Source organism: Harpia harpyja, chromosome 12 (genome assembly GCF_026419915.1).
Source record: "Harpia harpyja isolate bHarHar1 chromosome 12, bHarHar1 primary haplotype, whole genome shotgun sequence".
Lineage (NCBI taxonomy): Eukaryota > Metazoa > Chordata > Aves > Accipitriformes > Accipitridae > Harpia > Harpia harpyja.
The window spans coordinates 1,465,470-1,609,648 of record NC_068951.1 but is presented as its reverse complement, the minus strand read 5'-3'; the positions used below and the strand labels follow the sequence as shown (position 1 = coordinate 1,609,648).

General features: G+C 42.4%; 2 protein-coding genes and 1 long non-coding RNA gene across 4 annotated transcripts; 2 read left to right on the top strand and 1 right to left on the bottom strand.

Moving 5' to 3' along the window:
• The first annotated feature begins 22,657 nt into the window (after positions 1 to 22,657).
• On the top strand, positions 22,658 to 32,302 carry WSB1 (WD repeat and SOCS box containing 1). The gene is made up of 9 exons (XM_052803428.1): positions 22,658 to 22,831; positions 24,130 to 24,298; positions 25,109 to 25,377; positions 26,214 to 26,345; positions 26,759 to 26,859; positions 29,036 to 29,208; positions 29,600 to 29,713; positions 30,524 to 30,631; positions 31,173 to 32,302. Exons 1-9 carry the CDS (start codon positions 22,792 to 22,794, stop codon positions 31,330 to 31,332), a joined length of 1,266 nt encoding a protein of 421 aa, XP_052659388.1. The 5' UTR covers positions 22,658 to 22,791; the 3' UTR covers positions 31,333 to 32,302.
• A 12,195-nt stretch (positions 32,303 to 44,497) lies between these two features.
• LOC128148954 (uncharacterized) lies at positions 44,498 to 71,102 on the bottom strand. Of its 2 annotated transcripts, XR_008237483.1 has the most exons (5): positions 70,978 to 71,102; positions 66,550 to 66,642; positions 45,488 to 45,569; positions 45,257 to 45,365; positions 44,498 to 44,619 (listed from the first exon to the last, which is right to left on the bottom strand). It is a non-coding gene; the product is annotated as an uncharacterized LOC128148954 (long non-coding RNA). The 2 variants fall into 2 exon arrangements; XR_008237482.1 differs by having other exon boundaries at positions 44,498 to 45,365.
• A 711-nt stretch (positions 71,103 to 71,813) lies between these two features.
• On the top strand, positions 71,814 to 143,882 carry KSR1 (kinase suppressor of ras 1). Its single transcript, XM_052803310.1, has 20 exons — positions 71,814 to 72,166; positions 110,400 to 110,540; positions 121,872 to 122,019; positions 124,189 to 124,660; positions 126,088 to 126,092; positions 128,019 to 128,079; positions 129,172 to 129,255; positions 129,841 to 129,902; positions 130,010 to 130,116; positions 130,434 to 130,602; positions 131,881 to 131,922; positions 132,881 to 132,935; positions 133,666 to 133,711; positions 134,751 to 135,130; positions 136,073 to 136,169; positions 136,968 to 137,101; positions 137,547 to 137,678; positions 137,970 to 138,105; positions 138,463 to 138,596; positions 143,520 to 143,882. Exons 1-20 carry the CDS (start codon positions 71,903 to 71,905, stop codon positions 143,596 to 143,598), a joined length of 2,748 nt encoding a protein of 915 aa, XP_052659270.1. The 5' UTR covers positions 71,814 to 71,902; the 3' UTR covers positions 143,599 to 143,882.
• The last annotated feature ends 297 nt before the right edge of the window (positions 143,883 to 144,179 follow it).

The window sequence follows — 144,179 nt, the reverse complement described above, 5'->3', positions numbered from 1 at the left end:
CTCCGGATTCCACAATCGGGGGGTTGGCAGAAGGAGCTGCCTGACCCGCCGGCGCTCCCGTGGGTACAGGCAGAAGGGGCCTGACGAGGTGGTTCGTCTCCTCTTGCCAAGAGAAGAAAGGCGTTTGTGCGTGAGGCTACACGCAGGAAAACTGGCGAGGGGCTGTTTCCCCCTGGCCCTACCGTGTGTGAATATTTTCTGTCACCTACCCTGCAGAGCCAGGGAAAGAGGGAGAGGCAAAAAACACTCCCAAGTTAAAAAGTACCGAAATCGTGCACACTACTCTGCAAAACAGAAGGTTGTTTTTAAAAGTTTCCCTAGAAATTATTTATTCAATACATCCCTGTAAACCAGATTTCTATCCTTTGACCACAGATCATAAGGGAATGTTTTGCCTCTCCGAACTTGAGGCGTGCATTGGCCTAAAGTTAGAAGGATTTTACGTGATGATTTACGCCTTCTCTTGGCAGGACAGGACAGTTGGCAGATGCTTACTTTATTGAAATTGCAGTGGCCGTTTCAAAGCCACTGTGCCTGCCAAAGATTATCTACAATTTTGATACCATACACAGACTGGAATGTATAGCGGTATTTTACCTTTTAAATTTAAAAAAAATAGTTATTCTTTCCACAGATTAGTTTATTTCAGTTTAAGGCTTCTGTTACATCTCCAGGCTTCACTTGCAGAGCTCTAGCAGTAACTAAAAATATGTAATGTAGCACACGAAAAGCCTTCCCCAGCCTAGTTACACAGTACCCAGCCAACTGTTTATTCTTCGTGACTCAGAAAAGTAGGATACACAGATAACAAGACAAACAAACATCCACTTCCAGTTTCCTTCTTGGGAATGTTAATTTGTTTTCCTTCTGGGTAGACAGAAGCACAAAATAATGTCCTTTCATGCTGGAGTCAAGTTAAAATTCTGACAATATAAATAAAGATGCAACTTGAGGTAAGACCTCTTGAACATAGGATTTAAAATTGTCAAATGCATAGTGAAGAACTGGAGAATAAAATGGACTTACTTTCTGTTACTCTACTCAGCAGGGGCCTTGTTTTGACTTGGAGACTCTTGCTATTATCATAGCACATATTAATTATTACCAGCAATAGGAATATGAAATACTTTCTGAGGTAACTTGCCCTGTAAATAATGAACAATGAAATTCCTGTAATTCAGATTTACAGTATGAACAATTCCATTGCATTCTAGCAACAAATTCAGGAACTTTGTTCATAGCAAATATTTGAAGAGGCAGGTGTTTTATAAAAAGATGAAAATCGATTGCAAATATTTTATTTAAGAAAAAAACAATTAATTGGTTGAAGAATAAATAGTAGGTTTCTGTCTGTACAACTTGTGGTACTATCTTTCAGGAAATGCAAAAAGCATTCTGATTTATACAAATTGTGAAGTCTAATATTGGGCTGTTAAGTGCACTGAATTTTGTATTATTCATTTGCTGGGTACAATAAACTAGCTGTGGTGTAAAGGCTATTGATTCCTTTGCATTAGAGTGCATTATAATGGTCAGCATTAATATGTTTCAAAAAGATTTTTAAAACTAAATGTTGTCTTATGTTCTAGAAAAGGCTTCTAATGTATTGGTTATATATACTCATATCCAAATCAAACCTACATGATACGTGTATATATTTGCTTAATTATCAAAATCTTAACTGAGTTGGATGGCGAATGAAGCTGGTCCCTGGAACCTTTTCTCATCGTATTTGTATGTCTCAGCACAAAGAAAGGCTCCACCAATAACCACATCAGCAAAAGAGCAATTTGCATCACAACACCATTTTATAAGCATTTGTTATTCTCCCCAATATTGCCCGTGAATAGGTAAATGGTTACTTCGAGCTCTGGAAAATAGGATGAGGCTAGGGGTCTGTCCTCCAAGACTTCCAGCTGCTGCGGGTTTTCTTCCCCGTACAGGTGCACAGGGTATCTGGGAGATGACAGAGCCGCAGGTTCCCTGAGATCACAGAGTCTGGTTGGCTCCGCTACACACCCAGAAACTGTTTGGACCGACAGAAAAGGCTTTGTCACAGAGAGTATAAAAGCAGAAACGAACGCAAAACACCCGATGGATTCAGTGGAGCAAAGATCTTACCTAGAACTGTTTATTAACTTATGATTAAAAAAACCCTGAGGGCTAGGTCTCATCCCTTCTCATATTCAGTAACTCCTCCAACGGTCCCTCGGGCTGGCAGAGAAGTAGGAGGGGTAGCATTTGGCAGAGGGGCAGTGACAACCAGCTGGGAATTACGGCACCTGCAGCCAGCTCAGGTCTCCCTGTTTGAAACATCAGCCTTAAAACCAGTCTAAATCCGTATGGAGGGAGGCCTTACTCAGGCCACAGACGTACGCTCTCTGCCAACACCGTCGTGGCCGGAGATGGGATCGCTGCTGGTCCTTGACCAGCACCTGCCACTGGGAGGGTTAGCACGAACGCTCCCTCCTCCACCGGGCACCAGGCAAAGTCAACCAGCTTTATCTCACCCTCACCTTCCTCACTGGCTTGAACTAAGTAGGCTCATTTTGCTGATGGTAGATAAGAGGGCATGCCTCAGAACAATTATCCATTTTTCCCGGCAAGTCTATTGCTGTGCTTACAGACAGTGCCGATACAGCACAGCACTGCAAGCAGAGCACTCCCTCCGCTGACATACCTTTCACATTCCCAGCAGTCAGCCGTTCTGGGATTGCTGGAGGCAGAACCGCTCCTGCTGGGCCCTTCCTCCACGAAGCTGTCAAATCTCCTTTTTCAACTGTTTATATATTTGACCTCTAAGTATCCCATAGCAATCAGGCAGGAATAATACCCACTTAAGGCAATACAGCCACAATCTTCATAGGGATCTCTACGTTCTGCCAAAATCTAAACAATAATAATTCATGTAGGGGGCAGGAAAGGGCTTCAGCTTACTGATACGCTTATGAAAAACATGTCTCAAAAAGCCAGAAAGAAATCAGGGGTGATAAGATTAGCTAAGGGAGAAGCATCTCGGGAACACTTCACTTAGGTAGAAAAAGACAGGCTATTTCTTCCCTTCAAAATTTACTAAACAAAACAAACAGTGCTTCTTCCTGTTTCTCTTAGTGTTTTTCCCAAAGCAAATCTGTTCCCTAAACCAAACATGACTTGCTGCAGTATTCCCAGATTTTAGATGGGGGGGAAACTTTCAGAGGTTGAATGGCAATGTTGGAAATTCTCACAGTGTTTCCCCAAAACTCTTTGGAAAATTCCAGCCAGTATTTGGTCCAGATCATTCTTTCCCAATGCTCTCTACTTTCTTTTAATTGCTCCTTCTTCTTCCGAGGTTCAATTCAAAGTGCCCTGAGACCCACTACCCTGGAAGTGATCTGCTGTCCTAGAAAAAAACCACAGCGTCTCTACTATTAATTTTTGTGCTAGACCCTGTCTGTTGGATATATGAAAACCCACATGATTTTGTCCTCCAACAGGCAGACACATGACAGTTTATAACTGCTAGTTAGATGTTATTTGAACATAAATCATTCCAAGTTCCGTAGCTCCAGATAACTTCTGAGTTGTGGTACCATTTCTTTAGCAGCTCTTGACAATCTCATGCTTCTTGGTTATTTTGGTGGATTTTTCTTAAGACATTTTAGCAAGAGCTTCCTAATGCAATTCCTTAAGCTTATATGTAAACTAAAATAAGAAACTACAGCCTAAGGCATCCACGAAGTCTTGTCAGGCTTTAGTGTGAATGCCAATGGTTTTTCCTCACTAAAAATTTCCCATTGTGGCTGTCAAAGTGGCACTAGCGGTAGGAGTCACATGTAAGAGAAAAGTCCCTGCTATGTCCTCTGCTATGTCCTCTATTCCCTCTCAGCGTAGGTTTAGACCTACTAAAACCTGAAGAGCCAAGCCACTAGAAGTACGAGTTGGAAATTTATCTGTGTGGGAACAGTCGCCCTCATTAAATTTCCAGACACCAATGTTTCTAGTCAAGCCAAAAAATGCCACTTGAGTCACTTCCTTGGAGGTATTCTGGCACTTCTGCTTTTTGCCTGACTAAGAGGATGGGGAACCAGATGAGAAAGTCAAGGCACACAGAGAAAATGACCTGGCCAGATCTGTAGTAAGATCCACACTAATTCTCAACACACTCACTTTGTCCTTTGCTCCAGAGTAAAGGTGTTGATCCTATGTCATTAGATAGCATCATTTAACACACAACTTCCAATAAAATTCCCTTTAAAATTAGAAGCCCTTAAGTATTTCCTTTCTTTCTGATGTGTTTTGCCCTTTAAGATTCAGTTAATTTCTAGATATCAACTACAATTTACTCAGGTCTGGGCCTCTTTTTTATTACGCCTGAACTGGCTCTTGGAGGTGATACTTTTCTCTTGGCTTCTTGCCAGAGAATATGGATTTTCCCCTCCCACATCTTTGTCTTTTGCTTTTCTCTACTTCGTATTTTCAACTCAAATTATTTATTTATTAACCTATCTTTTTTTTTCCTCCTACTCACTGAAGTCTCTGTTTCATACTTCAACTTCCTCTCTTCATTCCTCCCATCCCACTTTCTCATTTGCACCAGCATTTGTCAAACACCCCAGCAGTGGCTCAAATATGCTAAGTGATACTTTCTAATTTCTATTTATGAACTTTGGTCCAGAAACCTACCATCACTTACAGAGGCATTCCTCTGTAAGGCACGTGTTTGGTTTCAGTTCCTGATGGATAGGGTATCATTCTGGAGGAAATGTGCCAAATCAGGGATCAGCATCAAAAATATTTTCCTACTCTTCTTAAGTGAAGCTAAACAAACAAACTTAAGTAAACGAGGAAGGAAGGGAGGAAGGAAAGGATCTGCCAAGTTTTTGGTAAGAGGTGACTTAATATTTCTAAGCTACAAACCCCTTAAACGTGGGTTTTAATCTAAGAGCTGGCAGGCTCCCAAGGAAAGCTGTGCAGCCTCACTGGCAGCGCTACAGCTCTTTCTCCATTGAGATACTTGATTGTTTCACCCCCTTTTGCAGGGTCTCGGAGAGGATATTGCTCCAACAGATTTGTCCATTAGAGGGCATTAGAGGCCACTAAAATCCCTGGAGTTTCAAGTAACTAGAGGAGAGGAAAATAGTCCGTATTTCTTTTTGTTTGATAAATGAGCGGTGGATTTGTATACTTTCCACGACATGTATCTTATTGACTTATCTGACATGTGCTGGATAGATTTCAAAATGTGAAGAAACTTTTTCTGAAAGATTTAGCCATGGATTTTCTTTTGTATTCTCTGCTTCCCAGTTCCTCCCTGACTGCAACAGGATATGTTAAATATGAGCAGAATAAGCAAATGATCTGACTAGATTAATAGTAATCACAGAATGATGGATTATACATTAGAGAAATTAGAGATTCTATACAAAATATTCACACTGGAACTTTTAGCCCGGAAAGTCTCATCAGCGAAGAATAATTAAAATTGTAGCACATTGTTTCACACAATTTCTGAATGCAAATATTTCTGTTCCAGTAGAAATCTCATTTGGATGCAAGACACCAGGAGTTTAATCCCTGATACTCGATCTGATACAAAGAAATAGTCAATTATCAAGATGTCATAAGAGCTAAGACAGTCTAAAGGAACTTAATGGAATGGAATATTTTCTGAAACTGAGGCTTATGCCATGCACTGGAAATGGATAAAGACATGTTAAGTTAGTGTCTGCTATTTTGCCTTAGAGGTATAAACAAGCTCTTTGACAAATCCTAGTTGAAGTTTGTTTGATCACAATCACTCCCAGTGTATGTGTTTATGTTCTAAAAACTTCAGAGGAATGAGATCATTTTGTGTATCTACTTTTTTCTTCCCCTAGCAAGCAATGCCTTTCCCAGATATTGCAGTCATTTGCAGAGGTTAAGTTACTTAAATATTATAAAGCAATATTTTAATTGTTCTGGATGACTAATCAGCTCAGCCTAGATTATCACATTGCCCCAAAGGATAATTCAAGGTTATATCACTTCCTCTCCCTGAAATTCTGTTTCCTTACTCATTTATCATACAACAGGGGTCAAAAAGAGGAGAGATTTCACAGGAGAGATTTCACAGGACAGGAAGACCAGGTAGACTGATATTTTCTGGCTTCTTTTCTGGTGATCTCATAGGAAGGGCAGGAGTTCTAGTCACAGAAAGCAAGCTGGAGGTCTGGAGTGATGCTGCAACGAGACCAGGAGAGAAAAAAATGCAGTAAGAGCTGCAAGCCAGTCATGAACCTCCTGGGCTCTTTCACTGTAAGGTATTTTCATTAGATTCAGTCTTCGAGGTGAAGTGATTGTACTGTATTTCCTAATGGCACTGAAATATGTCAGTATTGTTTTTCTCCTTCATAACAAATCAAGAATATTGCAGATATCACAGCTCTGTTACCGGGAAGGTGCAGATTAACTCCCCATCAACTCCCCTATAGTGGATGCTACTATAAATAACACAAACCTTCACCTCCTTCTCTTGGTTGTGCTGTGATTAATTTTTTTTTATGTTTTTAATCTTTATCTGTACCTCATATTGCTGTGTGCTACTGCAATGTGGGACGGCTGCCTCTAGCCAAAGCTTTGGGTGGCTATAGAATATGGTCATCTGTGTGTAATGACCAACAATACTCATTATCTTTGTTGTTACTGTGTCTGTGGCTTGGGACCTTTTAACTGCTTACACAAACTGCTCCCCAGGGAAAGCAATCTTGGTTTTCCAGTCTGTGAATTTCTGTTTGGGGCCCTGACTCTGATTCATTAGGAAAGACTAAATGGTACGTGTTCCTTCTTACCTGTTGTTTTTTTTTCCAGCAGCCTTTTGCCTTTGCTGTTCACTGCTCTCCTGTTTTTTGTAAGTATCCCTAAGGACACCTTATGCTCCATTCCCATTTAGAGCCAAATTCTCTGAATTCTGCAGCAATGCACTAGGTCTTATTACCTGAATGCAGATTTTAAGATATGGTAGACCTCACATACAGAATTTTTCTGACCATTACTCTTGCCAGAGCATCCAGCATCTTTCCAGCTCTTCCCAGAAACCGGATATTCCTACATGTTCAGTAAATTCACCCACTGACTCATGCAAGGCATGTTCCTATTCTCAAGCATTATGTGTGTATCCATCTAAGAACACCCCTCTTAAATCTGTCAGTGTTATTGTCTGATGCCTTTTAAGCAAAATCTGCACACCTCTCACTTGGTAGCAAAGCCAGCTAACCTGCTAAGGGTACATCCTCCTGCAGCATGGCCCACCTGGGAACATGTAAGCTCTTCCTGTCTGTTTTTTGCTGGACGATATACATTCACTCTCCTTTCAGCTTGCTTACTGTCTCCATCTACTCTGCATTCTGTAGGGTGTAACCTGCACAGTGTTTCCACTGTAAGCAATGCTCCTTCTGGGTTATGCCTTATCCTTATTTCACCAGGCAGGATTCTTCATAAAATCACATGACATTTGCTTGAGTGCTTGTCTTCATAAAACTTTCTGGTGCCTCGTGATCAGCTGTGTCAAAGGCTACTCACACCCAAACCAACCTACCCAACAAGTCACAGATGAATGCCCATCACTCAGATGAACTGTGAAATTAAAACCGGTCTCAACTTGCACAATAAAAGACGGGGCCTGATGCTTTTTTTCCCCTGACACTATATAAAACCCCATGTAATTTCCATTAAGTTCAGCGGAATTATTTCTCAGTTAGATCAGCTGATTTTAGATTATAATCACATAGTGTCAGAGCCAGGATTTGGATTCAGTAACATCAGCACATCGATAAAGTATGTCTTTTGTTGCGGCATCCGAAGTCTAAGCTCTGCTGACACAACAGCATTTGTACCACACTCCTGCTCAATCCCATAATGACAAAATGGCTGGTATCAGAAACATATGATTTACTTCTACAGGTATGAGTCAATGGTTTAGCAAAGATCGGCATAAATTCACAGTTGGTTTATCCATACTGTTATTTTAACTTACTTTACACACAGATACTTGTGCAGCATGCAGAAACGCCACTGAACCGGTCCGTTCACCAAAGATTGCCTTTTTTTTCCTCCTCTCTCTTCTTAAGTAACCAGGTGTACAAGAGGGACTGAAGAGGGAAGGAAAAGTGTCTGATGGAAGGATAAGTCTTTAAGAACTGGGAGAATCTCAAGACTGGAATTTAGTTTTGTGCTTCTTAAACAACCATTTTGTAAGCCTCATGTTAGCCTGTATGAATTTATGAATATAAAGACTCTTTGTTACTGAACAGTTTTTACCAACTGCTGCTCTATTTCCTTCCCATGAGTCACACTATTAGCTTATGCTGCCCTATTTAATTTCAACTGCTGCTTAAGCCCACTCAAGCTTTTCTAAAATCAAATTTTAAAAAAGCTTATTTGAAATAGACATCAAGTTGTTTGAATGGATGGTACACGGCACTGCCCTGTGGATACAATACATGCTGGTTTGCTGGGCTTCCAAATAAGGCTGAACAGCATGGAGTCCTCAGTTGCAGTGTCTTAGAGCTGCTGTTAAATGAAGCTGAAAATTGAGAATGAAGCTTACCTAGGACAGAAAAGTAACAGTACTACTATTTGAAAATCCGTAAGGAGAAACATAGGAAGGTAAATTTTAACCCCATTGAAATTAATTAGACTTGAGGGTTATCCGTTACCTGGGTTATAGATAGATAGATAGATAGATAGATAAATGGGTATTTGCTAAATGTACAAATACTTGCTAAGCAACCAGGGGTTCTATTTTTGTGACTGTCTTTGAAGCATTGCTATACTTGGCACTGCACAATGCTTTTATCAATGGCAAATCATGACCTGACTGGCACTAATGTCAAGACCTTAGTCTAAAGTAATAATTAACTGCCTGCCTGCTACCTCATAGTAAAGTTTTACATAAACTCTAGGAAGCAACGCAGAGGCCTATGGTATCACCTTCTACCATCTTTTCTTTTGTATACATAAAGCCACAAAGAAAAAGGATAGGAGGAAGGATCTGTTGGACATGTTCAGGGGTGTTTCTTGTTTCTGCAAACAGTGGGTATCTAATTATTTTTAATCCTTAAAGCAACAGCATACCTGCCACCGTGAAGGACCCCAGAGCCATGTCCCTCTTGTAAACACCATGTTTACATTTGCACTTCCCTCGTGAACTCTCAGCTGGTATCCAAACATAGGTCCAGTCTTGCTTTTTTTATTATCTTTTTTAATTATCTGGCCACAAGGGCAATGAAAATGTTGGTGAATCAGACTGCTGGCCACTAGTAGCTATTGTTGCCCTAAACTTGAACCTGACCCTTTAAGGATCTGGGGACTCATTAACCCATTTTGCAGGGCACTTATTAACCCATTTTGCACTTTTGTAACCTTTTTTTCATTATGGGTGTGATCCTGCAGTACTGCAGGTCCACAGATTTCCTAAATATCATCATGTGACTTAAAAGCAGCAGTGAAACAAAGACACCACCTCTGCCTTAATTGCAGTCGTAACAGGGATTGAGAAACAGGACGAAAGCATTCCAAAGCTGCAAAGGGCAGGGAAAAATGCCAAGCTCTTTTGAGAGTATGTAGTACGACAGGAAAAGCCAGCTCCAAAAGAAAGGAGAGAGAAGGCACGAGAGAAAAATACTTCCTAGCTCAGTAACAAAGGAAAGGAAAAGACAAGGTTACACCTGTGAAGCACACGAACTTGCCCCAGCTTAATCCTGTAATGGAATTGCACTTAAAATATTTTGCTGTGTTAGACTGGTAGAATTGAAGTGGTCAGTTCATCTTTTCTTTCTGTATACATAATTAGTTACACTGCTATAAAAGTCTATTTCTATCCCGAAAAGCAAAAATATTATGCAGTCCTGTGCACTTTCACAGCTGTGTAGCTATATCTTCATCAGAACTTTCACTGGCACATTGATCTAAGTTAAAAAAAAAAAAAAATTACATCCTTTCTTGACACAGTCATGGTAGTACAACCTTCAGATATAGACCAAAAGGGCATTGATTGAGCTGTCTTGTGAGATAGAAGGCTTTATCACACTAGGATGGAGAAGATTCTAATTGCAGTTTAAAGATTAGAAGCTGCACAGACATAAATTGAGCATGAGTAAGTCTCCCCAGCCTCCACGTGGCGGCTTTATCACCCTTACACTGAAGTTGTGTAACACAACTCTTTACTATACAATGTGCTGTTTGCATTGCAGTACCTTGTAAGGACTCCCACTGAAACCTAGATCCCTTTATATTAGGTGCTGTACAAGTACAGATTAAAAAGAAACCCCTTCCTTGCAACCTCAAAAGATGAAACAGGCAAAAGTCAAGAGAGCAAACAGAAGCACAGAAAGCTGGTATGACTGACTCAGTGGTCACACAGCAAGTCAGTAACACAGCCAAGAGTAGTACATCAGTCTCCTAGCTCCCAGATCAGTGCCTTCCTTTCCTGCTGGAAAACTGTCTCTTCACCAGACCCTCGGAGAGCAGCTGAATTGTCTCTAGAAGAATGTAGGCTTGGAGCTTAGCAGCATAAGTGAGGATAAACACTAAGTAGTAGCTTATAATTTGGACATTACAGCAACAAAAAGTGAGTTTAGCCATTTTTTATTTACTACTATAGCAATGGAAGATATTCTATCATTAAGATCTACCCTCATATAGCCATATGGCTTGACAACACTGCCTCGTGTATTCCTACAAACACTGCTATCAGCCTTCTAATTGCACTGTAAACCGTGTTTGGTGGCACAGGATGTTTACACCGCATGACGTTGCATCGGTGCCTGACAAGGCACTATCACATGATGCCATGGCATTACATCCTGCGTCGATTCTACCACACCAGCTGTGGGACAAACTGCTCATCCGAAGCCCTGGTTTCTGTTTCCAGTGAAGCAGCAGCATATGACGGAGTCCTCTCCTCTTGCAGGGGCTGGCTGATCTTCTGCACATCTGCAAGGGTGGTGAACGGGTTTGGTTTTCTTTAAAATCCCCACATGATATTTACATTAGGGGAGAGGCAGGATAGCCTCGTGATCAAAACACTAGTTCTTAGCAGGATTGAGCTGATGCTTTGCCACTTCTGGAGCGACACTGGGCGTGTCACATAGCACAGGTTTTGCCTGACTCATCAGGTGCCCATGCAGTACACAGAAAGGTCTCACCTGAGAAGGGAAGACCTGGGGAGATGACGGCGGCTGCCCAGACAGGCCACCTCCCAGAACAGCTGCTGCCACATCCCCCCTGTCCCCACCCAGCAGGAGGGCCAGGAGACAACCTGGCTTTCAGAAACTTGGGCATTAGCAAAGACGACAAAGGAAACACAGTCCTTTTCCATCTGCATTAGCCTGGTCAACAATATGCAGCACTGATGCTTACAGCTGCTGCCATGCAGGGCTTCTTTGCAGGAACCTTACTGGTGTTTGCTGCCTTCATGGGAGAGTTACTGTTTGACAAGTGCTTTTTGCTACAGCAGCATGCCCTACACATGGGTTCCGGCCTGAAGTGAAGCACCAGCTAAAGAGATCTACTGAGAGTATCCAGAACCCACATAATCCAGCACCCTGTGTGTAAAGCTTCTGCCGTCAGCCTCAGTAGGGATAAAAGGACAGTCTCTAGGTTGAAGTACTGGACTCTGGCTCTGGGGGAGTTTTAGTTCTTCTACAGACTATTCCATACAAACTTTGGTAAATACTTGATCTTCAGTCTGAATTTGTGTATTCATCTATAAAACAAAGCTAATAACAACCAGTAGTCAAAGCCACTGTGAGCCTTAAATCTTTAATGTAATAATTTTCTGTTTGCGGGAGTACCAAGTGTTATCACCGTCACAGCACAGGATGTCTGACTGAAAAGCAGAATTTATAGCCCAAATTCCACAATGTATCTTTTTAATGTACAGTGTGTTACTGAATTTGGATATGTACTTCCTGTGCATGGCTGGATATAGGCTTAAATTTCAGGTCTTGCAAGAATACTCTCTCTTTCCTGTGTCTTTATTTAACAGCAGCCTTTTCCTGTTCAAAACTCCAGTGAGCAGACCATTCACAGAGCCGAAGAGACAGCATGCAGCTGCTGTGAGACAAAATGTTCAGCCGCAATTACATTTGTTCTGCAGCTGATCAATTTGTCTGTAGGTCTGAGCACGTACATGTCATTCCCCCTGTTTATGGTCATCAAAATGACATCTGGCAAAAAGGTAAATTATGCTTCCCCAAAATCCTGCTTTACTTTGGTGGGAAACCTATTGCTATTGTCAAGGCTTATTTATTACACCTTTTCTGTGTAATCTGTGACTTCAAGAGAGATATAATGAGTGTATAAGTAGAAATCTCGTCAGTGTCTTTCGGGAAACATTAATAAACGGTACAAAATAGACCCTAGTTAAACTTGAAGTCATACCTGTGTACACACTGCCCACTACACTGCTTGCGCAAGATAGTTATTATGTACCAACTTGTGTATTTTCAGTACTAATGGCAACACTGAGCTTTTACTTTTAGTGCTACAGAGGCTGCTGGAATAAGGGAGCAGCACATAATTACATCCAGCAACTCTTCAGTACTCAAATTACAAAACCAGATTTCTGTGCCAGGCCTTCAGGAAGTAAGACATGGAAGGAATCTCACAAATAACCTGCAATTACATTAATGCAGAGGGCAGGTCCTTCCCTTAAAAGCTACCAGATTCACTGGAGTGACCCCATCTGGCTGATTACAGAGCCAGACGTGACACTTCAGTGGAGAAAAAAAGTAATGCAGGAGGTAAATTACAACAGTCACAGTTCTGGTGCCTCTGTATCCAGGTCTATTTAGAAATAATGAAACAAAGCCTGCAGTGTGGAGGCAGTTAAACAGGATAGTTGTGTCTGTATTGCTATAGCTTATTCCTTTAATTTACAGGAATGGGCTGTGCTCACATAAGGTACTTTTTACATGATTACAGCTCTGCTTGCAGTATGAGTCTGCAGTGTTTTAACTATGTCTACTTCCCAGATTGTTTTAGTTACAGTCATAGAAAGCTGTCTGCAGACTAGCACTCAGATTTCCACAGATCTAGCTAAGCTGTCAAATGACACTGCTCAACTGCCACATTACAGAAATTTGGATAAAGTGAACAGAGATGTGGTGGGGAAGCCAGAACTGAAGATACCATTACTGAAAGGCACAACATGGCTAGCTTTTCTTAAAACTACATTACTATGTGTCTGTAGAAGTGGTATTACCACATACTGACTTTTTCTAGGCCAGGAGCTCCCTAGGTAGTCTGCAGAATGCAATGTTTGCAAGAAAGGATAAAATGTACAGTGCGAAGGAAGCTCTGTTAACCCATTCTTATGAAAGGAACTAGATAAACCTTTTCTAAACACTTTCTAAACACTGTTTCTACCTCTGGTTATTAATGGACCTTTACTCATTTGCTTGAAATCTTTGCTGCTTATATGTCCTTCCTTCCTTTTTCTTCAGCTTTTAAACGTTACCCCAGTTCTTCAATATACCTTTCCTTATGGATTTCTCTTCTGACTGCAAAGACCCTGAGAGATTGCACTGCTGGACTGTGCTGTTCCTGCTACTGTGAAAAAGAGTAACAATCTCTTGCAAAAAAGCTACGATAAAATACCAGGGTCATGTTTGGTAATAAACTCTCCCAAATCATTGACAGATTTTATACAAAATCTCATTTTCATAATTTTACCCAATTTCTGTTCCCCTAACCTGTTTTTCCTTCTTCTCCTGCCATGCTTTGATTCGAGATTATACATGTCTATCAGAAATGTGAGTTCTGAGTCAGTGATATAACTGAGAATACTCTCATTTACTCAAATGTCACTAGTTACCTTTACTAACTCCACCTGTATTGTATTCTGAATATGCCTGCCTGGATAAATTCTACCCTCTGAGCTTCAGATGTGTTTGCGGGAATTTTCCTAAAAGCAATGAGAGGTATACACGTTTCCTAATAAAGAAATTTGGTCTTAGGGCATTACTTTTGTTTGCCTTAATATCTGTCTTTACACTACTATTTATTCAAGTTCATACTCTAATATTTACTTTAAGACTCCTTTATACCAGTCTTACTCCACATAGAGCAGGCAAACACAGGCACACATTCTCAGTGTAACGTAAAAGGCTGCATTGCAAATAAGCGAGTTCCCATTTATCTCCCCTCCCTCTCACACCTATTTCCAACATTTTTACAACCCATCAAAAATGGGGGCTGGAAGAGATCTTAAGAAATTATCTTGTCCAACCTCCAGCTTCAAGGAACCTCCATTTCTCTCAAATTCTTCATCTTTTCCGTAGCTCTGCATATGGTCCCTGTAGCAACAGGCCTGGATAAAAGCCACCCAAATATTTGCAAGCTCAGTTCCACATCAGCTCAGGCCCATCTCTGATCTGTAAGCAAACACTCTTTATCTACAAGCAGCCTACTCTTTCCCAACTCAGCTGCAGCAGGAATGCAGCCTCAACTGTTTCCAGGCAGAAGCTGTCAGACACAATCCTGTAATTCCCCAACATGCTGACTTTTTCTGTTATTATTTTATTGATCTGCTTCACAGAATGTAGGTAGTCTATCCCTTTCATTTTTCCTATTAAATTCAACTTGCTTTTCTATAAATTGGCTTTATAGACAATTTATTGGAAATTTACAATGACACCCTTCATGCAATTGATTTTCCTTCTCTTTTCATAATCCTGCTAGTCCAATGCCAAAACACGGATTTCATAAGAAGCGAAAAATATTCTTCCTGCTGTAAACACATTCAGCAGTTCATTACTGACTACATGCTAGGTTAGCATAAATCACTGGACGTTTCTGCCTTGGGTCAGATATTTAAAAAAAAAAAAAAGAAGGCTATTTCATATTTACACAAAAGTGTATGGGTCTGGAACGATTCAGAATATTCTCTGCTATCTTGTTATCTGTTACACTCAGAGTCTGCCAGGACATAGCCCTTATTCTGACTTGTTATGTGACTGTTCCGACATTCCTCTGGTCTCACATCAGCTTCCCAATCCCAGCCCTTTTCAGCTAATGCGTGATTGCACCAGGCAGAAGAGAGTACACATCCCCTTAGCACTTGCAGAAGCAGCACTTTTGCTTTGAAAGGTGCAGCTTGTTACCCACTGGGACATTCGGCTCTTCTAGCTTGTATGTACCAAATGCTCCTGGGCGCTTCCCCTTCAGGACAGTGCATGCTGCTGAGGAGCCAGGACGAGAACTGTCTCTGCCTCAGAGTCGACCCCAAGCGCAAGCAAGCGCTGAAGCCAGGGCTGCAGAGACATGCGCTGCTTCCTCATCGCCTCGCCTTGCCTGCCCAGCCAGGACCTCTGCCCCAGCTGCTTCTCTCCAGCAGTCTCTGGCTGGAATATTTAACTGTGCTGTACTTATCAGGAGCAGGCAACAAAAAGCAGGACGGAACAATAAGCAGTCCAAGAAAGGTTATTTTAAATCTGTCAGACAGGGCTTGTTGCAGACCAGAACATCAGCTGGATAGATCCTCCTCCTCCATATCAAAGTGAAATGAATGTTCTCACAAGGTGGGTCTGTCTCATCTGACAGCAATGCTGTGCTGAGAGCTTTTTGATCAGCCCTGCCAGCCAGACCTTGGTGCCCTGAAGATGAAAGTCAAGTTAGGAGTCTGGCATCTTGGGGAAGGAAGGGGAGCAAGTTTGCAAAACGAACAAGAAACGGAGGGAACTGAAGTATAGCTCTCAACAGCCAAACTAGAGTTAAGCCACGTCTGCCTGGAGTCTGCAGCTGTGCTGGCAAAGGCAAGGGGGCCAAGAGGCATCATCCCTTAAACAGCTTCTGGGCTGCCTGCCTATGCTGCTTTGTGGCGGGAGGAGATGGCAGGAGAGAAGAGGCCTGTGCTGAAGCTTTGCATTTCTTTTACGTGCTTTCAACAGGAAGCAGGCCAGGACTGGACCTTTGCTCAAACCCTACCAAGCATTGGCAGGAATTTGTGTCAAGGAGCGTCTCTGCATTCAGTCAAATGGCACATAGTGATTGCTGAAGGACACTGTTCCTGTCCTCACCCTGCATGAATACCAGTATGTCACCAGGCCTGATTTTCTATTGTTTAACACCTTTGCCATAATTTATATTATTCCCTCATGGTACATTTTGCTTGGATGTAGGAGGCTTCTAAATCTACAGGGTAGAAAAGAAACTGATCCACAAAATAATTCCGTATTCAATTGTAATATTTTGCAGTTCTCGTAAGACTTAGTGTCTCTGTCTCAAACCACTATGTTACCATTCCTGTACTGAGTTAGTTGTATTTAAGTTTGGTTTAAGTCTGGGCTTAATCACTTATCCAAATTCACCTAGGAAGCAGGTAGCAAAGTTAGGAAGAGCAGCTAGTGCTTCTAACTCTACACGCCCTGCTTTGGCCACAGGCCTTGTATCCTCTCTGATTTTAATGAACCAATTAGAACATTTTTAACCCTGGTTATAATGAGAGATTTGGTGGTTTGCACCATTGTAAATAATCAGATATAATTACAGAGCAGAGTGAGACAACTGAAGCCAAAGGAATACAAAACAGCTCAGTAACATTTTTCACTGCACAGTGGAAAAGAACGTCCTTTCAAATCACATGGAAACACTGCAGACTGAGTGCCTGCGCCTGTCAGGCATCATGCACCTCCTGCAAGGAGCCTGAACGCCTTCAAACAAATTGAAGTTATTGGCAGCTGCGTTCAGAGGAAACACAGGCTGAAGACGAACACCTAAAACTAGTATGTTTTAGAAAGGATTTTTTAAAGAAGTAGTGAAACAGCTGTGTGGTAGAGGTCAGTGACATTTGATATTATACTGACATATATTAGGGTGTGGGTACAGTGAACTCAAGTGAGGCTGACTTGCTTTCTCTGTAACACAGGGACCATTTTCTACTATCCTTGTTTAGGACAGTTCAAGTTCAAAACTCTCAGCATGACCTTCAGCCATCCAAGATAACAGCTCTTGTAACTTCAATGGGTAAATTTAGCACAGATGTTTCTGAAAACAGCTCCCTTACAAGGTACCCATGGCTAGCTTACAAAGAAGGAATGGTTTTGAACCTAAAAGGAATAAACCCAAACCTCTGTATCCCTTATTCCCGTGCAGCTACTCATCACAAAAGAGCTGAATTCACCACACACACTAAGCTATCTATCTGCTCTATTTATTATACCCAAAGATGCGGTCCAAAAATTATAAAACCCCAAAGAGACCAAAAGAATGCAAAGAAAAAATTACTGTAGTCTATCTCTGATATTCCATCTGTGCAACTTTTCCACAGCATACTCTTTTCGCAGACCTTTAAAGATTAACTCCTTAGGTACCAGATGTGCATCAATTTATGACCATCTACAGAAAACTGATTCTAATTTTCATGATAAGCAATGGTGAATAAGCTACAGAGCAATGGGGGAGAAGGGGACAGAGAAATGACAGCTCAGAATTTCAATAAGGGAGGCAGTCTGGTGTAGTGTGTGAGGTAGATCAGAAGATCAGAAGATTATGCTCCTGGCTGCTCCATGATGACCCTGAGAAAGTGGCCTCATCTCCGTTTCCCCTCCCAACCACTGTTTATCTTGTCTATTTAGACTGCAAACTCTTCAGGGCCAGAATTCCCACACCAAGCAGCTTGAACTGTGCCAATATTACTTGTAGTCACAAGGCAAATAACAACACATACATGAAATGAAGTAACAGCTGAAACTGTGCCAGTCACAGCAGCATTTCATGGCCAGGAATACGCTATAGCAAGGGTGGCAAGGAGACACTGAGAGGGGCAAAGACCACTTAGAGTTTTAAAAAAATATTTACAGTATATGAAATTGCAAAGCCTAGTACACAAGTTTTCATACACTCTTAACATTTCCTTGCAGAGCTGGGGTGTTTCTTTATTTGTATGTCAAGTTTTTTTAACCCTTCAACTTGTGTTGCTGTCACTTGGACCACCTTCACCTTCTGCTGAACTTTAGTGCTATTTGATCACTGCTTGGAAAGTCCATTAACCCGATATTTTGGCCTAAAGCTTTTCAAAGAGAAAAAGGATTTTTTTCACTCACTTCCCATAATAATTCAGTAAGCACTGAGCACACAACTCTCGGTGCTTTTGAAAATAGCTTTTTGTTAGAGTCGGACCTTTGTTACATTCTCTCACAAGTCCATAATCCATCCTTCTTTACATTTTTCCTCCTAAGGAAGATGACCACTAAGGCCTGCACAAGCAGAGCACAAGGCACCTTCCTCTCACAGCCACATAAGAGCTCCCTAGAGTCCTAGCTCCTGTACCCTGCTGAGGACAGAGATGGGACCTGGCAGTGACAATTGCTGTAAGAAAGGCCAAATGGAAAGTCATATAGGGTAGACTGCAATTCTCTCAGCGTAGGTCTGTACCTACAGGGTAACCCTTCCATCAAGACTGCAGTTGGCAGATGCAGTTCCCAGTGATATCTGTAAGGGCTATACCCACCCAGTCTCTCAAAGGAAAGTTTCAAGCTTTTGCTGCTTCCCCAGGCCCCTGGAATCATTAGTCAGTCAATGCTAAGTTTTCCAGTGTGCACTGTGGCAATAACGGCAGCTAATCTATTTTGGGACTCTGACAGCACTTTCTTCTCTAACTTCTGTGCTGCTCAACATTCTCTCCACTGCAATCCCTTTTTCTCTTCAACTTTCTTTGCCCTTTCTTTCTTTCTTCCATTCTGCTTTTTCCCTTCACCTTCTCTTTTGCCTCCACAAACTCATGCTGAACTTTCTCCGTCCCAAGGAGGCTACTCAAAACAAACAGGAGCTTGTGAATTATTAACAGTGTAATAGTGTAATTTTTAATGATAGCCAGACCACCAAGATACAGGCACTATTGCACAGATCAGCTACCTTGGTCTTAGTGTGACTGGCCTTAATTGGTCCCTCACCTATCATTTGTCAGCAATGCTTTATAGAATGACAACTATGAAGAGGAGGGGACATAACTTGTGGGCCTGAAAAAGCACCATGGGCTTTTCTAGTACTTTGCTATGTATTTTACTGTGCTGATCTAACTTCCAGAGGTCTGTCTGTGCAATCCAAACAACAACTAACAGAAACCGATAGCCTCGGTGGTCCCTGAACAGAACAACCTTCTTGGGGTGTGTTGTGCAAGCTGAATGGGGAACAGCACAACAAGCAGAACTTGGACAGAAACTGTGATCTAAATTCACTGTTGATCTGTACTAGGATTCATAAAGCAGAACTAACAGCCTTTTGGTGGTGGAAGCCTTCCAGCAGGAAGCCATAGCAATGGAAATGAAGCACAGCAAGCACACTGCTGAGAGTCTTGCAAGTAGCTAGAAGACAGGAAATGCATGAGGCAAACACCTAGGCTCATTTTACAAACCCCACATAATATTACAAAGGGATACAAAGAGAAAACGGCACCCAAACCTATTTCTATAAAAGCAGCACACTCCCTTATTTGGGATACGCGCTAATTTCAGATGACTTTCCTAGTCCAGTCTAACGACTGACTGAGTCAAAAAGACTTCAGCAAAGCTGACTAAGAAACATACAATCACAAATCAGTTTAAAAAAACAGAGAAGAAAAAACAAACGAAATGGGTATAATTAGATTCACCATGTCAGAATACAAGAATGTGAAATAAGCAGATCTTGGTGCTTCAGCAGCCTGGGGAAAAGCTCCGTAACTGGATCTTGGAAAGCATCTCCAAGCCAGGCAGACAACGAAAGTCCTTTCATTTGTGAAAGCTTATTGCAGTAACTAAAGTCTTGATGGAGAAAGATGGCACTGAGTTTATTAGCTTCCCAGCTGAGCAGCACTGTGCAGACTTGGCAGCTGCATCCATAAAGGAAGATAATGGAAAACACATAAATCAGCCTTGAGTCATTCGTGCAGCCTTGCAGGCCCTTGCAGCATGTGACTGTGTGGGGTATGCAGCCTGGTGCCACCCTTGATTCCACAGCTATGCCTCACCAGTGAAGAACAGTAAAAATCATCCGAGAAATCATCCAGTGTGGTTCACTTACAAGGAAAATAAACATGCCAAGGGTGCCGCAAAAGGGAAGTGTGAGTTCTTTATCTCCTCAAGTTTTGACTGAATTTTAGAAAGATATGTTTTACCGAACAGAATGGATGAGTTGGTAGCTTGCAGGCAGAACCCAGCTTTCCACCTCTCCTACTCTGGCTTCAGACACAAGACAACAGCCCTTCCAGCCAGGCATGAAAAGAGAAGGTGCTAACAATGTCTCCAGAACAGCCTGTGACACCAAACAATTTCTAATAAGTTTGCAAAAAACTGGGAATTTACATATCACAATTTGCCTTTGTGTCCATAACACAAAAAACGTGGACTGGGAAGTTCAAAGATTGGCATTTGGACTCCAGTGTTGTAAAGGCTGAACAACAGTGTAACTGCTGGAAATCCTCACTGTTTGAAGGTGCGTTAAATTAGATTAAATTATATTCCTCTGTTATACAAAGACCAGACTAAATGACCTAATCACCTCTTCTGGCCCTCAAATCTATTACATTAATGAGCAGAAAGCACACTGAAGAAGAAACACCAACTATTGGAGCAGTACTTACAGAAATACAGAGACTTAAAGAAATAATAAATTGCCAAATACTTTGCTGCTTTAAAAAAAAACTAGCAAGAAAGCCAGCAATGTGGTAACACCCCTACCAAGCTGTGTAAGTCGACTGCTATCTTTCCCTGGCTATAACAGCCCCCCAAGGTAAGCAAACAGAACCCAACCTTATTCTGGCTGTATGTGAGGCTCAGACCCTCAGGAGAAATCTTACGAAGTGAGTCATCTCAACTATGAGATGGCCTGATTCAAACATTCACAACTTATGAGTAACTCCAAAGCAGTATTTCACAATATTCACTGGCTACAAATCTGCCTTGTTATAAGAAGTTGTTGAGGGATTAAGTGAAGATAGCTGCTTAGGGCTTTTCCATCGGCAGGCAGCAGAGGATTGATAGAACAGGAACAGGATTATGCTGCTAAGTAGTACGGTGTCAAATTAGTGCTACCATGTGCTAAAAGTGTTTGTACAAACCAGTGTTAATCCATGCTAGTGTCCAGACCACCAAAAATACTCAAAACTTCTTCCTGCTCCTTTCTTCGACATTGTCTCACTACATGATTTAAAAAATGCTTTGCTGGCCTTGCTTACATAAGGGTAATTTCTGGGTGTTGCTACAGCTGAATAGCTAATCCATACAACACTTTCAGTGTATCTACCAGCTAGGCCACTACTTTGGAATGAAATCATAATTATCTGCAGTTAATTATCCTGCTATGTGCTTTTCTGAAGTCCAAAGAGAGAACAAGGAAGAGTCACCTAGTCCAGAAGAGGGGCAGAAATTAGATATGCAAAAGGAGAAGGAAAGAGGAAGAGGGAGGGAAGGAGACAGGGGAATACACAGGCATTAATACAAACTCGCACAGAGAATGAGGTGGCCTCAGGGTCTCTTTCTTCAAGTTGTTTATGGACAACTCCATTAACTTTAACAGTAAATTCAAAACTTTATCATAAACCAGGTCTTGCTGGATTTAGATGCTGAACTATACACATTTAGAAAGAAATATCAAACGGTAGGAAAATCCCAAGAGTTTTCAAGCCCCTGGTTAGGGAAGATGAAATCAACTGCACACGTCACTGTCCTACACGCATTCTGCAACAGAGTCATATAAGCTTTCACATATTTTTTGGTTTACGTGTTGCCTTGTAGTCCCATGGTCAAACAGACATCAAGGATGTCACAACCTGGCTTAAAAGATAATCTAACTCACTGCGACAGGAATGTTAACTGCTGCTGGTTGGGCATTTAAGCAACATAAGAACATTTCTTATCCCGTTTGAGGACTCTCCAGTTTATCAACACAACTTCATCAGTACATCCACACAACAGCAGCTATAAAAAGCCTTTTGACTGCAATATTGGGGGAGTCACCATGGTTCTTCTCTGTACTCTGAACCCCCATGTTTTGAGGGAGCCCGGTCACTACAGATTTAGTCCCTTAGTAGAGTTAAAATGTGACACATCTTTTGGCATAGATGGGATTGGAAGACATTGGTAAAATGGCCTGTGACTGTAGACCCTGCCAGGATGGCGCCACAGCCCAGGTCTTGCTACCGCGTTGCCGTGTCCCGTTTTCCCCCAGACACAAAAGGAATGGGGTGTATTTTAAGCATGTCCCGGAGACTATTCTACAGCAACGGCTGGGTTCCTATCAGACCACGTGTTTTGACCGTTCCTAGGACTGCAATGCTGGACTTTGCAGGACGGACGGAGCCAAGCTCCGTAGGGCAGGGAGAGAGAGCCAAAGCGATGCGGGAAGCCGGGAGGTGGCCGGCCAGCACGGGTGGAAAGGACGAAGCACCGGGGCCATGCTGCCGGCCGTCGGTAACCAGAGGGCTGCCAGGGCCGTGAGGAGGCGTCGGGCTGCCAAACGGGATCCCGAGACCAAGGAACAGAAATCGAATTAGGGGTGAAAGCGCGGAAGGGCAGGCTAGGAGGAAGGGCAGGGTGAGAAGACCGGCTCCCTTCGCCAGCGGCCCCCGCCTCGCCCGGAGGCCCCGTCAGCCCGCGGGAGGAGCGCGGGAGGGCGGCGTCCCCCGGCCGCCCACCCCCGGGCAGCGGGGCGAGGCCAGGCGGCCGCCTCCCCGCCCCGCGCTACACCCCGCGCCGCCGCCGCCATTTTGTCCCAGTCCCTGCGTCTCCGGCGAGCGGCGGTCGTTCTCGCTCCGTTGCAGGTCCCGAGCCGGTGCGAAGGGCGGCCCCGTAGATGGCCAGCTTTCCCCTGAGTGTTAACGAGAAGCTCATCGGTGAGGGGCGGCCGCTGCGGGGCGCGGGTGGGGTTAACGCCGTCCGTGACCGGGGCTGGTTCCGCGCTCGGCCTTTCGGGGTGGCGGAGGTGGCTGCGGGAGACACTGGCTGTGCGGGCGGGGGGCGGCTGGGGCCGGGGCCGGGCGCACGGCCGAGCAGGAGGCGAGTGCCTTCCCCTCGGCCGCTCTCTTTCCGATTTCGTTATACGCAGCAGCAGCAGCTTTCACCGGGGGGGAGCAAACCGCCTCGGTCCCGCTGGGGTTTTTATAGATCGGGATGGCTGTCGGTTACACACCCGTTTTAAAGTAACCGAAATGCATTATTCAAAGAGGCGTCCTTCGGCTGAAGCTGCTTGCTTCCATTAATGGGCAAAGTCTTGTTAAATAGCATCTAGGTGACATTGTTCCTTTCACAGCCCTTTCTTCCCAGATGGAAAAAAAGTAAGCGGGTGCTGCCCGGCTGAGAGCGCAGGGCCGGCGGCAGGGCCCGCCTGCGGGGGTCCCCGGGGCCGTTCCGCTCCGCCCCGGCCCGGCCCGGCCCGGCGGGCCGCGGCGGTAGCGGCAGGGCCCGGTCACCACCCTCGCCTGACACCGGGGCCGCTGCCCCGGACAGAATTAGTCCTGTCACATCCGCGTTCCAACAGTCGGGGCGGTGGACGGCGTCGGGAAGGTCTCCCTGCAGCTCTGGACCTGCACCGCAGCCTGGGCTGCAGAAAGGAAGCGGGGTACACGCAGTTACATTGTAAAGCGGGGGAAAAGTCAACTAATCTGGTGGCACAGTGCTAACTTGGTTCCTACGGTTGTTGCCTAACTTATTTTTTCTGAAGGAAGGGAAGATATTACAGTGTGCAAGTGTACTCACATTTTTTTCTTTAAAGGTAGAACAAACAAAATCATTACTGGGGATCTGATTTGCTAAACAGTGAAGTATTAGGTCAAGTTGGAGCATAGTTCTACTGCTGTCTCTAAAGCTATAGTTACAATAACTGAAGTAATAGCTGGTTTCAGTAAATTTTTCATTTGAATTCCGATTCTGATATCAAGATGTTATGTTACTTACATGACGACCAGGGCATTTTAACACTAAGCTGTTTCTCTTTAGTGACTCAAATCTCTTTCGCAGCTGAGGCTTAGTCTTTTCACTGGTTAAAAAGTGACAATAAGACCCCTTCCCCAATTACTTTAAATGTCATGAAATGAAACCAAAACAATTAACGTATTGCCTGGTTCCCTTCTAACCTTTTAAAATATGCTGGCTTTTTTTAAAAAATGGAATTTCCTCTTTGTTTTCTTTTTAGCACGATCACGCACTGTAGGAGAACTCTTAGCCCCAACTTCTCCTTTTGACAAGAAGTGTGGACGTGAAAACTGGACTGTTGCATTTGCTCCCGATGGATCATACTTTGCTTGGTCACAAGGGCATCGCATAGTGAAGCTCGTCCCCTGGTCTCAGTGCCTTAATAACTTGTAAGACAAACCATATGGCTTTTAATTCATCCGAAAAACTTAAGAATTTCAAAATAGGAGATAGCTTTTAATAGATTAAAACACATCTATTGGGCTTTTTAGGCTTTGACATCTTTGGGAAAAACTGATTCTTTAAAGTAACGGCTGCTGTTTTATCTCTTCCTCTGTGGTCAGCAAGAGAAACAACTGTATTGCAACCTCACAAAGGCTATGGAGGAGTGATTTATTAGTTGATTCAGATGCTCTAAAATAAGAGGAAGTTAGAATGAAAAGGAAATTTAAAGACTCGGGCAGATCTGGACTTTTAAATTTCCTATCAGAAAGCTATTTCGTTTTACCTTTTAGGAATTTACTCATTCTTATTAGAGTGCAAGTTAAGTTCCAAAAGACACATTTTATTTTCACTTGCAGGTTGCATTTTAATGAAGTTAGTAACCAGCAGTTGCATTTTTGTAGCTGGTTACATTTCCTCTCCTAGCAAATCCCGCCTCCCTTTTTTTTTTTTTCTCTCTCTTTCTGGTGGTGGGTTAATTTGTTCTCAGTATCTCTTCCCAGTATTTAACACATGTAAGTGAATTACAGGGAACTTCTTGCTCATTTAGCAGAAAGCCTTAGAAATTTTTGTAACTAATTTTTCTGTAAGTGCTTTAAAAATGTTGGTTTTCACAGTGGGCTAAGTTAATATGTTGCTCTCCACAGAGGTCAAAATGTGTACAAAAGTATTATATTGTGTTCTATACAATATAGTAGTTCTATTTATTTTTCAAGACACTTTATGCTATTTTTTTGTCTTTTTTGTTTGTTTTGCAGCTTGTTGCATGGCACAAAGAATGTTGCAAATTCTATCAGTACAAGACTTCCAAGGCAGAATAGTGACAGTGGTCAGAAAAATAAGCCTTGTGAACATATAATAGACTGTGGTGATATCGTCTGGAGTCTTGCTTTTGGGTCTTCAGTGCCTGAGAAGCAAAGCCGCTGTGTCAATATAGAATGGCACCGTTTCAAATTTGGGCAAGACCAGCTTCTACTTGCAACAGGCTTGAACAATGGGCGCATCAAGATATGGGATGTATATACAGGTAGAGTATGTGAGAGGAAGTTGGCACTTCATTGTCACTTTATGCAGTAGTAACATCATTAATACGCAGATTGAATTGCTTACAGAATTTTAATTGGGAACTGAACCTTGAATACAAATTAAGTAATCTAAAACAAGCATGAACTCCTGCAGCCAGAAATATTCAAATACTGCTAGATGAAGGAGCAGGCTCGGGTCATGCTTGAGATGTAAGTGATGGAAGATGAAGCCTTGTTGCTGCGAAATGGTTAAGCATGTGATTGACTTCGTGTATATTGGTTGTTTACTCTAAAATCTGCTGGATTGTAGTTTTAATATACTTTCAAACAAAGGAAACTTTCAAAACATGAAGTTGCTCTCTGTTCTTGAGTATGGGGAAGGATTATGTTGATGAGGACCTCTTATTTTTTTTTTAGAAGTAAGTAATTGTTCAAATGATAAGAGACAATCTGAAATTAGGTAATCTCAGTTTAGCTGATAGCACAGCTGCTAGGTTGGGAGACAACTTCTCAGCTTTAAAAAAATGAAACTAATGACTTGAGTAATTGTTATCTTGTAAATTTAAGCTTAGAACAGATGCCTATCAAAAGACAAGTCTTGCCTTATTTCTGAGGCATATGGTTTTAGTGTATGGATTTACTAGCTTTTCAGGAAATTGCCTCTCGATACAGAAGAGTCTAAAAGGATACACATGCTTCTTACTGTAGGGAGCGTTTCTACAAAGAAAATCTGGCTTTACATGCTGTAATTTTGTATTCTGTATTTGTATCTATAAAGCATTTGATCTGAATAAAAGTACAGTCCTTCATTTTAAATTGTGGTGTTTTCATGTAACAGGAAAACTCCTCCTTAACCTGATGGACCATACAGAAGTTGTTAGAGATTTAACCTTTGCCCCAGATGGCAGCCTGATTTTAGTGTCTGCGTCCAGAGACAAAACACTGAGAGTGTGGGACCTGAAAGATGATGGTATGCATTTTAAGTTCATCTGCTGTAATACATAGGAGAAGTATCCACATACTCTCCTCTTGTATTGCTATAAAATCAGTGAGGTCAGGATTTCTTAAAAAAATAATTTTGTTCTATTAGTCATTCACTCTGTATGCTCTCTTGAAGTTCTTTATCTATACATACTCTAAAGGTATAAGCTGGTATTGGGTTAAGTTAAACGAGTGCGTGAAGTGACCTTTTTGAATAGGCACATAGGATTTAGAGGCTGTGTGCCAGAATTTTTATTTCTGTGTAGAATGACTCTGCAAGATGTTTGGAAAAAATAGTATAAAACTTTGTAAAGGAAGAACTAATTTGGAAAAGCTTTTCAATTTGAATTTTTAACATTTAATCAATTCTTACAGGAATGTTTCTTTGTTTGTTTTTTTTAGGAAATATGATGAAAGTGTTGAGAGGACATCAGAACTGGGTATACGGTTGTGCATTCTCTCCAGACTCTTCTATTCTCTGTTCTGTTGGAGCTAGTAAAGCAGTATGTGTCAGAGTTTCTTGTTCATTCAATCTACTGAATTGTGTGCATAATCATTTTAAATCTAAGTAACATTAAGCTTGTGCTCGGTGTCATGAACTTCTAATGTTTTATGATGATGTAAAAGTGCATGAAATTAAACTAGCAAATGGTGCATTGAGACACTGATTTATGAATTGAACTTGCACTGCTTTTAGTTGAAGAAACTGTAAGCATTCTTTGAGAAATAGTTCTACACATCTGCACGTGTTCATAGTACAAAACCAAAGAAGACTAAAGCTTCCAGTCTTAAAAGATACTTAGATTAATGCATAAAACTATTTTGTTATTGATTTTATCCTTTCTATTTCCTGCTCAATGAAAAGGACTTTTCAAAGTCTGAGCCAGTCATGGTATCTCCCGCTGAACAAAAATGTTTCTACATGTTTTCCAATAGAAATGGCACTCGTGTCTAAAAGATCTAGAACGAAGAACAGCATACTGGTTTTGTTTTCATCCGTGTTCTAATGCCCTGCTAGAGAACTGAAAGCAGTGCAGGTAAAGCACGTATGCCATAAGCTGCTTTTCTTGGCACTGAAGAATTAGGATAAAACAGAAAGGGGAATTCAGTCTAGTTACAGGGGCTTTGTAGGTAGTTTAATGAAGCCTAGTGATGCTGAGTAAAAAGCACAATTCAATCATTGGATACCACTTTATATGGATGACTGTTCAAATGCATTTTATACTTTAAATTACCAGTGCAGATTTGATAGAGAATAGTTGAGGTCTGGGTTTTGTTTTTTCTTTAAATAGAGCAGATGAGGATGTATACATTGATATCTTTAGGCTGTGTGTTTTCCATAAGCTTCTTGCTTTCCCTGTCACAGGTGGTGGCAGCAATATTGGTGTGATTGAGGTTAAGCTGGCACCACTCACAGGAGCACAATGGTGTTAGCTGGGCAGAAAGAGTGGCATCTCTGGCTACCAGGCTGGGGGCGAACTTTACCGTAGGACGAAGTAACCTTGCATTCGACTGCAAGGTGTACTGTACGTACGCAGGTGCTGGTTGATGTCCACTTTCTGCTTTCTTTCTTTCTTTTTTTTTTTTTTTTTTTTTAATAATTTTCACAGCAGTGAAACACACTGACTCCTAAAACTTAGTTTCCAGTTTTATGGAATGTTGGGGTCGCCTTGGAGAAATTGGTCAACACATTTATAACTGATTGTAAACTGGTTCAGTTTTAGGAAGTATGTGAGGTGCTAAGGCTATGTTTGCTTTCGTCAAACAAATTTATCCAAGATGCCAGTATTTAATCTGTGCAGTAAAACTGAGTCGGGAAAAATCAAGGACCCTAATGAGCTTTTTTAGGGACATAACATCTTATGCTAAAGACTTACATTTTCTATAAAATTATGCTTCAGTACATAGATTGTTCCTATTAAATAATTCTGCACAGTCTTTATTTTGATTATATATAATGTACAACTGCACGTAAAATCCCAGAATACTATCATCTCTTATCAATTTTTATAATACAATATGCAATTAGCCGGGTAAATTGTAATATTAATGTTGTTTTTTACTGTTGACTTGATTTAAAATGCATAAATTTCTAATAATGTGGTTAGACTTCCCTATTGTTTTGCCAAAGACTTAACTTTTGGCTGTGAAAATTCTTTTTGCTTGCAGTATCTGTTTCTCTTCCTAGGCTGACGTTGGTGATCCAAGCCAATTGTAAACAAGTGATCTTAAACTCAAAGGGATGCCACTGGAGTAACAATATGTTAACCTTACATTTTCTGTCTGTATATTTCTTAAAATTTTGGTAGTTACTGAAAAGAGGGGACTGTAGAGTTTAACCCTATTTATTTCTGCATATTTTAATAAAATAGTTTTGTAATACATGAATTTCAGTAAGCTACATGGTTAAATTGTATTGCCTTTATCTTATATTTTGGCTTATTTTGTTAATAACATTTAACAAACTTGAGTTAGAACTTGCATGTCTGCTTTAATTATTTTTAAAAAACTTGATTTTAATCTGAGTATGACACTGAGCATATTTCTTAATTGTAGTAATTCATAATGCCTGATTTTAATATAATCCTAAATAAGACTAGCAGCTATACTTAAAAAAAAAAAGTAAATGCTTCATTGCCTCTCTGAGCAGAGCTATAACATTAGCTTATTTAATTGCAGGTTTTTCTCTGGGATATGGATAAATACTCCATGATACGGAAACTTGAAGGACATCACAATGATGTTGTAGCTTGTGAGTTTTCTCCTGATGGAGCTTTACTGGCTACTGCATCTTATGATACTCGAGTCTATGTCTGGGATCCACATATTGGAGTTATTCTTATGGAATTTGGGTGAGTAAAGTAGTCAAATCTGGAAACTTTCTCCTAGAGTGAAGATGACTACTGAAATTAATGGGTTTGTGTATTTAACTCCTAATTAGACTTGGGAAAAATCTTAGCAGTGGCTGATGGAAATCCTGAAGTGGCAGAGCAGTGGAGATTATTCTTCTATCTGACAGAGAATTAAAGCACTGATATTGTAATGTGCACTAATTTAAGCATCTTCAGCAAAGCTGAAGTGTTCACTACTACAAAAGATACAGTAATTCAATCTCCACTCCTGATTTCATAGTTAAATATTCAATCCATTTTTAATTCCTCAGCTTTGCTAGTCATAGCTGAAGGAAACACTTCCATAGTTCTTAAACATTATGCCTTCAGCTATGTGTCTTTCTATCTCCAGGCATCTGTTTCCCCCTCCTACTCCAATATTTGCTGGAGGTGCAAATGACCGATGGGTCAGATCAGTATCTTTTAGTCACGATGGACTACATATTGCAAGCCTTGCTGATGATAAGTAAGTATGAGGAAAGGTTTGTTAGCCTCCTCTAATTCTTCCCATATGACATGAACTTTTAAATATTAAGTCAGCTTTTTTTTTTTTTTTTTTTAACTGAGAAATGACTTCTAATGGTCTTGGTAAAAGTAGATGAGTTGTCTGGTATATGTTAATGTTCATTCTGAATGTAGAAATAATTAGTTGTGTACAGAGTAAATGATCTGAAGAACTTAAGTGTGTAACAGCTGAAAACAGAAGAGGGGTTGTAAACAGTGTAAAATGTAAATGGAGTTAATAATGCAGGTAAGTCTTCTGTATAGTAGTAGATTCCACAGTAAAAAGAAAGTATTCTGTGATCTCGTATTCAACTTCTGCTAACACTGCAAATAATATTTTGAAGAACTGTATTTTAAGAATATGAAGAATGCTTTCTCAAGATGACAGCAAGGGTATTAAACTATCTACGGGAGGGTTTTTGTTTTTTAATTAAGACAAACATTGTTGGGATTTCCTAGCACATATGACACTTAAGAGAGAGATTGTCTAAATCTATAGTTCAGGTTACTGCTTTCTGCATTTGAAGGCAATCTTTTATTTTAATTGGCAGAGTTAAAATGGTTGAAGAAGTACAGATCAAGGTATATATCAGGATTGAAGAAATCATAGCATTTCAGGCTAAATCTGCAACACCTTGTATGCATATTAAAATCTTTATAAAAATTCCCTGAGCTCTGCTTCAGACTAGTTTCTTGTGCAGCATCAGAGAAAATATCAGTCAGAATTAAATGTCTACGCTGATAACTTACTACTTTGTTCTTCCCTTTTCAGAATGGTAAGATTCTGGAGAATTGATGAAGAATACCCTGTACAAGTTGCACCTCTGAACAATGGGCTCTGCTGTACTTTTTCTACTGATGGCAGTGTTCTAGCTGCAGGGCAAGTATATACTTTTTTTTTTTCTTCCTAAAATATTAAGGTAACACAAAAGGTTGAAAACAGTGGCTAAGTGTTCTAAAAATCTTCAGTCATGACTTGCAACTTGATGCTTCTGACTTGGTTTTACTTCTGGTACTATTTGTTTAAACATGCCTGGAATAGCAGTAAAATCAAGAAGCTGATAAACTCCTTTCTTATCTTTGAGAATAAATAAAAGACAGACCCACAAACATGCAGATTGGAAAAAGACCATTAGATAATCAAGGGCAGTTATTCTGTTTCAGGTGGTACCCTCAATAGCTGTTGGAAGATCTGCTCAGGCCTGTCACATAGATAATCAGCAAGTTGCTTATTGTGCTGCTATAGCTTAAAAGAATAACCGGCATCTAGTGTAAAAGAGTCTGGAACAGCTAGAACTAAGCAACAGAAAGTCCAGAGCACGTTCCCCCTAACTAGCAATGTATGTGAGAATTTGTACTAAGTCGAAATAATTCAGGTGGGATAATTCTGGTGGGGTTTTTTGTTCTCTTTTTTTGTGCAGGACACAGGATGGCAGTGTGTACTTCTGGGCAACGCCAAGACAAGTTTCTAGTCTCCAACATCTGTGTCGCATGGCAATTCGAAGAGTGATGCCCACCAGCCAAGTCAAGAACTTGCCTATCCCATCAAAAGTGGTGGAGTTCCTTTGTTACCAGATTTGAATTTAAAAAAAAAAAAAAAAAAGCAGGTGGCCCAGCTGCTGAAACTGGCTAAACACTTTAAAGAATCCTCAAACTTTACAGCCTTTAAGCTTAAAACTCTACAGGTTTTCAAGAGCTATTTAAAGTGATAACCTAAATACTATTTTGTCAAAATGCCTGACAGTAAATTTTTAATATTTATGGAAAACACAGTAGAAGTATTCCTCGTGTTCTCAATTTTCTAAAATATAACTGTGAAAACATGTACATATATAGACATAAGCTGCTACATGTTATCAATGTACCTTTAAAAATTGCTTTTATGATTTTTAATGTGTATCATGTATATATTGCTTTGGTAGAGCCATCAGATGCATCTGTGCTGTAAAGTGGAAGGATAGCTATTATTCTGGGACACTGAGTTAGAAAAAATATTGACTTAAGGAAGCTTAACTGCTCTGTATGTATGTATGTTGGTTGGCGTTCAGGAAACTGATCCACAGATAAGAATTCATGCTAGTTTATTTCATGAAGAGGTACAGCTTGGCTTTTTAGAGCAATGTGTGGTGAAGGGAAGTAGGTTAAGGTAAGGGTTGGAATATATCTAATGTAAACCCAGGAATGTTGCCTGTGCATCAGCTAAAGAAGGCCTTAAGTTCCATAGCAGCAAACCAGGTTAAATTCCAGTATTGGGCAGTGTTAAAGAAATATTTCCTTACATTACTAAAAATCTAACTACTGTATTATTGCCTGATACTTTGTCTGTAATGAGAGACGTTTACAGACTCGGTTTATTATTCTTTAACCCTATAATATCTCTTCGGGGGTGATTATTGGTTAATGGCCAAAGATAAGCAAAATACTTGGTTTTGCCTTCTGTTATTTATCTGTACCTGCAGATACAAAGAATGTATGCATTGCATAAAATGCCTGATTATATATATATTTTTGTTGAATTTTTTTATTAAAAACTTGTATAAAAGTTTCCTGATATCACATCTGGTGACTGATTTATCCACACTACCTGCATGCAACAGTTCTGGTGAGAATCCAGTACTGCAGGACTGTAGTTTTACTTTTCAGGACCACAGTATGCTAATCTTGGTGAAACTTACTGTGGGGAACTACAGCAAGAATCTTCAAACCTTTTATATGGTGAAGGTCAAAGGCGTGTTATGTAAGTGTTCCCCTGCTCTTGCATGGTACAGAGTGTAGGAAATGGAGTTTTCACTGCAACATATCCATGGTGGCCACAGGCTGTAAAACTGCATGCACTGAACATGGCTCTTTACTCCCTTACTCTTCGAGTGTACTGTTTTGGTAAGCCCCTTCTTTATCATACCAAGTATTACGTAATTCACGTGACGTAACAGAAATTTTGCAACTCGCTATCAGGAGACCCAAATTCTTTTCCTCACAGGGCCAGTGGCTTGTTACAAATTAACTGTGCTATAGAATTGCCAACTACCCCAGTTCCTGGGTGGGTGACAGGTATGAGAGGGGCTGCAGATCCCCTCAGAGCACAGAAGCTTTTGCTTAGGGATGAGAAGTAACTCCTGTAACTGGGGACCAATGCCCAGGGAAGCAGCCCACACCTCCTGAGGGGCTGACTTCATCCTCATGATGATGGGTGGGAGCCAGAGCAACAGGAAGCCTCACATCTGGGCAGAAGCACAGTTCTCCCCTCCCTCACTCTGACAAATGGCAGAACAGCTTCTGTGCTCCTCCCATCCCAGTAGCGCCTGCCTAGAAAGAGCAGACCCTTGCAGCAGCTCCAGCACTAGCGGAGTGGTGAAGAACTCTGAGGAAGAGAGGTGAAACTGGGAAAGAGAGGACTCACGAGAACTGTTATTAATGAATTTACCGCCTATGGGCTACTGGCAAAAGCTCTCCAGAACTAGCAGACTCATGTCATCCCATCAAACAAGCTGGCAAGGGTGCTATGCAGAGTAGGCATCCTTTTGATGATGCCCTGTTTGCACAAATCTGTTAAAGCAAATATGTTTGGTTTTTCTCTATTATATTGTTTATTTGGACAAGAGGACAAGGTCAATCTGGACGAGGCCAGATGCTGAATCATCACAGCCCAATCAAGTCCAGTACAGTTAAAATTGTCTAGTGACCATGACATATGGCTTTGCAACCTTTGGTAATTCACTTCCTTTGTATTTGCATGAACTTCCCACATGGCAAATCACAGACTGAAGTTGGTAGGGAAGGAAGATGTGCAACTCCCACTTATCTGTCAAAAACGGAAAGGAGCTTCCACCCAACCCTATTTGAAATAGTAACACATCTTTTTACTTTCTGTGTGGATGATACTAAATGCCTTCCTGACCTCCTCTAGCTTAGCTACTATATAAAATAAGTAAGTATAATGAAATAAATTCTTTCATTCTCAGGCACGCTATTAGCATTTTAAGAGCCTAGAATGCCTTGGAATTGTAAAGGCACTTTTCTACTTCAACAATCTGGTCTCACTGGCAGATGTATTTTCTGATTGTGGCCTTGTTTTCTTGGGTGAAGTACAAGGAGTCTATGACAAGGCACAAAGAACTCTTACTCAGCACAGCCCAGCAGGCTTTAGCCTCAGAAGAGTATAAATATCCCTGCTGCTCTGTGTCTATATTGCTACACCACTGTCCAGTGGCAACACTTGCATGTCAGATTCAGTGGAAGAGAAGTAATGTGGTATTTCAGTCTATTTTCAATGTAACTAACTTACTTATTTTATTTGCACATATACAAAAGAAGAGAGAACCACCACCAACAAGCAAGCAACCTTGTCTTCTAGAAAGCTCAGCCCAGACACTCAGGCCTACTTTCCAGGAAGATTTCCCTGAACACTGTTTCCAAACACCATAAATCAACTTTCCACTTTCCAAGGAGTACTACAGAACAAAGCCAATGGGACAGAACCTCTTCAAGAATTAAAACCCAGCTTGCAAGGAAATAGAAAGTATATGTGTTACCATGCTACTTCATGACTCGCTCATTTGGCACAATATTTTTCATAAAAATACTGCACCTAATTGAAGCAAGTATTTCCCTCTTCTTGTTTGTTCTAAATATATGTATGATTAAGACAAGCCTTCTCATACATTCCCCAGTTGAAGGAAGAACTGGCAAGTTCTGTGCCCCCAGAACATCTCATCTCAACTTGAATGCAGATATGAGTGAAGAATAGCGACCAGGCATGAAGTTTTCTGCAAGGAAGCTTCCTAATTTATAAACATGTGCTCCCTCTAAATGCAGTCACTCAGATCACCTCGAGCACTGTGTGCTCCATTCTGCACTCTTGGCTCGGAAGTTCGTCCCAAGGCAGCAGAAGCCCTTCCCATCAGAGACTCCAAAGCAAAAAGCAAGCTGTGACCAATATCGCTGTATCAGCAAAGATTGGGCAGACGGATACAGACAACTCTGATTTTAAAGTATGTACTTAACAGCTGTGCCTGATGAAGGAAATAAATAATTATTCTACAACCTTGGAACAACAAGCAGAAAATCTGCTGGGGCCATTACCATTGAGTGTACAGTCAGGAGTAAAGGGAATAAACTGCACCTACAGAACATTGTTAAGATGGGTGGAAGTGGTTTGTAGACTTAAAAGTATGCTTTGCTGTTCTTTACCATGCTGTAAACAGTCTGGCCTAGTTAAAAACAGTTCATAAAGAGAAAAACTGAACTAAGCAAAGCAGCACCTTTGTGTTGTCGGTGTGCTGCTTAGCTGGGGCTGAGCAGAACTTTTTTTAGATCTGTTCACAGCCATCTAGAAACACATTCTGCATGGCAAGTCTTTCTGTGGTGAGTGTAATTAATGTCTATAAATCCTTTTGCAATCCTCTACCGAAGCATGGTCTGGGTATTAAAGTCAACAAAGTTGACAGGAACCGAGTCGAGGGAGGCGGAAGCAAAGCTAGTCCTGCAATACGCTGACGCGCTGCTTGCATTACCCAGCTATTGCAAGCACAGCCTCACCAGGGTAGGCAGCAAAGACAATTAACGGGAAAAAGGGATGATGCAACAGCTTGCAAAATTTCCTGACAGGAGCAGAAATATAAAGCAAGGGAAGACAGAAAGACACAAATAAAAAATTGAGAATCACTGGGTCAGAAGCTCTTTTTAAAAGGAAAGCATGTTAACAACACAAAAGCAACAGAGGTAGTCAAAATAGGCAACAGGAAAGTGGAAATTTCTAATTCGCTGAGGAGGAATTTGGTCATTTACTCTGTGGCTGGGCACTGGTATAAGAAATGTTGAGTGGGGTTTTGATTTTTATTGTTATTGTTTATTAATCCCATGCAGCAGTATAGAACAGATGTTTCTACTGGGGGCAGGACATTGTACTACATGGAGTATTTACTGATCTGCTCCATTCCTCTGTGTCTGAGCACAGTAAAGCCTCAGTATCACCATGATACTTGACTCTCTTTTCTAGGACACCTACGCCTCAAGCCCTGAGTTGGCAGACTCAAGTGTCCCTGAGCTGAAGGAAAGACCCAGATTTCTTTCCAAGTACAAATTTGGCTCATATGTGCTTGCTTATACTGCAGAAGCACCTCCAAAGCACAGGTAAGAATGATGGCTCTGTTGCACTAGGCACTACACAGAGTTGTAGGAAAATTAAGAAAAGGTGATCAGGAGTCCAAGACAATCCAGAATAAATTTCCTTTCATTAATGTTCCCAACTTTGAGAGGTTTTGTTTTTTTTTTTCATTTTAGAACACTTTGCTTCTCAAGCAGTATGGTCACTGGATTTCGTCCCCGCCCCATGTTCATATCACACCTAGCACACTTGAGTCTTGGTCTATAACCAGGACTTCTTGTGGCTGCCACAGTACAAACAAGAAAATAACTGAAATATTGTAAGCCTGTTTGTTTTCTCTATAAACAAAGTGTCCCACTGGTAGAGGTTGGCCTGCTACTAACTATATTTATCTGTCCCTCTTTGTCTACAGCATAGAGGTAATGCTTTTCATTTTGCCATGCTTGTTAGCACAGCATTCAAGGCTGAGCTTTTAAGACATGTTTTGTGCTACCACACAGATGCTTACAGAACTTTCTCAAAAGGCATTAAAGTATTATAAGCATGTGTGAGCTGGAAACATGCTTGCTTAAGCACCTCCATGAACTGAGCTAAAAGCTAGGCCTGCCGAGTGCCTGTTTCTGCAAGATCACAATTCCAGTCCTGAATTAGCAAGAATGACTTAAATGTGGAGTCTTAATAGGAGAGGCTTATTGAAGGGTCCCCTGAGGTTGTGTTCACTAAAAGCTGTGACTTATGGAAATGGAGGAAGAAGACAACATTCCTGCTTCCCCTCCTTCATCAACTCTGAACACTGTGTCCCAGCTATTCCACAAGGAAACCGCCTCCATGAAGTCTCAGCTTGCTTCTCCTAGCTCTGTCTGCATCAGTTATTCTGTTTGTTCTAACCTTCTTCCCAGGACATAAATGATAATTTTAGACTAAGTACACAAGCTTACCTCATTAGTCAGGGTATTTATAATAATTTAAAACATTTACAAGCCTCTGCCTGCTATGGTGGGATACCACAAGGTGAGGCTCACAACTGATTCATCCCCAACGTCATCCAGGAGTTGCCAGTTCTGACCATTGTACAAACCTGAGCCCATCAATAAGGCCAGGCATGCAGCTTCTCCCAGAGATACAGAAATAACTTCTCAAAGCACAGTACCTTCTCTGTAGGGCAACCAGGGAGAGGGACACTGCATCCCAAGAAGCTTAGCTGGGGCTTAACTGTTGATCCAGATATGCCTAAATGTTAGAGATGTTTATGTGTGCACTTTGCAGCTGTAGGAAGGAGGGGTACCCCTAAGGATTTGTCTAGGCTATCACTACATGACTAACTTGAGATATTCCTGAGGGTCATGCTAGTATATCAGGGAAGACACACCTCATTAGCTGAGGCTAACTGAAATAGAAGCTGTGTGGCATTGTGAGTTGAGGACATTAAATTTGGTTGAGAAGTGCCACGAGAGATGAGTTACAAAGCTGCTGGTGTTCCTTGTAGCACCACAAGACTCAGGGACCTTTGGGTGATAACATACTTTGCAGAGAGATGTCTAGTGCTCTTCTGGGAATCTACCAGTAAAAGACTAATTTTTGACCAGTGGGTATTTATCCTCCCTTCCACTTGCTCATAGCAGCACTTTCTGACAGACCTGGATGCCTGAGCACCACAAACTTTGAGGACTAAAGCTGCTGTTATAACTTTGATATTAACATTTCCAGAAGCACAAGAAACCCACAAATGACTTACAGGCAGAGGAACTGTGGCAGGCAGGCAGGCAGCCTGGTCTAGGGAATCACTGGGTACCAGCACGCAGTCAGCAGAGAAGCAGAAGAAGCATCTGAGGAGAAGCAGCACTCATGTAGGACACAAAATGGGGTATTCCCCAGGAAATCCCTTCCCCAAAGAAGACTGGGAGGGACGAACTGAAGGATTAAAGGTATAGAGGAGTTTCCTCAGGAGGACAGAGCTTGGGCTTGACTGCAATTAAACCTATGCCAGGCTGATATCAACTCCCTCCCAGCTGTTCTTAAGTAACAGCTGTCAAGTAGGAGAAGAAGGAAAAAAAGACAAAGGGAAGGAAAAAAAAAAGGAAAAAAAAGGAAAAGGCAATCTGAGCTAACCATAAACCCCCTGTCCCATGTTCCAGGAAGGGACTAGTGCTGAGCTGGGTGCTCTCTGCTTTGGGGGTGAGCCCTGGCCAGAGCAACAAAGGCTGCAGCAGGCTGGGCAAAGAGATGCTGTTACAGCCCAGCCCTTAACAAGCAGCTGTGACCCAGAGTAACTACAGAGAGGAAGCAGGAAGGAGCATTTCAGACAATGTGCTCCTCTTGTTTCCAAAATAAACCCCATATTCTGCTGCCCTGGAAAAGTCTGTGCTTTAACTGCCAAAGTCTCTTCCACACAGTCACTAAAATTATTAGGTTGGATTCTCGTGGTGTAAATACCACGAAGCTAAGGAGATTTTCATCTGAAAACCCAGCTCTGCATAGCTTCCTTCTAGCTCCATCCCCACAAGGCCTTGGTGTTGGCCTTCAGGTGAGGGGCAGGGTGAAGGAATGCCTAAAGATGCAGGGACAGTTTGCAAACTGGTCCCCAGTAACTGCCTGCCTTGGGAGCCCAGGGGACAGGCTAGCTTCTGCCTAAAAAACTGGCCTGCAGTGGCTGTCTGAAACTCTGCATCAGAGAGAAGCAAATCCTAGAGAAAACTAAAGCTTCAGTGAGAAGGAAGTTATTTCTCTGGAAATGCTCTGAAAACAGTATTTATTTTCCACATTCATATACAGCATTTTAGTTGAATCACTTAGGGAGAGACTGAATAATACTGCTAAGTATTTTGTGTGATTTATTTTTTTAATACTGAATGAGGTCTTCCATTGGAACAGTTTAGAAATAGGGTGAATTAATCCCATGACCTCTTTTCCTTATATATTACAATATTCTCATAAAGGACAGAGGTTATGTAAGATCCCATGGGAAATCTGGTAAAGGTGTCAGGCAGAAACTGTTTATCCAAGTAATTACTTCAGATTAGAACCACCTGAGTAAGGTGAATGGGTTTTATGTGTGATGCTGGCTTCTGCACAAGGCTAATTTTGTTTTATAAACACCACTACACACAGCACACAAATTCAGCTGCAATAAGCTATTTCAGAACAGCTTTAATTATTGATGTACTAGAACGAAAAGAAAGCCAGTGTAAACTTCAGATAAGTAATCAGTAACTTTGTTTAAGTCATTATAACAATATTAGTTATCAGCAAGGTTGTGGCTTGTATAACTAGTTGAATTCCAGACAGAAGTTCTGGGGCAGACATTATTTATTTCTAACAGGAGATTAGAAGATCCTGAATCCTCACTTTTATTCCAGATGGCTGAGTTCTTTGTTGCATCAAGGAGAAAAGTATTTATTTATGGGCTTTTATATTAGAGTTGCTAGACTGGGGTTACATGACAGAAATCATAATCCCACCTCCCTCTGACCTCACTTCTTAGTCTACACAAACTACACAAACATTAAAGATAGCTCAGTTTACCCCCTGCACACTAGATGAGGGCCTTTTTTTCATTTAATTGGAGTGTACTTCACACTTCTATGGGTGTCTAAGTGACAACACAAATTTAGCTTATGCCTGTGCAGTTAAGGACAGCTTTTCACTCACATGTAAACCAACTACAGTTCCTGCCTCCATGGTTCTCTGTGTACACGGAAAGAAAATAATAAGTAGAAAAACCTGCAGGTGAAGTCATCACATTGCAGCCCTTTGTAAGCGTATATCTGCTTTCCCTGGTGTTTCTAAACTAAACACAGAATGGCAGCAACTTTCTAATGATAGCAAAGGAAGACAGAAGCACAAGACTCTGTGTAGTTATGAGACTGCTGAGATATTTTTGCTGTCTAATGCACAGAACTGAAGGCAAAAATTAGTCCTAAGCACACTTCCTCTTTCCCCTGCCATCCAGCAACATTGGGTTTCATGAAGTAGTCAAATACACAGCATTTAATTCAATAAAGCTCTCCATTTTCCTGTAAAGCTTGTGAAGTATCCTCAAACTGCTGCTGAGTGTCTTGGTGGGGAAGATGAATTATAACTGAAAGACACTGAGCAGGCAGAGATCTAGAGGATAAAAGTCATTCTGAGTGCAAAACTGCACTAAGCACAAACACAGAATTAGTTTAGAAGTTGGGCTAACATCTACTCCAAGCCGTCCCTGAAATCAGAATTTTCCAGCAAAAGCTAGCACCCTATATAATTTTAAAATCTTATTAAAATCCTACTTGCATTTCCCTCTACAGGCACATGTAAACATCCAAGCAGATAGTTCAGCTATAAAAATAACAGCCTTCCTGTCATTACAGGACTTTATAACTCCTCATTCACTTAGTATTGAAAAATAGTGAACACTTTTATAAAAGTCTTTGCTAACATACAGACATTATTTTAATGCTTTCTGGAGCTCATATAAAGCCATGGAGTATTGTAGGAAAGGAAGGTATTGTGGTGAGACCATGACAGTAGAAGTTAGCAGATACTTCGTTATTAAATCTCCAAGAATCTTCATGTAAGAAGGGGAACCTCAAGAGATCGATGGCCTCAGGGCCAATGTCAGGTTCCATCATTCATGACCATCTGTGAAGACTTAAGTACCAGTGGCTTACTTTATCCTTGCATTTAGAAAGAAAAGCGCCTCTTTGCTGTATTTAAGATTTTTCAAAACAGAGTTTTGGCCTAGGGCAAAAGTTGATGTGGATAATGAGTTGCTCCAACTTGTCACGACTGATTTGAATCCTGGCATGAGGGAGTGCAGTATCTGAACTTCAGTTCCCCATTCCCTTAACACCCCTGCTTGTACCTCAGTCTACATATTCCTGTACCTGCGCTAAATTAGAAGGCACCCGCTGCTAAAATCAGCCCACCGAAGGCACAAGTGAATAGTGAATAACATCCCAAGACATGCTTTGCCTATGCTGTAAATGCAGATACAGAACAGGTCTTGATTGTTGTTACGCTGGGGCACCTGTTCCACATTTGATCTCTAGGACAGAAAAGGAGATCTGCTTTCTGGCTAATGGAGTAACATTCCTATTGTCAAGAAATTATGAAAACTGAACTCAAACAACAACAAAAGATTTGTTGCTGTAACACATTAAGTGAGATTCCTGTGAAGGAATGCATTTTTGTGCATTACAAATTATTTAAAACCTGCAGTAACTAATATTTCAAAGCTGTGGTGGTTTCAAAATCTCAGCTGAATTGGGAAAGAACAGCTCTGTTTACATTCAGGGCTGGGACTACTCAAAATGAACGATTATAGGACTGTTGGGATTCAAACCCACTTTCTAAAGAAGTACCTAAAATAAACGTATTTTTCAGTCTGTCCTCTGAACTGGCAAAGCTATAAGCATAATTTTCAGTCTGGCAAAAATCACAGGGACTTGGTATGGGTAAAATGCATACACAATTATTTTTTTTAAACCCAGAAAGGTCACAAAGGCTTGGATGACATTTAGGCACCAATGCTGTGAGTTTAGTTGCTACATGAGAGCTGTATAATGCTGAAGAAGTTAAGAGTGCAGGAGAGCTGAGGGAAAAAGTAGTGTTGCATTGCTGGTGCTCAGAAATTTCTGAAATTGCAAAGTACAAGGGGGGAGTTATGGAAGAACTGTTACTTTGGAAAGAAACTCTGACTGAAGGCTGCACTGGCAAAGAGCAGACCTGGCCTGAGTCCCACTGAAATGAATAGTATTAATCATGCAAGTGTGCCCTACGGATCCCATTCATCATCATGAACAAATGTGTATTATACTGCTATAAATAATGATAAGCTGTGCAGAAGTATGCCCCCATTGCAAGGTACAAACTAGCGTTTTCAAGGAGGCATGTTAGAAATTATAATCAAAGACAGGAGTTTAGGAGTATTTAAAGCTGGAGAGGAAAGATGTCACTATGTGTTTCTGAAAGACAGACATAGGAAGCTTTTCCTTACTTTCCACCGCTTTAAAATCTGAACTGCCATTTATCTGTGCTTTCTCCCATCTATGATCTTTCCAAATCTTGTACACTCTGCAGAAAAACATGGTGGTTTTGGCATGCCAACTGGTCTCTACCTTGAATTCACCCTTAATCTCTTGAAAGCGTAAGGGCAGAAATAGCTACTCTGATGGATATGATTCAATTTAAAAGCATCACTCACTAAGACTGCATTTTTATTACTCAGATCAGAAGTTCACTACAGATAAGGTTAATTGGAGAAATATCCACGCAAATAAAAGCTTTCAGTTCCTTTTTATTTTGTCAATAAATATCAGAGTTTGAGAGACAGACGGCTGAATACTAATTCAAGAACTAGACTAGAAATGTATCCTTTAGAGGTGAATTATAAATGAAAATTGTATATATATGGTGTCATTTAACATTCTATTAGAATAAGCAATTTTTTCTGCTTCTTTTTATGGCTTTTTTGTTATTATTTCAATTATGTTAGGCCACAGAAATCCCATTGTGCTATGTATACATGGCAAACCAAAAAGCTCATCAGGTCAATGATATGTGGAAACAAGTTTCCTTTTTAATTATACCAGTATAACTAAACCACTAAGATTTTACTGATGTTACCTCCTTTTCTGTTACCTCCTGCTCCAAAAGACAAGCATCTCTTTGGGAAGACTATCTTAATCTGCTTTCAAATTATATAACATCAATTGCAAAAAAGCATCTTGTACCAAAATAAATACCAGGATGGAAAAATTAAATTGAAATTATATGGAAAAAATATATCGCTGTATGCTATTAGCAGTGTAAATGCACATCCTCCTGTGCACCTGCACAGGAGCCATTAGGGTATGTTTTGGTGGTATGATTAATTATTGACTAGCTCCTTGTGGTCACAGCAGAAGAAACACGTCCAGAGGAAAGATTCAAAAGAGAAATATTGCTTCATCTTAATTGCATCGGGGAAAGAAAAAAAAAAAAGAAAAAAAATCCAAGGTCCACTGCAGATAACAGTAGTGAGAAGACTTTAGTTTTGGAAGAACTTTGATCCTGATGTGGCATGTCACAAGACTGAGATATCTGTTTGCTGCTATCCCAATCCAGAGAGCTCTTCTGGTTTTTGTTAGGCCATTGGCATTTCTAAAATAAGGATCCCTCCAGGAACCGGGCAGCTGAGAAACTACCCCATGCCTAGAGACCTCAGCAACATGTCTGCAAAAGAGCAAGACATCCTAGAAGGGCTATAGGCCACCTGGCTTCAAAGGGAGGTTTCTAATGGGCCAAGTGATTTTCTTGACACCGATTCCAAAGGTGCTGTTCATTCAGTTCTATTAATCAAGTGAAGCAGCTACAATTAGCACACTCAGGAGAACAAACAAGAATTAGGTGGGTGGCACATTTTTTCTGTTGTTATATAAATCTGGCCTGCAATTTGCTAATGCCATTTCTCTGATCTCAGTACTATCGTAGGTGAGTTTGATCTACTGCATAGAGAACCATCCCCTGACTATACTCCAACACAACATCATGAATAAAAATTGAGCTAAACAGAGTACATCATGACAGTAATGTGATCAATGAATGACCAGATCCTAATGAGTCATATTCATAGCGAAGAAAGTCTTGCAATAAAGAAAGGGAAGCTTGATATATTGATTGTGCTATAACATGGATTAATGTGGGGATGAGTGCCTCTATCCATGTATATCTGTGTGGAACTCAAACATGGTGGTGCCCACCTGACCACCAAGGTTTATTTCCTGAGCCTAGGAAAAGCTTGGTACTTGTGCTCTAATTGGCACGATAATCTTGTTTCTGAAGAGGCGGCAACTGTGTAGGCGTTTACTGTGGTGTCCCAGGGGAAGGTACAAAGACCGCTTGGCTTCACAAGGTTTATTTACTGTGTCCACTGGCTCATGAGACATTAGAGAAGCTGGAAGTGGACTGACCTGCTTACAGGTTTGTGTTTGGTGAAGAGCTGCCAGGATGGCATGCAGCCAAGACAAGTGTTGCATCTTCTGACGTGATCCTCTTGTGATAAAGGCTTGAGCCACTAAATATCAGAAAACAACCTGCCCTGGCTTAATACTCACCGCTGCAGTGGAATACACATTGCACAGACAGCCTTGTACTTGGCGAGGAAGGGTCTCTTTGCAGCTAATCTGCATAATCAGACCTGGAGGGCTTGATTTAAACAAAACTGCTACTGTCTGCAGAATAGTATGCAGGCCAGATCACGAGCTCTTTTGGCAACAGACTCCAAAAGAAATGAATTCAAGATGTCCATCTGTGTGGATGTAGAACTTCTTAAATTACCCTTTTCCTATGGAGTTCTTTGCCCAAGAAAGCTAAGCCAGCACCAGACCCCAGATTCCCCTCAACAGAGATCCTTATATATCAGCCGGGAAGATGTTTTGTGCAATGTTCTGTGTAGAGAATGATTTCCTCTTTTTAGTATCAGTTCTGTCTAGTAACTCATAAGAAAAGTGGTGTTGAGGGTTTTTTTAGTCTAGTTTTTTTCCTGAATTTATAATAGTTCTTGGCTTCAATAGCAGATGTTATTAACTGCTTATTATTCAGAAAAAAACCCAGTATTTTGAGTAACCAATTATCTCAAATCATACTTTAATCAAAATGTAAGTCAGTAGCATATACGGAGAAATGTAGGGATAATAGCATTCAGAATGTTTGTGGAAATCTGTAAATGTTTTAATTATCTTCATTTGTACAATACAGTAGCATCCAAGCCTTTAATAAACAAGTCTCTCTAGTCCAAAGAAATCCTAAGTCAAAAAGACAAAAGACAAAGCTGTGAACAGAAAACGTAATCCCTCACTTACAGGTAAATAAATGAGGCACAGAAAGGGACTCAAAGGAAAACCGTGGCCAACCTCAGAATTTTATTTTCCTCCCTGATGTGGTAAGAGAGTACCTTTGGCACATGCCTATCTCACATCTCAGAACAAATATCAAATGCAAATACAGTTCTTTAAAGTCAGTCTACAGGGACTGCTCCAGAGATTTTACTTCATTCATCACAGATGTAGTTTTGCTGCTGCCTTGATTTTCTCTGCTCTTTCAAAACTCTAGTCTTGTGATTTCACACCAAGTACCAATGCTCTTAAAAGCTCAATTTCCAGAGCAAAATGATCTGAGCTGAATCTCATCTCAAAGCAAGTGGAGCAAAGTTTTGTTATATTTCTAGAGAAATGTTTGAGAAAATGATCTCTAATTATTTCTGTACCAAAATCAAGAGCTACCGAGGTACCTGGATCCTGTTATTTTTAAGGCCACCTGCTCTTTAAAGATAGGCTCAGCATATTATACTGACCCTCACACTTCAGATGAGTGCAGCTGGGAGCCTTACACCCCGCTCTGACCCTGTGTGTATCCTGATGAGTTTTTACTTTCATGTATGACCTTGGCTGTGATCTGTTCAACTTCTCCTGAAAAGCTGGGATTGGTTTGACTTGTTGCTGTATTCATTTTCCAGCGGAAAAAAAAGCATGGGAAAGGAAGAAGAAACCCCCTTCCGAAAAAAATAAAATAAAAAAAAAAAAAAATCCAGTTAAATTCGACTTCCCCCCCCTAGACCAGAACCCTTTCTGGGTCTGCAGTGCTCTCTGCTGTGTGACACGCGCTATTGCTCACCTGGTGTGAAATAGAAATAGCCTCTTCGGTGGAAACTGAGGGAGCTGCTGCCTTCCAGGTCACGTCCCCTTGGGTCATAGTTCTGAAAAAAACGGTGAACTCTGTGTTGTCAAGCTTCAAGGTGCCACCTGCTCTATAACTGCAGCAATCGCTTGCAAACAAGAGAAATGTGGCCCAAAATACAGCATCCTGCTGTTAGCAAATGTCTGCTATTCTCCATCTGATGTGCTTGGTGTCAGCTGGCATGGGACCAGATCCTGGAGTGTATTCCTGACTCCTACAAGCTTTACTTTCTGGAGTAAAACTTGACTTTTCAGTAATTGCAATGGTTATAATACTGCTTTCTTCAAAAAGTATCGTGAGGCTGTATGACAGCGAAAGTATTCTCATATAGACCAGCTGAAGGGGCAAAAATTCCAGTCTCTCAGGCAGTCTGTGGACATGTGGGGAAAGGAGGCCGATGGGGGAGCTTGAGAAGGTGCAACTGACTCCTATCCCAGTGGCTTTTCAGTAACTCCAGAGCTGTTAACATTAATGCTGTTGCAGGACCCTGTGGTTCCTTTATACTGCAACTGTCTTTAACTATGATTTGAGGCAGTGGAGTTCTGGATGGGGACCGGTAAGTCAGCTGCAGAATTGGTTCCCCAAGCAAGTGTGCTTGCTCAACTCCTCAGGCTCCTGGGAGAGGGTCCTGATATTCACTGGTGACCTCCCCATGTTTATGCACAAAGGTAGAGACTCAGGTCAGAGTGGAGAAAGTAGCTCTTTAGCAGGTAATAAAACCACAAGGGTGTGTTTGCACGGGGATTTGCAGTTTGGCCTGGCTTTGGAGGTAAGACTCCTACAGCACCTCCACTCTGCATCGTAACAGCCATTCGCATCCTGCTGCAGATAGGATTCGTCAGCTTTAGAGAAAGAAAATGAGCTGTGTGGGATTTTCTGTCCCGTTAGTGTCCTGGCTTCTTGTAAGTGGTGAGCTGCTTGTGTACACTGTAGGCAACAGCAAAGAGCATGAAAGAGTTCTGCCAAGGCTGGGAGACAAACTTCTGACTTCTTTTGTTTCCCCTGCTTTAATTTGGAAAGAACCAATGCATGAAACACAAGCAGTCCCAGAAAACCAAATAAACGTAAGACATCAATGCTTTCCGTTCCTGAACACACATCTCTGTCAGCTCTTTAGTCTCTCATCCCTTCAGAGACTAAAGGTCAGTTGGGCCACATGTGAACTGCTGCCCTCAGAGAGGAAGAGGAAGGAAATCACATATTATGCACAGCTTTCTAGGCCTTTCTTGATACACTTTGTGTATGAATCATCAGAGCGTAACGGCAGCCTGATGGTGATTAGACACTGGCATCTATCAAAACTTGGTTTCCTCTTTTAAAGTTGCTCACTTGACATCTGCAAGCAGTGTTTTTATGGGCCTGTGAACAATGATGCTTTTGTTTGGTGGGGCTGTATTGGAAAACTCCTTTTGCTGGAAAGTGTCAGGAGAGTTCCAGCTAAAGCTGCTTATTTTCATCACTTCTGGGAAAGACCAGACTGGCTCCCGGCCTAAGGAAGAGTGGAAAAACTGCTCGTCCAGCAAGTATTGAGGAATTGCTTTCTGAAACTGTCCCAAACACAATGAAGCCATCAGTCACCACTTCATAGGCTTCCAGCTTCACAATGACTTTGTTCCTCTGTCACACATAGATGACATTTTATTAAAGAATTGAGGTTTTGTTGCAACTTTAACATCTTAATGTTCTGTTTTGCTCACCATCCCCAACCCGAGTCTTGCAAATAACATCTTTCACTGCTATAAGGTTAACAGTTCCTTTTCCAGCAAGGCAGCTGTGGGAAAGCTGGATTTAAGATGCTGGTAACTTGATTCCACTTCCATCTCTGCAACCATCTTCCTGTTTCATGTAGCCTTAACATCTTGGTGCCTCAGTTCCTAATACTGTCTCATTACCTTATATATGACCTGTTACATGCATTCAAACATCTGAAAAGTGATAGGAAGCTAACTTTAAAACAATTAAATAAAATTGTGTTCTTTATTGCATTACTCTGGGACCCATGCAGTCATATGTGCAAGCTTCTTTTGTTCTTTTTTCTGAAGTCATGAAGAATTCGCTTATTTTCTGTTATTAAAGTGAAAGCTGAGGTTTACATGAAACCATGTGACTCCAGGAAATGGGGCTTTTAAGTGAAAACACTGTAACACTAACTGTATGATTATGAGACCAGGCAGATGAGTATGAGGGGCTGAGTTACTCAGGTGTCAAAGGCAAGGTCTGTAGATGAGGACTATATCTCATATTCAGACACCATCCTTCTCTGTACCATGAAGGTTAACTTTTCAATAGCTGCTCTAGCAATAATGTTTTTGTTGCTTTTTAAAGGATAGATTTTGGTATCAAACACTTTCCAGGGATGAACAATGGCAATCTGGCCAGTAACAGGGGGCAAGGATGTTTGCTTCTATTAAAAAAAAAAAAAAAAGTCAAGGGATTTTTTTTAAGCAACCAGTAATGTCGCCACTTTTTTTCACATCTTATCTGAAGTAAACTGGGCACTATGGCACAATTCTCACCTGATCTAATGCTGAAATGCCTATACTGAAGATAGATTTGAACAAGATTTGGTAGACACCCCCCCAACAGTACAGTAAGGCAGAAGGTCAAGGAAGGAGCAGAGCACCCTCTTTTTGTTCAGAACTATCATGTCTCCACAGCCCTTGTGCTCCTTAGAGGTACTGCCCTCCAATACAGCCCAAGCAGCCTATCTTTGTTGTTAGCACAAAGTACTTCAGTGGGCTTATAACGCCCAGCGCGTAAAATGGAAGAATTACTCTCATTCAGCACGAGGACTATATTTTCAAATATATTTTTTTCTAATATGGCAGCATGGATGTGAACAGCTGTTTCCCAGACTTACAGACAAGGGGCTACTACGTTACAGCTCTGGTAAGAAAGTAGTAATAGGAAACACTGGCAGGTGAGGAGGCAAATGTAAAATAGGCGTGGTAGGAATGCAGGGTCTCTTGGAATACCTGTATCAATAATGCTGTGTTCTGCTCAATGGTTATCACACTCACACATAGGGACAAAAAGCCTCTTCCTTGTTGACAAAGCAACCTCAGGCTTGCAACATCACACACGTCATTTATCTTTTAGAAGTCACCTTAAGGAAGTGCATTTAGGAGAGGTTATAACTGGGTAGTGCTCATGGTCAGGAAAGAAGTTCCAGGAATAGCAGGTATGAAATCATGTCTCTAGCCCACATGCAATCCAAGGACTATTTTCAGGAAGAAGCCTAAACCGGAAGTTTAACAGCGCGTCTTTTAGGACTTGTTTCTGTTATAAAGATGAAGATAGTTAAGTGAGCACTGCCTGAGTTTACACAGTCACATCAAATAGCTGATGGTGCCAGAGAGACCTTTTCAGTGGAGTATAGAGGCTAAAATTAGCAAGGGCATGGGAGAATGTTTAGGAAAATGCATGAGAATGGTATTTAGAGAGGGAGGGGACCTTGGATGACTTGCATGACATGCACTGCAAGTCAGGGCAAATGGTGCCTGAGCACCTACTGTGCATTTGATATTCCTACCTTTACTTCTGCACGTAGTATGACTATCATAGCCTCATTAATAAGGCATCTAAGCATTACCTACTTCAACATCATGATACCTTTGGAAGGCAGAGAAGTTCTGAAGTACATTTGAAACACAGAGAAGCTGGGGAACTTACCCAAAGACACACATGAAGTCTGTCACATCAGACGTGTAAACATAGGTTTCCTGTGTCTTTCGTTAATACTTGCATTATGGAAGTGTGTATTCTTTCTTTAAAAACAAAAGAAACAGGACTGGCTGCTAGTAATGAGAAGCCAGAATTTTAACGATGCCTTATTTCTTAGCAAATGTGCTGATTATTTGGTAACCCTTAATTTATTAATTGAGAAACAGAATGAATGGAACTTGTTAAACTACTTTATCTACTAATAAAATGTTAAGATCTATGTAAAATAATGCTCTCCTGTTTTCCTTGGCCTTTTAATTGAGGCCCAATATTGCTCACCGGCATTTCTTTTGAGTTAGAAATTTTGTTTCTTTACTTATGCTCAGGACTCGCTTGCTGGGCCAGAGAGACCTGGTGTGGCTGCTGGAGGTCAGTTTCTTTAAATAAAAAAGTAATCCAGATCAATGTGGGATTACAGGACACAAAATCTCCTCATGGCTAAGCAGGGTCAGTGTTCTTGGATGACAAAACTGCCCTGAAGTTTTAGTTCGCAATAAAATACCTGGCTTCTTGCTGGCAGCTGGGTTCCCCTCCCAGCAATGAAATTGCCACAGTGCTATTTTGCTTTTAACTAACTACTGACCTTGGTCCAGCTGAAAGGATGTGCTCCACATACCCCCAGGATTCCAGCAGTCACAGCTCAATGGCTGCTTAGCCACTGAGCTCAAGAGTACAGATACAGCCCCAGGTGCTGAGCCCTACAGAAAATCTGTCTTTTTCTTGGGTGCCAAAAGGTCAGTTGAGCATGCAAGAAAATCCAACCCAATAAAGTTGGCATCATTATTTTCCTCACTGCTGTTTGGATTCACCAGTGTTTCTGGTCACAGCAGCCAACTTTTGATGTTGTGGCAAAAGACTGGATCTTATCTACGTTCAAAGAAATTGTAAGGGAATTCTCAGTGTGTACACAAGGCCAAATCCAGAGTTATGCTGAGCCAGTGACTTCCATGGGGAGCCAAATCTCTTTCTGAAATTGCCTTAACACACATACATAAACACCCCTGATTTTAGGGTCTCTGTGTTAGGACACATTGTCATCATAAAATGCCCTTCCTGTGTCTTGTTTGTTTTTCTCTATTTATTTTTACCTCCTATGAAATCATCGCTAGCAGCAGGAGCTATTTTAATTGCCTCCATGCTTCTGACAGAAGGAATAGGAACATTTTGCTCAGACTGAGGCTCAGCAGAGGCACCAAGTCAAGGAAAGTGTTCAGAGCTCATTTCAGGAAGAATGTTTACATTAGGATTCCCCACCACAGACACAGAGGGTGTTACACTACAGGATGCTATGTGCGTGCCACAGACCCCTTAACCCCCCAAGAAAGGAGGGATGCCAAAAGTGACTGGGGGTTCTGTCCGCAAGACAAGTATCCATTGTGGCTGCTGAAAGACACATCTGCCTGATAGAAATAGACTTCTGATGAACCCAGGGAGTTGCGAGCAAGCTTACAGCTGGCTGCCAGCCTGAAATTACTTCAAAGCTCTGAGCTGGGCCCAAGGGGTCCAACATCCTCTTCCTCTGAGCTCGCACAACACCTGTGCTTAAGCAACAGCCACCACCAGGAGCTCCTTTTCCTGACCAGAGATGCTAAGACCTACACATCAGGGGCTGAAGGCAAAGCTGTGCCAAGAACATCAAAGTCAACTTCTATTGGCAACCGTACCTTTGAGGAAAGTGGGATATTGGACATAAGCAATGATTTTAGAATAGCTGTGTTTAAAAAAAATAGCAGCTTCAACAACAGGAAACAAAGAAGGGAAAGATCTGAAAGCAAAGCTCTCCAACAGAGAATACATTACAGCATGGGACTCCAGTGATAAGACTCAAACCACTAAAACAGCCACCTGAAAAAATATTTCACCAGGACATGAGAGTGAGTAACTCTCAGAGATTGTTAGTGCATAGTGGAGATGGTTTGAGGTCACCCCTCACAGTTACCTCCACATTTCAGCTATCGGTAGTGGAATGGGCAGGTACCATTCCCTTCAGACTGATCCAAATCACCTGAAATGCATCTTATTTCATCATGCCCACAACAAGAGAAACTTTATGCTCTCACAAGCAGTGCTGAGAAGAAAGCAGATTTGACAATGATTTATGCAGTGAGTCCATCAAGACAACTGCTGATTTACTCCATCTTCTCAAGCACCCCAGAGTTTCTCGCTCCTGAGATTTTTATATACAAGTATTCACACCTCTGCTATTTTATAAACACACACACAGACAGATTGTAAATATTTTTGGGCAAGAACCAATTTCTTACTCTAGATCTGTCCCTAACTATATTCCCTAGTGACCGAAGCAGTAGGGAGGCAGTCCCTGACTGAGGGTCCTACGGCAAAAACATGAATAAATGCATGGCACAATGAATAAAAGAATATTTAGGTTCATAAATAATAGGTCCACAGAAGATGCAAGAGGCTTGTGTAAGTAGAGGGACTGGATGTGGGGAGAGCAGCTTGCTCTTGCGTTTGCCCACACTGTAAGTATTCCTTGTGCATGAAACAGCACTTGGACACAAGGGGCAAGAGGACAGGGAGCAGAACAGGTCTGACTCTCAGCTTATTTATGCTGCTGTTATTCCAGAGGTTGCAAGAGGGCTTCTCTTGATTCAGGTACATTTAAAGAAAGCAGGTTCTTTATCTGTCCTGCACGTGGCTCAGTTAAAGCACAGAGGGGGATCTCTAGGTTGTATTTTGCAGAATTCACGGACGGGGGTCGAGAAAACACAGAATATAAGGGATAGAAAGAAGTACATCCACCCTCACCCTCTAGCCCCGTGTGTACACACATGCATGGAAACTCTCCGTGGCTCCCTTTCTCGAAGGCGGCGGCGGCCTCCGACACCCGGAACACCAGCGCGTGAAGTTAATGGAATGAAAATAGCTCTCTCCCGGCAGGATTACATTTTTTCATTTCCTGCGATTGTCTGCAGTTCCCGTCGGGAGCACCGCCGCCCGCCCCGCGCCGCAGCCGCTCCCCGCACACCTGCGGGAGACGCTGGGATGCTGCCGATGCGAAGGCCCGCCGCCCTCGGCAGCCCTCTCCCCGCCCGGCAGCGGCCCGGCCCGGCTGGCTGCAGAGGGCACCAAAGCTTCGGGAAGCAATCCCGCTGCAGCCGAGGCAAACGGCTTGCTTTGCTGGGGGCGGGGGGCGAGGGAGATTGCGAGGGGGGCCGGGGACAAAGCCCAGCCCCTGCTGCAGTTCCCAGTTGTATCTGTGCGGCGTTACCAAGATACCCGGAATCCTGTTACGAAACTCTTCCTCTGCCCCAGGACCATCTGGCATCGCTGCTACCGTGCCGGAGAGCCGGTGGTACCAGAGAGAGACCACGCCACCGTGCCGGGGAGGAGAGAAGGGGATTTACAGCCCTGAGGGACCTGGTTCATCTGGGTAGTGGCTGCACGCCAACAACAGTAGCAACAAACACATGGGCCCAAGCAGCTCAATTTCGTACTTAAGTAATTTCCCGGACTGGGAGAAAACGCAGAATTGCACAATGTTATTGGGTGGCTGTTTTCTCACTGTCGTGTCACCTCAAGGCTCAGGGGATGTCACTAAAAGCTGTGTATGTTGCTTATCTCTGAGAGAGCTGATGAAGCCTCAGCAACCACAGGTGAGCTCTGGCCTTTCTGCCTAGGAAGGTAGAATCCAGGTGTGCAGAGATGAGCTTGCAGTAAGGGCTGTCACCTCCAAAGCAACACTAACACTGATGTATACGTAACCCACCCTAGCTCAGACATGCTTCTGTCCCTGGGTTTGCTATAGCGATGAACAAACGCTCTCATAAAATTTGCAGAGATGTAAAAGGGGGTTAGGGGCTCATACTCACTGCTTTTCAGAATACGTACTACAGTCCCAGTGAAAGTGGGCCATCATCCTGACTACTCTCCTTACCTATGCATCTGAACGCTTTAGGAAGCAAAATAACCCACCCAAGAAGGACTTTGTCAGGACACATCACAGTCACTTTTCTGACAATTAATCACACAGCTAACTTGTTTCTCCCCTGGTTGACAAGTGCTCACTCCACCAGGGAACTAAGTGGTTGGTGTGAGGCAAGCCAGACCTATAAAAAAGCTGAGAGTTCGAGGTGTGACCATATTCTTTACCTTCTGATAAATTCAGTGAGTCTGTGTCTTTCTCTGGCTTACTGGAGGATGCTCTTCATGCAAGACAGGGAAAATGGGTTAAAGAACTATGTCTACTTTTGGCAGAAAGAGCAATAGGTTAAAGACAAGTCAATTGGGAGCCTTTTCAAGACTTCAAGAGACACTGGATCAAGCCCATAGGGAACGGGAAATAAGCACTACTCTTATCTGCAACATCAATGCTTCATGTTTAGCAGCCTCCACAGATAGCTAGCATCTGTTCTGCAACTCTTCTTATGGTACAGAAGTGTTTACACATTTTTATCCCAGCATCCTTAAATAGCCCTATTTTGTGTGAAAATTTTTGAACCTTTTACTGCAAATTCCAAGTGGGAGACAGGTAAGATCTCAGCCCTGAACATCCCACACGTGTCAGTATTTCAAATTTGCATCTGAGTTTAGCAGACAAGATCCTTCACTCGCAGTGACAGAAAAGGGTTGCATTTTCCCTATGACTTCATAATTTAGTCCCTTTGTGACATCACTGCAGAACAGTTATCTAAGTAACTCGATAAGCCCCTCAGGGTTGGGTTTTTTTTCACTTTTAAATCACTAAGGGCTCCATTGTTGCTACAGATAAGCAGCCATTTTGGGTTATTTGAGCGCAAACTGCAGATAAAATGACTGTCTCCTGAAGGCTTTTGTCGTCTCTTTTTGCTAGTGGCTTTTTTTTTTTTTCCTCCCTCTCTTTATAAAAAAGTTCTCTGAGGTTGTGCTGTGCGTATGTGAAAGTACAGTGATCACAGCTGCTTCCAGAAGTGGTTGTGGAATCTGTACTGCCCCGGGACTCCCAGCCTAAATTTGCAAGTCTTACCTCCATATGTGAGCTGGCACACCCCCCTACTGCAATAACTCAGCCTTTCCTCAGCACTCCCGCAGAGAGGGTTGAAGGCTGGGCAGATTCTTAAATGGCTAATGCTTCTCCGTTAAAGATGCCTGTGACAGAATCTGGGAACCAGGATAGTTCCATGATGAAAACAGGTCCAACTCTGTATCAGCCCTGGAAAACACCAATTCTGCGAGCTTACAGCAAGATACATGGGAAGAGAATCCTTCACCTTCTATGTGCTTTAGTAAATTAATAGGGAGTCTAGGATTTGGCAAAGATAAAAGGGATTCAATTTCAGTTATAAGAATGGAATAGTACTGCAAGCTGGAGAGAAAGTTTTAGCCAGGAATACAGGATTCATCCAGCAGGTTCCGATTCCTATGATTCAGCTGTGTAGAGGTCACTGCACCTCCTCACTTCCCTGCTCTCTGAAATGCAGGCTGATACTTATTTATCCGCCCTAACACAGAATCAGCTGACTCGGTGAACAGTAGCAGAGTGCCAATAGCCATTATTTCTAGAGCTTAGAACTTTTCAACTGAATCATATATACCACAGCCCAGGTCAGGTGGATTTGATGTGTGTCCAATCACTTGTTTTCTTCCCCTTTGCCAAATAATTTAAAATCACAAAACTGATATGAAGAGTGTTTGTATGTGCATATAAAGCTTGTGTCAGAGTTGTAGCATGCTACACTGCTTTTCATCTAAGTTTTCGCAGGTCTTAGGAACAGAAGGGAACTGTTCTGACCATCCAGCACACCTCTTGGACAGCCCAGGTCTGAGCTTTCTCCTGTGATACCTTGACTACATTCCTGTTCTTTGCTGTCACGGTCCCAGGTAATAATCAGAAGGGAGTGCCCAGTCACATGGGGGATGAGCCAGTCCAGTCTATTTCCTGATTTTCAGGGTCAAGAATTCTCTCTAACATTGCACAGTTACAGAGCATTTCCCAGGCTACCAGATGAAACAGTTGCAGTCCACTTTCAGCTCTGCCAGTAACCCACAGCTTAAGACAGACAACTAGCTTTCCTTCCTGTCTTTCCTGGGTCCTGCAAGGCTTTGAACAGCACTTGTCTCTAAAGTCAGTTTAGAGCCTTGCCTATTAGGACCGCTGAAAAGTTCCTCTAAATAGAAGTCATCGTGATAAATTACTCGTAATTAAATCATCAACCTTTTCAAAAACCTTTTGAAAGAAATAGTTAGGTAAGTTTTATCAGCCCCAGTTTACAAGGAGATCACAAGATTACCTGTGAGATATGCCCAAAGCTACGTATCACATACAACTAGAAGGCAAGCCAGAACTGCATTCCTCTCCTAATGCCATGCTCTAATCTCCAGAGAGTGCACTGCCTCCAGAATCAGCCTTTATCATTAGGGCCTCACTCTCTTGAAAGAGTTCTCTCTTTTCTTACCTTTCTGTATTAAAGATTTTGCTTCTTTAAAACATGCTGGAAGAGGCAGTCCTAGTACTTGAACTGCACTTGACTATGAGGAGTCCATCCTTGTCTACAGGTAACTTCAACACTTACTAAACCTGCCTTGCACCTTGGTAGGTCTTACAGCAAGCACCACCATAAATCAGACTGACCTCCAACTACAAACTCTCCCAGCAACCCCCCTGATTCAGGCAGCTTAATTGAGCCTTGAAGATAATCAATTACAGCTGGTTTGTAAGCATCTGAATTGATATTTCTCATTTGCTAAGCTTTTTTTTGTTCCCCCCTCCCCACCCCAGATGCATGTGCACAGGGCTCCATACCCTGTTATTTTTCAGTCTGTTTTTCCATACTGCTTTCCCCATACTGCTTCATCCCCCCACCACACCTGCCATCAAGGAAACACCTAATATATATGCGTGTCTTCTGTTGCCTGCGATATTTTAACTTAATTCATCAGGGCATCTGTGTTTCCTGAGAAGTGTGTAAAGAAAATGTATCTTCCAGAAGGGTGGTGTTATAGGAGGTTGAGGTGATGGACTGCTCAGCCAGTGTTCTCCCTATATCACACAAGTTAGACAGCATTTCTCATCTCTCCAAAGAAAAAAAAAAAAAAAAGGCTGTCTTAACATGTTTATAACTGTCGCTTCACCCTAGAACATAGATACCCTGGGGGAAAAAAAAACAAACTAGCAGGTATTTACTATTTCTGTATCTCCTGGTATTCTTATTACTTGTTGTTGTGGTATCTTTTTGATTTCTCTGCATGTAATTGCCTCAATGTATATACCTTTGAAGCACCTATTAAAAAGAAAAGGTTAAATAAAAACACTCTGTGCAGCAGATAGGCATTACGATGACTTTGCTAAGTGTTATGCCTCTCCATTATTCACAAGCTTCTACCAGTCTGCTCTCAGCAGGAATGTCATATGTAGGATTAAAGGAAGCAACAAAACAAGAACAAAAGTCAGGTTTCCCTGGCAGCACAGTTTATGTGCCTTTCTAATGTGTTGCTTTATCTGTCTCACAGAATAGCGATAGCCCCTGCAGAAGACAAAAATAAATTATAGAATCGTAGACTCATAGAATCATTTAGGTTGGAAAAGACCTTCAAGATCATCGAGTCCAACCATCATTCATGCCCACTAAACCATGTTATGGAGTACCCCGTCTACGCGCTTTTTGAATACCTCCAGGGATGGTGACTCAACCACTTAATTATGCCTTAATTAAGCACTTTTTTTCTACTTTTCTTGTGTCCCCAGTGAAGAAGGCTGTGTCTTTCTAACTGCATCCATTTAGAAAAAAAACATGTATACTTAGAACCTTAGACCCTTGGAAATATTCTATAAGGCAGACAAGTCCCTAACATACCCGATACATTGCAGTCCACGTGGTTATTTTTCACTTGCTCAAAGTGCAGACAAAACCCTGTGTTCTTTTCTCAGCTCAGCTGCTAATGGGTAACTTTACTTTTTCTTCCCCTCTGTAATTCCCAACTGCTTCTCTGGGAGCAAAGCTACTCCGTTTGGGGATGTCGGCTTGCGCTGACGGCAAGAGCCTGGATAACTTGATTCAAGGAACAAGCATAAGAAAGGACAGCCATTCATTTCCAGTTTACCTCTGAATGATCATGTGGCCTAATATGATTAGTTGGGCTGCCTGTGCGTAACCTTTCAGATGTGTCAAGTAATTCTGTGAGCAAAAAGCAATTTGGATTTTGTGGTTAACTGCATGCTCCAAACGAAGCATTCCTTATGGGTAGGACATTGATGAGAACTTTTCTTTGGTATCTAATCAGTAATGAGTCCATGCTACAGCTTCGTGCTTTCATCATAAGATTCTCTTTCCCAAACAGGTAGGGATTTAATTATCTCTAGTATCTTCACCCTTCTATGAAATTTGCTTGAAATCAATAAATACTTTATTAGGGAGTTGCACAAGCTGCCTTGTTCATGCGGACAGGCAGCATAGCATGTGGAACAGAAGCTGGTGCACCCCTGCGCCACGTTCTGGTGCACAGTCCACCTCCTGCCCGTATGTCTCATGCATTTAGACAGTCAGTGGTTTGGACTGAGAGCTGTCTATGTAATGACTAATGTAATCAGAAGCCAATCTGGATTAGTCCCTCTACACATCACTGTATGAAAAAAAGAGCGCATTAAGTCTGGACTGCTAAAAGCTAGGTTGAAATGCTTTGACCACATCACAGTAACAACAATTAACAAGGCTAAATGTCTCCTGTCATAGCCTATTCCCAGCCTTCCCTATACTGCTGTTCTAAGCAAAGCAGCCTGTTTGTTTTTCTAGCACAAGCTGACCTTCTGTGCAGTCAATATCTAAAACACATTGTCTGAGATGAGGGAGTTCACAACATTGAATTATTCAATTATATGAGTGCACCCAAGCGTTTAGCAATGCAGACTGCATCCATTCCTGCTGACTAGTTGCGATTTTCAGATACATTGGAACTGGCATGTCTTGAAATGTGAATTCTTTGCAGATGGCTGTATCTGCTCAGCATAGAGCTGTAGGCAAAACTCCACTGTGATATTCTGAACAGCTCTCCCGTTGTGTAGCTCTGGGGCATGTGAGAGAGGGAAAGATGTGAGCAGAAAGACATTTGCAGCTCCCGTTCTGCTGTTTTCCAGATGGGCCAAGGCCGATAAGTGGAGTTGGGCAAATTTCTGTTAACAACCTTTCTGACTGTGAAACTTTCCCAGTTTGAAGGGTGTGGGGGGGTCAGGATGTAGGGGAAGTACAGGGGGCATTGGCTGGGCTAAAATTCTTAGCCTCACAGCATAGGTGAACAGCACATGCTATTCTGAAGACATCTAGGACAACCAACAACTGCTGAAATTCTACAGACATATCACTTTTTAACAGAAATACAGAACTGAAAAGTACCATATGGGTTCTTTCATAGCTTGAACACTTACATAAAATTATTAGCAAGTCCAACATCCTGATTATTCTTCATGGAAACACTTGAATGCTTGTGGTTTTGATATTTCAGATTTCTTATTTTAAATGTGAAGAAATTAGGGTAAATTACGGTGTTTATGGCTTGAGGGGAGCTTTTTCGTTTCATGTTTTGGTAAAAGATAGGCAATATGACTGAACCATGCTTTTGAATTTGGAGGAGTTTGCAAATCTCAGAGATGGTGCAGAACTACAGAGCTAACAGGCTGAAACTGAAAAGAGGTTCATGGATGGATGGGTGCTGGAGACACTCTGTTTCAAATAGGTATGACTGCAATCCCATCAAAGAGTAAGAAACAACATGAAGCACTTAGATCTAGTATTATAAGTTCTGACTTCATTTACCTCAATGAATATGTGGAGTAACTCCACTAAACCAATGGAATTATTTTTTATTATGCCCATTGTAATGGGCAAAATTTGACCTTTTGAAAAGGATTCTGGGAAGTACAGAGGTGGATCACATCTACCCTTTTCATCCTTGCAATTTTAAATCCTAAGTGCTCTGTACGGTTTAAATAGACATGTCAGACAGAGGAAACATTATCATCTCTACTTCATGGGGGAGGCAGACAGATTAGATGATTTGCCCATGGCTATACTTTCTGAAGGAGCCAGGAACTGAACCAGACTGGTCCAGTCTCAATGTCTCAACCACAGGGTCATCATTCCCTTTCTTGAAATGGTTTCGGAAATCATGATTATACTGACTGGAAGCCAAAGTAGTGGAAACACGTACTCCCAATAAACCGCAAGCTACAGTTACAGGCTCTTTCCTTGCACTGCCTAAATAAAGTTTGAGCATATTTCCCTTAGTTCTTCAGGGCAAAAAAGGCGTATTCTGACTTGAAGAGGAGACAGATTTACCAAGACGACTCTGTTGTTCTTGAAAGCCGTTTTCGATTTTTATTGAACAGGACTTCCCCATGGGAAAGAAACACAACATGCTGCTTTGTGCCAACATCTCCTTTCCCTATAACCAGGATTTTATTTGTAGGGAAGAGGGGGATTCATCTGAGCAAAGAACAAACAGAAAACTGCATCGAGTGGTGGAAACATGAGCACCTGAGATGTGAGAGACACCATGCCAATCCACTGGTTCTTTAGTCCAGGTAGCTGACCTATTTGATTCCTTGTACTCTGCCACTTTCCTCTCATGGCTTAGTGTTTATGCTTTGGGTTACTCCAGTTGTATTTTTAAATTATATAGGAGGAGGGCTGCTGCAAACATGTTGCATTAGTGTAATGCAAGTGACCAGAAACTGCAAAAGCTGGCAACTCAGAATCTCGTGTGGTGTGTTTGGAAATACATTGGCTATAAAAAGAGTTGAGAATAAAAACAAGGAAGGAAGCAGGAGAGGCATGCAGATGGCTGTTGTAGGACTGGTGTCACTCTATTTCAGTCAGAAAGAAATTCCTCCCTGTTTTTTTAGATAGCGTTGCAAAGAGGATGTGCTAGTATTACTTCCTGACACTGGGGGTTTGTTATCAGTGCGTATGACAAGAGACAGCATTCCAGAGAGGCAAAGGTCTGTGTAAACTGGTTGTCATCCCCAAGTACAGATCCAACTTTCCAATTACCTCTTCATGATGATCAAGCTAAGGCTGAAAGTCCTCTCTCTCTTCCTTCAGATGAGTGTCCAAGCTCCCATAGGACATACCACATGGGAGACACAGAAAAGCTTTATTTTCTTAAGACAATTATATTCTATGGTTTTTTACAAGTTTTTGCCTTCAGAGAGATTTGCCTCTCCCCTGTTAGTATGCTCAGAAAACAGAGTGGCACCAATTTTAGGACCCACAGTTAGAATTCCTGACTTCTCAGTCAGAAGCTGTGAATCATCTGCTATTTAGTGATAAGCAGGTCATTCAGCCTTGTGGCTTCTGCTCAGAACCTGACCATGAGCTAACTGAAGTCAAGGGGAGTTTCTCCCCTGGTTTGAATTGGACCTACACAGCTACTTACAGACACACTGAGAAGATCAGTGCCCTATAGAAGTACGAAGTCTTCTGGGTTAGCTTTTTCAACTCACTTGTTTCTTCTAATGAAAATAACTTACAGTTTGAGGTGCACAGGGATCATTCCAATGGTAAAAGCTGGGTTTCTTCCACCTTCCATGAATGGAGTGAGACAATCCAGAGTGAGAAAACATACTACAACAAGCTCTGATTTAGCAAAATACTTATGCCTGTGCTGGTTTGTGTTCCTTTCCAAGGCAGCACCTGAAAGCATGCTTAGGCAAAGCCTGTGCAGTAGCAATTAAAATCAGATACTAACTTCAATGTAAATGTTTCTGTCGTATTGACTGCTGTAGCACTTAAGTATGGGCTTAAAATTAACTCTATGCTTATGCAACGTCCTGAATAAAAACACTTCCCTGCGCTGAGACCTCTGTCCTCATTGTGATCAACTGCTCAGTTCTTGTCAGGCAATATTCCCCATCGGAAAACAATGGGGACTTTTACCTTGTGAACTCCAGAAGCAGGCAGTAGCCAGGGCCAGCTGACTATTTCTCAGCTGGCTGAATTCTTCAATTTTGCAGTGAGAGCAGAGGTAAAGAAACATGTGAGCTGCTGGATCAGGAAAAACTAAGCTCAAATATGAGGGAAAGTGGTAAGGGTTTACTTTGTCCTTTCCTGTATATTTGTCTGCCATGAATGCAAAGGGCTTCCTATTTGGTGCTGTGGGGTGAGAGCCAGAATTTTCAAAACTTTGGCTCAGCTCCTGCTAGCATTCATGTTCTGCTTATCTTGCTTCCGGTGCAAACCATTTCCAGAGATGGTGTTATTGAGAAAGTCGATGATTGTGATGGAAACTGAGGAAGAAGAGTTAGCAGAAAACCAAGAGACTGAATTCAAATGCTGACAAGAACTGGCCATGACCATTCTCTTTCCAGACATTATCAGCAAGATTAGACTGTGCATTTGTGCAGAACTGGGGCAGCTGAGCCCTACCACACTAGCAGCTACTGACAGAAGTAGGGTAGTGAAACAGGCTGCTCTTTCTAGCACTTTCTGTCTAAGGAGATTTTTCTAAAATCAGAGCAATGCCACCCATCCCAAGTATCTGTATAAGCCTCATCAGCAGGCTATGCTCTTCTCTGCTGGGAAGCAGGCAGAAGAGCAGGACTGCAGTACTGAGATTGCAGTGGGACTGCAGCGTGCCCACTTCAGTCCAAAGCTGTGGAATGCAGCTCAGGAATAAAACCTTGACTACTGCAAAATGAGAATCAGTTCAGAGCTGGATTTCTAAATCTCCTTGTTATGTATGTGCCCTGATTCAGCAAGACACAGAAGTGTTATCTCCAAGCCTGACTTTAGCATGACAACTTATGTTTAAAAATCTTGGCTGAGTCGGGACCAGTATCAGGAATGATAATGTAACACCGTGCATCTCAGTTTCACAGCCCAGGATTTCAGATTATCTAGACTTTATCCATCCTGCCTCCCCAGAATGTTCCATAGCACTGAAGCAGGACCGTGAAGCACTTATAATGATCAATCATAACTATAACTGACTAACAGTGTCTGCTAGTGCCTGTTGCAGGAAAAGGTGAGTAAAAGTGTCAGCACAAACAGCTCAAAGGCTTTTTGACGCCAGAGGGATCAAAACTCGGCCTTCCGGGTGTATTGTTTTAAATTGCCTCTATTTGTCTGAAATGGTCTATTCTACAAGACTTTATTTCGAATATCATGATTACATGTTTAGGAATATACATTATAGCCACAGAACCAAAATGGAGAGCATTTCTACCATGGTATGCTTTCAAAATGAGAAACTTAAGTCACATGTTAATGTAAAAATTATGCCCATTGGATTTTATAAAGACTTTTTTACTGTGTTTGAGCAGACTGCAGAATACGTGGTTCACTATTTTTTGTAGCATCATCAGAAAAAGATTTATCTGCATGTACATTTGTGCTTGGTGAGTAGTTTGGGCAGCGACTATCTGCTGTGTGAAGCTCTGGCTCTTTACACTGACTGAGGCAAATGTTTCCAGTTAAAGGAAGTTTTGCATAGTCTTGCACAGAAAGTTTAGGCTATCTTATTACTTCTTGCACTCATGCTAACGTATGCTGTTAGCTGGTTAATTAATGGATGCACTAAATAGCTTAAATATGGTATGACTACCATAACCCACAGTCTGAACTGTATGCAGAGTTCAAGCAGGGATTTGGATAGTACATGCCCTTAAAGGTGACTTTAAAAAAAAAAAAGTTAGAAATACTTGTTTGCTGAAAACTAAGGTGTATAGAAACAGCCTAAAACTATTTTAAGGATGTCTCTTCTTACTCCTCTTTCACCTGACAAACTCCTGTTCGACCAAAATTGTTTACTATTTACAAACATTCCGTCAAGTGAAGATTCCTGGTACAAATGTCTAGTGACTGTCCACACCCTAATGGGAAGGGAGTATCGTTCTGTGAATATGAACAGTACCTTATTGGCATTGCTTCATGCTACCACAGTAAGGCAACAAAAAATTTGCAACTCCCAAGGGCTCACAAATCAAGACACAAACCTCCTTTATGTCAAGAATTTGGCCTACAAGTCATCATAGAATAAAAAGGGTAGTTCTTTTCTTTGTCTTCTACTTAAGAGCTTAAGATGGCAGATTCTTCCTGCTGCTTTTGTTTTCATTTTAGTCTGACTTGCCCTCTCCCTCCAGGCTTTGTGTTAAAAAATGCAATGGTCCAGTGGATGCTCTGTCACAGTTTCTCTGTGCCCTTCAATATTTTCCTCTTAAACTTGAATCTCAATCCATTGGCTACCTTGAGACCTGACCCAGTTTTACACAGCACGGTACACAGAACCCTTGTTCCCCAGGGACTGTCACTGACTTGAACAGAACCCAGCACACAGCTTATATAGCAGCTTTGGGTCTCTGGCTACTAGTCTGCCATATAGAATGAAAGGAAGGGGTTAAGTTTTTTAGGTAGTTCTGAAAAATAGGGTGCCACTGTGAGCCAGAATTAAAATGAGAATGAATCCAGACTGCAGTTCTTTAGGATACGCAGTATTTTCTATAGATCTCCCTTTGCCTCTTCCCTTCAAAATCCCACTCTGTCTTTAACATATATTACAAGTATTACACTGTTTTATAGAATTCTAATTAAGAATACTTAAGTAATGCCATGAAATCTGCTAGACCAGAAACTAAGATTCTCCCTTCAAATATGTTTCTCTACCGACCGACTCAGCGCTACAGTAATCACGGTGAACAAAGAAAAAATGCCAGACCCTAATCAGCACACAGCAGGGATGGGTCATGAACACATTTATCTTTTTTCTCACAAGCCTCCCCTGGATAAAGGAAATGCCCTAATACTCAAGGCATCTTGGACACCAGATGGCTGATTATTAGACATTTTAGAAGAGGAAGGAAGTAAAGAGAAACAGCCTGAATTTTCATGGTACTGTAGGGACAGGGGAAAGGAAGGCAGAATGAGGACCTAATCCAAAACTTACTGACTGGGACGACACTGATTTCAAAGGACTTTGAATTGGAAGAAACAAAAGATCTGTGTTTGCTTTTCCTTCTGCAGATTAATTCTCAACTCATCAAGAGGCAGAATGATTGATAGGTGAATAAAATGTCCTTTCTATTATCATCACTGTAATGACTTACAGCTGAGCCAGTTTTTTTGCAGGGGACAGGTTTGAGTTTTTAAATATTCATAATAATGTTGCAAGTTTTCTTTAGACTACCCGCAGGCTTTTCATAGACTTGGTCTCCAAGAGCCTGACTCAGTAGAGCAGGAGCAGGCTGTGAGGCCAGGAAGAACACCAGAACGCACAGGTGGTTGCTTGCAGAATTCCACCTCCTATGAAGGAGCTCAACAGGTAATGCCAATCAGATGCATTTGGGCTGATCCTCCACTGATATAATTTGGTCCAGGCTGTTTTACAGTGTCTCAACTTTTAGAAAGCTGTGAAAGCCAGCTCCTTCCATTTTTATCTACTGCGGGTTCTTGCAGCTCTTCTAAAACAGAGATGTTAGTCTATCCAGGCTCTCCCCAGAGATGACTACGTAACTGAAAGCTACAAGACATGTGCACCAGAATGCCTAAGGGAAAGAGACTTCACGGGTGTTTCACAAGTGGAAGCTGGCAATAGCTCCTCCCGGGTCCCACCATGCACAATGGAGGGACACAGCTACATAAGATGTGCAGATGAATCTTGGGAAGAATGCGGATGTTGGATCTAGTGGTCTTTGTGGTCCTGCTCCTCCCAGGGAAAGGGATGTGGATTATCCAGCAGGCCCTGCTGATCCCAGGACAGCCTGCTTGCTAGGTATGTGATGAGAGACATAATGAATTGCTTGAGAAATATATGTGGTCACCCCACTTTTGAGGCATTGCACATACAGATGTGGAAGAAGGGTTGCAGAACTGGAAATGAGGCCTCCCACAGAACAGTATGAGAACTAGTGGTAAAATCTCTCTCCACACAGAAGAAGAGGCTGCATCAGGAAAAGTTTGGGGTTTTTTTCCTTTTGCCAGCAAAACTGGCACTGACTCAGAGCTTTGCTGACAGAAGTACGACACACAGGGGTGTGAGGAGTTTTTTCTCATTTTACTAATCAACATAACTACATTGCCAAAACCCCAAGTGCAGGAGAAGCCTTATACAGGGAGTGCACAGCAGAATCTGGACTCATGTCCTCTCTATAGCCCTGTCACATCAAATGAATCCAAGAGCACAGGGTATAATGTGAACAGATGATTAACCCATCCAACTCCTTCCCCTTTATTTAAAACAACAACAAGAAAGGGCTTGGGGGAATGAAGCTAATAGCTATGTGGGGTAACAGCTCTGAAAAATGTAATGATGGACCTTGAGCCTTTTTTCACACAGACGAAAGAAGGGCTGCTGTGATGCAGTTCAGCAGCGTGCTAATGACAGAGGTAGCGGCAAAATCAACTAAAACCTTCAGCCGTGTTTCAGACTCAGGGCTGTAATCTCCTTATGCAATACACTTGACAAAGCTCTCTTGTGGAATATGAGCCTGCTTTTTCCACCACAGTATACACCCCCTCCCTCGCCAGACTGTGGGCTACCAGACTTTATTTATTTATTTATTATTTTTACTCTTATAACATTTAACCAAATAAACTGGTTATTTTGCTGCAGATAAATCAAACACGAGGAAGCTCTGCCTGCAGGGATGGGTATGCCTGTCTGAGGGGAAGAGCAGCAACTCACCTGCTGCAATGTTTGAGAGGTAAAGCTGCCTAATTATTTTTTATTATCCCTGTGTTGTTTGATTAACCAAATATTTGTCTTTTTGCCTCACACACATCTAATGCCAATAGACAAATTGCACAAGGCAATTATGCCAGCATGAGTCAATCTTGGGTGTGTTTATCCTCAGAGAGACATAAGCCTCTGTTTCTAGAGGCGGGTGTTTCTTATCCTTGTTAGACCTATGAATATCTTTCGCCAACAAAATTTGTCACTTTTCACTGTTGGCATGTCTGCTGCTAGAACAAACCCCGCAGACTGGCAGGCCTCCAAGTGGGGTGGGGGCTAAGTCCTCTGTGACTATTATTTAGTATTTGCATTACAGCAGAGCTTAGAGGCTTCTAGCTGAGATTCAGGCATTGCCGTGCAAGCAGACAGTAAAAGACACTTCCTGCCCCAAACAGTTTATAGCCTAAACAGAAGAGACCGGTGATAAATAGCAGAGAAAAGGCAGCATTATTGCAACGCAGCTAATGCTAAAGCAAGACTGCAAATCCCACGAGATTCTTCTAAAAATAAATGTTAAGTTTTGTATTTGTTTTATAGACTATTAAAATTTGTATATTCAAGCTTTCTTAAAGCTAGAAAGCTTTTGCTTGCTGTAACAGGTGCAATTCTTGCTTACTCACGTGACTCCAGGAGGTGAGGTCTTATAAGATGAACACATCACTCCAACGATCCTCCTTTCAGTCCCATTTTGAAGTTCCTTTCTGTTGACCTGTCTACAGAAAACAGTGAGTGTAGCTACACAGCTAGTTTCTTGTGTCCTCCATTTGTGGAGCTAGAATTGTTTCTCTTAGATTACCCAAGCATAATGGTTTTTCCCCACGCATGAAAGTTATTTTCAAGAACAACAGTAATGTTTAGTCTTCACATCTCTTCCGCCATTATTCTCAGCATACGGCTCAGTTTCCTGCATCTATCCGTGTCTCATTGGTATATACTACTGTCAAACCTGTGGATTTGTTGTTCCATCCCTTGCTTTTGACCTTGCCATTTTAACCATCATAACACTCCTGTTAAATTCCTGGGTTCTCTGATGACAGGTGATACAAAAGAAGGAAAAAATAAGCAGTCAGAAAGGAGTGGGTGTTTCACTTGCCCAAGGCGGCCTCTGCTGTAATTTGTGCATGAGGCTCACCAAATGGGCAGCTGAACAGCAAAAAGTCTGTGGAAGAAGTGGACCTACAGTAAAAATTTTCTTAAAGGTGCAGGCCAAATTTTAGACTGGTATGAATCTGTTTGGCTCAGTTGCAGGCAATGGAGGTATTTAAACTGGGGAAAATGGTGAGGATTTGTCCCATGATCACCATCTCACCATCCTCACTTTCTCTGTATATCCTAAAAAGAATATCCAGCGGCATGTCTAAAAATAGGACTTAAGTTTCTCAACTTCGCAGCAGACAAGCATGCCAGGACTACTGTGTATTATTGTGCTGTGCTGCAGTAAGAAAGGAATAGTCTTACTGTCTGTGTAGGAGGAAGCCTTTGAGGGGAAAATCATCGATAATAAAGGCCTCTTTTATTGAAACACCTAACATTTCAGCTCTTCAAATCCCAACACCACATTTTCTTAAAAGAGGTTTCTATTATGTGTTAAACACATCAAATAGAGTAATTCAGTCTCATCATCTAAATTCAGTGTTGTGATAGCTGAATGAAATTGGGCCAAGCTAGCTAAAAAGGTAATAGAAGCTTTTCATAAAAGCAGCATGTGGAATGCATCAGTGCTTTTCTTTCTTGAAGAAAAAAAAGAAAAAGGTCTTTACTTTTCTCCAGAGAGCTTATGTTACTGAGTTGAAGACCCTTGATACAGTCTATAGGGCAGGACTTCCTAAAGGCAATTAGCAAGATTAGGACATTATTGTGGTAGTTGGCAAAGGAAAATTCTTGTCCCAGAGAACTTGGTCCGTGTGGGCAAGAGATATGGGGGGCAGTGGGGAAGAGAAATTCTTTCAGTTCTTAGGTCAGTGGCTTAACCACAGACTTAACAGTTTTCTCCGGTCCAGTTTAGGCACTCCACATTTTACTGTTGTCTTCAAAACTACTGTTGTTTTTTGATATGCAAAAAAGGCCACTGCATACTTGATATAGGAATGAAGTACACACTGTGTTTGTGGTTCCCCTGATTCAAGAAAAAAGTGGTTGTTTTCCTCTACAGAATGCAGTTCTTATGCCTACCACACATACACTGTACGTTCAAGAAAAAGTCCTAACAAGTGCATCAATAAATGTGTAATGTACAGCATGAAAAATGTTACTTCCCTGAATCTCTGGGCGAAACAGCTCATTCAGTGTGCTCACATGGTCCTTCTAGCATTGCCCAGCCACAGTATTTCTCTTTTCAAAACCTCTGATAAAGCAGTGTTTTTATCTCCTTTTTTTACAGACAGAGTGCTGTGATTTCAGACAACTTAAATTATCAAGATGACACACAAAGGTTGTGATGAAACAGCAACAGAATTCAGTTGCCAACTGACATGCTTTCCTTCCATTTCTTTCTGTATCTTTGTTTTCAAGGCAAAGACCAAGAAAAAAATCACAACAGGATCAACATGGTAGAATTTTAAATTGTCTGTACAAGATGCAAGATGCTGGGAAATACTGCTCATTAGGCACAAATGCTAATGAAGTTGGAATAATTTTTTCCCCCCATTCTGAGCTGCATTATCCAATGCACATTCTCAACACAGACCGCATATGAAACACAGCACGTTTAAGGAATTAGGTAAAGACCCTAACATAGATCTGTGTGACAGTTGAATAGAGTCTGTGTCCCAACACAAGAACAGTATATGGGAATGCTCTGTCACGGCTGGTCTTATGGGCCTGGAAAAAGGGATACATTCCCTGTGAGATCCTGCTAGCCTCATCCATGAAATCACAAAAATTACACTCCCTCCCCACCCCCATGGTCACAAATGTCTGCTGCTGGTATCTGAGCATCACATTTGTTCAGTGGTTACCCTGGATGACGCAGGCTGCAACTCTGTGGGACACCCAAGGTTGCAGTCCCGAGCTAACACAGCTCTGGGTTCATCTCAGCATAAGACAATGGTTCCCCTGTGGTTCAGTGTGTGCAGCTCTGCCTCTTCTTTCAGCCCTGCTACTGGAGTCAAAGCAGCTAGCTAGAATGAGAGCAGCTCACTTGCGTGTAATCTGCTTCCACAGAAGAGCACTCAGAGATTCCCCATTTCTCCTGTGGCTGTGACAGCCTCACGAACATGCGAGCCATCGAGCAAGCGAGCAATGCTGAGCCAGGGACATGAATGCATGGTGCGTATGGAGTGTTTAGTCAGCACATTTTTCCATGCAGGCCCTGAGGGCAGTCGTGTATGCTGGGACTGGAATGCTGCCCACTTATGGTAGCCAGTTAATGAGGCCGGCACTCCCAACGCGGTACACAAACACTTGCAGAGAATGCCAAGTATTTTGTGATGCACAGCCCACAATTTTCCTAGTTTGCTTTCTTATGCAATACACTCGGTTTCTTGTCTATCAGCAAATGGATGTTCTCAGGTGGGTATACAGAGAATGTCTACAAGAATAAAATCCCTGTTAATAGTATTTCCCACTTCCACAGTCACCTGTATTTGAGGGTTTCAGTCTGTCAGTTCTGCAGACTCAAATTTCCAGGGCTAAACTTCCAGTGTTCCTAAGAGGAAAGGGGGTAGATAAAGACTTTATCACAAGGTCAGAAATATGGAGGTAATAAGCAAAGTAAGTTACTTTCCCAAAACCACAGGACTCATCAGATGGCAAACTAATTAAACCCTAATCCAGCAAAGCCCTTAGTGTGTATGAAATTTACAGCATGTGAATAATGACAATGAAATCAAATACTTAACCTGACCCACATTCTTAAGAAAATTACTAAACAGCATATGCTACACTACTTGATGCAAATGCATACAAACTAATGTGGATACCAGTATCCATCTAACCATGAGAAAAACAGCTCAGTGTCAGCTGATTTGCCCTGCTCCACTGCCTCATGTCCTATATTCATATTGTTTCGCCCTTTTTTTTTTTTTGCATGAAACTCTCTCCTGTACTGCCACATGTGGCTCAAATGACATTTTAGCTTTTAAAACCTGGTGTCAATCTAGTCCAAATTAAGGCGGCTACCTTCTTGTGTCAGCGAGATGCAACCAAATTGCCTTTCTGAATACCTCACGTCAGATGAACAGTCCTAATTCTTCTAATAATTGGGAGATGCGTGGTTCCTGCACTGACATCTCAGTTCTGTGCGAGCCCATCAGACAACTAGGATATGCAACCAAATGCACCTGTAATGCAGTTACCTGTACCATTTTTCTAGCATTTCCTTTGTGAAAGCTGAAACCATAGTGGTACCACAAGGCCATAATGAAGTTCCCTCCCACTCATGAAATGAATGAACCCACACAACTATTGCACTCAAGTGTTTATATTTGCTAAAAGATATTTACAATAATGCCCACTTCATGTGCTAGACCTGCACTTATTCTTTACTAAGTAAACGTTTATATCAAATAAAACACGTGCCTGATCGATCTATAGAACATTTGGGAAAGGCTATTTTAGGAAAACTCTCTATGGCCTTAGTGACTTGTTTATAGCTAGCACTTGCTTTGTGCCAGTGTAATGGCACAGACGTCACCAGTGTCAGTGAACTCCATAACTGCTCACACCACACCACACCACAGACTCCCACCCCAACAGCTCCGGCTGTGCCATAGCCGCAGCAGACCACCCCGCCCGGAGATGCACAAGGGGCTTCTGTGGGATGGTACTGAACACACGCAGCCTCTGGAACGTCAGGTCCTCGTGGCATTTAGTGTCTGCAGACACACAGATGGGCTCGTCTCATTGTGTTGCGCACAGTGCTCCTTCCAGCGCCAAGAGGTGCGAGGGGCTTGGCTGGACCCCTTGCCCGCAGCCAAAGGCTGCACCCGCCAGCTGGGCCCTCACACCTCCAGGTTGGTTGGCCAGGCCCAGCACTGCACCTGACCCTTTTTCCTTCAGTGGACCGGTGCTGGGGGCTCCTCTAGGGTGGCCTACAAGTCCCAACATACCTGCAGGAAGGCCGAGGTGTGCTGAGAGGGCGGTGAGAGGCTGAGGCAGACGGAAGGAGGCGTTGAGGCGGCAGCAGAGATACTGAGGTGGGTGGCGAGGGGCTGAGGTGGGTGCTGAGGTGGGCGCCGAGGAGAGCAGAGGAAGGTGCTGAGGTAGGCGCTGAGGGGGTGAGGTGGGTGCCGAGGGTCTGAGGTGGACGCTGAGGAGAGCAGAGGAAGGTGCTGAGGGGCTGAGGTGGGTGCTGAGGAGCTGAAGAGAGCAGAGGAAGGCGCTGAGGGGCTGAGGTGGGCACTGAGGGGCTGAGGTGGGCACTGAGGAGAGCAGAGGAAGGTGCTGAGGGGCTGAGGTGGGCGCTGAGGAGAGCAGAGGAAGGTGCTGAGGGGCTGAGGTGGGTGCTGAGGAGAGCAGAGGAAGGTGCTGAGGGGCTGAGGTGGGCGCTGAGGAGAGCAGAGGAAGGTGCTGAGGGGCTGAGGTGGGCGCTGAGGAGAGCAGAGGAAGGTGCTGAGGGGCTGAGGTGGGTGCTGAGGAGAGCAGAGGAAGGTACTGATGGGCTGAGGGGGGCGGAGAGAGATGCTGAGGCGGGCGCTGAGAGACTGAGGAGAGCAGAGGGAGGCGCGGAGGAGCTGAGGCAGGCGCTGAGGGGCTGAGGCGGGCTGAGGAGAGCGGCGGGAGGCGCGGAAGGGCTGAGGCGGGCGCTGAGAGGCTGAGGCGGGGAGGGGCGGGCGGAGAGGCCGCCGCGCCCCCTCGCGGAGCGGCCGCGGTCGCGGTCGCGGTGCCTCGCCGGCGTGCATGTTAATGCGCGGTAATTGCCCGGAGAGGAGAGGCGAGGCGGGGCGGAGCGAACCGCCGGCTGCCCGCCCTCCCTCCCTGCTGCTCCCCCCCGCCGCCGCCGCCTCTCTTCCCCGGCCTCCCTGATGCCGAGGAATGGATAGAGCGGCTGCCCTGCGAGCCGCCGGCATGCTGGAGAGGAAGGAGAGGAGCGGTGGCGAGGCGGCGGCCGGCGGCGGCGGTGGCGCGGGGCCCCGGGCGGGCGCGGCGGCGCGGGGTTTGCCGGCCGTGCGGAGCACGCTGCAGCAGTGCGGGCTGCTGCAGGACCTCATCGACATCTCGCTCTCCAACCTGCGCGGGCTCCGCACGAAGTGCGCCGCGTCCAACGACCTCACCCAGCAGGAGATCCGCACCCTGGAGGTACGGGGCTCGGCAGCCGCGGCGGGGCCGGAGGGAAGCCCCGCCACCGCCCCCCGGGGTGCCCGTTCCTCACAGCTGGGGGCCGAGGCCTGCCCCCCCCACTGCCCCGGCGCTCGTTCCCCTCAGCACCGGGGGCTGCGCGCCCTCACCGGTGTCTGGGCCGTGAGGCACCCCCGCCCTTCTCCCCCGCGTGGAGGGGGATGTACGCGGAAGGGAAGGACCCCCCCCCGCCCCGCTGCAGCCCTGTCAGTAGGGGGTCGGTCCCCTGCCCGGCGCGGCGGAGGGGCCAGGCTGGCCGTGGCAGGGCCCCCCCCCCCCACGCAGCCCTCCGCCGCTAGAAAGGCGTCCCGCGGAGCGTGGTGCTAAAGGCGAGGTGAGGGCGGGGGAGGAGGACAGGTGCGGGGGAGCCGCTGGGCAGGCCCGTGGGTGCCGCGTCCCGGGGCGGGCGTGGGGCGCTCCGGGCTGTCGGGCGGGTTCGCGGTGGTGGTGGAGCGGGAGCTGCGTGTGCTCGTGGTCCGGCGCCCCCCGCCCTGCTGCGCGGCCCTGGGGCCTGTCGCTGGGCTCCGGCGTCACCGTGAAGGGAGATGGGATGTGAGGTGGGGACCAGAGGTGACCTGAGGTTCCCTAGCAGAAGGTGCGTGGCCGCATCGCCTGTCCTGGGAAGCTGGATAGAGTCACGCTTCCCCTCAGGTCCTTGGTGTTGGCTTCTGATGATTCCTGCCCTCTACTCCAGGCCTGTCTCTCTAGCCCTGGCTCAGTTTCACTGATCTAGTCTGATCCTCCTTTTCATGCCGTTGGTGTGGCTGACAAACAGCATCACAGTCTGGGTTGGAGAGGTGTTTTGCTGTTTAGAAAGATTATATGAAACTCTTTAAGCAGAAAACATGTGCTGTTGTGATGCTTTCGAAGAAGGGCTGAATCTGTACACGGGTCTGCCTAAGCATTTAGAAGGGGAATGTAGATTCATTTTTGCTTGATTTGTTTGACCTTTAGATACTTAAATAACATTTCCTTTTACCTTGTGTGCAGGTAGTGTAGCTCTAAGCGAGAGTAAGCAGTCCCCCTTTGGCCCTTTCTTTGATAGAAGTTTCACGTAAAGGCTAATGGTCCTTTTCTCTAGCCTGATAGTAGAGGCTGTGAAGCTAGACCATTGGGCCTTTAGGAAGAAAGATCATTACAACAGTGTAACCAACAAACATATATGCAGCAAAATCCATCATGTGAGAAATGAAGGTTGGGAAAAAAATTGTGAAACAATAGGTGGTAGGTAGCTTTTGGCACAACCTCTTGGAACCCTATCGTTCTTCCTTTTTTCTTCCTCTGCCTTTTTTTGTGGTTTTGTTTGTTTGTTTTGTGAGGTGTTTTGTTTTCATTTTTTTTCAAATTTGTAACACTTTTTCCTCCTGCCACCTCCAAATAGCATTCAAAAGGCTATTCTTTCCAAAACAATATTTGTGTAGGCTTTTGGCAACCCTACTGATGGACTTTTTAATGCTCAAACAATGTCAATCAGCATCATTTTGGAAAATGATCATCAGTATTTTGCTGGTGGACCTGTTCTAAAAGGAAACCTTTATTCACAAAGGGTAAAGGCCTGCTATCATCTTCAGGTTCTTAAAGCAACAAAAGCTGTTTCTAGTGATAGTTGTCGAGTTTGTGCATGCATTCCTCTTAAACATTTATCTGCTTAAACAAATGGGTGCCGCATTCCCTGATGATCATAAAATTTATGATCGGGAAGAAATCTTGGCTGAAAAAATTCTCTTTGATACACTGTCCAGTATATGATTTCTCTGGGAATTCTACCAAGTGCTGGATCTCTGCCAACACATGAAGCCATGGGCGTGGATATAGACTCTGTGCCCTTTGCTCTGTTCAGTTGCCTATACCAAAATACACGTTGTCAAGCATAGCCCAAGTCCTTGTGCTTAACTCTCTGCACCAGTCTGCAGTGGGTCTGTCTACAGACGGAGAGCAGAGAACCAGACTGTAGGAGATGAGGGTCTGTGTTTACTTCCCTAAGTTGTAATTTCCCATGGTGCACCAGAGGGTGGTGGGCTGCAGTGTTGTCTCAAGTACCAGGTGGCCTGCCTGTGGTGTTCCGCGGTGTAATTATCGTGCCTTGGTTAACATGTCAGAATTGTATGTGTGGTCATAGGCATTTGCCTATCAGATCGTGTCAGTAGAGACAGGTGCTCTGATACTGCAGAGAGCCCACTAGTGTTACTGATGGTTTGACTGTGGTGCACAGCTCTGTGTAGACTGTGGGCAACTCCTCAAGAGTCAGTAGTTTAACCAGAAGCCAGGAGGTCGGAGATCTCCAGTGCCTGCTGTGGTTCTCTGGGTGGCTTTGACGAGTCACCGAATGGCTCTGTGGGTCATGATTAGTGGCTACTAGTGGTATGGTTGCTGGGCCTGCAAGCCTCATCTGTACTTTGGATTTGAATCTAAACATCTTCTGTTCTTGTGCAGAAACTTTTTCATGGAAAAAGAATTATGAAAACTTAGCTGCAGCAGTATAACTGGTAAACTGTGTAGCAAAGCCACAAGGAAATGATAAAACGTGAGATAGATAAAAGCAGCAAACTGGAAGCAGGAAGTACTAGTTTGGGAAAGGAGGGGACTTGACTCTGGAAGTTGAAGAAGTAGCTCCTGAGGCCAAATGCGAGGCTGCACGTGTGTGACTTGAAGACAGTCCAATATACCAAGTCAAAAATCAGTTTATTGATGTCACTTTTTGTTTTTATTCAAAGGGACGAAAAGGCAGGGAAGCTTCTATAATACGATTTGTATATAGCTCATACATCTCTGAAAGTTCTGTAATGCCTAGTTTTGGTGTCAAAATGGTGAACTTAACAGGTGAAGGGCTATCTGCTTGAACACTATTTTCTATATCAGTAAACCGCAGGCATTCAGACCACCCGTGCATGGGGGTGAGTACTGTCAGGTGGATGTGGCTCTCTAAACTCTATACCTGCGCAGGTCAGACAGCAGTGCATGCTTATTGCCATTTCTAATCCCAAGGTTAGCACAGCCCTGAAGTAATGTGAATGGAATCAATAACCTAAAACACCAGTGCAAATTCATCTAAATGCTTGTGTTATTTTATTTTGTCCACTAGACATACTAGGTTGGTCCTTTTGGCACCACGTCCCTCTGTGACTGTTCACAGCTTAGACAGCTGTCATGTATTATACCACATGATTCATAATGTGTGTGTGTTTCGAAGTCAAGAACATCAGCCTAACTAAAGGTGTTTGAGTGCATGCTTATGTCCCTCCCAGTTTACTGAAATGCTTTAAGTCCTTCCTCATTCCTCTTGTGTATAAGATCTTCTCAAAATAAAGCACATGGTAGATAAAGATTTCAAACTGGGACCTTGACAGGTAAAGACAAGCACTCATGGTAGCTCAAATGAGTGCAGGGAGAACTTTCTGTAATACAGAAAGAAGGGGGGGTAAAGAAAGGGCTATGGGAATTGCTTGCAAATAATGTGTTGAGTGTAGATGTGTTACATGAGCTGACCCTGTTTCACATGTAGGAAGACTGTTTCTTAGAAGGGCAGGGAGTTTCCCTGTAGTGGAAAGTAGATTGTGTTAGTTTGGTTATTAACAGAGTAGGTTCTCTGATGCCACAAGGTCTTGTATTTTTTTAAAAGTTTTATATGTTCTACCAAATAAGTGCTTGAGTGTTTTTTCTCTTTACCCTACGCTTTGGTATATGGCTTGCTTTCAGTTCTGTCCTAGCAGGTTTACTCACTTCTCAAGTCGACTACAAAACTGAAATGGAAAATAATGGTCATTTTAACCCATACGCAAGAGAGCAAAAAATGTCTTGCTGTGTGGCGAGCATCCAGTGTTGCTCCAAGTATCCTTGGAAAGAAACAACTCTGTTGGTCTTTAACTCTGTCCCTACACTACTGATCCCTTGCATGACTCTTAAATTGGTTTTGCAAAGTTAGAAGTATATTATTTTTAGCCATGTTTCTTTGTAAAATCAGTATCTTTCTGGATTCATTTCTCTGGTTAGGAAGCTGATAATGGGACTAGACTGGATGTCTGTAGTGAAGCACATGAAACTTGTAATACTGCAGCTCAAGCCAGTCTCTTGGAGGTGAGGAGGAGAATATAGTCCTATGTGTGGGCTGCAGGGAAGGTTCCTATGGTTTCTCAGTCTCTTCTCCTGGAAATAGCATAGGTAGTTCGGTAAACTGGGAATTACCAGACTAAGTGGGACACCTTTCCCTCCCCTCATCCCACCACCACTTTTAACTGCAGCAAAGATGTGGCAGGACCAGGCTGAACTGAGACCTAGAGTGTATATAGATTGCAGACGTATTTTCTTTCTACCTTGGTTCTTAAATCATAAGAACTAACTGCAGTGTTTCTGGTATGGAAGCTGCCTCCAAACTGGTTATGGTGGGAGTGTCAGGGTGGGGCGGTAGCACGCATTTCTAAGATCTGCCTGCTCTTTAAGAAAAACTGTCCTCGTTGCTCTTTGGCCAGACTGTGTCTGTGATAGAGACACTCTTGGCCCCACGTGCAAAGATCACTTTGACTCCTTCCTCAGGAATGTCTTCTGTTCAGCACCTCCAGAAAATACACCACCAGATCTGAAAGCCTGACTCCAGCTGTTCTGTGTCACAGATAAGTAAATCTACTATTCCACAAATCAATCTTTCATATTGGCTGAATGATACCTGTAGATTAAATATGTTTGAACTTGCTTTGCCATTATCTCGAGTCGTTTGGCAATTTGGCTAGAAAAGGCTTATCTCTTACCAAGCAATCCCTAAGCAGAAACAAATGCTTTGCAAATGGGGGGAAGGCATGAGAGGAGAGGAAGAAGAATTGTAATTGTCCAGACTTGCAGACTGGAAGTTGGGCATGTGGTATGCATAAGAAAAGGAAGACTGTGTGTTTGTAAATTGGAAGTAGTGGGAGTAGTGAATTTTTCAGGCCAAACTGCAACCTGTAGCCACATGTTTATGAGCCTTGTTCAGCTGAAAAGACTTCCTTTTCCAACAGGTCTTATGTAAGAGAAGGGAGTCTCTTACTTCATCTTACTTTTTGCACATATGCAACACTTTTTTTTTTTTTCTTAAAGGTGTCTTCTTTTTTTGTAGGACGCTTTCTTTTTTCTTAAATTTGTGTGCTTGTTTGTATAAGATAGGCTTCAACAGAGATTCTGTTTGACTTGGAAGGAGGGAGAACCATATATTATTATGAAATCTCTAGACATCATCTTTTCTTTGTGACAGTGTGTCTCTGTATATGATCAGAATTTGCACATCATAATGGAATTTAACTCATCTCCTACCATTGATTTTGTATAAATGTTGACAAAAAAAGTCAGCAGCAGTGTTACCTGGAGTTTCCAGGACGAGCTCTGATGAGTAGGTTATCATCAAGATGAAGATACGACAAGGGACTCTCTTCTGTTTTCTGTCAAGGTCTGTATGTGCTTCTCGCCTTGGGTTGGATTCTACGATGCACTGATTGGGAAACAAGAAAACAAGTATCAGAGTAAGGCTTTACGCTGCCTCTGTCTCTCTAAGACTGCTTGTGTGGTCACTGGGTTATGTTAAAACAGAGTTATTCCTGCTCATCTTCATGCAGAGTCAGCTTGGAGACCCTTTTCAGCAACTGACCTCCAATAAAGAAGTTTAGCAGAGCGTGGAGTTGAGACCTCTGTACGTACGTGCCTACACATAGTAACAGGAACCCATAGTCTGTTGTGCCAGACAAACCTCAGTCTCCGCATACAATTTCTGATGTTTATTGCATGTTCAGAATTGATCTAATCAGTGAAGTAGCCCAACTTGAACTTCAGCTGTATCTAACTAAACTCATGGATGTAACCGAGCTTGCATAGATACTACCTGAGCAGAACCTGGTCTACCACTCAAGTTCAAATGCTAGCTATTAACTGCATTTTAGACAAGGAAAACCCCAATTAGTGTTACAGCTGCATACTAGTGACAAATTTACAGCTATGAGTCAGCATGGTGGTACACAAATTTATCACCTGTTTTTGTTCATAAATAGGAACATATAACAAAAGAAGTCATGTGACACACCAAATTATTTAGGGAATAGCTATGCTTAGAATGATATTTCCAGCATAGACCATGTAATATTTCAGATGCTTGAGGGATAAATCCTCACCTTTCCTTTCAGGCTAAGATTTCTTATCCTTATTTTCAGCCCATGGGGAATTTTTTTTTTTTTTTTTACTAGAAGGAAAATTGTAATGAAAGCAAGTGTGGCTATCTCTGTTTTGGGGGTTGGAGAATGTATTGGCTAGATTACTGCTGTGGTGAAAGGCGCAGAATGATGTATAGATGACACCACCCAGATAACACTGACTTGGAAATCTCCTAAGAGACTTCCCTCCCTGCTCACTTCTTGCTCCCATGGAGTAATCCCACACAGTTGATCCTACCAGTAGCACAGTGTTGCCACAGCTAGCAAATTGGGGGAACAGAGGCTCTTTGAATCTGGAAACACATCTGTTCCAAAAGAAATGGGTAGGTCTTCCAATACATAACTTGTGAGCAGTTGTGCATAGAAGTGTCGTGGGCATTCCTGCTTCTTGGCGAGAGTCTGACCCTAGTCAAAGACTAGCTTGACGTGATTAAGAAACAGTTTGGCCATCTGGCTTGGCTTTGACTGCAGCTATTCCTTAGTGGCATAGTTCAGGTGAGGGCAGTTGGTGGTTGTAGTCCATGCCCCCAGAACCTAGGACAGGATCAGTCCCAAGTTAAACTAGAGAAACTCTGTATTGCTGATAAGGTGGGAGGATGACTGAGAACCACCAAAGTATATAGGTGGTCAGGTATGTCTTTTGCCTTAAGCCAGAGCTGCACAGAGCTCCTGTGCCACCTACAGATCCCAGAGGCATGTCCCAGCCCAGCTGTACTCCCACTGTATGCACTCCAAGGAACATGAAGTAATCATTGGTGCAGCTGTAGTGTTCACTTGAACCTGTGCTAGTTGATGGTCGCCAGTTCTGTGGCTGAGCTCACTGTCTATGTTGTAAACCTGCTTTTTTGCACAAGCTGTTTAAACTGAACCCTGGAGCATTCCTGAGGTAGAAGCTGAAACCCTAGCTTAGGCCCTAATCTCTCTGGGCATGGGTGTATCACAGCCCAGTCTGATAATAGATTTCTTTTGTTCATCTTTCTCCAAGTCCAGCACATGTATCTTAAGTCTGAGCTGTTGGGGCTGTAGGCAGGTGGAAGATGCAGATCTCATTGGACTTACACACCTGAGCTGAAGTCTGTTCCAACTAGCAACATGACCTATATAGTGATGCTTTAAATTGCTGTGCACAGGAGTTGAGGAGCTGGCTAGTGGTTTTGCTTCCAAGAAGTGAGTGTTTTGGGGTTTCTTTTTTTAAAAAAAGCGGGGAGGGGGGTGAAGAGATACTAGATGGAAATACCTTGCAGCTGGCTGCAGAAGTGTAGAAGGTTAGCCTAGCAGAGGGATTGTGATGTTCAGCATAGTGGACAAAGCACACAATAACAGAAAGATGTTAGTGTTAGTGTGAAAAAGACTAAAACAGAACTCAAAGCCAAAATATTTACTTGCTTTGGCTCTGTTTGAGCCTTCTCAGGTGTTATTCAGGATATCATTCAAAATACCTAAAATTACTTGTTTCCTACAAAGTAAAGCCACAATGGCAGGTAAAAGCAGCCAGCTTTGCAGTAGAACTCTCCCTGCCTAAATAAGGGCTGTGAAATTTGTAGCTTGACTAGCAACACTTTTGGTCAGCCAAAAGTGATTCGGGGAAGGGGGTGTAACAGATGGTGCATACAGAATGTGTGCTTAGATGGCTGTGACTTGAATACACTTTCCATGCTTTAATGAATGAGAGGAAAAAAAGAGGCAGCTTCCTGTTGTGGGGTTTTTTTTAAGCAATGATTTTCCTAAAAGGAGAAAACAAGGGGTTTCATGTGTTTCTTCTGGTTATCCTTGGGGAGGTGGTTGGAGGGACAGTGTTGAGGGCTGAGGCTGAATCCTGTTGCAGGCCCTTGGCATCCTTTGTCTAAGAATAAGATTGGTGACTCCCTGTCACTGTCTTGGAAGTTTTTTTCTGCGAGTGTGTCATTTTCTGAACCCTCCCCTTAGACAGAGATAAAGGATGCCCTGGCCCATCAACGGTGCAAAACAAGGCACTGACCAGGATGTCCTACTTTTAAATTTCAGTAGGGAGAATCTGTCTTGATGCTCTATGTTTTAAAGGACTAATTCCAAATCTACTGAGGCTCACCACTGGGGCTACACTGCATTTGCATGGGAAACGCTAGCTTACCTTAAGTTAGGGCGGTGACTGTCCAGAAGACAGTTGAACAGTAGTTATTATTTTAACGTCAGCGTAAAAGGAATTACAAATATCCTCTGCAGAACCTCCCTGGATATTTGATGGTATAACTCAGAGAACAGTTGCAATGAAGCTGCTTCATGCCCATTAGCTACCCCCTGTTTGATTTCAGGGTTCTGCAGGCAGAATTGGATCCACTGCCTCCCTCTTGCTTTTGGTACTTTTAGATTTGGGTTTAAGTTAAAATATAGCTGTCTTTTATCTCAGGATGTATTCTAAAGTGAAGAGAGGCCAGGTCTCTGTCAATCCTTTTATGCCTAGAGAGAAAATCTAATTTGTACTACGTGCATCTTGGGAAAGCAGAGAAGAATCACAGGACACTTACTTAATCAGTAGAATAAGGAATCATGCTTTGATCAGGAGCTACAGAGTGCCTCCGATATGATGATTATTAGTTATCCTAAATGGAAGAGCTCTAATAGCAGAAGCTGTAAGATCCACTTTAGAGCAGTAATTAACATGACACTGAGGAATCTTGCTGGGGTGCAGCAGATCCAGGCTCTGATCTGGTCTGATCTGATGCTGCCAAAACAGGTAATTGACCACATTTTTCAGAATGTAGCCAGGAGCCTCAGGTCTGGGTTGCTGAAAATCTTCAGAAGCCTTTTGCAAGTAAGTTTAACAGGGCAGGTAAGCACTTTCCTGCCCAGTTCTACTCTCCTTATGTGCTTCTAAAACATGGGTTTGTTGATTTATCAAAGAACTTTCACTTCTGTTTGAAGCAATCTAAATTTAGAAAGGAAGTCTTGAGCTTCTCATTGCTGCTGTGTGTGTGGGCTATTGTTGAGGCTTGCAGATTCCAGTATGAGGTTTTATTTTTAGTTATTAATGATGCTGGATAAACTGGAAAGAAGAAATAGTATGTTTTACAGATTGAGAACTTCAACCAGGCATCACCACTAAAATATATTAGATAGTGGAGGTAAATGGATCTGTCAGTAAGTACAGTTGCTGGCAGACGTATGTCAGTGCCCCTTAGGCTGCCTATAGTGCTCTAGAACCTCTCCACACCTGTTTCCCTACCCATCCTTAAAGCACAGAGAATCTTCTAGCAACAATTTTCATCTTCCAGAGCAGTGTTTTCTTCTTCTTCTTACCTTTAGAGTAAGCTAGAAGAATAAATCGTGCTTTAGGATACAGATGCATAGCTCCACTGAAATAAGCAGAAGTAGTAAGATCTTGTTTAAAGCTTCCTGACTTTTTTAGACATATCCCTCTTAAAAACTGTTCTTCATCTGCCAAGCAAAATCTTTCAGTTTAGGGGCCTTTTGTCTTTCTGACCAAAACCGAAACTTTCCACAAACTAAAACATTTCTTATGAAGACTAATAACTTTAACTCTCCCACAATTTCTATAGAGACAGTTCTGAATGCCTCAGACCAACACCAGCTAGTAGTATCAAACTCTCTTGGTGCAGTAGTATCAAACTCTCTTGGTGTAGATCAGATGCAGTATTTTTTTCCCCTCATTTTATTGAATTCTGGAAGCTATGCCCTTGTCTATTCTCCATTGTTTTAAGGAAACAACTGACTAAAATACACAAGTATTGTTATCAGGAGACTGATCCTTTTGGGGAGATGTGCATAGGCCTTCAACCTGCTCTCTTTGGAAAAAGAAAGTTTTTTTGTTTGGTTGGTTGGTTTTTTGTTTTTTTCTCTTTGAAATACAAGGGTGTCTGTAAGCGCTCTGCAAGGAGGAGGTCATAGTGCTGAAGTAAGCCAAGGTGAGCACAAACACCAAAGACTCTTAGCATTTGCTTACACAGCTAAGGTGGGAGAAATCCCAGAGTAGATATCAAAGGGCTTGTCAACCCTGTTTGTATTAAGCCAGGACATTATGTGTGTTAAAACTGGTTTGGTCTTGCTTTGTGGGTCAAGTGTAGAATTTGTAGAACCACTGGCTGACTGCTACAGGCCTGATTTAAGCACTGTTGTATTGGTGGCATTTCGTATGGGTATAATGAGGCCAAGTTTCTGTGGGACACTTCTCAGTCCACCCTAAATTTCTGGGCCATTTGCAGTCATGGCTAGTGACTTGAGTGGAGTCTGTGGAAACTAAGGTTTGGAGGGAGAAAGGAGAGCTGCTGTAAGCCCAGGTCTTAAGCTACTGCACTAAAACACCAGCTGGATTTGTGCTGAGACTGCATTTGTAGGAAATATAATCCTACTTTTAAGGAAGATGTTTTTTATAATGTTGAACGCACCTCTGTAGCAGTAATTACCTATTTGCATCTAACTCAATGGGCCTTATCAGTTACCATCTGCCAATCTGTAACTGGAGGTGTAGCTAACTTAGCAAGATCTAGCTGATCAGTCACTTCTGCTAGGGTGACACTACTATTTAGGTTTTGATTCTTACGGAAACTAAATCTACAACACCATTCTGCTGCCAAGGCATACTCCAGTTCCACTGATGCGTTCTTTCCTTATTTTTTTTCTACTGTGTTATTCAAATTGCCTCGGTTGCCAAGAATAACTAGTTTGTGGTCTGAGGCAAAGAGCTTTGAAGTTAATGGACACCTCACAACATAAGAGTTCAAATTGAAGGTAGTAGCGTCTATCCTTTCATTTGAGTGAGAAATGAATACTTCGGCAGCAGCAATGCAGTGGTGATGCAGCACTGCTCTTAGCTGAAGTCCGCAGTAGTGTTAGAGTGCTCCTTGCAGCTCCTCTCTGTAGTCAAGTCAAACTGCCTTTGCCGTGTTCCTTAATGAAGGGGCAGATCCTGCCTGTAGCATTTTACTAACAGATTTTTCAGTGTCCTTTTGAACTGTTGTGCCAAGAAGGGTGACTTGAGAGAGTCTTAACATCTGGCTTCAAGGCACCTAGTTTTTCGCAGCAGGACAGGGAAGAGAATGCAGAGCTGACAACTACAAGATGTTCCTTCTCAAACCCATGTACAGAAATTGCTTTGATCGTTGCTGTGGTAGTCAACTTTGTGAGGCAGTGGAGCAACTAGGAGCTGTTTGGAACCGGGGAGTGAGGAAGACTGAGGAGAGGAAGCATCAACCAGTGCTGGTGGCTCAGGTGTCTCTGTGACAGCATGCCTGGTCCTCCCGGAGTGGAGTAGTGAGAGCTCTGAAACACGCAGACCATGCACTGTGGAGGGTGCTCTTGCCCAGAGAGTTCAGGGTTAACACTGCTGATGTACAGGTCTTTGGGAAGAGAAGGGATGTAAAATGCCTGTTACCTGTCTAGTTCCAGAAGCCAGTTTTTCTTAATGTCTTGCCTCACTGAGTTTAACATCTGATTAAGGCAGCTGAAGTTCTGACCAGAATGCTGGCTCTTCCTTGCACGGGTAAAGGCAGCCCCTTTTCCAGATAGACTGCAAGTGCCGGTGATGTGGGAGCGTGACCTCTGTGGCAACAGAGACCTCCTAACTGCCCGAGGCACGTTTTGGGGCATCATTCTCAGACTACTGCTGTATGTCAGAAGAGCTTTGAGCAGACTGGGGGGGAGCTCACAGAAGCAGCTGTGCTCGTTTCTGGCTTTTGTTGTGCAAACTTAGGCAGGACTAGCTAAATTCTTCTACTGGGCTTAACCTGCATCCTCTTTCCAGTTCTTTTAATGCAAAATACTTCTGGTTCTTAATCTTTCCTAGGCAAGGTTCCACTATGTACCTTCAGCCTAGTGAATCCTGCTTGTGCCTGCAGTGGGAGCATCATACCCCTTGACTGTCTCTAGCCTGCAGTGTCTTTCTAGCTTCTCAGCTTTCTGCCTTGTCACAAGGCTTTGTCCTCGGGCTGAAGCGTTGCCTCTCTGCCTCTGAGGCCCCACAGCGATAGCCTGACTCAGCAATTTTTCACAGTTCTGGCTTGATCTTTCCTGCAGCTGTAAAACTGAGGTGCAGGGGGGAAGGGGAAATGCACGAGGAAACGCATGGTCCGATCCCTGCCTCTCCCTTTCACTCCTTGTGGATCCTCTACATAAATAGGCTGGCTCAGCCTTTTCTGTCTTCCTAACAAGAGGAGCCTGGTGTGAGGTCTCTTCCATACCAGGCATGGCCTCTTTATACTGCAAAGAATAAAGTCTCCACGTTCAAACTGTGTTTTGCAGGGTGGGTTAGCAGCATGGTCTTTGTCAGCTTTCCTGACAAAGCCTTAGTGGTGTGGGAACAGTATCAGCAAGCACTGCGAGTCTTCACATTGCTAGAATTCTTTAGAGTTCTTCTAAATGTTGAGCCTTCAGCCCCTTAATGCGAGTAGCTGTGGCTCTGAGATTTATCTGGCCTCAAACTTTGGGGCAGAGGACATGGGGAAAATTGGAAAGCCACCCTGATGGATGAGGGATTTTGAAATTTATCAGTAATAAAGGTTCATTTCTTTGGGAAAAATGATTTTGGGAGTTCTTCCTCTAAGAAGTCCTGGTACCATCTCTTTTTGCAGTATTGGCATATTAAGTAGTCCAGAGTGCCTTCTGTTCACGGGAGAATGTAGTATGGTTTCCATGCTGCTGTGCAGATGGTTGCCAAGTTGTCTAAGGATAAGACTTTCTAAAGTGCGTGACCTTCCTGTCCTTACATGATAGTGATTCCAGGAAAGGTACTGTACAAGTTAACCTGCACAGCAGCAGTTATGAGAACCACCAAGGAGAGGGCTGAGTTTTGCAGTGTTTATTTTCAAAGTGTGAGATAGTCTAACAATTTCCCCCTTAACAAAAAATGGCATGTACCCAATCCCAATGTAACTGACTGCAAACAGATTGCAGTTTCTGTGAGATCCATGTGGATAACATGGTGTAGTTTTGCTTTGATCTCATGTAGCTGCACCAGAATCATGTTTAATTACTTTGAAAGCCTGTCTCTGAGCAAGAGAGTCTCTTACCCCAACTGGGATAGACAAGCTCAGAGACTAGACTGAACCTTCATTTCTGCAACTTGTGGAAGAGTTACTGTTGTCTGTCTTGTTCTGAGGTTGCAAAACAATGGGGAGATCTTTCACAGCTTAAAAGCTGAGGCTGATGGGCAGAAAGAGGCAGGTTGATCCAGTGGTTACTGTCCCCACTCAGGAGGGATGGTTCAGTTCTCATGACCTTTCCAAGTCACTTGGGCAATTGCGGGGGTACAGGAAGATTATTTGTAAAATGAGAACAATGGCACTTAATACTATCAGAGCACCCCTCCTTCACCGATCACACTGGTGACACAACACACACATTCACTCAAGAGGGTTCAAATCCTTTTCTTGTAAGGATTTCATGTAGATTCATGTGAAATAGGACCTATTTGCGTTAGCTAAGGGTCTGACCCCAAAGCAGGAAGCATTTCCTGTTTGGTTTCTGCTAATTTGGGGATTGCAGTGCCCCTGCCATTGCAGTTGCATGTGCAGCAGCTAACTCCCAAGTGAATGACTGGAAAAATCTCTTGCCTTAATGACCATTGTCCACTTGAAGGGCTGTTTTCCAATCTTTCTATAAATGGTGTAGTTGGGTACCTGCCAAATTTTGATTTTAATATATTTTAATGTTGCTTTCATTTCCATTTTTGTTTATGCCTTTGCTGTTGGGCAATGCAGTTAGCAATATATACCCTCAAAAGAAACCTGTTTCCAGGTGCTGGCAAGTTGGGCTATAAATATGCATTTGTGGCTAAGGGCTGGCATGAACTCTGAATGAGGAAGGTATGATTTATTTTGGGTATTGCATCCTCTAATGTGGGCTTATATGGGCAAGAGCTATTCTTCTGGGTGTCTGCATTGCTAACTTTTTTTAAAGTATTGGGGACTATATTAGAGCAGTTTCCACTCAACTTTCTGCACTCAGCCCGATCCCTATGTTTACCCTAACTTTGTTCTGCTACTCAAAAAATCAGCTCAGTTTTACTTTGCCCAGTGACAGGGACCCACCCTGGAGGTGTGTATCAATTTATCCCAGCCAGAAATAAGCATGACTTCTAGGCCAGAGTGTTTGTCTCTTCTGAAACTCCACAGCATGTCTGCTGCTGCCTGGCTGTCCCAGTTTGACGTATTTGTAGAATAGGATTTAGGGCCTGCATTGTGACATACCAGTAGTGCAGTCTGCAATAGTCTGTAACATGCTACAGTCTCTATTTATTAAGATTATAACATCACTCCTCTTTAATGGCAGCTGAGAGACCTAGGAAGCGAAACTCACTCAGACATGAGAATGAGAAGAGAGGCACATCTTTAAGAGATGAACTTTGATTCTACCTAGGCTGCCCTTCAGCTAATGGAAGAGAAATGCCTTATTTTTTGGGTCTACCTTACTGGAAACAGACAGTAGCATTAAAGCAGCATGCACATGGTTCATGCCCTTCTTATGAATTGTGCTTCATTCTACAGAGTACAAAAGTCTGTATTTTCTTCAGTAAGTTCTTAGTTTCCAAGCAAAACCTTGAACTGGGTGATACACATTTGAACTTTGGGGCTACTGCAGATTACTTAACTCCCTGATGTTAGGTTTGTGTACATGTCTCTTAGATGTGAGGTAAGAAATAAAGCTCTTTTCTTCCTCAGAGGTTGAAGGACATGGAGAACATCTGCTGTGAGCTGTGTTCCTTTATCTTAAAGCACATATGATTTGTGGCAAGGTAGTCATTATGTTCCTATAATGTATTTTCCAACAATTAGTTAATCTGTAAGACATATCTTTCACAGTACAGCAGATACACAGCTTTAAAACTTTGCAAGGCCATTAGTTTTATAGTATTGGCTACCAAGTACTGTACTCATTAATGGCTTGATTGCTACCAACAGTCCTTTATACAGCCTTTATAAAAAAGGCTGCCAGTTCTATGACGCATGCAGTTCCTAACTTTACCTGCTGTCTGCTGCTAATCACTAAAAGATGCAGTAAACGCTTTCTAACCTGGCTGTCTAAGAGACTAGGTACTTACCCTACAGGTACCCAAATGCCACTCATGAGGACAGCCAGTACTCTTGCTGTCACTTCAGATGCCCAAAGGCAGAATGAAGGAATGACCTCCAGAACAGGCAGCATCAGACAGGTGGAGATCACCACAACTCAATACAGATAAAGTACCTTCTTCTAAATTATTTTCTCGTGTTCTGATGAGCTTCTACTTGCCATCTGTCCTCTACACAGTCGTCATATCATTATCTGTTCTTTCAGAGACAATTTAATTAGATCTTCTTTCAGTAGGTTTTAATCAAGTGTTATGGGGTTGCTGGTAAATTATTTACAGACGTATCACTTGATGGAACACTTGGTCTGCTAAAGGTATCACGTAAGTGACCTAACTGTAGCAAAGAGTACAGCTGGCTTTAACTTAGGACCCTGCTTGTGTTCCTTGGGGTTATCCAGTTGACATTAGACGAATGTTGGGTTATGTGAGCCCACTTCCCTTTACAATAGTAGAAACTGAATGTCACTGTGCTGAAACAAAGGAGTTGAAGCAGTTTAAAACTAGGGTAAGAGCTGAATTTAGCTCTAGTCTCTGCTGGCTCAGTTCTTTTATAAGTGCCTTTCAAGGTTGAATACCTTAAACAGTGTGGCCTTGACCCTCACTTGAAGCTCCAGCTATTTAAACAGAAGTGCTGTTGTACTATCTTCAGACTTGGTCTACCTTGAATGGGCAAGGTAGTAAAAAACAACACTCAAGGGGTAATAAACTGAGAAAGTGGATATTTTTAGAATACAAAAGGGTTCTTTCTCTGCCTTATTTCACCTGTCCCTTAAGGTGGTGAAAATTTTACAGCTATAAGATATCCTTTCTTCTTTCATCTTGTTGGATGCTTCTTTCAGCAACATTACTTTTTTCCCAGTTCAGCTCACATTCTTTGTGAGAAAGCCCCAGCATGGGAGGATACCAGCCTGCCTGCACCCAAGTATTCCAGTAAGTTTGCAGCAATAACTGTCTTCCATTTATTGTTTACGTAGCCTCTGAAGTAAAATGCAGTTTGAAGATATATAATCAATGTTACAGAACTGTCACCTATGGAAACCTTATTCCAGGTATTTATTATGCTTATTTGGTATTTACAATGAGCATAAGCTTGGGTATATTTTTAATGCTTAGTGCGCAGGCTGGAGATGCAACTGAGGTTCCATTCATTACTGGAAAATTACTAAGTACTTTTGAACATGAGTTTGTCTTTCTTGCTTCTGTCAAATTCCTTCCAGTGTAGGATTTAAAAGAATAGTTTTGCAGGTTCTTGGTGGTGTCTTGCTTCACTTGATGGATTCATAGTGCTGAGATAGAGCAATACTGCTCAGCTGAAGCTTTGTGATCTGATCCAGAGCAGAGGACAGTAATACGCTTTCATATTGAAGCACAGAACTCAACTGAATGTATGGAGAAAGGATATTTGATGCACTATGGAAGACCGTATGTGACATCAGGCAAGTGACTTTACCCTGATTTTATTTCTCCCATATGCATGTTAAAGAAATGAATCGCGGCTTGACTTACGGAGTGCATCTGATCTATAAATGTTAATGCAGAAATTGTCCAGACTTTGTAGTTGCACAAGCAAGTACAAAATTTGATGCAGTTACCTTGCACAATATTTAAAACTGGGCTTAAAGGGGAATATAATGATTGGCAGAGTCCTGTGTCCAGCTATTCTGCCATTCTGCCATTGCTGGTCTCCAACCTATAAAAAACTTTAATAATTTATACAAGAAGTGTCCTGCTGTCAAAAGGCCCATGCTTCCAGATCAAAAGTTGCAACTTACTACTTCTCCACACCACTGCACAAGGACAAAGAACTGTTACCAGCGTTACAAGACCATGTGACAAGGGCTTCTAACTTACTTTCCTTGCATCACATATGGGGCCAATACCACAGTGAATTGGCATAATATGTTGGCAGTGATAGCATAACCATCAGAGCTATTTCACCTTTCAAAGCCTGTGTCTTGCTCTTGACCATTCTCCATTGCCTTCTTCCTTGTTCCTCTCTTTGTATTTCAGCTTTGCTGCTCCAGGTCCCTTCATAGCATCCAGAACCACCTCTTATACATGTTTCTTCCTTTTAAGCCATATATGTGACAAGAAATTTCTTGCATGATGCTCTCATCCATGCCCCCATAATAGCAACTACTGCTACCCGTGACCTAAATAACATTCACTGTTTGTATAAAGATTTCATTTGTTCACACCTAGCTTTAAAATCTCTGCCACTGAAATGATTACAGGAATGCTTTAAAGTGCAATTACTCTTAAGGTCTTTCTCTGCATTTTTAAGAGCTTGAATCTTTTTCTGAGGCTGATAATGAACTATTAGTGTAGTTAAGAATCAAGAATAGCATGTGGGAAAGTGACTCTGCCATTAACCCAAGCCATGCATTCTTTCAGTGGATAAGTGCAGATGTTTGACTTCAAGACTTTAGGAAATGATGTTCAGGGAGGTCCTGGAAACCCCCCAAGAGACCAATAGACAATTTAGCAGGTCATTGTATCTCATTGGAGATCATCATTTGTCATGAGCCTTTTGTAGAAGGAAAAGACTAATTTACAATCTTATTGTGTAGATATACTGGATGTGTCAGCATGTTTTGAAAGGCTCCTCAGAATGAACAATTGGGGTGAGAAGTTGTGTCCTCTACAATTCCCCCCTGCAATAAGAGGGAGGACTGCCTATACTGAACCCATGTTCTTTTATCCTTCCTCATTCTCCAGAATGACCAAAGACAAGAAGGGAGTTTTTTAATGTTTGTAAGTGAAAGCTTAGCACATTATAGTCTCAGTTGAAAGGAACTGAAAGCAGTCCACCTATTCATGAGAGCATTTATACTACCCACAGTTTTTCTAACCTCTCTTGGCAAGTAGCTAGGGCAGACACGTTTCAGAGAAAGTGCTTGTAGTCCTGATGTTATTTAGTATTTGGGAGACAGGACAATGTGGCAGTTGGGATAAGAAGGGACTTAACTGCACTTTTATTGCACTGTAATTCTCACATTGGAATGGCTATTACAGGTGGCATGGTTATGAGACAAATGGAGCCTTAGCATTGCTTATCTGGACTGGATATCTGAAGCACACTCCTGACAAGTTATCTGCTAGTCTCAAGGTTCAAGCTCAAGTGAAGCTATATAGTAGTTGGCTTTATAGCCTGGTCCCTTTCCTTTCAGCTGCTGTGTAACCCAAAGTTTTTTACTCTCTCTTTCTCCCATTGCTGTGTTTGTACTGGTCTGAAGTTTTGTGCAGCTGCTAGAAGAATATTTGCCTTTGCAGCAGAAGGCAGGTAGCTCTGTGTCACTGAAGGTGTTCCCCTCCCCCAGACTTGGCTATTATTTATGCAACATGATCTAACACAGAGTGGCTGGGAGCCGATGGTCCAGAGTTCATTTCCAGTTATTATTGTAGTACAGAGTCAGTCTGGTTAGAGGTACTCATTTCCAGGACAGAATATATACCCTTTGAAAGCATAAACAAACTTTATGTCAGTTTTACGTAGCTTCATAGTGTTTCAGCTAAACAGGAAGAGCAAGCTAGAGTTGAAGCACTGCAAGACGCTGTTTCAACAGTCATCCATACTAAACTAAGTAAGGTCCATTCTAGTAGAAGAGATACACGGGGAGGACTAAGCTCTAAAACAGCAGTGGAAGCTTCCCCTTTTAGTCTCTAGAGATGTATTGAGTACAGTTCTGAGCTTTGCCTCAGTATGTGTTTGAACTCCTGAGCTAGGGAATAGTTGAATAAAACACATGCGGAATTACCTTGCTAGGTTGGGGGTCAGACTTCAGTGGCCCTAGCAGATGTGGCTATCCTGACTTCAATGGCCTGAGCTATTACACCTGCTGTCACAACCCTGTTATAATGTACGTGCGTGTAGCTACTCTGGAGTTCAGTCATACTAGCTATCACTAGCCAAGCTAGTCATCTTAACCGCAATGCTTTTTTTTTTTTTTTTTTTTATTATTATCTAGGATACTACTAGAAATTCATCATAGACAAGATCACCCAAGGCTCTGGCTTTGAAGGCAGGCATGTTCAGAAGTTGTTGGCGTGGTCTCCTTGACTGGAGATTAAAGAGGCTGAACTAGGTGAATCACTACCCTCAAAGTATGAACTTCTAGCATTGGGGTACCATCTTTGGTGTTTGTACAGTCCCAACAACAGTAATCCGATTGTAACTATAGCCAGCATGGGAACACTGAGTTAGTAAGGGTGCTTGGCTACTAGCAGTAAAGCCTCCCTCAACTGTACTTTGCTGCATGCTAATACAGCCATTGTTTGGATTTGAGGCTGAAAAGACACTTTGTACAGCTCAGCATCTGTACTTGGAGATGAGACTACCTTACAGTAATTCATTGCCTGGTTCCAGTTAGTAATCTGTACGCTGCCGTGGGAGACAGGGTGTCAGGCAGCTCATGGAAACAAACCAGTGTCATAGGCTGTTAAATTCAAAAGCAAAGTTTAATAGGGCAGCACAGCCTGAGTGGGGAAGGGGAGCCTCTGAGCTGGACAAACAGGTCACACAGGTTTCCAGACATTCTGTCCTGTGCAAGCAGAGCACCAAGGCTGCAGGAGCTGGATGCTCTCAGGTAGGAGCAGCACCAGTACTTTGCAAGATCAAAGTTTAGCAGAGTTGAGGCTCCTTCAAGTACTGGAGTGTTTGAGCTTTGTTTAGCAAGAGTCCATCAGAATACTCACTAATTTAAGTTCTTAGCAGTTAATGATTAAGTTCCTCCTACAGAACACCACTGATGTCATTAAATTCACAGTTTCTAACCCAAGATTAACAGCTTCACTTTGGTCCTTGCTATAGTCTTTCCTTTAGGGAGACACCACCTTGGATATCATGATCCGACTATTTGTGCCCTATTTAGGGAACAGAGGTCACATCCTGCTTTGTCTCTGCAGAGGCAACTCCTACTCTTCCTGTTGCCTCACTCTTTCTGTTCATGTCCCTGCAGAATAGCAGGGGGAGTAGGAAGGAAGGAGAACTAGTCCAGTACAAAACCTCATTCAACACACAGTCAAAGAAACCCAGCAACTGAACAGCAATTTTATAGCAGAGTAAAACAGTAGAGCTTATGCACATAGCTCACCTCAGTAACTCCAAAACAAAATCAGGAAAAAGGCAGTAAATAAAGCCTTGCTGCAACACCATTCTTCTGCTTCATAGCATTTCCTCATATCTCACATTAAACCCAAACTTCAACTAGTCCTTCATTCTCATTGCAATAACAGTAACTCCTTCAGTAGGATGGTCGTGGGGCTTCAGAGAGTATTTTCTACCTGTAATCCACTGCAGGGAAGTCCCTCCTGTGTTTTTGGGTGATCAGCTATCCAGAATGCTGTTCTCCCTTGTTCCTAATTGCATAGAAGTAAATTTCTCAAACTGTGTTAAATCTCGCGAATCTTTAGCCTTCTGCAAAGAGTAGAGTTAAGTGAATACACTAGGAGTGTGAGTACTTCTATACTAGGAAATCAGGAGTGTTTTGGAGAAGTGATTCTTCAGCTGAGGATACCTCAGGCATAACTGGAATTTCTGTGTGCATTGTACTATAGCCTAATTGTGAGATGTGCTTACTCACTGTGTTGCATGAGAGTCGGTTTGGGGATACTTGCCTGATGGGAGGCCTGTCTTAGACCTCATGGGCTAGGCTCTCTGTTCCCTTACATTGTCTTTGCACTTGTAAGTCAACTACACTTCACAGAAGTTTGCCTGAGACTGTCATGTTCCTGTATTTGAGACGGTAGGAAGGCTAACCTGAGGACACGTGAGACTGCAGAAAGAGAAGGAATTGGAAAGATAAGCTGTGTGGGTTTATATGTTTGTTTTCTGAGAAGGAGAGCGAGCTGAGCAGGGAAGCAAACTCGGTACGATTCCCACTTACTAATGGTACACCCAGACCTAGAGGAAAAGTAAAGAAAACTCATACAATCCATTTACTCTATTTTATTTTTTAATTGTTTTAGGAGGCTTTTCTAGAGCTGAGCTGTGGGTGACCTGCTTTCTACTTGGCAGCTGAATCTCAGTTATGCTTGCACAGATTTTTCATTCCTTTATTTTGTGCCTCAGTGCATTGTACATAGCGCTCTGGAAGCATTTTCTAAAATTGATGAGCAAACTGGAAATCTCTGATCCCCACTGCATGGCAGAACATACCAAAGTTTTTATTTTTTTCCTCTTAAATTCTGAAATAAGGAAGCTTGCTTTATAGGTTCAAAGCATTTTGAACAAAGCAGGTTTTAGTGTATTGTGTTCTTTCTGACAATCCCAAAATGCAGTCTCATAGCAGCTTGTTAAAATAAAGCTGTTTTGCTGTTTTAAAAGACACTTGCAGAGAATGTGGCAAGTTGCCACATTCCAGTTAAGCAATTTCCTATAGTTGAAATATTTTATTTTATTTTTTTTTTAAACACATGGTTTTCTCAGCCATTTCCCTCCTCCATTTTCACTGCAAGAAGCAAAAAAAAAACCCCCACCCCACAACACAGAAGCCCCCAACCCCGTATTAATACTTATACATTTGAGGTGAGTATTCTTTGGGAAACTATGGAAGGACAATGTCTATCAGTGTGTTTTGATTCATTGTGTAATGCAGAGATCTTCTGATTGTCAACATCTGATCTCTTAGAAACAAATGGTAACATGGAGTGGTGGAGAATATTTGATATCAATTATGGTGTAAATAAAAAATATTTTCTTTTAACACTTTTTTCTTTCTGAATGGGTTACATACTTAGAATCCAGTTACAGAGCAGATCCCAAAGGTTTTATAGCTGCATACCTCTTAGTCGCTCTGGAGAAGTGTGTTACTGGTGTATTACATGCTAGTATAAAAAAAGTGCATGATGGATGAAAGAGGCATAGCAATAGAGAATCTAATCCCAGGAGCTGAAGTCTGTTCAGCTGTGTGATGCTAAATTATTCTTAGACTTAAAACTGTTGGCAGTACAAACATCTTTACATAAAGAAATAAAAGCTTTTATGTGGATTGTTTTTTGTCTTTTCCCCCCTTTTATATGGCTCATCACCTGTTCTCCTCCAATGATACTCGGATGCATTCAGAGAATCCACTGCTTTTTGCTGAGAAGTTTCAGTGGAAGTAGTGCTGTTAGCAGTAGCTTGGAGCAAAGTCTGCTTGTCTCATCAGAACAGAACATCGAGCCTTGGCACTGGTGTCTGTAACATACATGGCAAACTTGAATTTTTAAGAACTGTGGCTGTTCTAGAAATAGTATTTTCCTTCATGAGGGTAGATTTGCCCTTTTTTACTGCAGCAGACCTCAAAAGCAACTCAGTAATAGAATCTCTGGGAATCCTGCCCTTACAGATTTCAGCTTGATAGAGGTATGAACGAGTAGCTGTTCAACCGCGTATGGCAGCACTGCTCTATCTGATGCTGTGTTACAGTTTGAAGTAGTGAGGCTCACTTAAAATGCCATGCTCTTTCTCACTGAAGCAAGGGGGTAGCAGCAGCTGCCTTGCTGAATTCAGTGGATGGATGCATGTCCTGCAAAATCAGGTTTTGGCAGGTGCATTTAAAAATGGAGTAACTGATTTAAGAACAGCTGCTGAGTAATCGAAAAGGAAGGAGTAATGCTATAGCTTCCTATTTTTGGGTGACTGCTCAGTCCTCTCCCTTTCTCTTATCAGTTGAAGAAAATGATTGGCAGTGGCAACGTTGCAGATACAAGATTCAACATGCAGGGTTTTTTTGCAGGCAGGTTATGGAAATGGACTCCAGAAGATGAAACACTAGGCTGAGGACCAGCTTGGGCAGCCAAACTGCTTGTATTGAGCTACGAAATGCCAGTGTTTCTAACCTAACCAAGCACAAGGCTCTAATGTCAGCTGTACTGTTAGGGTAACAGACAACACCAACAGGACCTAATCCAGCATTCTGGGAAATCAGTGAATCTGGCAAATCTGTTTAAGATAACTTCAGTATTCTTTGAATTGGGTCACAGCTGGAAAGCTAGTAATAGTCTGCTGCTTATTATTTGCACTTTCAAGATTATACTGTAGACAATCTGGTTGAATTTATAAATTCCCTTTGCCAAAACGCAGAAGAGAAGTAAGACTATGAAGAAAGGATGGAGGTGGAAAGCTTTTTGTTTTAAGATGTTTTAGATTCAGAAGCTGGATAGTAAAGAAAGTGCTGATACTTCGGGAATCCTGCTATTTTGTTCACTCATCACATGATGGCTGAGCAGATGTAAGTTTTGTATCTGTGGAAATCCTCAGAACAGCTGAGGTTTGGAAGGAGAGCTGAGGTGCTCCATTTTCAAACAAGCCAAATACTAGGAAAGTTGTATGCGGGCACTGACTTTGTGCCTATAAGATAGGTAAGAAGCTATCTGCAGCACTGCTGGATCCCTCAAATGTTTGTAGGCCTTTGCTGTATTTCTGGCCTTGTTACTCTGGAGGAGTGCTGTAGGAAGAATTACTCCCAACAGTGTTTTATATCACACCTAGCAGGAGGTGTAGTAGAGTATCAATGGCATTTAGAGTCTTTGATTGTACGGGTGTGGCATTTCAGTGTTCAAAAGCATCCTGGCAAAGTTAGTATTTTCAGTGATGCCTAACTTATTCATGTCCCTTTTGGAAAGATCAAGATTAAATACTGTAAAAGAAAGGAGTCTGAAAAAAACACGAGTGATCTTTGTATAACGATGGAGAGTTGGTTGGCTGCAGTGAAAAATTCCAAAGCTTAAGGAATGAATTTGTATCCAGCACTCAGAACTGTCAGTTTGCAGGCAGAAAAATACAACATAGAATCCCTTTGTCTTTCCTCTGCTCCTTAGGAGGGGAGTATTTCCATTACAAAATAGCATACAGGCTTGTTACAATGGCTTTTTATTTTCTCATAAGCAGTCATATTTTTTTCTCGGTTCTGGTCACTGTCACTCAGTGGAGTCCCTCCTCTGATGCAGTCATCTGAGCAAGAGATTGAGCAGAAATCCTGAACCCCAGAGGCTGCTGAAGTTACTGTGCAGTGGATAATCAGAGGAGATACTTCAAGACAAAAGGGATCTAGCTAAGCACATGTAATACAAAAAAGGGGTGATGAAGTATTTTGAAGAGTGTTTCTTAAGGAGACTGTATAGCATGAAAAGTGAAAGATGTGAAAAATTGCAGAGCTCAGCAGGTAAATGGAATGAAGGTGAACAAGTGTATAAATCACTTTGTAGAAATATTTCTCCAGGCTGACACTCAGGGATTGTTTTCTGCATCTTGGAGTGATCAGGAGTTCTGGGTGGAAGTGATGGCAAATGTGAGAACTTTCCTGCTCCAAAGAGCTTTTTCCAATCCCCAATTGGAGTGAAAAGTCAAGCTCAGATTTTTCACAGGTTTTGCATAAAATAATTTTTGGACACACATGCAAAATGCTTAAATTCTGATCCTGAACGGGCACATTCCTTTCATTATACATTTAATGCAGAAGTGAAGTCTTTTTAAATGCAGGTTTTTATTAGAAAAATTTCTTTTGAGAACTTCAATTTGTTTTCATAGAATGCTTTGAAAATGAATCGCATGAAACTAAACCGCTTTCATGGAAAAGTCTTGGTTTTAACAAACTATTTGTGACAATACACTTCTCTTAAACAAACAAAACCAAAGAAAAAACAACCAAAAACCCCCCACCTCCTTTTCTGACTAGGCACAGAGACAAATGTGCTGTGTGGAGTATCTGGAAATTAACAAAAGTAATGGATATTGTATTGGGCTTAAAGATGCTAAACTTGGAGCTTGTTGTCTTTGTACGTGTGTGTGATCTTTTTTCAAGTGTTGATTAAAATCTTTCCAGGCTGTTGTAATGATGCCAAATAGCTGTTGCAGCACTGGCTGTTGTACGGCCAATTGTTGCTTATCAGTCTCCTGTGTATTTTTCCTCATACAACGATTACTAGGTCAGCAACTATATTTTCCTTCACTTTCTAAGTGGGCACAACCTGGTTTAGAAGAAAGTCTCAGAGTTACAAAGAAAAAATGTTCTTTGTGGGGTGGGAATCTGGATTCAGGTGTACTATATTTGTACTTAAGCTAATGATTGAAACCCCATGTGGTTGCTATAGGCAAATGTTAACCAGTAAGACAGAGCCCCAAAGAGATTTTTTGGAAAAACAAAATGTGAGCAGTGAGCCATGGCAGCTTTCTCACGCAGTGTCTGTGAAAAGAGAAATGTGACTCCAGTCCTTGCCAAAAGAGCTCCATTCTTTCTAGCGGAAAGCTAATAATTTGGAGCATTTCACAGAATAAGGTTTCTTAGCTAAGATTTCCCGAGGTGCAGAGACATAATGACTTCAGCCCTAAGACCTGCAACCTGCTCCTACATAGAGTTAAACTTTTTCAGTATAAACCTCTTCCCCAAAGCCCAACCCAGCAGCAGTTTGGGGAAGTGTGTGTGTCAGAGGGAGGAGGGGAAGATGGAACTCCCTAAGTGCTCAAATAATTGAGTCAAACAAGCAAAGGATTTGATTTTGTTGTGTTTTGTTTCTTTCCCTTGGTCTGCTAGTAAGTCCAAGTGCTGCAGAGAACAAGCTGCTAATCTGTCTCATTCCCCAGCCAGTACCTGAGGGAATGAAGGAGACAGGAGGTTTGTGAATGTATTTTATTCTTTGAGGCTACAGAAACAGAAATGTATAAGACAAAAGGGAGATGGTTGGGAAGGCAAGGGGAATAGAAATGTGAAAAAAACCTTTGGGATTAGGGACAGCATCCTGGGCTTTATTAAAGGAGCTCAGTCCCTTCAGACAGAGTACTGGGAGCTCTCAGGCTAGACATCCAAGGTATTGCCCCTTGGTCCCTCACTGTCTCTGAGAGCTGTGGGTGCTCAGTACCTTGCAGGATGAGGCTTGCAGTGAAGAGGAAAGGGAAGTGCAAGAATATGACGAGGACCTAGAATTAGTCATTCCCTTCCTGACCTTGCTGAAGGAAATGTCTGGCTTTATATTTCTTGCTGTAAACTCTACTTCTTTATTTGTGCTGCAAGTTTACATGTGCACACGCTGTTGGTTTCTTTATTCCCACCTCCGCCAGCATACAATCAAATATACTTGAGAGTTCTTTTACAGTTGTGTGAGAATGATTAGTGCAATCATAAAAATGAAGAGGATATTATCTGTAAAGGCATTTACAGTTTTGAATTTTAGAGAGAGATCCATGAGTTGTAACACAATCTCTATCCCCAAAACATGGCCTGGTGTTTCCTCTCCAGATTATGAACCTTTTGTAGTCTTTCTGTCACTTGCTGCTTTCTGGCTGCAGTCATTGTAAAACCAGCAGGGGATGTGGGGTAGTTGTTTTCTTTATGGGAGGAGAGAGACAATTGATTTGCCAAGACACTGAACAATTCTAGTTATACGGAGAAGTGTAGTATTGGTGTTATCTTCAGGCTGCATTCACCTCTGTATAACTATGGGCTACAGCAGATAAGTTGGGCAAGTAATTGTTTACCTGCAATACTTTGAGAAGCCTGTGTTGTATTAGGGTCTGAGCACCTTACAAACTCCTCCCTTTTCCCCATCTCGGTGAAGTAGGGTAGCACTGTGTACGCTCTAACAAACCAGGAACTGAGCCTTGAAGGCTATAAGATGCGGAACCATTAAACTATGTAAGCTCCTAACTCACTATTGAAGTCTGCACAGGATCTGGCTTGCAGTGGTTTGCTTAGGAGCGTGCAAGAAATAGGAAGGAGAGGAATCTGAGCCTAGGTTTCCCCAACTGTCAAGAAAGATTTATTCAGGGCTGATCTTTTCTTGGGGCAGGGAGATGGAAGTCTTTGATTTCTTGAGGCTCTCCAGATTTCTTTCAGTGCTGTTACAGTGCGGGTCAGTGTCTCGGCCAATGTAGAATCCCTGGAACAGATCTCGGGAGATCCTTTTTGCTGTCTTGCCAAAGGCACGAGTAGCTCTGCCTGGTCCATTTCTGACAGATGCTTGTTAACTTATTGTTGAAGACCTTGGTTGAGGGTCAAGACTGTTGAACTAGGCTTTGTGAAGCCTTAGCTGTTGAGGACCAGGTTCTGGACTGGTGGTGATACTCTTCTGGATGATCACTCTGTTTGTTTGAGCTGTTTGAGATTTGGCTGCATGTGAACAGATAGAGGATCTGGGGACCCTGTGGAAGGAATCAAATGAGTGAGAACAGGAGCTGTGCTGTGCTTGGACAGAAGTATTCTTCATAGCAGGGTAAATCCATAAGCCTGCTAAGTGGCACACGCACTAATTTCATGAGCAGATAGGAAACCTTAACAGGTCTGTAAGGCCAGCTTGGAGTAATGATACCTTTCAGTATATGCTTTGTGCAAGAGGAAGTATTAGTCTTCCTGTGTTCCATATGGAAATACAGTTAAGCCTAATGAAGCATGGTTGAGCTAAAGAAGCTAGATGGGTGCTGGAGAGAAGTCTGAGCTGAGAGGAGGTTGAGCTGCAGATCTGATGTGGCAGCAGCAGGGTTGTGCTCAGCAAATGGTAAGTACAATTCTTAGTCTTGCAGAGCGCTCTCAATCATTCTGTTGCAGTTGCATGTCCTCAGGTTACACAGGAACGGGGAAGGCTTTCATTTTTAGTGTTCAGTGGGTGTGAAATCTTTGATATTTAAGCAGAGGACTGTTCCTGTAGCTGCATTAGGCTCAGATACCCCCCTAGGATGCAATCTTTGAAGAGAATCATGTTATCAGGCACAGGGAACCACTTGATTGTGCAGTTTCATCTTCTCACTCCCACTCTTAGCTGGGGAGGCCTCAGATGAGTGTTCACAGTTCTCAGTCACTGGGATTGTGAAAAAGGAAGGAGAGGAGAGAAAAGGGGTGGTATGTGGCCTCCAAGTGACCCAGAAATGATGCTGTCTGCATCATCTGACAAAGCAAAACTAACATACTGTAGTGCTTGGGCAGTGGCTATTGTGTCAGCCTCAGGCATGGCTGAAGGTTCAAAGGAAAATCCATCCATGTCGTGTTCCATCTCTCCCTATCCCTCTACCTCTCTGTGCTTTTATTTACTGATTTCTCTTAAGGCTTTTTTTTTTTTTTCCCCCAGAGCATACCTTGTCTGTGTATTTTTCTACTGGCTCGTGCTGGGTCCTGTTTTGCAGGGTTTGTTTAGCAATGCATTGAGAAACTATTTCCTTTTCTTTTATAAGCAAAACCAAAAGTCCTTAAGTCAGCCCAGACACCCAGGTTTTGCAGAAGCAGCAGGCTTTCAGTTGTTTCTGTTCGGACACTGCTGCAAGTAGGGCTGGCATCGAAACTCCATGCATAGACCCTCAGCTGATGTGAGCTAGCACAGCTACCTCACTGTGCACGGTGCAACTTGCAGAGTGGTACCCCCAGAGTGCAGCTGTCAGTCAGAGTGCTTGTTCCCATCCATGTCCTCGTCCTGATTTCCTCTGCTTTTGAGAAGCTCCATCGCAGTCAATGCTGCCACGATCTAGTGGTTAGATCTGAGGACTGAAAGTTAGGTCTTCCGTGACCTGTTTTAAGAATTGCTCCTTCACTTTGCACAAATTATTTTTAATCCTTCTTCCTCTTTCTTATTTTTAATAAGGTCTTACTGCATGGGGTCTTGTGAGTATGTTAATGTTTGTAAGTTGTTTTTGGCATTCAAAGCAGTGACACTGTTCTACAAGCTGTCTTTTTCAAAGGGGACTGTGCCTGTGGTCCAGCATAGCAGTAATCTACATACCTGGTGCCTTTGATTGCACTTGTGTAGTCAATGGAGAGGTGGATAGGAAACAGACCCAAGGAAGTGAGTACTCTGGCTACCGTTTTAGCAGAGCTAGAACAAGAAGCCAGGCCTCACATCATGGACCGGGGTCCTGCTCACTCTGCCATGCTCTCTTGCTGAATGATTCAGCTGGTCTCAAGTAAGAGAATGTGAATTTCACAGACTGCAAGTCAGTGTCTGACATGTATGTGAGCTCCTTTTCTCAGATACCGTCTCAAATAAACAAATGAATCTGCTACCAGTTATTTCTTTGTAATGTTTTATCTGCTAGCTTGGCCTTACTCATATATGGCTGGTGAAGATAAATGTCAAAATGTCATCCTTTAGTGGATTCAGTTCTGTTGGTTTTGAGGGCAAAGCCATGTGGGTGAGAAATAGAGTGACCTCATTTTTTAGGATACAAATAATTTCTTGAATCTTTTTTTGCATCTTTTCTTCTTATTTTGGGTTGTGCATTTTGCTCCTGTGCAGCTCTTGTGCTTGCCTTGAAAAGAGCTGTTTGAATTCCATGCTGAATTCAAGGTAGCTTTGAAGTCTGTGAGTTTATAAGACTCTCCAGCTGAATCCTGCATCATCTGAGTGTTCCTAATAAAAGCACAGATGGGAAGGATGGTTTTCTGTGTGGTCGAACGAAATGTTCTATGAACAGGTTTGGCTGAGTTTTCACTACAAAATGAGCATATGTCATGTTAAAAGGGTACAGACCCACTCCCTCCATTTCACCAGGCAGATTTGGTTTTAAACCAGTCAAAAACAGGCATTGGTTTAGTTCTCCCTATACCAGAAAGGGAACAGTCCACATTGTTATGATCTATCTTTATACCTATATGCACAAGAAGCTCTGTGTTCTCTGAAGACAGAGGGGAAATGAGAATTTCTGAGACTTCAGTTGCTGCTTGGTGATGCTATGATCGGATGACGATAACAATTCAGATAGCTGGGAGCATTCAAATGAGTCAGCTGCTTAAAGCTTAAGTTCACAAAAGGAACAGCTCAGTGTTGGGTTGTGTGGTATACAGGAGTTGCAAAGACAGTTGATTTGTTGTTAGTTGAGGGGCTTTGCAGACCGTTACTTTGAATCAGAACAGTTCAGGATGGTTGGCTGAACAGCAGTCAACAGTGGGCCTCGCAGGCATGCATGAAGTGGCTTGCCCTGTGTCTGCAGATCCCTGGCAGAGCTGAGACTAGAAGCTGTCTTGTGATCCTCCATCCATCTGCTCCTGGCTCTGTGCACAGTCTGCAGGACAGACCAGGAAAACCTCAGCACTATTTCTGCGTAATGATTCTTCAGCCTTATTCTTGTCTCCTCTGGTTGGGCACTTTGTCCTGGTGTATTTCTTTGGGTCTCCTCTGGTTCAGGCTCTACAGCACTCTGATCACAAACTGTGATTGCCTTGATTACTGCGTACCAGGGAAGGTTCTGCTCTGGACACAGCATTGCTGCATTTCAGTCCTAACTGGAGAAACCAACCAGCACTTCTACTACTTTGGTGTTTGCTACTTTGCACCAATTTGGTATTCCTGCCCTGTTACAGTGGTATCCAGGTGACTTATTAGCTCTGGTGTGATCATCTTTCCAAAACCTGTGGAAGAAGGTCTGCTCTTATGGCCTTTTCAAAGATGGGAATCTGAGGCAGAGCGGATGGTGACAACTGTATCTCAGAAGTGCTGAACAGTTACCCTCATTGCTGGGCTCTACTTATGAGCAAGCTGCTGTGCATGCCTTGCCTCGGCGAGGTCAGGAAGGTGGTGTTTCGGTGTGCTGGCCATCTGCACAGGGGCTTTCTGAGCTCTTGTTCAGATCACAGGCTCTTCCCCAGCTCTCAGCTTTCATACCTCAAAGCAAGCAGCCTTGCAGACAGAATAGCTTGCTCTGTAAAAATGAAATACTAGTTCTTTCCTTTGGATGGATCAACTCAGTTGCACCTTTTTTCTTTTTTAACTCAGATGACTTTGAAAAAAGTGTCCTGAAGTACACTCACATTGCTGCTGGTCTCCAAATGGTTGTTGAGATCTTTATCAGTTTCTCACATGGTTGCTGAGCATGACTTCAGAGACAAATTTGGCAAGTCAGATTCTGACCTTTTTATGTTCTCTTCAGTGCTCAGGTTGCTCAAGATTTTTTTTGCCTGACGGTAGGGTTTGTCTATATAATGGCACTGGGGGAGATAGATGAGAGTCAGCTAAAGGTGTGAAGTGAATCTACTTTCACTGGATGCCTTAAAATGACTCATCTTACTTTCCCTAGTGTCCCATGCAGATAAACTCTGAGTTCAGAAGTTTTGTCTTCTGTTTCTGGAGGTAGAAATGCAGAACCTCCCTCACTGTATGAGATACTGATCCAGCTAGTGCAGTGTCCTGCTACAGCAGTAGCTATTGTCTGATGCTTCAGAGAGCACACCCTTGCCCTCTGGGTCCTGTTCTTGGCAGGAGGTTAATAGAGGAGTTCCTTCCTGATTAATTCCTGTCTGAAGGAAGATAGATTATTAGTATTTCTCTTAGCCACATGTAAGAGCTGGGTCATACATTGATCTGATCCTTTGAAAACTTCAGCCACCAGCTTGTTAAATTGCAAGGCAGTAAGTGGTGGTAGGCTTGGAAGTATTGGTGTAAGCTCATATTTATCGTCTTTTCAAGTGCTGCTAGACTCCATGAGATTTCAACTCCTGGGACGGGAGAAACATGGTCTGCTTTTGAACATGTGCTCGATTTGTCGGTTAAATAATGAAAATTGTTTGGTTTGGGTATTGCAAAAACCCCTCTTCTAAACATTGCATATGTTTCAAGTCATCAAGAAAAGTTGTAGGCATCAGTGAGCAGAACATTGTAAGTTTTATGAAAGTGTGAAAACATGGCATTTAGTTGTGAAATGTATGACTGAATCAAGCTTGGTCTCAAACTGTTGATACTCTGAAGAAATCTTGGCTGGCACTTCGGTATAGCAGAGTCCCTCTGGCTGTCCCTAACTTGTTTAACGTATAAATTCCATCCTGTGCCTCAGTTTCCCTTTTTTGTGAATTGAAAATAACTATCCTTGCTGCATTTATAGGGTATTTCAAGATAGATGGATTAAAAGCATGAGAATAAGCTAGGGAAGATTTCAGAAAAATGCAAACTCTTCTATCCTCTGCTCCTTTCTCCCTGTTTATTTGGATCAATTGCATTGAATTAAAACTGATTAGTTTTTGGCCAAGCGCAAAAGCTGCAATACGTTTAATGTGTTTGCCTTTTAATGACTTCTGGAATAAGATGCCACTTCTTTAAACATGAATAAAATGTAATTGACAAGAAACTGAGAGACGGTTGACCCCCAAATGCATGAAACTTAATTTCTCTTGTTAGGGACCATAACTATTAACATTCTCTGACAAATTAAGTTAGAATGTGATTTCTGATCAGACCAGAGGTCAGAAATATTTGGGCTGCAGTTTGAATACTGAATTCTTCCAACTCATCCTTGCAATATCTCCTTGCTTGCCAAGGACTCCTGAATTTTGCACCCTTATGTCAGTGAACTAGTTTTACAGATGCCATTGCTTTCTTGTGCCATGTCTGCAGAAGTGCAACTGAAAAACTTGTGGGTGTTTGGTTTTTGTTCATCATCATTTAGACTCCCAACTGTTGGCTTGAGGTCATGGATATGGGCAACCTTGTATCTCAGGAGATCTACTGTTTATTTTGTATAAATATATAAAAAAAGTACAAGCTTGGCAGTTTTTTCCTAAACATCTTGGGCCTGATTCTCACATATGCTGTAAAGGGATATTAATTTTAAAAGTGCTGTAAGGAGGAGATAAACGTGTATCCAGGAGCATACCTTGCAGCATGTGCAGCTCTTGGAGCAAATGAGAACTGGGTGTCCTGGCCATCAGCTACACCAGACAGAGAGAAGGAGGGCTCTACTGGAGCACACCCTGTAAACAGCGATTTACTCCAGCTGCTCCATATCCTGTCTCTGTTCTTGTTCTTTCCCATCTCTGTGGGTTTAAGGCAGTTGGAGTATCGCTGCTTCTGTTGTGGGGTTTGCCATTTGTGATGAGTGGGATGTGCCGTTTGGCAAGCAGGCGGTGAATAGCTTACTATTGGCTTTATCTTTCTGTCTAGTTTGTGGTTGGAGACCTGCATGTTGTTTGTGGGTTTTTATGTGCGTCACTGAACCCAGAAGTTTTATTATATTCTCAGAAGAGGGTTTTGCAACAGCTCAGCTATTAAAGCCAAACCATGTAGTTTAGTTAAAAGTCTGCGCAGGAAATAACAAAATGAAATTCATCCTGGGGGAGAAGCGTGGTGCATGTAGGGTGGGAAGAGAATGCAAACATACTATTTATAGGACTAGGGGAAAACAAATTTGGATTTGAAGAGTAAAGGCGAAGGAGTTATCATGGGAAAACCAGACTTGGCCATCTAAGATACTCAGATCTGTGCTGTCGGACTGCTTTTCCATTTTTGAGAATTGTATTTTTGTTATATTCCAACGAAGAAGAAGTTTGACATTGAAATGTGTGCTGCATAGAGTACCTTCCAGCAGTATCCTTTTAGGAGTTTATGCTATAGATGAGACTTGTCAAGTGAAAAACCCATATTTTTTTCAGCAGTATGAAAAATAGTTGAAGACAGTGCCTGCTCCTAGGAGTTTATGCAGTACGAGCAGGCAGAGCCACACACAGGATGAAAGAGGAGACAGATTATTTAATTTGTTCACTGTCAGACAGCAGGTCAGTGGCAGAGCTAGGAGTGGAGTCCAGCTCCCTTGAGCCAAGGTCCGTTCTCTTACTCATTAAATGTGATGCTTGTGGTGTTACATTGAAATTGGTGAGGAGAACTTCTGTGGGGAATGGAAGAATAGTGATTGCACCTCAAGAATATCCTTCCTCAAAGCAGCATTTTCTTGCCACTGTCAGTGCTTGCAGTTCCCCACTTTATACCGGGTCATGTGCTACTTTTAAGGTGTTTGCATATAATTAGTGTTACATATAACTAAGCGTGAAGCTCTAGCTTTAGAGAGTGTGCTGATATCTCATCCTTCTTCCAGGAAAATAAATCTTGCCTGATGAGAGGTCCTACAGTAAAATAACAGATTACAATCAGACTGAGGAGCTGAGCTGCTCCTTTTATACATAGGCCTGTCACGGCTGGCTGTACCAGTTTCAAAATCACTGTGCAATCTTGCTTCTTTCCCTAGGTGCTCAGCAACCTTGAGGTATGCCCAGGAATGGGGAAGGGGTGAGGTGACCCGGAGGGAAGAAGCAGTAACATACCACAGTACCCTGGGAATTCTACATACTGCGGCTTACAAATGCGCAGCTCACTTGTTTGCCTTTGGCTGGATTTTGTGGTTGCAGTTTGTGTATCAAAGTGCATATCGTCATTGAACCTTGCTTGGAATGGCCTCCAGAAAAAGAGAAGGCTTGGGTGATTTCTGTCTTCCTTTTCCTTTCCATGACAGATCTATTGCACAGCTGGGAAGCTGTTTTTCATTTATGTAGGCTGACTTCTGGCATATTGGGGGCTATTGAGTAGTCCTCAAACTTCCTGCAACCTCTTCTTTCTGCCTCTTACGAGGGGACCTTCCCCCTCTATTCATACCAGTTCTTCATTGCTCCTATTGCCTCCATTCCCAATCTGTGTTCTTGGTTAACCTCAGTTCTAGCCTGTGGGTTGCCAAGATCCCCTCTTCTTTGAGAAGTAAGGCAAATGTGCTCCCCTCACTTATCCTGTCAGGGCTTTGACTATCCTGTTCCTGTCTTTACCTGCAGCAAAGTCCCTCTTTCCCATTCTAATCTCTTCCTCCCTTATGTCTTTTGAGGGAAAAAGTCAGGATGCAAACATGATACATTTGGAGGCAATACAAACAGAACCAAGTATCTTGAGTGGAATGAAACCCTAATGATGAGAATGTAGGTCTTTTCTGTTAAAAAAGGAGTTTTAGGACAGATAGGCAAAAGTCACAGTTGAGATCCATGATAGCATTCAATTTAAACTGTGGAGCAATTGCTTTAACTGTAGGAGACAGTATTTCTAGCTCATCCCCCTAATATGGGAGTTACCCCGTAGCTGTGCAGACTCACTTGCAATGGCTAGGTAGATCTGCAGAGTCACACTGCATCTAATGTGGGCCAGCTGGCCAAGCCATGAGGTGGGGAAAAAACACAATGAGAAGCAGAAAAAATTTAAACCAAGCACTTAGCAGGAAAATACTTGGAACAGCATCTCCGAGCTCATTTCTGACCTGACTATGAACGGGAGAGCTTGCTGGATAGGCTGTTATGGGAAAATACGTATGACAGTGAGAAAGCAGAAGGTCATGACTAAGCCACCCAATGACATCATATGTGCCCCTTGCCTGCACTGCGTTAACTCTGAAGGAACAGAGCACGCGTACTCCAGAGACATCTTAATTTAGGGGTGTGTACAACTGAAGGTGCAACTGTGTAGGAGAGTACAGCTGACAGCAAGTTTAAGAGTACGAGCACAGGCAGAACAAGCTGCAGCAGTGTTTAAAAGTCACATAGTCACGCCAGCATATGGCACTATGCTGAGGGAGTGAGCTGACTTGTGTCTCATTGGCACAGAGTGCAGGCACAGGCACGTGGCTGTCAGTGGTGCCCAGGCCTCTGCTGAGCCCATCACCAGCCCCTTCGCGGAGCCCAGCTGGCTTCGGCAGAACTGCGGCTGCCTGCAGGGGCCTGTCCTGCTCCGCTCTGCAGCGTGGGGTCTGACTAGAGAAAGCAGACAAAGTGTGGAAAAAAGGAAGTACTATCACCCCCTTTTTATAAAAAGAGGTACTGAGACTGAGAACGATTGAGTGGGATTTCCAAGGTAATTTCTTTTAGGTCTTATGCTCCAAAGCCATGTTAGGAAGTTACGGTTAAAAGGTTCTTCTGGTTTCAGCTGGGTGGTCAGACTGTAAATGCAAAGGGATGGCTGGGTGTTCAGACTGTAAATGCAAAGGGATGGCTGAGTCTTCCAGACCGTGGCAGTCCTTCTATTGCACAACTGCCTCTCCTAAGAGTGGCGCTGCTTTGCATTTCTGTATTCATTGCATGAAGAGTTTGAATGACTTTTGTATTAACCCACTTTTTGATAAATCTCAAACTTCATGGCACTGCTGTCTGAATTCAGAAGTGAGTGGGCAGAGACAAACTTGTTATACCTGATAGTTGTGAGGAGTCAAGATTGCTCATAAAACAAAGCCCTCAGCTAACTTTACAGGAAAGCACAAGCTAGAAATGCCTTATCAAAGCTGCTGGCCTACTTTGTTACACAGAACTGGTGGTTCTGCTGCTAGAATGCAGCCAATCTCCAAGGAACATCCAGTGTAGTGTTTTGGTTGGGGGCTGGTGCCGCTGCTTGGCTTCCACTGGCTTCAGCTGCAGCTACAGTGCAAGTGATCTATATGCTGCTTCTATTCAGATGGAAAGAGCTTAGTTTTGAAGTTGCAGCCCCAAACAGTCAGCTGGATGTGCTGGATTCCAACATGGAGGTGGGGTCACTTCAGTTGAATGTTGCTGCAATCTGTTGCCATGCCAAGGATGGCCTTCAGGGCTTTTCCTACTCTTGACTAACAGTCTTTGGCCATATGCAAAAACCGAGGCCCACAATGGCTTGAGTCCCAAGAAACTGTGGCCATAGCTAGAAACATGGTCTCATCAGCCATTTTTTAAAGAATAGCATTAGCAATGTAATAACATAGCAGCGTGTAGTTCCTCTGTGCAAGTACAGGTCCTCCTGCTCAGTGCTAGTTTATGGTTAACTGTGTTTCTGTTATTATGCATGTTCTGTTATTATCCCCTGCAGAGCCTTGCTAATTTAACAGGGTTGTGTGTAAGAGCACACGGATCAACCTCATGTTTATACGTTTGCAGGACTGGGTCACAGTAAACAAGATGAGAGGGAGAAAGAATTTCCCCCCTTCAACAAAACCAGCGATTCCCATATACTGCCAAGGAAGAATTTGCATTTGTTCTAGGACAGTTACTATGAAGTAGTAGCTTTTGCAAACTGATAAGCAGGCCAAAAGCATTATGCTCCCTATGGTGGTCATTCAGTTGAGATCAAATACATTATCTATTTTTCCCTATAATATCTGACATATCCTTTATCTGGGGAAGGAGGAGATGATCTAATTCTCTTTCCCATGTATAACACAGATTGTGCATACAAGTCATGTATAGCATCATTCAGATACATAGACCGAAAATATTTTGAGCAGAAACTTAAGAGGAGAGATACGACAGTGGTCAAAAGAATCCATGTTTGTTTTTTCCTTTACATTTGTAGTCTGATCTTGCCGCAAATGCTAAAATTTGTTAACTAAGAACATGTTTTGGTTTATAAATCACGGATCAACTAACTTGCTTTGAGGCATTGTTTTGTTAGGAAGGTTTTGAAGCTCAGGTCTGCCCCACAGGAATGTGTGACATAGTGAGAAATCTTTTGAGAATATTTTCTTTTTGATAAGCAAACATAAGGCACAAATAATATTCCTTCTTGTCATTTTATTTTTCTGTGCCTAAAGTGACGGTTCCTGTGTAGTGCATTTGGCATGAGATGGTCAGGTGATAAAAGCTTTGGGATAAAGCTTTAGAACAGAAGATGTACGACGATCATCTAGTCCAGCTGCCTGAATTTTTGTTCTTTTAAGATCATTGTTTTTAATGTTGATTTTGTGATAGAAATGCCCATCAGATAATGGGCCTCAGAGTCTTTGGGTACTCTGGCTATTCCTGCCTCACTGATCTTCCAGCCCAAATGAAAGCCAGCTGTAAGAGAATATAACAAACATACAGGACCAATGGATGAATGGGCACGTAGTCCTGCAGGTTAGACTGGCAATACCTACAGCATCCAGAATGAGGTTGCATGTACATGTGCAGTGCCTTTAAACTGAATGTAATTAATTGTTTCAAATGGTTTGGATGCCCTTTTGTATTTTGGCACGACACCCAGCCTCTGCATAGAACTTTTGTTGACACGGGTTTAGAGAAGAGCCCTGCATGGATGGGCCCTGCAAGGTCCTGTCTTCTGCTGAAATATTGAAGAGTAAAGATGCTTGGTGTGAGGGAAATGCTTCCCTGTATGAATTTCCCTGAGTGCTTGTAAGAGTGTGTCATTTTTATATCCTGAAAGAGCCCCACTCACAAACCAGCATCCCCTTTGGCTAGGTACTGTACCAACATTGCCCAGGGAGATGACAACATATCCCAAGGAACTTAACTGTTTACTTTCTGGATCCCAACAGGTGAAACTGATTGACTACATCCACAGACAACGGCAGTGTAAGCTGAGTGTGCCCCTGAATGACAGGACAGCAGAGCTCAACAGCTACCCAAGATTCAATGACTGGTTAGACATTGTCAATGTGAGGAAAGAAGTTGTACAGGTAAGGGGAAGACAACCCTCAGCACAGAACCTTCCTGCCTTTTCAAGACATTCCCAGCTGCCTGCTGGGTTTAAGTTAGTTTCCTGAACTTACTTTCTGGCAAGGTGGGAGTGTGTGGGTACACAGAGGGACCTTTGGTGGAAAGCGTGCTTCCTCTCTCCCAGAAGCAGTGATCACCCAGCGGGAGTGCTGAAACACTCCCTTCACTTTGTCCTCTTCCCAGAGTTGTTAGGGATCTTCTCATAATAGCGTTTGAAGCAACACCTCACACCTATTGCTCAGTATGAGACAAAGGTCCTGCATTACCAGGACCTCCTTTCCTTCTGCCTGCTAGGCATGAGGATGACGCCATAACTTAATCACTTACTACCTTTTAGATAATAGTACTGTACCATACTATATTCTGTGTCCAGTACTAGCCAAAAAAGGACCAAGAGTTACAATTTTGTGCACTGACATATCCAACAAATGGACAAAAATGCTGAGTTGTTACAGCCTATTTATTTCTAAAAGCATACATGCCACAATTATAAATCAGTAAAGATCCAAAAATAGCCAATAGCACCGTCCCTCTCTAAATTTAGACTAGCAAAAGAGGTCAGAGTTTACAAGTTTGTCCCAGACTGATGGTTTTGAAACTGTATAGCCTCACACAGCACTCAGACTACAAAATCAAGAGAACTGCAAACCAGTAATGGGCAGGGGGATTTTGATCTGGATTTTGACTGGGTGGGAGTCTTTGCTCAGAAACAAGAGAGGTTTTTTCATTTTATATACACACACACACACACACCATGAGTAAAGTCTCTGGTTCGAACTGATACCAAAGAGCATTGCATCAGTGTAAAAGAATGGAATGAATAACTCTCCTGTGGTGGTCTTTGTGGTGGCCGGCATCAGCTGTTCATGCTCGCAGACCATGGCTCCTTCTGATCTTTACAGTTTAATTCTTAACATGCAAATCACTGGAAGCCTCTTTACTGCACAGAATAATCTGACACTTCTGCTGGAATCAGAAACAGCCAGATAAGCCAAGGCCCCCAGCTCCTGTCTCTGACACTTTTTTGGGGGGAGGAGGAGCCTGAAATCCCAGCCGCATTATGGGAACTCCAGGACTGCAGGGCACTGACATCGGATTGTTCCCTTGGGTCTGGACTGTGCATGGCTTCCTCATGCTGTTCTGTACTGGGGACACTTCAGTTCAGTGTAACGTTAATGGCAATATAAGTAGAGCTCAGTCCACTGATGGCTAAACAAAGCAGAAAAGGTCTTTTCTATTCTTTTTCCCATTTTTGGCTCTGCAGGCTAGATCACAGTGTTCTCATTCAGTTTCCTTTGATCCTTACACAAGCAAAAATTTTCTTTGACTTCAGCAGGAATCTGCCTGAGTGAAAAATTCAGTAAATTTTCATGGAAGTTATTCCAGCTTGGTCCTGATGTAACTAAGCAGACTCTGGTGATATAGGATGAGTTCAGGACCGAGTTGTTCCTTTTATTTACTACTATTTATTTTGAATGTGGTGCTGGATATTGCCTTCCACCCCAGCAAGGTTTTGGGTACCACAGCTAAAGGTGCAGTAGTGACAATGAGAGAACAGAAAAGCAGCCTGTTGCTGTGGCCAAACTGCCAGGCTCCCAACTATTGTTGGTTTCTAAGGTTACTGGAATTGCCTGAGCCTAAAAGAATGTCTTTGTAGCTCTTTTTTGAATCCTTTGTGATGCCTGCAGAACTGGGGGAAGGGAAGAGGTGAAGAAAAGGGGTGGAGGAAGCGGGGCGGGAGGTGGACAGTTCAAATCTGCCACAGCCTGCTAATTAAGGGAGCAAACAGGGTTGAGTCTGCCCTTCCATATATGTGGTCACTAAAAAGGGTGAATAAATTTGGTTTCTGTCCACGGCAGGAAGAGAACATTTTCCAGCTGTTTATTATTTTTATTGGTGCTCGCTTGCTACCCCCTCCCAAGCAATGACCAGTGTAATGAACTATGTTTCTTCTGTTCTCTGGGACAGAAATATAAGAGGTGTACAAAGCATTTAAATTCCTCTGTGATTCCAAATGTATGGTTATTTTTTAAAAGTTCTGCATCCATTTCATGCAGCTGCAGACAGCTTCTGTAGCATTTATATTAGCTGGACAGGAGAAATGCAACACCCATTGGGTCATTAAAATTATTTTTGAGTAGGCATGCTGGAACAGGCTGTAATCTGGGGGAAATGGAAATAGCTGGGCTAATAAACTAATTGCTTTGTTCTTGCAGTGATTTTTTTTTGTCCCATTATTTCACTGCTTAGAAAATAGCAATGCAGCCACTGTTGGTGTTTGTGGCATGGACATCAGCAGACAGTGCAGAGGAGATGTTTGTGATGAGTTGTCTTTCAGAAATGTTACAGGTATCATGGGATCATTCCTGCTGTTCCTTAGATTTCATACAGCATGTGAACTGCATTTCAGCTGAATGCTTTCAAAATGGAAATCACTGACAGACGGAGCTTTAATAGGTTAGTTATTAAGAAATATATAATGTTTTCCCTTAGCTTTGTGCACACTGCCTGTGACATGACTGGGGAGAGAGGTGGTTAGGGAGCCTTTAAAGACAAGGCTGAGTAGGTCAGACAATGAAAATGGGAACACTCGAGTCCCATACCTGGTTCTGTGGCTGGTGTACAAGATACACTGGGGAATGACTTCCCATCTCTAAGATACTATTAGCTCACTGTAAAACTGAAATAGTCATACTGGGTTTCCTTCTTAATGCTTCCAAAAAGTGCTACAGAGAGAAGCAAAACCCCACAAATGTTGTAATAGTGTATTCATGTTAGGCACATAGCCCTCTTAGGCTCTGAAACTAGTTGGAGAAGTTGCCAAGTACCTGTAGAGTCTGGGAGAATAGCTGCAACAGAGCCCTTCCCTGGCCACCTTTGAGATCTAAATAGAAACAGCAGGTACAATGTAGGAGGTGCGTGCAGGTGGAGGGCTCTCCTGTGGCCCACTGCTTGTCAGGGACAAATTAGGAGAAAGGCCTGAGTTCATGTTTTTTTGCTTTTTTAAATGGTTCTGATTCCCTTTGCATTTCTAGTGTTGCTGGAGGGAGTATTTCAAGATTGTGCTAATCTGTGACATAACACCTTTGAAAAACAGCCTAATTGCAAGCAGTTTTTTAGCTCAGTGGTTAGAAAAACAATGCTCTTTTTCTCTCTCTCTCTTCCCCTCCCCTCTCTCCCCCCCTCCCAGTCCTCTCCCAAATAAAGCTGCCATGCAGGGAAGCACAGAAGCTCCCAGGCTCTCCTGTCATAAATAGAGCACCGGCTCTAATTTAGAATATCTGCTGACTCCTCTAGTCCAGAGTAAAGACTATTTTTGCTCAGTGACTTGCTCTAGACATTGTGAAGCTTGAAAGCTCTTGCTGTTATAATTGCTGTCTTGTTGTTGGGCTCCTTTCTTTTTTTGAAAACCTATATTTAAAACAAGAATAATGACTACTCATAAAATCTTTTAGTTCTGGAAGAGATTATAGTAATAACAATGCACTGTTTATGGCATTGGGCAACAGCTAAAACTCCTGTGAACATGGATAACAGTCAGCCGGTCATGCTGCGTAGAGTGAAAGGGCTGTTATGTGCGGACCTAGCAGACTTGGAGGTAGGTGGTGAATACAAGCTTCGAGTTTGTGATCATGTTTGCTCTCTGAATACACAATTCTGAGGGGTAAGGAAACTTTGAACACCCACCCCAACTTGTGCTATTTCTGTTTCTTTGTTGTTGTTCCTCTAATCAGTTGCCAGACAGATTTTTATCATAGAAAATGGTGGCTAGTGTGGAGCAGGTTCTGCTCTGGGGCTGGGTTAATATTGCTCTGTAACTTTCTTTCAAAGTATTTTTCTAGGAAATGCTGGAATCCTTGTTTTTGGTTAGGAGTCCCAGAGATTGATTAGCACTGTGTACGTGTAGTTTAATACCAAAAATGATGCATAAATGGTTAAATATGGTGGATTGAAACTGGGAAAAGAGATACTTGAACTGAGAACACTAGAAAAGACAGCACAAGGAACCATACAGACAGAAGATACATTTAAGCTATGTAGTAGTCTCCAGTGGGTAAAAGTTGCTCTGAAAATGGACCTAGAAAAATATACTGGTCTGGATTGTCTTGCTCCCCTTGAGAGTTGGAGTCAAAAATTGAGAGGGGAGTGGGAGGGAAGGAGGATGTGAACATAGCGCTGTCCCCACTCTTGGGCTGATGGAAGAAGTGTCTTGCAGAGCTACTTACTGGGTTCTGGGCTTGGGGCATGTCTACCAAAAAGAAGAGATTAAAAAAATCTCTACTGGCTTATTTTCTTTAGCACAGAAAAAAACACTCTCTGCCTTTACTGTTGTTCTTCCCAGAAACATAACTATTATATTTGTTCCCACATACAACTTGTTACCATCTTAAAAAGTAACTTAAGAACATAGTTACCTCCTTATCATCTTCTGAAACATGTTTGAACCAGCCCTGCTCACCATGTAGCAGGGGTTCCAGTCAATCAAGTTTGGAAAGCTGTTTTTAGAGTAGATAACTGTCATGCACAGGGAGGGGCAAATCCTGCCCTAGTGATTGCTGGACATAAGCAGAACTTTGCTACTAGGGAGACCATGTGGGAGCAGGTGAAACAGTGCTGTGGCTGGGTCTGGTTTATGGCTGTTCCATTTGGGGAAATGTATTTGACTCCTAATGTATATATATTTTTTGTAATACCTCCTGTTTGCTTGTGAAACTTGTCTCGTTCCCCATTTAGCATTTATGCCAAAGACCTACTGCCTTGTAAGTAGTCGAGAGAGGTTCCTGAGCAAACCAGGGGCAGCACTTGGCTCACTGGGGAGCAGAACAGGAAAGGGTCATGCCTTGAGTCGGAATTGTCTGCTAAGAGTCTCCTGCTGCCCCTGTGAAAATCTGTAGAGGATGAGGCATTGGCATAGGGTTGATACTGTGAGATTGATACTTTGAGACCATGGCAGATGGTTGGTTATACTTGCATGGACTGTGATCTAGCTTGTAGCAGATCGTGCTGATCACTTGTTGGAGGAAAAGTGTGGGGTTTATGTGTGTGCATCCTTACTTTGGTTGGGGGAATAGAAGAGGCAGATCTGCCTAAGCCTATCAGGTTTCCACAGCTGTATCCTCTCATCTTTTTCTGTCAGCATATCTGCATGAACAGACTATGAGGACTTTAGTTGTTTGTTGGGGATTTCCATGGGTCTGGCAGCAGAAGCTCTGACTGGACTGCCAGATAGCAGAGACCCTGAATGTGCTAATTGTGTGTATGCAAATTAACTCTGTCCTGCAGGCTTCCTGGATCTAAAAGTCCATCCCTATGTTCCAGCTGAAGGCCCCTCCCCAGTGTAAACAGCTCTTGGAAAATACTCTCCACTACTGTCAGGGTTCCCTTCCCCTGCCAGGGGGTCCAGGTGCCCCTTGCAGCCTTGTCCCGCTGTGAATCGTTCATGGCTTGAGGTCAGCAAGAGGCTCACGCTACCCCTCAGGATCTGCAGTGAAACGCTGCAACCGCTACATCTGTTTTCCCACAGAAAAGTAGTAAGTGACAGCACCTATGCTGTCCACAAAGAGCAAACTGAATGGGAATGCCCTGAGACTGTCAGCTCCCCTCCACCCTACCTGTTGTGTGAGAGGTGAAACAGTGAAGAGGGAGATGTTATGTGAAACCATTGCCTGTGTATACTCACAGCTTAATGCAAGCTAGAAATTCATGTGAGAGGCTTTCCAGAATGCCCATACAATCTCCAGAAATGTAATAATACAACAATTTTTCAGTACCTTCTTCACTGGACACCAGAAAACCACAGCAAAATAACAACTAGCAGGCACAAGATGTTCTTAAGAGCATCCTTACATGCTTTGCTTAGAGCTATCAGTGGGAATTTAAGCACCTTATGTAATGGGCTTTCTCTTCTAGCATCTGGTGCTTTACAGGAGGATGATTGGTGAGGGAATGTATTGATTTAAGAGGAGGCATTTGGGGCCTTGACAACTGTCCGGCTTTATAGGAAGAGCCATGTCTACTAGGTCGAGGAGCAGGTCAGACTAATTTTGCAGAGTGCTAGCAGCAGCATTAGCTCCGTAGGCTTATCTGCAGGGAGGAATCTTTACCAAAAATAACCCATCCACTGTGTTAGATACCAGCATTTTTGCCATGTTTCAGGGATTTAAGTTGGACACCAGACAAGATTAAAGACCTTCTTACACTACTGTGAACTCTTCACCCTGACTAATTGAGACTAACCTTTGGATGGCTTCTTGGATACACTGTGATTTACTTTTCTCTCTTTTAAACACGCGTACCATGAAGTGCACAGTCTGTATGTCTGATAAGCAGGAGGGCTTTGTAGAAAAGTCCTCTTACCTGTTGTAGAGAGGAATGATTTTCTGGTTTGAGTTTTTTAGCATCACTTCTGCTGAGCAATGTGTGGTGAGTAAGGCTTTAGATTTTGCTGGCAGTTTTGAGGTGCTAAAAGATTGACAGCAGGTTCTGTCCCCCCCTGCTTGCTTGCTTTCATTTTTTTTTTTAATCTGACCTTATTATTAGAGTAGTATCTGAATATCTTGCAGCTTCCCCTGTCATTCTGTAGTCAAGGCAAGGTGTGCCCAGGGAGATGGTACTTAGCTTGGCCCTAATGCAAGCCTTTAAGCTGCATTTTTTTAAAGCTGTATTTTTTTAAAGCCACAGCACCCATGAAGAAAGAAATAAAGAGAGGTCTGTTGGACCCACATTTCTCACATTCAGTGCTGAAGATTGGGAGTAACCCCTCTGCAAGGGCCCAGAATTGCACTTGCACTGAGGGGGTTGGAGCCCACCACATGCTCCTCTGAGATGGATGCTGCCAGGGTGCTTCACAGGGGACATTCTTCCCCCTAACTCAACAGCTGAGTCAGAGCATCAGCAGCAACTGAACCTGTTTTAAGAGCCATCTTGAACTAGTGACCCTCATCATTATCACATTGGCTGGGGGGCTAACACAGAGCTAAATCATATCAGGCCAATCTTAAAGGGATCAGGTTGACCAGTTTTATATTAAGCCACCACATATGTGCAGCACAGGAGTGGCTGTTTAAAGAAAGCCTCTTACTTCCCCTCCCTCCCCCCCCTTTTAAGGCTTATTTCTTTTGTCGCGTGTCATGGGGGCTGGCAGCAGGTTCAGAAAGTCTGAGCTCTCCCAGCTCAAGGTCATTGGGATTGTTTAAATATAATCTCCTTTTCTGTACTTATACTTTCCTACAACTTGCTATTCTGTCTTTCTAAAATTAAACTATTGAGCAAAAGCGTAGACTGGACTTTACGTGCAGGCCCAGGAAGGGAGCAAGCTAGCAGCAGGCTGGAGCCTTTGTCAGGATGCGTGTCTGCATGAGATTGTGCTAGGGATGCAGAGCAAAGTTCGCAGTGAAGAGCTGGGGCTGCCCTTTGCTGCTCAGTAGTGCCTCATGTGAACCCTTATAGCTTTTCATGGCAGGCCACACATTGAGTGGTAGAGCACAGACCTGCTTAAAGGAAGTGAAACCAGTCAGCTTAGGGGTGATCAAGCCCTCCATAGTGATTGTGTCCTGCAAATGAATGAGACAAAGGAAAAAATGCCCTAACACTTCTAAAAAGCTCAATAGTTTAGAATGTTTTGTAATTTAAAAAAAATTGTTTTCAAGGTTTTTGTCTGCAACCAGGAAGGCTTAAAAATTAAGTAAAGGCTGGGGATTCCTGGTTGCAGGGGGTTGATCTTTAAAAAAGAAAAGCACTAAACACTATCAGACTTGCAAGAACAGGCAATCCTGGAGCTTAACTATCAAGCTGCCATGGGACAAAGATGTTACAGCTAAGTTCTCTCTGCCAGTAAGCATTGGGTTATGCTCCCCTCTGGGAATGAGAGAAGGACTTGTGAGGCTCTGAACACCACTGTGCAGGACCCAGGCCCACTCTGTGAATATTGCAGGACCCCATCCCTGCCATCCTCAGGCATCAGTACCTGTTGTGAGCTCAAGAATTTTGTGCTTGTGAGTTGTGCCGTGGGAGCAGTGAGTGTGTGTGCTGCTACGCTCAGGAGCTGAGCCCGGATGCCATTCCACATACCTCTTACAGTAGGAAATGGGAATTCCCCAGTTAAGCCTTGTCTATACTAGCACAACTAGAAGAGCTAATTTGGGGTAAGTTAAAATAGTCAATTCTGCCTTACTGATGCAAACTGAAGCACACATTCAGTGTATATACTTAGTTTTTTCAGTCCAAAGGCCTAATAGCCCATTTCTTACTCCACTGAGGACTAACTACAGGTACAAGGCTCTTGTCAAAGGTGCGGTGCCATCTGCCCTAGGTAACTGCTGTACTTCGCCCTCCTTGTGAAAGGACAGAAGAGAACCTGATTGCATCCTGGCTACTTGATCGGACACAGGCTTGCAGACCAGACTGATTTCCTCCTTTTTTTTCTACCCTCCGTTGTTTGGGGTTTTTTAAAAATTATTTTATTGGGATTTGCTTTACTAACTTTCCTGTGATCCCTAAACTGGGCAGGGAGAACCTTTTTCAGTACCTAATGCCACGCTTGCTTTTATGAAGCATTGTAGCTCACTAGCATTTCTGCCAGCCCAGATGTTGTTTGCTGCCCAGCCTTGATACCCCACTGTGTCAGTCACTGCCCTGAGTATTAACACTGCAGATCAGTGGTGCTTGTCCACTCTGGATCCTGCCACAGAGCAGGCACTGGAGACACCAGATCCCCAATGGTGCTGTGACATGTCCCATCCCTGCTGGCCCTGCATTTCAGCTGCTTGTGCTGGCCATTTAAAGTCTGGGCTATGGAACTGGCTGTGGTGGAAAAGCTTGCGTTCCCAAGGACATCTTAGTCTCTTCCACTTTTCTGATTGACTTACAAATAGCTCTAATAAGTTACCGGTCACATTTGTGTCACGGGAAGGATAGGGAAGTGAGGTGATACTGGGTAACGTGACTTGGTTGGTAGCTTACACTGGGATCTGGAATGCTGCTGCTGCTTAAAACAGTGGCTACGTAATCTGGGCTGTTTTCATAGTGGGGAGTGGTGGGAGTGAGGAAATGTTTCAAGATAATTCAAGAATGACATCGCTGTAATCCAGCTTACTCTAAGACCGTGTAAAAGCATGAAATGGGATAAATATTTTTTTAAGAGATGTTGGCTTTCCCTTATGCTTAATAGGGAAACATTACCTTCCCCACTGCAGAGCACAGGGTTGGTGGTGCAGAAAACTTTCTTCCAAATGACGCTAAAACTCATTGCATGTTTGCCCTCAGTCACTGTCCCTTTTAGAGCTGCTGGTGTTCCTGCGAGGCTGATATCCTGCGTCGCAGAGCCGCCCTTGTGATAACCGCTGAACAAAGATGCTTCTGTGAACTGCCCGTCTGTGTGCCGGGGAGAGGAATTCAGGGGGTGCTGGGGAAATAACTAACTATAATAAAGACTTGGTTTAATTCTGTTGTTATCAGCCCAGTTTGGCTGGGGCTGTGTGTGAGCAAACCTGTACTGGCTTCATGCTGGAATATTTGAGTTGTGGAAACTCATTCCAGTTTCAGCTCAGATGATCTGAACCCCTGGGGTTTTTTGTCCTTTGGAGTGTAATATCAGGTTAGAAATTCCAGGAGGGCAGAGTTTGCACTGCGTTTTCATTGGACTCTTTGTGCTTCCTGCATTTTATCCAAGTGGAAGTCATTCAGGAGCAAGCTTTTTGGGGCAGTCTTACTCCTGCATCTTGGTGGTGCAGCTGTGCAGAAAAATGAATAATAATACCCATTGTCAGCTGGGATAGCTGTGCTTTTGTTATTCTGCTAATATTAATTATAGAAGAACAAGAAAATTTACCCAAACTTCATTGAACTCTGGCTCTACTATGGACCTGCTTTGTGCTTACTGCTCGTTTAAATTCTTGGCCTCTCCTTGAGTCAGCTGTGTTTTGTGTTTCATCCAGTTCAGGGCATGTGACAGCAGATGCAGGATGCATTTCTTAGACTTCTACCCTTTCTTAATTTATTCTTTTTCTTTGCTCCATGCAACAGTTACTAAAAATGGAAACTGTGTGATTACTCTTTGTGTTACCACCTACAAAACTCCAAAGGTTGAGGCTGTTTCTAGCCCTGTCACAGTTAAAATCAAAAGTCATGCGTCAGATCTCAAAGGCATGAGTCTGGATTAAGAAAGATGCGATTGTTAAAGGACATTCAACAAGATTCAAATTTGATTTATAGTCAGAAGCGGGGTTTAAGAATCTGGAGGATTTCAAGCTTTTTGTTTCTCCAAACAGTGAGACACACTTTTGAGTTTCCCCTTCAAATAAAAGTTGAAACCCTTTTATATAGCTTGATTCCAGGAGTTGAAACTTTAGGAAAGAGGCCAAATATTGTGAAATTTGTGATCTCATTGTGAGAGTAGGCAGCAGTGAGGTTTGTTTAGGCAAAACTTTCAGGGAAATTCCTGGGTATCTGGGCTAAATATCCTGGTTTTGTTTATTAACCACAATTGCTGCAGACTTACACTGGAAACATTTGACTGGGGGAGGAGAGAGGCGACACAGCTCAGTTGTGTGTCAGGAAATACCAGATCATTTCATGCTTTCCAGTCTCTTGTATCTTTTGTGTCTGCCTGATCTAAACCTTATCACTTTTGGGGGCTTTGGTGTATTAAGATGTACAAGAAGTTCTGCACAAATATCTTTCCAAGCAAGATATGGGTAAGGCTAGTTCTCCAATGAAGGAAAAATTGCTTGAGGAGGAGGTTGCTATCTCTTTGTCAAAACATTTCTTTTTGTTTAACCAAAGAAGTAATTTTCCTCACTGTTTTTACTTTTCATTTCCCTACTGAAAAGCCAAACATCTTTATCTGACATTTTTTCAGGTTTTAGGCCTGTTTTGTTTCTGACTGCTATTGTTAATGAAAAAGTTAAGCTTTCATTAGTAGCTTTTCAAAAATACTGAGTGAAAACTTTCCACAAGGGGAGAATAATATTTCAATCACCTCTAATCCTAACTTAAATACCAGAGAATGACCATAACATCCTAGTGATCCAGAGCACACTCAGGCATACACCTGGTCTCTCATGATGTAGGGAGGAGAGAGAGCAGCTCTTGAGCACTGCTGAGATCTGCCGCATGGTCATTTCTGACCCAGTGATCCTTAAGAGAGGTGCGCTACCGAAATGAGTAAATCATGAGTCAGACCAGGCAGTGAGACAGTGGCACTATTTAAAGTACATCAGAATAACAAGTGACAGTTTTATTTATATATGTATATTAAAAAAAAATGAATGTATCGTCATGTTTTTCTGCAGAGAATACCAGAGGAGCTAACCTTAGATGCCTTACTAGAAATGAATGAGTCAAAGGTGAAAGAAACAATGAAGAGATGTGGTGCCAGAGATGAGGAGTGCTCCAGACTCAATGGGGCACTGAGCTGCTTACGGAAGGTGACTGAATCAGGTACAGACTGCCTTGTTGTTCTATGGTATTAGTTTCTCGGCAACCTGGCCCCCATACTGCTTCCTTTCATATGAGACAATCTGCAAAAACCCCTAGACAATGTCTTTGGCTATATTCTCTAACCAGTATCAGGTTATGGCTCTTGGATGTACATGAAGTTGCAGTGATCAAACGCATCTAGAGCTGTGGATTTGATTTGGTTCTGACAGCATGCCAAATAAATAAATAAATGGAAATAAATGTATGTAGAAATATCCTCTCTTAGTCAACAGACTATATCCTTATTCCCTCTCTGTTCAGAGTTATGTCTAATGTTCCAGTTAATCCTTCATCATTCAGTACACATATCCTTGACCTAACGAATATGACCAGATTTCTTGTAGGTAATCCCCTCCCCAAATATTGCCAGCTCAGAGAGAAGGTGTAATTCTGTTTGGCATTACGCTGCTCAGAAGTAATTGTTTAGCTCAATGCTTTGGAAGAGAAAAACATTGCTCTGACAACCCTTTATCACTGAGTAGCTTGTAGTGTGCCAGTTGATTCACTTCTCTTTAAAACTGCTTGCCTCCTGCTATCTTTGTTTGCTAGAATTCATAGAATCATTAACCAAATCCCAACAGCAGATTCAAGAGCTAGAAAGAACCCTGATTTACCTTGAAATTATGGAAAGAAGGGTACTGTGTAATTAGAAATGCATGTGTTCAGCATGCAAATGGATCTGACCAAGTTACTTAAGATCAGTCAAGCTCAAGATTCCCAGAGTGCTGTTTCACCACCTTCCCTATCACCTTCCCCAGCCTACTTTCAAAGGCATTGTAAAATCTGTTTGTGTGACAGTGTTTCTCACAGCATACTGGTACTAATGTGCATCAGATTGTTCTTTGTAGCAATTATCAATCTGTCACTGAAAGGTGATGTTTCCTGTTGGTATTATGACAGTTCATACCATTTGCAAATCATAAAGATTAGTTAATGGAAAAGTCAGCAAACAGCTCAGTTTCATATTTCCTTTTTTCTAATCTTTCTTGTCCTGGATTGTCACATATTTCCCCTTCATACTGTGGCAAAACAAGCCATTGTTCAGAAATCATGGCATTCACTTATTATAAAGAAATGGCATTTTTAAAAATCCAGGTATATGATCTCTTTTCAACCACTGACTGGTCAACAGGACATCAGGCCCTGGAGCTTTGACTTTTCACCTTGATTTGAGTCATTAAGGACATACTTAAAATTAAGCCAGAGAGTTAACCTGATGAATTAAGCCTCTGAAATTATCCCAATAATTTGTGCATTCCCGCTTTGCTGCCTGCAGGCCTTTGTACTTTTTTTTTCCATTTGTACCCAGAATTGGTGTACAGTTGTACTGGACCAATCTGAACTACGATGCTAGGCATTGTAGAAGGCAGTGCTGGGCTGCACCAGCGATCGAGCAGGATGTGGTGGTTCCTTTCTGTCCAGCTGTCTGTCCCTGGTGCAGCTTTAGGTAATACAGTCTGACCAAACACAGCAGCTCTGTGCTGAGTGCTGCTGCTGCCTGTAATGGAACAGCAGTGCCCCAGTACTCCAGGTGTCAAGTGAGTTCTAGGCACTGGTTACATGCCAGAGAGAAAGTGGCCAAATGAGTATCAGCAGCTCCTACATACTCCTTATTTCCAATCTAATGGCCTTTCTCAGTTTAAGTGGTATTTAGCAGTTCTGTTGGCTAATAGAAAATAGTTGCCTCTTTTTACCAAAGGCTGGTCTAAAAGCAGACAGGATGCCAGGTTGGATGTTCAGATTAATCTAAACAGATTGGCACTAAATCCACATAGGTTTGCAGTAGGGTGTGGATGCCTGTTTTATGTAGGCATGTCTATCTCACATTTTTCAATAGGGCCCCAAACTGTTAAAACTCAGCCCATCTTAGAACATAGGACCTGATTTTACCTTTTGAGATACATAGCTACAGATAGATAGGAAAGTAAGGGTAGTTACTGCCATTCTCGTTTTAAAGGTTACTTTAGCTGATGGGTGTCAGAGGAGGAGAAACTAGGCTTGCACCTTGGCTAGGTGCAAAGCAGGGGAAAAAACCTCACCGTATAGCCTAAAGCAGCGTGATGTAGTATGTGTATATACGTTGGCTTTTCTTTTTAATCAATCACTAACATTGCTACGGTTGGTGAGCAGGTGGGGAGTTAAAAGATGATGTGCTGATGAATCTTTCTGAGGCACGCCGAGAGAACAGCTCTACAAACACGATCGAATCCCCCTGCTCCTCTGCGCCCACATGGACTCCCTCTGCACTGCACCTTCCCAAGGGCAACAGCCAGCAGGCACGCTCCGTGTCAGTATCTACAATCCCATCCTCAGATTCTCTTGCCTCAAGTCATGGACCTTCTATCTATGCAGAAAACCTCCTGGACCCTTTTGCATTCCCCGCACACAGTGGAAGGTTAACACCAAGGACTCCTCACAGCATCACCATCACTCCACCAACCACTCCTCAAGCCAAGAGACGGCATAAGTTGAAGCCACCACGGACTCCTCCTCCCCCTTGCCGGAAGGTGTTTCAGCTGCTACCTAACTTTCCAACCCTCACAAGGAGCAAGTCCCATGAATCACAGTTGGGAAACAGGATAGATGAAGTTCCTCCAATAAAGTAAGCATGACAATTCCTCCTTCCCCACGGGCACTGGTGGGCTGTGTTTATACCAAAGGGCATTCAGTGCTCCAGTTCTGACTCTGTGAAAGAGCTGGTGTCCAGTTGCCTCATCATAGTTTCATTGTAGTCTGAGAATCTCTATCAGTGGGATATTCTAAGATAACCACAAAACCTGCTTGTTATTAGCGTACTTTACTTGAAATTTATTTGAATTTATTTGAAATTGCACCTGCTGGGGAGGTTGGGATGGCTGCTGCTATTAGAGGACCCCAAACAGTTTTTCTCAAGCATCTAGTAGCCATTCCACATACTAGAATTCTCTTCTGTCCTTAAATGTTCTTCACAGTTCAGGTGGCTGGTATTCTTTTATGTTTTTACCTTAAGATGTATTTTAGCTGCTAGTGTGAGCTTTAAAACACATATATTACAGTATAGACAACTATAGCTCCATAACAAGACAAATGGTCTTAGGCTACACCTTTTTTTGGACTGATCCAGGCTTTGAGATATGCTTTTTTTGTGTAGGTGCGATGGAAGGTATTAATCTAACATTTAACTAATAGTTGGAACTGGGAAAGAAATGTGTCTTCCAAAGACTGGCTATCCCTAAACATCTCAGAGACTTAGGTCAGCATACAAATCTGTAGCAGGCACTGGGTCATTACAATTTACCCTAACTCTTTGACCACCTGGAAGAGTTCAAAGAGCCTGTTCTGCTCAGGACCTTTTTGCCAAAATTACATTTTTCTATAAGGGAAACTAGCCCAGCTCAGAATGGAGTTGAGATTCTGAGTGTAAGCATTAACAGCAAAGGGCTGTGCTTTTTGGTGCTGCAGTATTGTATTGCCTGCTGATATGAAAGAGTTCATCATAAATGTGTAGCCATGTAAGCAGTACAGTATTCTTCCACACTGCAAGTGCATATGAAGTATTATCCTAAAACCTGCAAATTGCTGAACATCTAAATGCAGCAAGTAAGCATCTGTGGCCAATGCACAGCTTTATTCTGAAATTCAGTAGTAAGAACCTGGTTCTGCTGTGATCCAGGTCCTATTGGTTAAGTCTGATAGGAATTGCAAAAGGTAGCACTTCTGTGATTCAGGCACTTCCATGGAGTCTGCCAGCTGACTGAATTGCACAGTCCCATTAACACTTCTCGTCTACAGGCCAAAATTCAGGTGCATTCTTGTATGCTTCATTCACAGGCTGGAGCTACCCAGCAAAGACTACCATTTGTAGGCAGGAAAATATTGGCTATGCAGGTACCTCAGGAGCCTGTGCAAAACCAGAGATGTTTGTAAACCTGACATCAAACGCTGCAGGAAGGAGTTTCTGCTCTAGCAAAGTGTGTATCCTGTCACATGAATATGAATGTCAAAAAAAAAACAAACCCACTTTTTTTTTTTTTTTTCCTCTCTCTCTAGGTTCGGTAAGAGATTTTTACAGGGCTGTCTTCGTTTCATTGCTGAGAGAGAAGAACCTGTCCTTGTCAACTATCTGTTGATCATCCCTGTGCAACCTCTGGAGGTCGTCAATAGGGCCTTCTATCCCAGAGTTTCTGTTAACTTTAACAGGAGCTTGGCCTACTGGAGAACTGCAGGATGTTTACATGGTCTTTTTTGTACCTGGTATTTCTTCAGATGACAAAAGCAAGGAAAAGGACTGACGTTTAAAGGGTTAAAGCAAGGGGTTTGGGTGTAATTGCTTGTCTGTGACTTCAGACAGCTGTTATTGATGCCTCTTGGTACTAGAAATAACTTCATATCTAACCATTTAGTATCTTTGGATATTCATTGCCAAGTATCTCTGTAACGAAATTAGACAGTTGTGTGCAACCTTCTGAGAAACACTTCAGCATGTGCTTAAATGTGGAATGCTTCCTCTGATGCTGATGAGTCTATTCACGTTTAATGGCATACAGGACTAGGACTTGTGGTTTTTTTATGCAGTGACGTATCAATGCCATTTAATGTTTTAGCTATCCTGATGTGACTATGTGTGTCTGTCTCAGACACAACCTGTAACCCTGGAAGCTAATATAGAAAGATACGGGCATCTTGGAAAGAATCTCACCTTTTTGTAAAGTATAAAAGTCTAAATAAGGACATTATAGCACCACACGTATATCTAATGCCCTTTAAAACAAAAATCCCAGGAATTACTTTCAGAAATGAAGCAGCATAGAAAGAAAATTGTAAAATGAAAATGCAAGCAGAAATCTGAGCATTTCTCTGTAGAGATTGATAGAATTTATGCAATAAATAAAAAAAGCATTAGAATAAATTCAAACAGAAATGAAGAATTTTGGTGCTTCTATGCATATAGTCGTATTGTCTGTTTTAAAATCTATACTGTAGGCGCTTTCAAGTCCCATTCAATTCCAAACTTTTTTATATTCATTAGGACTCTTCAGTAAGGATTTAGCCTTCTTAACTGGTATTAACAGCCATCTTAACTGTTGTATTATGATTAATTCAGATCACTCTGCATTTGAATGGCCATATTAGATCATCAATATTCCTTGGAAAAGCAACTAGTCATTCCAGCCTATTCTAAGATGCCAAAGACCACAGATGCCTTTAAAAGTTCACTGGAATAATGATAAAAAAGAATCTGGTGCCATCTAGGGTCAAATAAAGAGACTTGCTTTTTGTAAGCATTGACAGTATCCAGCCTTGAAGCTGTGTTGATACTTGCAGATTTGACTTTTCTCCAGATTTCCAATACGGCTGTAGATTTAATTCAGGAAATATGCCAGAATCTTAGTATTTGAGAGTTTTTAGGAAGTTATGTGGTATAACCACTGGAGTGCTGGACTGGCATTTTGAAGTCTGGGTCTCCATTTCTGCACTTACCAGCTAGCTAAGTGATCTCACATAAATCTTTTTATTCGTCTGGGTTACACTGGCGCTGTCTATAAAACGGAGATCATAATTTTCAGTGTAAGAGAATATTCTGAAGTCTACTGACACTGCATGAAAACTGGGTGATGGTATTCCTGGTAAACCAATTGGGAGTAAAGTCTGACTTTCCACTTTGTTTTAAGAATGGCCTAGCCCTAATCAGATGGAATTCTGTAATCCCTAAATGTAAAACATAATGATTTAACAAAAAGAGAGAAAAATTATGATTCCACCACCAAATCTTATCTTACATTGCCTCCATATGAAAACAAATAGAGGAGTAGTATCTGGTAGTAGCTTTACAGCAGAAGGCAAACCAATCTCAGCTGTGCTACTAACAGTGTCATGGCTTCTAGTCCTTATCTATGACAGTGATCACTTTGTTTCTGTCTAGACTGGTAAGCACGCTTGTGAGTAATGCTTCCCTAAAGCATCCTTTTATTCTCCATCAGAACTCTCCCAAGGATCCCCTCAAACAGTACGAAGAGACTTCGGCTTAGCTGTAACACACAGGTAAGCCACAAGTGCTGTGTGAGCCACAAACGAAACAAACTGAGGGGTCAGATGAGGAAAGCATGCTATTTAGTGTGTTTGTAGCAGTCATGACTCTAAGATAGGTTTGAAGTTGGGTCAGGTGCCTCATTTGCCAAGTTCAGCCTTAACTATGTATTTCAGCTTCATTTCTTTTTAATATATACACTTGAAATCCTTTTTGCAAAGCCAGTTGACTCATGATTCTGTAATGACTAGCATACCAGTGGTAGCAATGTTGTGTATGGGGTGATAGGACCAAGCATGCCAAATGTGTAACAATGCCTTTTCTAAAACACTTCCAGTGCTACAAATGAAAGGGAAGCTGCTCCTTCCTCTCTATGTGGAAGAGCATACATTTCCCTTTTCCTCCCCTGTAGTTTCCTGCATCCCCCCTTCCCAAATCCAAACCAAAACTGGGTCAGCCAGTTCTCATGCCAAAGAAACCTATCAGTTTAATTTTCTGGTAAAAGGGATAACACTCCCACCACCACTCATCTGCCATAAATTGGGTCCCAGTTCTACAAAGATGTTCAGGTGAATATAACCAGCACCATGTGACATGTCCTGCTGATCTGAGGAGGGACACCAGCGACTGTTAGGCAGCACGTGCTCACAGGCTGGATCTGCACTTGGAGTGTGTGCTGGCTGCTCCCTCTTGCTTGTTTCATGAGGTGAAGCTCAATTCCAGTTTGAGGTTTTTTATGAAAAGAAGTGATATTCTATCACTTGGGTGTCTTTGCATGAGGCTTCAGATCTGTAATTGCTGACCTGCAGCTTTGAGGACCTTCTAGAGATGCATGTTCATGCACACTCTGTCTCCTTGTCAGAGACACCTCTGAGCACATCTTGTCCCTGTCCAAGAGCGGAGAGAAAGTAGCAAGAGGCCTGCACAGTTGGTGCCAACCTTCTTTCAGTTGCTTTTGATCAGAAAAGTGAGAAGTCTCTTCCACAACACCGCTTGCCCTTTTCAGAAAGAGCTAAAGAAGTATAGCCTGTCTGTAACTACCTACAGATGTTGATTTTCCTTTAGGCACCAGTTAACATCATTTTTCCCCTCTTGTCTCTACTCAGGTTCTCTACAAAGTCTTGGTTATCTCAGATTTGCCAAGTCTGTCAGAAAAGCATGATGTTTGGGGTGAAGTGTAAGTACTGCAGGTGAGCACACAGCGATGATCTTTTTCAGAGGAACTTTGGATTTGATTCATTAAAGTTTGCCAGTAACACGTATATCTTGATATGATGCACTCTTAGCAGTGGCATAATTTTTTCAGTCAGATTCTGAACTGGCAAAGGGATGCTTTGGCACAACTTATACTTTAGGTTGGCAGCCTGACGCATGGATGAACCAAATTTATTTCCCTGCCACAGGCTTCCTACCTGATCATGAGCAAATCTTGTAGTGGAAGCTGGATACCTAAATAACAGTGAGGACGTTAGTTTTTGCTTCTCTGTCTGGGTTGTTAATCCAGAGTGCTGAGATTTTAGTGCTTCACTGTGGCTGGATGAGAGTCAGTGAAGGTAACTATATTAAAAATGAATCAGATGCTAAGATATGTATATGGTTTTCATTAGCCTAATGACACACGTAATAGGATTCTTCATATGAATGCATGCTGCTTTGGGGCCCGAAGCATTCCAGAGCTCCCTCTGAGAATAGCATAAAAATTACAAATTAAGGGTAGGCTTCCTCCTTTTGGGAAAGAACAAGTTGCTATTTAACGTGTAATGTTTCTCTTTCAGATTAAAATGTCACAACAAATGTACTAAAGAGGCACCTGCTTGTAGAATATCCTTCCTTCCCAGTAAGTAATTATCTGCAAATTCTTAGCATTTTAATGTAATTGATGGTATTGTGAGAATAAAAACTCTGATTAAAGCTTTTTTCTCCCTTTTCCAACCTGTTTTTCAGTAACAAAAATAAGAAGAACAGAGTCTGTCCCTTCTGATATCAATAATCCAGTAGACAGACCAACAGAACCACAATTTGGAACTCTTCCCAAGGCACTAACTAAAAAGGTACATGGTGACTGAAGTGAGTCTTGTGTCTGTAAGTCACTGAGGAGCTACAATAAGGAGAGGTGGCAGCAGTATCTTGCTGGATGGAGCAAGAATGGCACCCTGAGCTTTCACTTCACAAGGAGACTTTGATACGTGACATTTTTTCCCTGCAAAACATAGGTTGTACACGGCTCCAGCTGCCTACTCACTTAGAAAAACCACGCTATGATCAAGGCTAGGGACAGCCTTCTTTTCTCTGTTGTTCAGTAAACATTGAGGGGAATTCTTTCTTTCTTTTTATTGTTTTCTCACGAGTGACTTTCCTTGCTTTGCAGGAGCATCCACCAGCAATAAATCATCTGGACTCTAGCAGTAATCCTTCTTCTACAACCTCATCCACACCATCTTCGCCAGCACCTTTCCAGTCTTCCAACCCTCCCAGTGCAACACCTCCCCCAAACCCATCTCCTATGGGCCAGAGGGATGGACGATTTAACTTTCCAGGTAAACTTATCTTTTTCAGGAGACCTCTGCCAAGATCAGAAAGGCCTCTATGCAAGCAGAAGCTGATCAAGACTTCATAGGTGGTTGCAGGTTTCTGAATACATGGTTGTGTCTTAAGCAAGGTGTGAAGGTGTACCTTGTTAACTGATAAAAGAAGATGGTCTGTTCTTACAAGCTTTTAAGTAGTATCAACAAGATACCTTTGCAGGAGACAGATTATTGAGGAATGTTGGCACCTTTCTTAAATGATTTCATCTTTCTATTTTCTCCTTTTTTGAAAAGGAATAAAAAAGAAAAAATTACATTCTTTCTCCTCCCTTTTTTGCATTGTATTGTAAAATGCATGCTGCAGCCTGCTGTGTTTGGTCACCCAGTGGCTTTAAACCATTAGTGAGTTGATCGCTAGAGCAAAATGTAAAAATGAGAACTGGAATGAATTACTTTACCAGTCCCTTCCAAAGGATAACCAACAATCAACACTCATTTTTAAACCATTGACATACACATATGGCGGAGAAGAATTTACCCTACATACTTTACAGATTAAGAACCCATATATGCAGTCTTTACCAAAGTTAATACAGGCAAGAATCTCTGACGAGGGCAAAGATTTACATAGTGAGAATAAATTTAATTCCTTTGATCTGGAAATGAAGTCACGTGCTGCTCAATAGCTGCTACATGTAGCCTTCAACATTGCTGTATTTTGCATCCAGCTTTTGATCTGTGAGTGAAAGTTGCTATTTTAGCCTACTCAAAAGGAGCAGAAGCAGACCCAGTTTAGTACAGGGATTCTGCTGTAACTACTTTGTATTAGGACATACTGCTCAAATTCACTGAAATTAAAAAAAAATGCTTGCAGATGGCTCATGAGCTTCAGCTTCTCTGGGTGCGTCTCTGAAAAGCTGAAGAAATGAGAGCATCGAAGCGCCAGCCTTTACGTGGGCCTGCCTTTTAGCATTCCTGGGTTCTCTAAATTTGTTTCTGCCACTTGAAGTCTGAATGTGTTGTTTTCCCACCAGACTGTTTGCTTATTGGTAACATAGCTTTCATTTGATAAGTATCATCTGTCATAGTCTTCCAAAAATGCATGTGCTGAAATTCACCCCCTCAAGCAGGCTGATAATCTACTAATCTGTTTTCCAACAGTGAGTTGGGACTAATTCATTGAATGCATATGGGGCACTTACTGATGATCCTCTAACTTGTTTGTGTTTTTTTTTTCTCCTGGTAATTTTTTTTGCTGTTCTTTTTTTAAAAACCAATTTTAAAAAAAAGCTGCCTACTACATTCAGCATAGACAACAATTTATCTTCCCAGGTGAGTTGATTGTTTTAATTCTACTAACCAGCTTCTGTTGCCAAAAAGTAACTTGTTTGTAAACTTCTGCATGCTGCCCAAGAACAATAATTCTGCTTAAAAAAAAAAGTATCTAAAACAATTCAAACTTTCTCTTATCTCACTATATAATTCAGGCCTCTTTCTCCTAATGTGAGGTAGTGATGTGATTTATGTACTAAGGTGAAACTTTGAATATTCAGTTGTTAAACAGTAGCTTTCTGCACACAGCCACGTTCTTTCTTTAAAAAGGCTCACTTTTAGCATTACGTACCTAGCTAGTATGAATGGACACTGTCAGTTCAGGAATGCTGAGCTCACCTTTATGAACCGAGGCTCTTGCTTAGGGGATTTAACCATGATGCAACACTATTCAGACATGGATTTGCATATACAAACTTTTCTCAGTCAACTGTTCGTGACCCCTTAGAAACAGCTTGTTTGTTTCCAAAGTGAGAATTTATGATGTAGGATGCCAGGTACAGAGTATTTATTTTGAATTTTGGAAGGATTTGGAACCCAAGCTGAATTTTCTGTGCACTCGTGACACAGGACAGACTAGGTGCATTTGGAATACGTGACCTGCAGTATAGATGAATTCAAACATCCTGGTTCTGTGAGGATTTAAGTATTTCTGATTGTCCAAGGCAACTTGAAGGTGTGTAAGCAGTTCACAGACAAGGGCTGACATTGAAAGACATTACAGATATGTAGGTAAATGAGAAGAAGACTGGGCTTGGTCAATGTACAGGCATGTAAGTACTAGGAAAGATGAGCATAGTTTAAAATTAATAGAAGTATAAAATCATATTGTCTGTGGTTGAGTTTACTTTATAATTCCTGAATAAGAAGCAAATAATCACTAGTGCAATGTTAAAACTTCCATATCTGTAAGAGATTGAAATGTAAAATAAGTATCATAAATGTTCTACTTTCCCAGAAATTCCCAGTCCTGCGCAAATAGCACAGCCTCCAGAAACAGCTGCAGACACTAAGTAAGTATAGTTTTAAATTCTTTTATTTGCATTGTGTTCACCTGGTAATCTTCAGATCAGTCTGAAAGTACTGTTATGACCAAAACTGAATTTATAATCTGAGAACTCACAGGATAATTTTAGTCAGCAAGGGTGATACTGGTATTCCCAGTTTTATAAAGCTGAATATGATATTTAAATGGGACAGTAAGAAGTCCATGCCTTTAATATCTAGTTATGGTTATGTGTGCATTCCTGAGATGAGAAAGGTCCAATGAAATACAAGTTACGGAGTTTTACAATTAAAAGAGCGTGGCGCACTTAGCTGCAAGCAAACATCTTTTTAAGGATCTGAATTGTAGGGCATGCAAAAGATTTTAGCCTGCATTGTCGGCACTCACAATTGCTTCTCCCCTCACTGTAGGTGTTCCAGTAGTAGGAATGGGGGTATCCATTACTGGAACACATTGTAATAACGTAGCCATGCCACTGCCAAATCAATTCCTACCACTCAATCATTGAAAATCACTTCAAAGTCTTTGTCCCTCATTTGCTAAAGTAAGCTTAGAAAGTCCTTATCTGTTAAGTGGAGCTGTAATTGTATTTTTATCTGACCTCCTATAATGCTATCAAGATCTGTTCTCTATTTGCTTCTTTCCACTCCGCTAATGGAATATGTAGCAGTCTACTTTTCTAAGTCAGGTGGATATGCAAACATTATTTTCACTGTAAACCTGTCTTCTCTTGTTAGTGCTGATCAACAGCCAGACACAGATGGAGTTGAATGTGAAGCAGAGGTGGGTTTTCTGGTTTGCCCTTTTGTACAATCAGAAATGCCATATTGAAAGTGCAAAGAAAAAGTTGTGGCTCTGCAATTATGAGTGTAAACTAGCTGTGCCTTACCTCAGTTCCACTGAACTGTTTGTAATGCAAAGATCTCAGCTGAAAATTCACGGTTTCTCTAGCAAGGCTGAAACAATTCAGTACTTGTAACAATACTTAACTTTTTCTAATCCGGCTAAGATGATATTTTTCAAACTTCTGGCTCACTCAGCTTGGCACAGCCATTTTTACATTACAAGAGCTGCAGGCCTGCTGCTGGAGTTATGAGGTCTAAATGCTCTGCAGACCTCAAATCTGCAAATAATGCATGTGTAGGTATTTCCAGTGGTCAGATTAGGTCACGGTAGATCCTGCAAAGCAAAGGCTGTCAGCATGGGTTTATGTTTTGCATAGGAAAGCCTTTCCATACCTATTCACAAGAGTCTGTGATTTTGGTAGTGCCTAAGCATGTGTTCAGCTTGTAGTATGAACACTGGAATGGGTTTCTGTAGGGATGAGTAAACCAGTAGAGATAGAGTCGATGATTTCAGCAGAGGTTACTGGATTTTGGATCAAGCTTGTTGATTTTTGGAGCGCTTCTCTCTAACAGGAGAATTTTAGTAATTTCAAAAAAACCCGTGCCCACATTTATTTGAAGAACAAGGAAGTCCTTGACCCTTCCTTTTAGAATGGTCTGGTGCATTTTGCCCCACACTGAAGGCCAAATCCTGAGATGCTGAGCGCTAGAAGTTAGTGCTGGTTCTACAAATTTAACTGTATATGGGATAAAGCCTTGTCTTCACCTGCATGCACTGACCTATAGAAGATGTATGCCTTTTTGTAGCCTTCTGAGATTATTTTGTCCTGTGAGGTGTATTTCTAGAGCTATAGTCAAATGCGTACATCCAACCCCCTGAAGTTCTCTCAAAGAAGCCTTTACTGCTGGCTTGTAGGCTGCTTCTGCCCCTCAGATGGGACTCTCAGCATATGTTTCCCTTCTCTTTTTGTGAACAGGTGGAAGAACCGGAGGCTAATAAATCAGAACCTGAAGATGATGAGGATGAGGTGGAAGATTTGCCAAACAGACGGCCACACTTGCAAGGGATGATTTATCGCAAACCTAGCCAGACCAGTGTCTACCTGCAGGAGTGGGACATTCCCTTTGAACAGATTGAACTGGGGGATCCTATTGGCCAAGGACGATGGGGGAAGGTTTACAAGGGAAAATGGCACGGGGAAGTGGCCATCAGGCTGTTGGAGATAGACGGGAACAATCAGGATCATCTCAAGCTCTTTAAAAAGGAGGTGATGAACTATAGACAGACCCGGCATGAGAACGTGGTACTTTTCATGGGAGCATGCATGAACCCTCCTCATTTAGCAATCATTACCAGGTAAGGATATAGCATCTTAGTGTTATTTTTAATATATACGTATTATATAGATAGATAATATTTGCTTTTTATATATAAAAATAAACCTTTTACTGCAGTCAGGAGGTGGCAGACATGAATGCAGTCTGTGGTGTTCAGAGTTTTGGACACTAGGGTTGTCTCCTTTTAGGGAACATATAATATTTTTTGGAAATTTTCTTTCTATTTTTGAACTCTTAAATAATAAAATTCAAAAAGCAGGAGAAAAAAAATATCTGGAACAGGCTGTTCCTCTGCCATCTACTTCCAGATGGTTCCAATTCAGCAAAGCAACAATAAACCAGTGTGTGAGGCTGATAATGCAACAGTTCTCTCTTCCTTTCTGTCCCTCTTAGAGATACTTGCTGATTAGGCAAAAACGTTATTATTTTTCCCCTCTCTTTCATTTTCAGTGTTTAGTTGAGATGAGGATCGTTTAGCCCCTAAATAACAGGGTTTGGGGATGTTCATATGCAGGCTGAATTTAAGTATGGCCAAGGGCATGCCATTCTTATAGTCTGGCAAAGAGGCACTCAGTCATTTCTAACTGCCAGTTCCAAAAGAAGTTTCCTGCTTAAGTGACCAGTAGCACCAGCAGCAGAAGCTAATGCTCAGGTTTTAAAATCTGGACTTCAGATGTCAGAGCAGTATAACAACAACTGGGTCTCTGAAGAAATACATAAGCATTTGTTGCATATGCTTGAGCATGCTTTAACAATAGGTTTCCCGTACATGCGTACACCCACACAGATGTAAAACAATTGGGTCCTTAAAGTTCTCTGAAATGGCATTTCTCAGCAGTGGAAGAGGGCTGGGATTCTGTCAACATGATAAGAAAACCAATTGAACATCCAGTATTACATTCTTATTTCCCTCCAATATTTTAAAGACCTTTTTAATGATTGTTGTTCCTCTTTCCTGTAGCTTCTGCAAAGGAAGGACGCTTCACTCATTTGTAAGGGACCCCAAGATATCCCTCGATATTAACAAAACCAGGCAGATAGCACAGGAGATCATTAAGGTAAGGGTATGTTATGCTAACGGTGACATCCGCTTTCTGGGCAGTGCCTCAGCAAGAGCTTAGAGTCTGCACAGCTGGAGAGGTTCTGTAAGTCTCAATAGCCCGACAGGGTGTTGCAGCAGGAGATACTCAAAGTTGGCTGAAAAAAGTGCTGATTTAGTGGGCAGTAAACTAAGGGCCTGTAAGGACAGAAATAGAGCTTTTGCTTGCCAGTGAGGCACTAAGGAGGGAGAATTTAGATAAAGGGAATAATGAAGAAAGGTATGCAGGACAGGTTTCCTTCCCGGTCTCTTTATTAGTAACTGCAGCTAAGGTAATGCATTCTGAAATAGATGGCATTTTCTCCCAGATTTGCACGGTGTTTTCTGTGCTTGCTTTCAGTATTTCTCAACTGAAGAAGCATTTCTAAAGCTGCTGTTTTCTTTTCTGGCAGAAATATCCTGTGAATTTAGTGAGCAAACTTGTGTCAGTTATTCATTTTCTTACACATACAGACTTCTTCAGAATTGTGAAGTCCACAGCCACTTAATGCTTTAACTAAGAGTACCCATCCAGCAGCCTTACTATGCAGAGGATGAAAAGCAATTCAGAGGTTGGCCACTAAACTAAGATCTGCTCTCTTGCAGACTTCCCTTGCACCCTTCCTGCATAAGTCAGACAGCTGGTGTGTCCCCACATACAATTCATTATTTATGCTGGAGTAATAAGAGTAAATATGTATTAGAAAGCAAAGCATGTCCAGGGTTAGAGGCTTGTAAATAATAAAAAAAAGTTAACATCTCTGCATATATTTCCCAGGGCATGGGGTATCTTCATGCAAAGGGGATTGTACATAAGGATCTGAAATCCAAGAATGTTTTCTATGACAACGGGAAAGTTGTGATCACTGACTTCGGATTATTTGGAATTTCGGGTGTGGTTCAGGAAGGAAGGTAAGTGGAGGTTTCAACGTTTGGTCCAATTCTAGAATAATAAATAGTGATCAAATAGGGAAACATTTTGATGCGTTACACAGTACAAGTAAGGAGCGTTGATTGCTTTAGTATGTACACACATTTTTGGAATATGCACTTTTTCTTTGTTTGTTTTTTTAACAGAGTTCTTTCTACAGTTCCAGTAGCACAGAGCTAGGAAGTTACGTATGGAGTAAGGCTCAGAACACAGAACAAAGAAAACTTTAAGCTCCAAGAATGAGCTGGAGAGTCAGGCTAACACATGCATATTTTTTAATATGGCAAGAAAATTAGAAAGGAAATGTCAGTGAAAACATTTGAGTAAATAAAGTCAAGGCATTAGGTGAAGCACAGATATGGTCCATATGCTGCTTCTTGGCTGAAGCAGTAGTGTTTCAGTACCACTTCTTTCTTTTGAACTCAGGAGGGAGAATGAATTGAAGCTGCCTCATGACTGGTTATGCTACCTGGCCCCTGAAATTGTTCGTGAGATGGCCCCTGGGAAAGACGAAGACAAGCTGCCTTTCTCCAAAGCTGCAGATGTCTATGCCTTTGGGTAAGAAAGGAACACCTAAGAGTACAATGGGAGCTTACTAAATGAGATTTGTTCCAGACCTGAGCCTTGTGAGTCAGTGGTCCTCTTCTCACAGACTCAGGATTCTAGCTAGGACGCATTTTTCTCACCTACTACAAAAGTCACGGGCGGGAGGGGTGTGTGGTGGGAGGGATTTGCTACACAGGCTTATACACCTTCCAGAGCTTATCTGAAGAAACTGGAACAGTGTCAGGCTTTTGTATCTTTCTCTTAAGAGCAGGCAAAGGCTTGATCTGTCTGTTGATGTTGCAGGACTGTGTGGTATGAGCTCCAAGCAAGAGAATGGCCTTTCAAGAACCAGCCTGCAGAGGCGCTCATCTGGCAGATCGGAAGCGGCGAAGGAGTGAAACAAGTCCTTGCAACTGTTAGTTTGGGGAAAGAAGTCAATGTAAGTACCTCAGTTGCAGGAATCCTTCCATATAGCTATTTATCAGGAAAAGAGGAAGCTGCTTAAAGACGAAATTTATTTTACTTGTATTATAACTCTAAAGATAAAGGGCAGGATTGAGAACAGATTAGAATGGGACACCAGGTTAGATACTGAGCCTCTGCCTGTTAACTGTCATACAGAAGTGGATATCCACTGGTACACAGGATACTGTTTGTTTAATAGAGGTCTTGGACATTCTCATAATCAGTATCTCTGGTTGGGCTCGTGCAAATCACAGCGCGCAATCAGTTGCTTGGTCTGCACAGTTGACCTGTGAACTAAGTGGAGATAATGAGCCACAAATATCATTTGCAGGAAATTCTCTCAGCGTGCTGGTCATTTGATCTCAGTGAGAGACCTAGCTTCACTGTCCTCATGGATATGCTTGAAAAACTGCCAAAATTGAATCGTCGGCTCTCCCACCCAGGGCATTTCTGGAAGTCTGCTGAGTGAGTATTTGCTGCTGTTAAGAATATTTATGCCACTCAGAATTTGCTAACTGATCATTTCTGTGCTTTTTTTTGCCTTCCTGGGGGCTGTCAAACCTCTGATGGGAGAGTAACAGTGTGCTGTTCTGCTTTTCTAGTTACTAGGAAATTATGCAATTAAGCTTACATGCTTCAGATAGTTAATTTCCTACTCTAACATATTCACATCCCTCCTTCAGCAGATTACTTATCTAGCTTTATGTTTGGTTTCAGAGAGTATCTATGAACAGTATTGGAAAGGGCCCACACTGACCTCAAAGTGGTTAGAATAATGGCTGGTAGTGACTGAGGAAGGGAAGGACCAAAGAATGTGCCACCATTTCCCTTTGAAACTGAACTGTCAAATTTTGGAAGAATCCTAAGTTTGTAGCCTTCCTCAAGGAGCATGTGGGGGAAAAAATCCAACCCCCTCCTCCTCTTTACAGAAAAGTGCCCAATTTGCACAGGCAGATAAAGAAATGCAGCGTTAGTCCTGACTCAGAATAGTTGATTTATGGGGAAAAACCAAAGTAGGTAGTAAGCGTGTGTCAAGTGATTTAGAAATCCTGAAGATGCAGTAAACTGACAGCTAGGAATGAGTGGCAATGTTTGGACTGAATCTCTTAAATTGGAATTATGTCAAGATCTGGACCAAGGAAAGAAATCACGTGAAGTCAGCATAAGTCCTTGCCAAATCGTGATACCTTCAAAGTCAGTTTCTGTGTTGCGATTGGGAAAGAAAGGTCGCATACAATCAAGCATCAGTACACTGTCAAAACTGGAAGAGGTCCCTCAAAACACCTGATTGTACATCCCATGACACCTGTTATGACAGACCAGACCAGAATATAAAACTCATTCCAGTTCAGACTGGATGAGCATAAAGCCACGAGGCCTAAAACTTTCAGCCTCCCTTCTCACGAATAACCTGTCACTCTCAGAGAAGGATGGTTCCCAGTTCCACTTCTACCAAAAGCAAGTGGAAGCAAAGCAGATAAAAGTTTCTGGAGCCAAGAGACTGAAACCCCCACCCCAGACCAGTTTTATGTCAGTTGTCTAATTTCCACTGCTGACTGCTGTTAGCCTGAGTAATTCCAATGGACTTCAGTGAACAGGCTGGGCCTGCAAGCCCCAGTGAAAGACAGCCCGTCTGGTTTCAGGAACACGCTTAGAGTTTCTGTTAGGCACAAGGTTACGTTTTGGTGACCTCAGTGTTTGTAAAGTCTGCGGGAGATCAGACACGTTTGCGACCAGTGCCCATTTACCACGTACTTTGCTCGGTGTTTCTTTTCATCTACTGAACCGCTAATATTTATTTTCTCTTTTCTCCTTTTTTTCATGTTTAATCTACCCTTTTCTTTCCCATAACTATTCACGATCTTCCTGCAATACCTTATTATAACTAACCAAACACTTCTGTTTGCTTATATGGTGACTGTCATGGCATTTTGTGCTTTGGTGGGTGTGGTTTGTTTGGGGTTTTGGTTGAAAATTTCACCATTTGTCTCTTGTGCAATTTGCCTAACATTTGTACTGGATCCCTGATACATTATGATCTCTAACAACTTTAAAATGTGGAATGCTTCTCCAAGACTGTGGCCTCATCTTTATACAAAAGGACACTATTATCATCAATGATTGAATGCTTACTAGCCACTCACTGATAAGTAGAACTGTCTGGTATTTTTTCCTCACACTAGACAGGTATATATGTGTATCACAGCACTCATTTTAAAAAAGTACAACAAAGGGTTGAGATAGCCTTACATTTGGCAGTTGTTCTTTGCATCATCAGTGACTGCCTTTGTGTGTTGTGGCACAGCTGGGAGGCAAGGTCTCTTTCTGCACCCCGAACGCTCACTACTCCAGCAGAGCTGTTATGGCTACACTTCAGTCCTTGTGATTTCAATTGTCTAGATTTTTTAAAATAAAAATTTAAAGAGAAACCGACAGAATCTGAGCTAAAAAATGGACCTGCATGTAATTACTGCTTCTTACCTGTCCTTCAGTCATAATTTAAGAGAAACAATTTTTTTTTCCTCTTCTGGCCTAAAGCATACCAAACCCAATTTCCAGGCACAGCTTGTGTTGGCCAGATCTATACCCAGCTACCTTGAGTATGTGCTTTTCAATTATCCGTTCCTTCAAGTCATCCAGCTTCACTTGTGACATTTCCTCCTATTTTTTTTAAAGTAATCCTCCCTTGCCTCAAAGGAAGATCATTGTATTTAAGTTGTGTTATGTTATGAAGACAGCAATTCTTTTGCCAGGAGATTTGCATGATACAGCAGTGTCCTTTGGTAATATTTTTTCCTTTCTACAGAAACACACTGTACTCCAACATTATGGTTCTGTGTGTCAACACTTTCACGCCCTCATTTCTCTATACAGTAAGATCCACTTGTGTTGGATCATTAACTCTGATGACTGATTTGACATCTCTTCACCTACCTAACCAGACACACAGAGCAGACTGAGAGCCCAGGCTGTCTACATGTTCCCATGCAGACAATCACACTTTCGCATTGTCCTCTAACATCACATTGGAAATGAACTTGAAGTAATGCTTCCCATTTGGGCAGTCAGTTCGTGAGAATGCTCAATTCCAGAGCAATTTGCCAAGTGATTATTTTGGATTAGTGTTTCCATAGGGAGTTATTCTTGAACAGCTTGTGGAACTGCAGAACCATGTCTTATGTAGTAGCTACCCTAATTATTTTTGCCTGGGTAGACGGACCAACACCCCCCCTGCCCCCCTCCACCCCCACAAGTGGTTCATGTTGATTTGCATACATTACTACTTTTTCTCTGCTCAAAGCATTTAATAGGGGAGAAGTACTTTAAGTGTCAGTATTAATTATCAGCATTGACAGCTGAATTAGCGCTCATTGAAAGGAAAGCGCAGGCAGCTCAGTTGTTCATCCCCTGCAAACTGCGTTATACTCAAGTCACACTTGGGAGGCTCTCTGTAGCCATGCCAGCCAGAGACCTACTCAGATTCAAAGCCCGTTAAAGACATGTTCACATCCCCTCTGACAAATCCTTTGAGAAATTTTGCACTAACCTTGTGCTTTATTCTGGTGTAAGCTTTATAATATGTAGTTCTCAAGGGCTTGCTTTAAATAACTGAAAACTAACTCTCATGGTGTCTTTTTCCCTTCCCTCCCATATTTCTTTGTAGGTTGTAGCTACTGGTGCAATAATGGGCTCCACCTTGCATGCTTCCATGTGTTGTATCCTAACCGGCAACTTGGACAATCACCTTCCATTTAAAAAAGCAAAAACAAACCACGAAATTAACCCATGGACATAATCAACACTTTATCCGAATTCTCCTTTTCTGCCTTTTTCCGCTTGGTGTGGGCTGTTAGCTTGAATAACAACTCCTGTCTGCAAGAAGTTACTGTCTAACAACGTGGCCATCTTTCACTTCTGAAGCATTTCAGCAGGCTGTCACTTCCTCCTGGAAAGGGTCTAGTGATCTGCTCTCTAACTAACCAGGTGCAAGCAACAGCGAGTGCTGTGTGTCCTGCCCAGCAGGTTGGGGGTTTTCCTGAAAGTGGTGTGACTTGTGCACGTTCTGCAAGTCCCGCGAGGCAGAGGGGTGCAGTCTCCTAGCTGCAGTCTGAGGTTATGCCTGTCATCCTTAGTGCTGGACTGTAGCTTTGTGACTGAAGGTAACAAGTACGTTTTCACAGGCACAGCCGATGACTGACCGAACACTCCACTTGCACTGCAAACCAACAAGAGTTAAGGGCCAGATTGTGCCAGTTCTCCCTTGGGACCAGAGCCAGCGTTGAAGCCAGGGTCAATTTTGTCAGGGGCTGGATGAAGCTGGTGCAGTTCTTGAGTGGAAAGAAGGATGGTCCTTGCTCTGCTGGGAGCAGATCGCAGTCCCTTAGCCTACCAGGGACCAGGCCACAAGTGGTGTCCAGAACTGGCCCATATGGGTCAGCTGGGATCAGCCACAATGCAGTGTAAAAGAGGAGGAAAGCAAGAGCACCCTTCAGTTCCTCCTCCCCTTGCAAATCTAGTGCTTTGAATTTTATGATTTGCTTCTGTTTACATCCCGTTCAGCAAAATGTCTGACTTAACGTTAGGGGCTTTGCAGATTTGTAGGTAACACAGCAAATATGTGCCTTTTTTTAGAAAAGGTCTTTTTTCATTCTTTACTGATTCATGATTTTGAAAAATACCTTGCTTCGAAGAGGAGAAGATAGGGACAGAGGAGAATATGCACCAAGAACCAGGGAGGCTTCTACTGTCTTCAGTGAGGACAAATACACCCACCTACTCATTCTCTCAGAAAGTCTGCTGCAAGAGCTCACTTATTCAGGCTGTCTGCTTTGCTGTCACCTGAGTGTGTGTGTGTGTAGGAAGGCATTTTGAAGTGAAAATATTTCTAGCTATGCTAACACTTTAAGAGTGAAGGAAAAAGACATCTTTATGCACTTGCTACAGTCTATAAAGAGGAGCAAACGGGTTCAAGTTTGTTCTGTTGGAGTTTTTTTAATCGATTGATGTACCTTGTCAAAACACCCCTTTCTCTTAAAAAGAAAATTCTGTAAGTCATTTTTTCCTTCCCTTCTACTTCAAGGAACTAAGTGCCCATTGAAAACAAGTGTTGGGCTTCTACCCACCTTAGGTACTTATAAAAACCTCCTGTTTCTCCAATTTGAGGCAAATCAGATTTGTGCTGTACATTTCCACTGATGAGGTTAGCATGAATACGTTCACATGTTTACTGCTTAATTACTTAAGCTTCTTTTCTGGGTGATCTGAAGTTGTATGAGATCAGGATCTAACCCATTTTAGTTCCTTTTATAGGACTGTAGCTTTGTAAGAAAAATTAAAAATAAATAACTCTTTCCCCTCCCTTCTCCTCTCCCTCCCCACTCTTTTCAGCATTAACAGTAGCAAAGTTGTCCTGCGTTTTGAAAGATTTGGCTTGGGAATCCTGGAACCAAGTAATCAAAAGATATAGCATGGTGTGTAATTGTCTTGTGATAATGTTGTCTGCCTACTTACACAAAGCATCAGAAATCTTCACTGAATCTACCAAACTATGAAACTGGTGCAGCCACAGCTGAAAGCCGCACGACCATCAGTTCACAGTCCTGTGTTGTTCGTAAAGTCTGAGTTCTGCCTGAGCACCAGCAGTTAAAGAATGTTTACATGATACTTTTGTGTGAACTATATTTTTTTAAACATAATAAACAGTGAATCAAGTTTAACTACAGCCATTCTCAAATAGCACTGAAAAAAGAACTATTTCTAGTTCCTTCTTGTGTCTATGGTAAATAGGAGCTATCTTCTGCCTTCAAAGCATTCGTTTTCCCCAAGAGAAATGGAACTGGCTTGTTTCAGAATGGCAGTGCACCTAGTACAAGGGGTTGGAGTTTGAGATTGCATTTTTCTTTCTTTAAGGTAAAAATCTATTGCACTGTGATTTGCCCAAACCAATCACTGAGCTCTGAGGTTTGCTTCAGCAGGGTTGGTCCAAGCTCTGGGTTACCTTGACTTAAGTTACACTAGTAGAAATCTACTTCTGATAGGAGAGTTTGA

Bases quoted from the DNA above. Each gene is read 5' to 3' on its own strand.
- WSB1 (XM_052803428.1), top strand. From the start codon at position 22,792: ATGGCCAGCTTTCCCCTGAGTGTTAACGAGAAGCTCATCG. The intron at 24,299-25,108 runs GTAAGACAAACC...TTTGTTTTGCAG, and splicing joins TCTCAGTGCCTTAATAACTT to CTTGTTGCATGGCACAAAGA. The intron at 26,860-29,035 runs GTATGTGTCAGA...ATTTAATTGCAG, and splicing joins CTGTTGGAGCTAGTAAAGCA to GTTTTTCTCTGGGATATGGA.
- KSR1 (XM_052803310.1), top strand. From the start codon at position 71,903: ATGGATAGAGCGGCTGCCCTGCGAGCCGCCGGCATGCTGGAGAGGAAG. The intron at 129,256-129,840 runs GTGAGCACACAG...TTTCTCTTTCAG, and splicing joins GTGAAGTGTAAGTACTGCAG to ATTAAAATGTCACAACAAAT. The intron at 131,923-132,880 runs GTGAGTTGATTG...CTACTTTCCCAG, and splicing joins ACAACAATTTATCTTCCCAG to AAATTCCCAGTCCTGCGCAA.